The 112,256-nt window shown below is 39.0% G+C and overlaps 4 protein-coding genes across 4 annotated transcripts; 2 read left to right on the plus strand and 2 right to left on the minus strand.

Moving 5' to 3' along the window:
* Positions 1 to 9,295: 9,295 nt before the first annotated feature.
* Positions 9,296 to 45,726, minus strand: LOC139726122 (B9 domain-containing protein 1-like). The gene is made up of 6 exons (XM_071637200.1): positions 45,621 to 45,726; positions 41,162 to 41,230; positions 39,204 to 39,315; positions 36,360 to 36,456; positions 21,336 to 21,398; positions 9,296 to 9,367 (listed from the first exon to the last, which is right to left on the minus strand). The coding sequence occupies exons 1-6, from the start codon at positions 45,678 to 45,680 to the stop codon at positions 9,304 to 9,306; spliced, it is 465 nt and encodes a 154-aa protein (XP_071493301.1). The 5' UTR covers positions 45,681 to 45,726; the 3' UTR covers positions 9,296 to 9,303.
* Positions 45,727 to 45,964: 238 nt separating this feature from the next.
* LOC139726123 (uncharacterized) lies at positions 45,965 to 73,951 on the plus strand. Its single transcript, XM_071637201.1, has 15 exons — positions 45,965 to 46,050; positions 48,752 to 48,825; positions 49,485 to 49,629; positions 51,704 to 51,760; positions 53,287 to 53,375; positions 54,415 to 54,463; positions 55,450 to 55,582; positions 57,806 to 58,023; positions 59,114 to 59,268; positions 61,597 to 61,685; positions 63,594 to 63,770; positions 65,444 to 65,534; positions 67,331 to 67,523; positions 70,492 to 70,708; positions 73,383 to 73,951. Exons 1-15 carry the CDS (start codon positions 45,973 to 45,975, stop codon positions 73,532 to 73,534), a joined length of 1,917 nt encoding a protein of 638 aa, XP_071493302.1. The 5' UTR covers positions 45,965 to 45,972; the 3' UTR covers positions 73,535 to 73,951.
* A 2,693-nt stretch (positions 73,952 to 76,644) lies between these two features.
* On the minus strand, positions 76,645 to 99,607 carry LOC139726163 (eukaryotic translation initiation factor 3 subunit B-like). Its single transcript, XM_071637241.1, has 16 exons — positions 99,447 to 99,607; positions 97,014 to 97,209; positions 96,072 to 96,191; positions 95,359 to 95,416; positions 94,817 to 94,945; positions 93,938 to 94,095; positions 93,168 to 93,299; positions 91,441 to 91,554; positions 88,965 to 89,175; positions 88,144 to 88,339; positions 85,861 to 85,939; positions 85,163 to 85,307; positions 83,094 to 83,219; positions 81,038 to 81,115; positions 79,119 to 79,227; positions 76,645 to 78,373 (listed from the first exon to the last, which is right to left on the minus strand). Exons 1-16 carry the CDS (start codon positions 99,598 to 99,600, stop codon positions 78,264 to 78,266), a joined length of 2,115 nt encoding a protein of 704 aa, XP_071493342.1. The 5' UTR covers positions 99,601 to 99,607; the 3' UTR covers positions 76,645 to 78,263.
* A 517-nt stretch (positions 99,608 to 100,124) lies between these two features.
* On the plus strand, positions 100,125 to 108,262 carry LOC139726124 (mitochondrial thiamine pyrophosphate carrier-like). Its single transcript, XM_071637202.1, has 5 exons — positions 100,125 to 100,341; positions 102,257 to 102,412; positions 104,771 to 104,953; positions 105,568 to 105,757; positions 107,436 to 108,262. The coding sequence occupies exons 1-5, from the start codon at positions 100,210 to 100,212 to the stop codon at positions 107,732 to 107,734; spliced, it is 960 nt and encodes a 319-aa protein (XP_071493303.1). The 5' UTR covers positions 100,125 to 100,209; the 3' UTR covers positions 107,735 to 108,262.
* Positions 108,263 to 112,256: the final 3,994 nt, after the last annotated feature.

Here is a 112,256-nt window from a genome sequence, read left to right on the forward strand (position 1 = left end):
AAAAGAAACACTGCTTAATTCTGTTGGGCACTGCACGTGAGATACATTGAAAAATGAATATGAAAATTCAAGATAATGTCTATATGTTTTCTGAAAAGTACTTTGACTGTCTTGGACAGATGCCTAAATGTCTGCTTAAATGTTGTTGGCAACGCACAGAACAACTATTCTAAATGCAGAGAAGTTGTACGTCCCTAAACAACACATTTTAATAGTCCTTGATCACACGTACTAGCTTTTCATCCTATTATATTTTTCTAACTGGCAGTCATCATATTCTGTATGACCACACCATGTTGGTGTGATATGTGTTTTATTGTTTTTGTTTTGTTTTTTATAATCATCATCTACAAGCAATACTCCTGGAGGTTCTTCATAAATGATTTGTGAATGTGAGCTTCTTTCTACTTCACAATACTGTGTGTCATTCAATATGTATGTCTGTGTGCGTGTGTGTGTGTGTGTGTGTGTGTGAGTGTGTGTGTGTGGTTGGATATGTTTATCACAACGAAAATATATCCTAAGATCACTACAGTGGTAAAAATATAAACATATGATTCATGTCTGTGCATGTACATCATGCTTTGTACAACAGTAAAAGTAAGTGACGAAACATGAATACCGATCACAAAGGAAGAACTTATCCCCTATTCACTCCTCTTCACTCTCTATTCACTCCTTTTATGCCCATTATTCACACCTCTTTAACCCCTATTCATTCCTTTGTACTCCTTCTTCACAGATTTTTTACCTCCTATTCACTCCTTTTTACCCCCATTCACTCCTTTTCACCCCTATTCACTTTTTTCCCCCCTATTCACTCCTTTTTACCCCCTATTCACTCCCTTTTATTCTGTCTCTCTTGTGTCTCTCTTTGAAATGAATAGAACATAAACTCATGCATCTACATAAACTTCGCACCCTTTCCTTCATTCATTCATTTATTTTTCATTTCCAACAAAAACATATAGATATATTACAAAAATTGAATACAGTGCATAAATTTCATTATACAAAGTAAAGGATAAATTTACAGAAAACTTGTAGGTATAGGAAAATGTTGGAAATGGGGAGGAATGCTAAAAAGCATGACTACAACCCTGACTACAACTAGGTTGTAAAGTTGCAATTAGTTACTAATAACTCTTTTGTCACTTTATAATAAAAACAAAATATATGACTGCATTTCAATTAATCCTTCTTGGCCATTGTCCAACTTCAGAATCTAAACTCCTCCATGTAGTTCCATGTCTAAGGCCTTGGAGTTTTGAACTTCATGATGATCAATCACAGAAGCCACTTACTACGATCAAGATGAGATGTTAGTTTTGGTAACGAAGCCAAAAACAACACTTGTTATCATACGACACAAACAGAAAAATTAAACCAAAACTTTTTGGCAGCTTGCTTACCGGAGCAAAGCATAAGTTACAGTCAACCCCAAGCTCAGTATAAGTTTTAGTGGGTGGGGGAGGGGGAGGGGGAGGGGGAGGGGGGAATACAAATAGAAACTGGTTACAATTTACATTTTGCAGCGAGCATGCTCAGTCAAGCGCACAAACATGATATTCCGGGTTCCAGCGCTAGCGGTAGTGAGTCTGTCTTCCAATGGGAAAACTATATCTCCTGTCTAAATTAAGTTTGTAATTAAGCATCATCATAAAGTCATGTTTATGGTAATGGGCCTTTCGGACAATAAAATGAGTCTCATTGCTGACCGCAGACTACATGTGTCATTCTTTTCAATAACTGTGTCACAAACTTTATTACTTGTCAATCAATCACACATGTACACCTACATCTGTGCACATCTACATGAGATCAACCATATGCTACAAAGACTGGAAAAGTGTGTGGTTTATCATGATGCAGAAATGATATGTACAGCCAAGATAAACTCCACTTTCACAAAAAGTGCATTCACACAACAATTACCGTGTATAAAATACCATGGCAGTTTGTTGTCAATGTTCTCAATGGTGAAATAAAGCGGTCATAAATACCTTAGTACTAGTATTTCCATTCATACCATTCTCATTCACAAGGGTAATTCTGGCCCGAAAATACACCTTTCTAAGTTATTGACTGCGCATATACCCATTGTCTTCTACAAGAAGAATATGATGATGAATGCACCTTTTGTGAAAGTGGAGCTATCTTCATCTAGCATATCATTTCTGTGTGATAAACCACAGGCAATCATCCAGTCTATGTAGTGTATGAATCACCTGATGTAAAAGCATACACTGTACATGTATTCGAACATACAGTGCATTTTAAAGGTGCTGTTCACCATTGGGAGCAGTGATTTACGAAATGTTCAAGTTATCACATTTGATGCAAATGTGTAGGTCAATTGTGTCATAATACATCATACCATATAAAAAGATTGCAATAAAGCCTAAAGTATAGGAACTTCAAGATCACTATTTTTCTCACTAAATCATAACTGTAGATGGTTTAGTCTAGAAATAATTTTATTATAACTATTGTTCACATTTTGCATGTTTAACAATACTTAACACTGATTATACTGATAAACTTTTTTCTACACTGGTTGTTTCTATTCCTAACTCACATTTAAGAACTATTTTGAAGCACTAAAGCTGGAATTTTGTTTCATCTGTAAACAATGTCTCTAACAGCCATGTGATTGATTGGTCATAAAGTTTGTGACAAAACTGCTGAAAAGAATGAAAGAATGAAAGACTCATTTGAGCATTTGAAAGGCCCATTACCATAGACATGACTTATGATGACGCTTACAGACAAAGTTAATTTAGAAAAGCGATATATTTTTCCCATCCAAAAGCAGACCCATTCTCACTGGCACTTGAACCCAGAATATCATGCTAAATGATGTGCTCCTGACTGATATGAGTATGCCTGCTGTAAAATGTAAATTGCGACCAGTTTAAGTTTCTACTAGGTATTCCGAGAACCACTTAAATCGTGATCGCTGAAAATGAGACAACACTGATTGCAGCATGATTTTTATTTTCTCCACATTCAAAACCAGACAGCGTGACTATTCCAGGTTCCTTCCAACTTTAAGCCACCTAAAAATCTGTTCTGGTTGGTCATTTTCAACCCCAGGAATGGAAATTGTTGTATGAAAAGAAAAATTGTGGATCTTGATGAGAAGCACAAACAAAGTTGTTGAGCTGAAACTGAAAACTGTGTTGGGCACAAGCACGAGTTCTGCCATGATGGAATAAGCACTGGATAGCAGTTCCAGTCAGACAATGAATTTCTTACATACAATTTTGATCTAAAACGCCTGAATGAAAAAAAAAATAATAATCAGGAATAAAAACAATTCATTCACTGAACACTTTTTTTAATATAAATTTTCTGAAATAGACATTGATTTTATGAAAAACCGATAACTACTCATTGTATGAAAGAGTGGTTCTCACTGCAATAAAAGAATGATGCTGGTGTGATTCAAGCTTTGTATGCTTTGAAACACATTAAATTAGCCACATAATTCTATGACCTGCTGTGTATTAACTGTACACTATTGTGACACATATACGCTATTTCATGTGTTTGTAGTGCAGCCTTCATTAGCCAATATGATACATGTGGGGCAAAAATGTAACCCTAAAACTGAAACAAAAATCAAAAGAAACAAAAACAATCTGGGATACCTGGACAAATTCCCCCTTTTTACAACAACAGCTCTCGTGTTATCATGGTAACATGTTGCAAGGGACATTGACCATGCCGTGTGCTCCCGTGCACCCTCCCTGCAGAAAGTTTATCGAGTTCAGTTGCAAATGTTCATCATGCTGTGGTCAGAGTATGCTCGTAATAAATTTGCCGCCAAACAACAGCTCATTTTTCATTGCGGTCAACAGCTGTCCTGGGTAAACCCCATCACAGTTGGATTTTCAGAGCTTGGACATCTTCCAAAGTTTCATACCTTCACAAGTTTCACTCAGAGTTAATAAGTTCGTACAAGTACCGGTAGTTCAGTGGCCTTTCTCTATAGGGTGTGTTCCGCTGTGCTGACTTTAACACTTGTCATTGAACAGTTTGAGAATAAATTACAGAGACTGCTATCATTAACTTTCCCATGTTTGAAAAATGTTTCAATACCCACTATCAATCACGTTTGCAAACAACTTTTGGATCGCGTTCCTCGAGTTGTTGTGTTTATCAACTCTGTTGTGAGTCAATTGGGAGGCCTTGTCACTGCACAGCTCCATTGCGCAGTTTGACCCAAGCAGCAAAGATGTGTAGCTGGCAGTGTGGTTGGTGTGGGGAGGTCCGAAAGTGTTAAAAAGGTGTTTCAGAACGACTTTACCTTAATCAACTCCAAAGAAACACGTTCTCTGGCTCAAAAATGTTTGCCATTGCACTTTTCTTGGCATTTCAGAAACATGACCCAATAATCAAAACAGCTTTACATTTATCAACTGCCCCCAAAATACCTGAAAGTTGTTTGGAAACCATAATTATGCATCAGAAGTGAGTTGATAAATGTCCTCTTAGACCAACACTCAATGGTCTCTTACACGTAGTTAGCAGTAGCTGAAATGGTCATAAATATCAACAAAAGATTTTGAAGAAAATCCATCATGTTATCAGCACATTCTTCACAGAGAAGTTAAATGAGTTAATAAAAGATCAAAAGAAAGAAAGCAACAAGAACAATATGGAACTATATTATGAAACCAGCATCACTGCATTTGAAAAAAAAAAACAACAACAACCCAAACAGAATGTAAAACTTCAAATGCCATATCATCTCACTAGTTTTACATAAATCATGAACTCCTATACAGTGCAGTTTTTTTTTTTTCTTGTGAAATTTCCTTCAGCCATCAAAATCAACTTAAAATGTGCTGTTCACCCTGAGTGGTGATCAACTTTGATAATGTACTTCATGGTAGTTAACTTTATGCCATAAGCTTGTTTACCTGGGGCAATCTTCCCAGTCAAGGTCTGCTTTTAGATATGAAGATGATCCCATTGAGCTGAATTTCCAAGTATTTTGTAAAACCCTTTTTTCCCCTTAAAGTATTCTCTCTTCTACAGCATACCATCAATTTTGATGTAAAGAACCTGTATATAGTGCATCTTCACTTCAACTGTACCACATAATGAGTGTTGATGCATTAAAATAATTCATACAGTTAAGCTGACCCTTTGCTCATTTTGTTACATTTAATTGAAAATGGAATACAGAAATAAAACTGAACTTTAGACTAAGAGGTGTATTGCTCTTTTACAAAGGACTATTTAGTGTTAAAGGAAACCTTACAATCATATTCCTGTGTATTGAGCACAACTTTAATTGTACCCATACAGTTAAGTGCTGTCACATTGTTCAAATTTGTAATATTGTTTTGTAAAAGAAATGCAATTCTAAATAAAAGTAAAATGAACTTAAAATTCAGAGAGCTTATTGCACATTTAGTTTATATATCATGACTATGGAAACCGCATACTTATGTTTCCATGTACTGAGTGTAAACACATGAGCAATGCAAGTCTCTTCTTCCTGTCTAGAAAGCTTTTTCTCAGAAAGACGATTCTTAGAAAAGACAAAAATATGACCAGCAAATCATAAAAATCACTGTCCTGCCCTTGTACTCTTACGACAATAATAAAATCCAATGATGACAATATCTTTCTGCTTCTTATATTTTTTCCATGAAAGCAAGACATATGATATGAACATAAACAGAAAATCTACCACACACACACACACACACACACACACAAATGCCAAGGCTAAACATTTGCTGGGGCTAAACAGAAGCCACCAAACCTGATAAATAATAAGAAATAAACTAATCAAAACACCCAAAGGAAAATTATGGAGGCACAGACATGAAGATAAAAATGAAAAAAAAAAAAACCCAAAAGAAAACTGGCTAAAACTTGCCTCAGCAGCTTGCCTACATAGAGACTTTAGACAAGTTCACCTTCATATCCATGTGGGATGAGTGAATGCAGCAATATTAATAGAACACATCAGTGAGAGTTTGAGCAAAATCGGACAATCCGTTAAAAAGTTACGAATTTTTGAAGTTTCCGCTCAGTCACGGCTAGATGAAAAGACTACTATAGCTTGTGATGTCACATGAGTACAACGATATAGAGAAAGAATAAAGAAAATTCAACATATTTCCATTTTTCTCCCATAACAAAAGAACACTCGACTTCTCTCTTTCAGAAGGCAGGGGGAATAATATTACCCTTAACATACGTCAGTAGCAAGTCGGAGAACTGTGCACTTTATTCAAAAAGTAAAGTTTAGTGAAATTCTCTTTTTATTTTCCTTTATAGTTGTACGCATGTGACATCATACACTGTAGTAGTCTTCTCTTCCAGCAGTGATTGCGCGGATACTTAAAATATTCATAACTTTTGAACGGATTGTCCAATTTTCCTCAAACTTTCACTGATGTGTTCTACTAATATTGCTGCATTCTCTCAATCCTTATGTATATGAAGGTGGACTTGTCCTTTAATGGTAAGACGGAAATTTATCGTAGCTTGCTTACCCTTCTAACAACCTTATTTTGGACAAGAATGCAAGAAGGTGAGTTGTTAACTTACTCACCGAGATGCCTTAAAACTTGCCTTGGCATGTTGTTTGAAACAGCAATGACGAAAAATCCTTTTTTGAATATAAATGTTAGTGAGTTACAGCAATCTTATCATCTCATCCTTGAGAAGCCTAACACCTTCTCATCCCAAAGAAGGCAGCTAGGTGAGTTTCAAAAAGTCGCCTTTTTGCTGCATGTTTTTAAGATTCTTTGGGGAATGATGACTAGTAAAGCCTACCAAATCATGAATTCATGCAATGGGTTTAACATTACAACATTCACATAAGCACATGATTATACTGGCACACACATGGTACTCATAAAACACATTACATGGCACACATGCACAGTGTATGCACACATACTTTTACACAGTGTATGCACACATACACACGTCCGGAGTACCAGTATTGTATAATATGCCATTTTGCAGGATTTTATTTTCGTGACTTTTGCCAGTCAGGTGCTATTTGCGCGCTCATGTACATGTTATCTGATCCCGACATGAATGTGTCACGGATGTGTGCTAGTAAGCAGTATACACGGTGCATGAACAAGGTGCGTGATAATTACTGTACTCCATGATTGCGAATTTGTCCACTCGGAAAACTGTTGGGAAGTCCTGATTTGTAATAAGATAAAAAATAAAAAATAGACTCACTATCAAAATACATAAGTATGTGGTGTATACAGTAGTTTGCAGCATGCCTGTACTCTGTAGACATCATTACTCAAGCTATTTCCTCTTAAAATGACTGCAAATTAAGCCAACATATTAATTATCCCATGATCCAGCAATCCATATACTTGCACTTTTCATCCCTGCGTGATAGCTGAACGTGTACGTACAAGCTGTAGTATATCCACAGGTGGACTAACCATCCAGACAGAACGAGCACATTTCATTCACACATGCACATGCACTACACAAACACAAACACACATAAAAAGGTTTGAAAAAGAACAAGAAACAAACAAACAAACATGTGAATATGATGATTGTCTGCCATGTGCCAAAAGCAAAGGTGGGCAATTACGTTGTAACTATCACATTTGCAGCAGTGGTAATTTTTTCCCCAAAAAACATTCAGGTATAATGGAACAATAACAATAACAACAATAACATGAACAACAACAACAAAAACACATTACAAAACACTACAAACACACAAACAAACTTGTCAATATACTAGTAGGACTGTCTGCCATGTGCCAAAATCACAGGTGGGCAATCAACATCACATTTGCAGGTGCAGTAAAATTTTTCCCCCAATAATACAGGTGTGGTGGCACAACACCTGCTACCCAAATAATTGCATATCCAGAAGTATGCACTGTGCCGCCCATCAACAGTCTAATAAGGAAATACATTCTTGGCTTCATGCCAATAGCTACAATTATCTCCCAGTGATTGATGAATGAGAGAGTGAAACTACAAACATGAATGAAATGCAGTCAAACTTTGATTATCTGACCATCTCTTATCCACACTACTCTATCATTCACTTATAAATGTGTTCATGCAGTGAAAGAACAAAAGAAGTGAATTCTAAGTCACTGCACTGCACTGCACTGCACTGAAGCACATGCTATATATTGCTAGCAGAGCGTACCATGCATGCATAGTATAACATGCAGTGGCATGGGAATGACTATGTATGCGTACACACACACACACACACACACATACACAGTGCATGCATTTCCCTGCAGCTGTCCTCGAGTGGACGTGAGGTGGCGCTACACAATGTGGTACCACGGGGTAACGCGTGATGCATCATATGAACATGTATGCCATTCCTGCACTTCTCACTGACGCATTGAGAAGCAAGTGGCTTTTGTATGAAGACAGCCGAGTTTTTGATCCAGTTTGCCTGACACTGTGACAGGGTTTAACTCCCTCAACCCTGACACCTACATTTCTTATAGCATTGTTTGCAACATGGTACTGACAGAGTTAAAGGGGGGGGGGGGGGGGACGACACCAACGTACATAACGTGGATTGAGAAAAATGCAGTGATATCAGTTGAACACATTAGCAAAGTTTGAAGAAAAGCAGACTGTCCATTGACAAGTTATGAGTTATGAGTTTCAGAATGTCACAGTCATTGCTGGATGAGAAGACTACTATTTATAGACCATGAAGCCATACAAAGATAATCAAAGGGAATTCTGCAAATTTTATTCTTTATGAGAAGTGCACATTTCCTTGACTTGTTCATGACTTAAGGTTAATAGTATATCATTCTCCCTGCTTTTTGAATGAGGCAGGTCAAGTGGTCTTTCAGTATGCTAGAAAGTAAAATATGTTGAATTTTCTTTTTTCTTTTATAATTTTCCATATATATGTGATGTAAATACTGTCCAATCCTCATCCAACTATGGCTGCACCAATACTCTAAAAATTCATATCAAACTTTTGAACAGATTGTCCAATTTTCCTCAGCTTCTCTGATGTGTCCTGCTACATATCTGTTGCTGCATCCCCTAAATTTGGGGATTCCTTCTCCTTTGAGCATGGAAAATCCAAATAGACAAACCGGATTCAAGTTTGAAGGCTTAAGTTTTAGTAATAACCATACATGACAAGATTATATATGGAACTGCGGTAAAAATAAATAAATGAAAACCAGTGAATGATTTTACTATATTATTGGTTTCATAATGTGTTTTTTTTTTCCTCTAACCTCTGAATTGTATAAAAAAAAATAATCGAGCTTTGAGTCAGGTTGGTCTTCACTTCAAATCCTGCAAAACAGGCTGGAGACAAATTTGTTTGGCATCCACTGAAATCGGCATCCTAGACAGAACACAACAAACAAGTTTAATGTAATTTCACACATTTCAGTTTAGAGGCTCAGGGATGAAAAAAGCTGGGCCTTGGGAAAAATCAAACAAACAAACAAACAAACACACAGGTGGAATTCTCATAATGAGAAAAGCAGAGCAAAAATAAGAAAAAAACAAAACAAAACACAGTTTCAGGTGAATAAGATGTGAATCAAGTGGTGTACGTTATATCAGCAAGGTAAATCCTACATGGATGTACTAAAACTAACCCGGAAGCCTGTTATGTGGTGATTTGTGAAGAGTTTAAACTGACTATAGTTACGTTCACATGCAGTTGCCAAATTTGAAGTTTATGTCGAAAACTTAACTGTCGATGATTAGCTCCACTCGTGAATTCACGACGCGGGTTCACATGCACACCTAAACTTTCAGTTACAACACTCGATGATTACAACGGAAGCGCAGAGTCTTTGCTAGATGACCTTATGCCCATACAAAATAGCACAGCCAATGAGACGCAAGGTTTATGCTAACTCACAAGCTCATTGATTATTGTGTCCACACCTAGCGAAACTACGAGTGGGGACCCCCGTGGCTCGTGGAGAGAGCGTAAACCCCGAGATGTCTCGTGATTCTAATCATCGACTAAACTTTAAGATCGCTAACTTTTGAGTGCGTCCACACGGTGCTAAACTACAATCATCGAGAATTAAATTTTCGACCTTAACTTAAAGTTTAGGAACAGCGGGTGGACCTAACTCGAGCCACCTGCATTTGTACTTGAGATGAAGTAATTTATATTAAATGCCATATATACCAATTTTGATAGTCTTTTCAAATCAGGACTTCCCAACAATTTCACCAGTGGTTAAAGGTATCGTATAGTTTTGGTTGAGACCTAATTTCAGGTTTCTAACATTTTTTGGTGAGATAATGAGAAACCTCTTATGAAATATGAAAGAGCATTGAATTCCATGAGGAATTCAACGTTTATTTGATGAAAATTGGTTTTGAAATGGCTAAGATATCCAAAACAGAGCGATTCTAATAAGTGTGGGATCCACACTTTATTACGATCGCTTTGTTTCACTTTGTTTTTGGATGTTTCAGTCATTCCAAACATGATTTTCATCAAATAAAATTTGAGTTCCTCTTAAAATGGGATGCTCTGTACTATTTCATAAGTGTTTTCTTGGTATTTCGCAAAAAGTCAAAAGCCCAATTCTCATCTCCACCAATAATGTACTATCCCTTTACATTCACAATTGTAGAGTACAGCATTATCATGCACCTTGTCATCATAATGCATACCATACAATACGCAAGCATGTCACATTGATGTCTGGATCAGAGACAGAGTGAATCTTTGTGCATGTTCTTCAATATATTCATGAATAGCACCCGACTCACAAAATTCAGGACCATAAAAACCCAGCAAAATTATATGTGGTATACATGCTGTAGTACGGAGCTTGGAGCTTCTACCACACACAGCTATTGAAACCAAGATATCATATTTGGTTTTTGTGTCTTATTCTATTTGTTGTTTTCTTCTCTCTCTCTTTTCTTTTTCATTTTGTTTTTTGTTTTTTTTGGTGGGGGGGGGGGGGTCCCATCGTTGTTCAGTGCACAATTACACTTGATAACCAAAGGACAACTTGTGGTGTCTCAATGACGTTATTTGAAGGGAAGATCGATTTGGTCCATACTTTAATGTATTCAAGATCTATAACTGGAATTTGCTTGACAGTCAGTGATTCTAAATGTAAGTCAAACTCTGAAAATGAATATGATCTGAAGACTGGTAACTGATGTATTTAGAAGACATGTTGATGCCAAAAATTTCTTTCTACTTCTGATACATGTATTTCATAATCTGGAAGATATTTTTTTTGAAAAAAAAAAATTTATTATCAATTCTTTGTGTAATAACATCAAATGGCATGGCTCCCTTGCTTTTTCACAAATGAACAGATCTGTTGAATGTCATAAAATGTTACAAATGTTTTTTCTTTTTCTTTCATCAGACCTCCATGAAACTCCATGAACTGATCAAATGTCATATTCAATCAACGGGGAAAATCCAAAGATTCACAAGTGCTGCAAGTGTGGTGAAAATCTGATAAATGTTAAGGGGTTAAAGATCATCGTCAAAATTCAAAAAGTTATCTTATGTACAAATGAGGTATTTGCTCCTATTTGTCAAGTGTGACATATGAACATAGCATAGTGGGACAAATACCATTTATTGGTGTCGAAAGGAGTACTTTGACATTTTAATAGGCTACATTGTGAGAAAGTTTGACAAATTGAGTCTGTGGGAAGCCGTCGCTCGTTAAGTAATGTAATATTTCAGTAATCTTATCAGACATCGTGCACACAAATTGAAATGGCTCGTTCCCTAATCAAATTGGGGATAGAATCTGATAATACTTGAGAAAAGTTGAGATAAAAATTCCCAAATTTTGTAGTCGAGGCAATGAATACAAGAAGGCAATAAAACACAGTCCCATGATCATTGTTGGGGCACTGTCTCATTATCGTGGGAACAAGAGACTGATCATTTTGGGGGAGTTCTTCTGTCTTTTTTTTTGGGGGGGGGTGGGGGTGGGGGTGGGGGAAGGGGTGGCAGGGAAAACCCCATGATTACATCAAAACCATGAAATCAATTTACAAACATATATATATATATGCAAGTTGGATATACTGTTTACGTCATAGTTTGCTGGCATGTACATCAGTTGACATCATGACTTATTGAAATCTGTCAAGCCTCATCATTATCATACTATATTATGTACATATTATTGGCTGACAACCAATAGAATTTTATCGCAATCTTTTTTTTTGGGGGGGGGGATGGGATTGGGTTATTGGTATCATATTGTAGAGCTTCATCTCCTCTACATTACAGTGTAAATTCAAAATTACTTTCATTTTCAGTAAAATGGTAAAAATTAAAACCACAAGGGTTCTATTTTATCCTATATTTGGAACAATGCCTATAAACTTTTTATTTAATGAAAATGATTGTTTCAATTCTATTTATGCTCAAATCTTAGAACACAATAGTGCCCTTATGGTTTTCAGCTGACGATTAAAAGCACAATCACACATGAAATTCACATACATTGTAGCTGTATTCAATAAACACTGTTGTTCGATTGACAGACTTGAGCTCTGATATCATGTGAGAAATTGAGTTTGTATGTACAGTAAGAAATGGTGAGCCTCCCAATTCAGTGAGTTCTCGACTTTATCAGCATATATCTGCTTTTTCTCAAGCTGTCGCAGTTATGATGGTAAATCTATTAATAGAGCAGCTCAATGAGCACATTTATACATGCATATTATTAGAACAGCTGTGTTTCTTCACCAAAATTATCACCACCAAGATGACAGCTCTACATTGTACCGTATGACAGCTCTACATTGTACCGTATGTCTCCCCCCCCAAAAAAAAAAACAAACAAAAAAAACATATATATATATATATATATATATATATATATATATATATATATAAATACAGCAGGACCCTCTGCAATGATTACTTTAAAGATAGTGAATAAATCCAAACAAAATTTCAGGGTATGAAACTATAAGTTACTACCCACATCTTACAGAAAACCCATTCCGATTTGCTTCAGTGGTCAAAGAGAAATGAGGAGTTTTGTAGAGCATGTCAGGAATCCCTTCCCTCCAAGTTCTATCCATTGTGTTCACACATTATGCAGATCCAAGAGCATCCATGTGCTACACTTGGAAGAATCAGACCAATGACATTGTAGCGGTTTCCAATATCTCTGTATTTTTACTGTCTGGCTGCCGTCAATTATGCTGTCTGGCAACTCAGCATTCTGTCAACAGCCACGCGAACTTCCTTTGTGCGCCGGCACGAGACAGGTGCGCACTACATTCTCCGCCTTTGTCATCGTGCCGAGGTACGCGTAGTTCACATTCCAACAGTAGTCGGATTCTCATAAACACACCCCCTGTTTTGCTGTCACGGAAACAAGCTACCAATTAGTGGCGAGCTGTGCATCTTCACCAGCCAATTACCACTCTCAGAGCTCCTGTCCGTGACACGTTTTCTCCGACCACGCTGTTTCATTTTCCACGCTTCCTCACTTCACGGTTAGCTTTCACCCTGAGAGCATGTTCTAATCGTTGGAGTCACTCACGTCCGCATATCACGTCCGTATATTACTTCCCACGTCTTTTCCCGCGCACGATACCTCGCGCCGTGGACTGTCATTTCTTACGGATTTACATTTCATATGGAATATTACACTTCCTCGGATTTTATACCTCGCGACATCCGCTCCTTTTTGTATCGCGACTCGCCCTTTCTTCATGCTCTACACTCCAACCTGGGGATTTTCTACGTAGCTGCATTCAACGCGATTCGCGTCGTTACATCGCTGCATCGGTCCTGCTAGCGTGCTGTCGGTGGTGTGCAGACTCTATCAGGGACCTCGCAGTTCTTCGACCCAGCGCTCCAGCGGTGGATTCTACCCTCGCTTGTGCTAGCCGCGGCACCCGGAGGCTACTCCACGCTGTCGCTGGATCACCTGTACATATTTATATGGGACACTGTCGTCTTCGGACACCCAAAGTGCATTCGGAGTTAGTCCATATTATTTAATATCAGTTCGGGAAGTGCAATACCCATTACAAGGACACTGTTCACCTTTACGGGTGCCCTGGTGCATTACGCTACCGTCATACGGTCGTCTACCACTCCTGCTGGTGGTGCCTTCAGCTTCAAGTCCCGTTAGCCACTCGGTGAGTAATTGTTAGGTATTACATCATAGGCCCGTACCATAATACCTACATTGGTGACCCCGACGTGATCATATAGGGCCAACTTCGCGTCTCATTCTACATTCTCACCCTTCACTTCGACGAATACAATGACTACCACCAGCCCTCCGGCGGACGTCATAGCGAACCTCACGGCGCAGGTCCTGCTGCTAACAGAGCAGCTGTTCATACTGGTAGCACGCATGGACGAACGACGGTCTCAGCGAACGTCACGCCGTTCGCAACGGAAATACCGTCCTCGTCCTCGTCAGCGGTCCAGATGCGGCAACCGCGGCCATGGAGGCGGGCCGCGCAGCGCGCCGCGGAAGCGAACCCCTTCCCAAATCCGACACGCTGGCAGTGAGTGCTACTTCCACTGGAAGTTTGGCGACGACGCCCGGCAGTGCTGCTCACCCTGCTCGAGGCGAAAAACCTCAACCACTTCCAACGCACCAGAGAATAAACAGCCCAGCCAGAGACCAGCGGCGACGAGCCCCTCTGGCAGCGACACAACTGGTCGCCGATCTCCCACCCCGGATCGACAACACCGGGCTGTCGAACACGGCACACGCTTTTTAGTCGACACCGGAGCTGAAGTCAGCGTCCTTCCTCCTTCAGCAGCTGATAAGACTAATTCTTCGCCCACATTTCATCTCCAGGCGGTGAACAAGTCTTCTATCACCACTTATGGAGAGCGCTCACTCACGCTCGATTTTGGTCTCCGTCGCACCTTTCGATGGATTTTCATCATAGCAGATGTGCCTACACCCATCATCGGGGCAGATTTCTTACGACATTTTGGTTTGTTAGTGGATGTCAAACACCACAAGCTCATTGACTCCACTACACACCTTTCTGTCAATGGTGTCTGCGCCCACAACTCTCCCTCCATCGTGAGTCCGATGTTCTCTCGGCCGGACGATCATAGGTATGATACTATCGTCCAACAGTATCCTATCACTCGCCCTACCTATGATCAGAAGGCCGTGAAACATTCGGTAACTCATCACATAGTTACCCGTGGACCCCCCGTGGCAGCCCGACCACGTCGCTTGGCAGCAGACCGCCTCGCCATCGCCAAGGCAGAGTTTGAACACATGTTAGAGCTGGGTATCATCCGTCCCTCCAGCAGCAACTGGTCATCCCCACTACACATGGTGCCCAAGAAAACCCCGGGAGACTGGCGACCGTGCGGGGATTATCGCGCCCTCAACGCCAGGACGATACCAGACCAGTACCCACTTCCCCATCTGCACGACTTTGCTGCCCAACTCCAAGGCAAGTCCATCTTCACTAAGATAGACTTGGTTCGTGCATACCACCAAATCCCAGTGATGTACGCCAGTGGGTCAGGTCATGTGTGGCTTGTCAAAAAGCCAAGGTACATCGCCACGTCAAGGCTCCACTGGGCACCTACACCACTCCAGATGCTCAATTTCAACATGTCCACATCGACATCGTTGGACCCCTCCCCCCTTCGTGTGGACATCAATACCTCCTCACATGTGTAGACCGGTACAGTAGATGGGCAGATGCTATACCAATCCATGACATCACAGCAGAGACCGTCGCAAAAGCCTTCATACATCACTGGGTAGCCAGGCACGGTGTACCATCTACTGTAACCACAGACCGAGGTCGCCAGTTTGAGTCGTCACTCTTCAACGAGCTCACTAACACACTGGGAACGACTCACATTCACACCACAGCATACCACCCAGCTGCTAAAGGCCTTGTCGAGCATTTTCATCGACAGCTCAAGTCCTCGCTGAAAGCCCACGACCACAGCGACAAGTGGTATGAACTCCTCCCCATCATTCTGCTTGGTATACGGTCTACCATAAAGGAGGATATTGGATGTACCCCCGCTGAGATGTTATATGGCACGACTCTAGTCCTACCTGGTCAGATGGTCATCCCAGCCACTACCACCACACTAGATGATCCTGCCAACTATGTCCATCGTTTACGTGAGTACATGTCCACTCTACATCCAGCCCACTCACGCAAACAGAACACCACATCTCACATCCCTACACATCTCCACAACTCCACGCATGTTTTTGTCAGACGGGACGGTGTACATCGACCCTTACAGACACCATACACTGGACCATACAAAGTGCTGCGTCGATCTCCCAAGCACTTCACACTGGAGATCAACGGTAAGAGGGAGACCGTCACTATCGACCGCCTAAAGGCAGCCTTCTTAGAAGCCGCACCGGTCCAGCAACCTCCACCCGTCCCCGCCAGAACTCCGGCGACCACACCGAGCTCCCCGCTCACTACACCACAGCCCCAGCAGCGGCAGCCTACACCACTGCAGCAGCCAACAGGTGCACAACCGCAGCACGAGCTGCCAACACGAACAGCACGCACTGGCGGTAAGCACGTACACTGGCCAGCCCATTACGTTCAATACAGATACTTCGACACGTGAAATTTTCAACCCCTACTTCCTTCACATTTCTCACAATCGATCGCTCATTTCTAGTCTTCACTCCACTGACTCCTCCACTAGCGATCTGGAAGGGGGCTAAATGTAGCAGTTTCCAATATCTCTGTATTTTTACTGTCTGGCTGCCGTCAATTATGCTGTCTGACAACCCAGCATTCTGTCAACAGCCACGCGAACTTCCTTTGTGCGCCGGCACGAGACAGGTGCGCACTACATTCTCCGCCTTTGTCATCGTGCCGAGGTACGCGTAGTTCACATTCCAACAGTAGTCGGATTCTCATAAACACACCCCCTGTTTTGCTGTCACGGAAACAAGCTACCAATTAGTGGCGAGCTGTGCATCTTCACCAGCCAATTACCACTCTCAGAGCTCCTGTCCGTGACACGTTTTCTCCGACCACGCTGTTTCATTTTCCACGCTTCCTCACTTCACGGTTAGCTTTCACCCTGAGAGCACGTTCTAATCGTTGGAGTCACTCACGTCCGCATATCACGTCCGTATATTACTTCCCACGTCTTTTCCCGCGCACGATACCTCGCGCCGTGGACTGTCATTTCTTACGGATTTACATTTCATACGGAATATTACACTTCCTCGGATTTTATACCTCGCGACATCCGCTCCTTTTTGTATCGCGACTCGCCCTTTCTTCATGCTCTACACTCCAACCTGGGGATTTTCTACGTAGCTGCATTCAACGCGATTCGCGTCGTTACATCGCTGCATCGGTCCTGCTAGCGTGCTGTCGGTGGTGTGCAGACTCTATCAGGGACCTCGCAGTTCTTCGACCCAGTGCTCCAGCGGTGGATTCTACCCTCGCTTGTGCTAGCCGCGGCACCCGGAGGCTACTCCACGCTGTCGCTGGATCATCTGTAGATATTTATATGGGACACTGTCGTCTTCGGACACCCAAAGTGCATTCGGAGTTGGTCCATATTATTTAATGTCAGTTCGGGAAGTGCAATACCCATTACAAGGACACTGTTCACCTTTACGGGTGCCCTGGTGCATTACGCTACCGTCATACGGTCGTCTACCACTCCTGCTGGTGGTGCCTTCAGCTTCAAGTCCCGTTAGCCACTCGGTGAGTAATTGTTAGGTATTACATCATAGGCCCGTACCATAATACCTACAACATAATTTACAATGATCCACATTTCTCTGTGACCACTTAACCAAATTGAATGGGGTTTTCTGCAAAATACAGCGAAGATGTCATATTTGATGACCCAGAAGTAGCATTTAGACAGTTTAATCATATTGGTGATTACAATGTATCAATGCAAAAATCCGATTGTAATTTTTTGGGGGACATACTGTATATCACAGATATTGAAAAGCCCACTGTCAATGCTCCTGTATGCCCTCTCCCCTGGAATTGTACCACCTTTGTGAATTGGTTATCACCTTATCAATATTTGCTTCAGCTTTCTTAAACTTTTACTAACCTGTGGTTTTCATTTTACCAATGTTTATAAGCCACGCATTACAGTAGCCCCTCTAGGTATACTACTCCTTCAGTCTCATACATAGTCCATAAATCTGAAAGTAAAACCCTCCCTTTCTGTTCCTGTCACACACACACAATCACACACAATATCATCAAAAATTGCGTGCGAGTGTTAAGTTTTACAGACAAAGAAACTGTTTAACGACAAATAGTTTACGACAAAATTTTTAACAAACAGATTTCTGGTGTAATTTTTCATCTCTTTTGGAACTGAAAATGATCATACCAGTTTCATACAAGTGCGCTCCTTGTGCTGGTATATTTGCTGGTTTGTCAGCTTGTTTGTTTTGTTCAGAGGGCACTGACAGATAGGGGCACTTTAGGGGTACGAACTTTCGCAGATCTATACATATACATGTACACTAAAAAAACAGTGGACATTTTGATCTTGAGTGATTGGGCTATACTTCATTCCATGCAAAAACATTTAAACCCTTCCAGACAAAAAACAACAACAACAACAACAACAAGCAAACAAACAAAACAAACTTCAAGCATTGTACACGTTTCTCATAATGATTGTGTATGATACCCCATCACTTGGATAAAGAAGTGCTAAAGGCAACAACTTTTTTTTTCTCAAAGTTACATCAGCAATCATTGCTGGCTGAAAGTTACATCACACCTGTCAAAGATATTGAACTTTGACAAATGTTGTTTGTGACAGAAAAATGGACAATGGCTTGAAGGCCTAGATCAACACACCTTTCAACAAAAGAGAGTTCCCCTTCATTCAGAGAAGAAAATTAGGTCATGAAATGATTTTTTTATCTTCGGTAATTCTCAAGGAATTTCAATTTTTTCTTTGGAATGTACCAATACATAAGAGTAATAGTTGCATAAATTTCAGGTCAGATTTTTTTATACATGACATAGTTTTTCAACGGAAAAGCAATCCGAGGACTGATTGCCTTTATTATTCCAGATATCTCCGTTGCAATTATAGAATTGCAGACTCTCAGGCCACTTTAAACGACCGCAGACCACAACCACATTATGACATGTGATATAACAATATGTCATAGTTTACCACCCACACCTGTCAATCAAGTCCATTAAATAACATTCAATCCGCCTCCATGCAAAGGTATGTGAGTACTTACAGGCACTTTGTCATCAGAAGTAAACGAGAAGTCCTTCTAAGCTCCACTTAATCAAACATGTTTTTAAGTGTCAATACATTTAGAAACAAATTGTGCACTCCTGGAACCACACAAAACTTGGCTGGAAGACACCTCCACCTCACAATATGCTTTCCACATCAATGAAGAAATATTTGCAAGAATAATATCATGATTCTCCGCTGCCTCCAGGCAAACACATAAAGCCACACCCATAAATCATCTCTATAATATAGAATAGCATCCAACGTGATTCTCTTATTACTCAGACATAGTTTTTTGTTGTTGTCATTTTTTTTTTGTAGCAGGAAAGTTTAACTCTTTACGTGCCACGTTCGCACTCCCGACTCAGTCGATGGTGTGCGAAGTTGCGAAATTTTGCTCAAACACACAAACCCACCCAAACCAGTCAATAAATTGCCACATGCCGCAGTCATGAGAGCGTCACTTGCGATTCCATTCCTGTAACATGTAGCTTGCATCATGCGGTGATTGAATATCACACAGTGTTCCTTATTGGATTTGCCAGTAATTTCTATGTTTCCGTCACTGTTATTTGTGCGACGGTCATGCCTTGACAATTTTTCAGGTGCGGATCATTTGAAAGATAAATAGTCATAGATTATTCAGGGAATTTATATCATGGCAAAGCTTGGCATTTTCTCTGTAACTTCATTCATTGCATGTCAAGCATAACATAATCATTTTACTCTTCATGTGCCACGTTCACACGCCCAACTCAGTCTACAGCTTGCCAACTTCGCATATTCTGCTCAGACGCACAAACCCAGCCAAACCGATCGATAAATCGCCAAATGTCACATTACGATGAAAGCGTTTGTTGCGATTCTCTTCCTCTCACATGTAGCTCGCATTTTATGTAATGATTGACCAGAAAGAAGTGTTCCCTATTGGTTTCTGTTGAGGTTTTAACAGAAATGTATAAAAGTGATATAGATTTGAAAAGCTGAATGTTTTCTAAAAGCATAACTTCGTTGGTGTCTCGAAATAATGTGGCACACAGGAGGTTTCCACCATGGAACATAAAGAGTTAAAGAAAGGGTTACATGAATATGAAAAACAGTTTTGTTTTACGAAAGCATACCTACATTGCAGTCTCAGAATAATGTGCCTCACAGGAGGTTTATATCATGGCACATGAAGATTTAAATTTCTTCCTAGCCATCGGAGGGCCTTGCTCCGGAGTCCCCTGGTGGAGAAATATATTTTAGCCCCATCATCATATGAACACTACACAGAATTCCCACCTGTATGCAAAGTTTATCACCTTTAGCCAAAGTGCCCATGGTGAGTGATAGCCATCATGACCATGACCTCAACACTATTTTATCAATACCAATAATAATTTTACCACTACTTACAGTGTTATGATAAAACCTTACAAACCCACATCATTCTATAGGAGTGGTACATAGTCATGAAGCTCAACTGAATCTGATTTTGAGGGGTTTAATTGCAAAAGCACACAGCACAAAAATTAAACTCTGATAAAAGGCAGTTGGAGTTTAACTGGGACACTAATGCAGTTCTGATGGTATCCACCATAATACTGAAAAAAAAAATAGTACACAGACAGGTGAAAGGCTTCTGCACTTTTTTTTTTCATATTCTTCATCCTCTTTTTCTGCATAACAAATCTTTGTGGAGGTGCAAACTTTTGCATCATCTGATAGGACTGTATTAAGTGAATTATCAACTCAGACCAAAATTAGTATCAATTGAGGTTGATTTCATCAACTTATCTATTGCAGGCACTTCATCCCTGAAACTTCTGCTTTCTATAACTTCAAGACAGAGGTACACCTAGCATAGGGCACAGACTTCCAGGCTTATGTACAGAATTCCAAATCATAACCGTGGCAGAAATAGTATTTGTTTTTTTCACAATCGCAACCTGCATGTCCAATACCTAACAAAATATGACTGGCTTAGAAATGGCCACTTCATGGCTATGAAACGTCAATACACAGAAGCCAAAAGACTTCAACTGTAAATAAAAGCGTGGTACATAACCTATCATTAAGGAAGTATAAACACCTGTATATTGTGTTTCACACTTACCCGAGAAATTTCTGAAATCTTGACGAGGCTTCGGGAACAAACATGGGCACTATTCTTGCATGCCTGCAACAGACAAAATTGAGAAGTCAGACAAAAACATTGGTGTACCTTTCCATTGGTTCAAAATTGAAGGTTACAGTCTTTTCATCCCATTGGAATATCAAGACTTGACTCACACTATGAAAAACAGAAGAAAAATTCAAGGGATTGTCTCTATTACAAAGACATGCTGCAAAATTTCATGATTTATGGGTTGTTTTTGTGAGTTTTATGGGGGAGGGAGATTTAAAAAGGAAAGGTAAAAATGCAGCCTGGACAGGAGACATATAACCTGTGACTTCAACAGAAATTAAAGAAAATTAAAAAAGCAAAGACAGAAAGGGGGGGAGGGGTGAGGGACGGAGAGGGACAGGGAGGGATGTCGGCTTTGGAACCACATAATACAACAGATCAAACTTTGTTCATTTTAATTTTTTTCCACCATTTTTAATGTTTCTGACAAAGCTACATAACACAATGTAAACACAAAGCAACTTTGCCACGAACAACCTGGATACTAAATACTACAATAATGTTCATATGACACAGTCCTGATCTTTTTGATGGCGATGCACAATTGTATCTCTGTAAGAGTTGAACACATTTCTGTTGATAATAATATGAAAGCATACTGAATATTAAGACATGATTTGGTGATACATTTATATTTTTACATTACTGTGACAGCAGTGACACTACTACATACTTTGTCTGTGCCTTGTGCCTCCTGCTTATTCCAGGTGGCAGTCTAGGCCTTGCACATTAATAAATGATCAACTACATTTTTATTATAAAGAAAATTAAAAAAAACTAGAAATGTCGCTCTGGCAACTGGTATGCCTCCGCCATAATGCATGATTTTCCCAATAGGTCTAGATAGTACATGTGGACAATGTGTGATTACATTTTCACAAAATTGGCAAAATATTGAAATGACAAGTTTGTCACAAATGTGTTGAATGTTCACCTTCCTTGACCTAGGTTTAATTGGATGAATAGGAGAGCATGTATCTAGGGATTTAAGGACTTTAACTTGACTTTGACCCATTCATACATTTAGGCATTGAGTAATTTTCAAGGTACAGGTGTGGAGAAAAAGTGCAATTTCTGAATTGAATAGTAAATTGTTACCATTTTCATCTGGCCCTTGACCCTAAAATTCATAAGATAATCACTTTCAGGTAGAACATACATAATATGTACTAAGTTTCAAGATAACTTGAGCCACTTCCGAGATATGGAGGAAAAAGTTAGTTCAGCACTTTCACTTGATCTTTGACCTTTTGACCTTTGAGGCAAAAAAAGAAGAAAAAAAAAAACTTCAAGAGAATTTCTATTAGGTTACACATGCATACACCAAGTGTTAAAAAAAAAAATAACCCTGCTGGCATTGCATAAATATGAAGGAAATAGTAAAATTTTGAAGTGTTGCACTTGACCTTTGACCCCTGACCTTTGACCCCATGAACTCTACATTCTCTAGATAATCACTTCCAGTCAGTACATGTATATACTATATTCCATAAAGATACCTTGAACAATTTTCCAAGGTACGGAGAAAAAAAAGAAGTTTTAATATTCTAACTTGACCTTTTGACCTTTGGCCTTTGACCTCATGACCCAAACTTTCACCAGAGAATCTTAATTGGGTAATACATGTATACACTACGTTTCAAGAAAATATCTTCAGGCATTCAATAGATATGGTGGAAATAGTGAAATTTTATGTATTTGACCCTGACCTTTTGACCTTTGACCTTTGACCTCATGACCCAAACTTTCACCAGAGAATCTCAATTGGGTAATACATGTATACACTAAGTTTAAAGAAAATATCTTCAGGCATTCAATAGATATGGTGGAAATAGTGAAAATTGATGTATTTGACCCTGACCTTTTGACCTTTGACCTTTGACATCATGACCCAAACTTTCACCAGAGAATCTTAATCGGGTAATACATGTATACACTAAGTTTCAAGAAAACATCTTCAGGCATTCAATAGATATGGTGGAAATAGTGAAATTTTATGTATTTGACCTTGACCTTTTGACCTTTGACCTTGAGCATGTGCACCCAAAAGTTGATAGGCACAACTTCACCCCCTAATACACATACATGCCAAGTTTCATTAGGATACCTCAACAGGTTTTGATAGTTACCTTGTCCACAAAATTCATTACGGACGGACGGAAGGACGGACGGACGGACGGAAGGACGGACGGACGGACAACCCGAAAACATAATGCCTCCGGCACCACTTCGTGGCGGAGGCATAAAAATTGTCTGGACATCACATAGAAAGAGAGAGAAAAAAAAATCCTGCACACTCTGCACATGTATACATTGAAACATTTTGCTGTACATAAACCTGTCGTGCCATAGGTAAATAATCATTGTATGATTACTAATAACCCTGGCTGAGTAATTAGAATTTGATGGCCTCATATATTTTATGGTTGCCAGTTAGTTGGTCAGTTTAGTTGGTTGTTTGATCTGTGGGGTGGTTGATTCATTGTGAATGTTGTACATGTATTAACTGGGTGGATACCTAATTGTTTGGAATTGCTGGTTGGTTGACTGGTCTGCCATTTGGTAAATAATATTTGTTCAGACATAATTCTTTGGTTGGTTGCATGCTGAGGGGGAGAATTTTGTGGATGCAAGACTTATTTTCACCGGCCCCTCCCACCCTACCATTTTGTACTCAAATAAAATCAGATCTGCTCTTATTAATGCCAATGAGTAAACTTTAGCCCCACAATCCCTCCATTTGGAAAAATCTCATCCAATCTAACCTTCAATGTGTTTTGTTTTTCAACATGTTCACCGATTAATGTAGATGTAAAAGAAGATCCAATCAGATCTGATCAGGTCAGGTTCTGAAACCACCTACAGGGGCTGGTTTCAGAGCCTGCTATCATAACTTCTGCTGCAGTATAAGCGCGAGGGGGTTCGAGAAGCCACTTTTTAGCCAACCTACAGGTTATCACTGAAGGTCATTGCCTGCTAATGTAAGCCACCCAGCTGTCACGACCAATCCCGCAGATATAACCCGCACAATTTGCACACTTTTGCGCAAAAGCCCGTGCCGTGTATCAGAGGGGAAGAGCCAGTTGGGCCTGCTAGGACCTGCTTTTGGTGAGCAGTATCAACAGACAAGAGGCCGCTTTTTCAGAGCGGGCTGCTGAACCTCCTCAAGGAGGCTTTGAAACCTGCTGCTCCCACTATAACTGAGGTATAAGTGTCAATGAATGGGAATTACCTAATCTCCCTTATCCCTATTCTGTTATCACAGCCCTCCTGTCATACTAAAGCACAGTATCTCTATTAAGTGGGCTTGCTAACCTGACACCTAGATGAAGTTTGAATGGATTATTGAATGCTGGTGAAATAAAGCTTGGTGCATCATTCAAACAAATGCCACAGCACAAACGGTTAAGCTATAATGATAAAATGCACCTCCTAAGTGTTGCTGAACGTTGTACTTTTAAACTTTTCTGTGTCAGGGACTGGACAGTGTGTACACTTCTATGGGGTTTTCTGTGACAATCCCAACTCAAAACATACATAGGGTTTACTTGGTGTTAATTCCTTTGTGTTAGAGACTTTCCAATCAAATAAATGGTATGAAAATAGTGAATGGCCTTGGTCATGAATACGATGGTTCAAGATTTCACAGATGGTGAAAGATGGGTTCTAGTGTGCCTCATCTTTCATGAAAGATTAGGCACACTAGAACCTATCTTTCACCATCACCAAGCGCACAATGTTCCACTGCATGGGTAAAGACCATCCGCTCTCTGTTCTACACAACGCATTAGATGTCAATGAAATGGCAACCATTTTATGGCACACAGTCAGTCAAACATGAAAACGTATGACTGTATGTGGCTTTAAAAAGTACTTATCTGTAAAGATTTAATGAGTAACTCAAGATGGGCTTGTACTGATTTAGAATGCGCAGCAGAGATATGTTTGATGTGACGTCAGAGGTGTGCGATGACCATTGCAAAAACTATGAGTTGATCATGACTTGAACACGGAAGTCAATTTTAATTGGTGACATCAGCCGTGTGCTATCCATTTTTTGCTTGACAAAAATTACACAGCTCAACAGCGACAGTGTGCAATGATACTTTTAATTGTATGTCACGTGATGAGCAACTGACCAATAGGATCTTGCTAAAATCGTTTTAGGTGTTGTATAATAGCAACTGTAATCGTACACAAACCCGATCTACTGCCCTTCGATATCTTCTTTCATCATCCCCCCTCCCATCACCATCACCAACTACTTGACCACCAATCTAAGAGTTCAAGTTCCCTCTGTCCACCTGCGATTCCCTATTATTTCATGAGTATGCAAGACCGATGTCCAGCAAACTGAAGAGATACCTGCAACTTTACTGTATGTTCTCCTGTAGCAATTGACCTGCTAATTAAACACTTTAGATAGGCATGTAGATGGCCCTTGCTCCAAATAAACACAAATACAGGTACACCATATAAGGGCATTCAAAAGTTGGGGGCAAGTAAGCTAAAGTATGATGAGAATACATTTCTTGATGCATGGCATTCTTGTAATAAGTCACATGTCACACAGCAATATAAGGTACACATATATCTGTATATAATTGGCACTCAATACACTGGTTTCATTGCTTGTCCTTCACATGAATTAGAAAAAAAAAATCCAGTTTGATTCTCTGGATGTTGCTGGTACAACTACATTGAAATGAAACTCATAATCACGAGATAAAGCACAACTCCACCCAGCACTTTGACGTGATATTCACCTCAAACACCTTCAGGTTTTCTATGAAGGGGATATGAGGGGTTACATAATGATACTAGTGACAAAAAAAAAAAAAATCACTCAAATTACCATTTTTCAGGATTTGAAACCACAATATACTAGAATAATGAATTCAAATTACATTCAAACATTCAAATTCTACTCTGGAGGTGAATTCGAGTGGGGAAAAAAAATCAATCAAATCATAGTACGGATTCTTGTGTGTATGGCTTGATCTCTGAAACATGATTTGGGAGGCGGAGCTTTACATCTTGACCTGACCACTTCCACTGCCAAACCACAAGTGTAAAATAGTTTGTACTAGGAGTTGATGCATGTACACACATAAATTTGTAGGTGCCAATGTACTCCGCAACTCAAACTATCACATAAACATTTCCCTACTTTGATTGCAGTGCAGTTTAATAGAACAAAAAAAAAACAAGAGACCCGCGGGTCTAGCGCTCACCCGAGTATCACAAGTTCACCTTTCACGCAGTCACTAATCTATTAAATTATTCACAGCTCTACTAAAATTTGACCAGGCATTCTCAAGTAGAAGATGAAAATGTACAATAAGGGCCCAAAGTTTTTAAGATTCCTTAATTTGGGGGGATTGGGGCCCCCTGGGACCCTCTGGGTGGGGCATGGTGCCCATTTTGATAAATTGAGATCCTGACCCCCTAGGGATGCTACCTGCCAAGTTTGACGAAAATCCATCATGAGGCTTTCAGGAAGAAGATGAAAATGTACAATTCAGGCTCCCATTTGGATCTCCCCCCCCCCCCCCCCCCCGCCCCCAAGAGGGGCACCCCAGGATCTGCTATGAACAAACTTGAAATTACTGTCATTACTGCACTCACTCATAGTATCTCTTAGCTCTATAACTTCTGATTCTAGAGAAGATTTTTAAAGATTCCTTCATTTTTGGGGGAGGGGGTTGTTGGGCCCCCCTGGGGGCCCCTAGGTGGGGCATGGTGCCCATTTTAACAAATTGAGATCCTAACCCCCTAGGGATGCTACCTGCCAAGTTTGGTGAAAATTGGTCATGGGGCTCTCAAGAAGAAGATGAAAATGTACAATTTAGGCCCCATTAGGACCCCTCCCCACCCCCCTCCCCTGAGTCCCAAGGGGGGCGCCCCTGATTCTGCCATGAACAAACTTGAAACTACAGTCATCAATGTACTAACTCATAGTATTAACTTAGCTCTATCACTTCTGGTTCTAGAGAAGAAGATTTTTATAGATTCCTTAATTTTGGAGGGTTGGGGCCCCCCTGGGGCCCCCCTGGGCGGGGCATGGTACCCATTTTTAACAAATTGAGTTCCTAACCCCCTAGGGATGCTACCTGCCAAGTTTGATGAAAATCGGTCTTGGGGTTTTCAAGAAGAAGATGAAAATGTAAAAAGTTTACGCACGACGCACGACGCACGCCCGACGCCGGACGAAGGGCGATCGCACTAGCTTACTTGAGCCTTTGGCTCAGGTGAGCTAAAAAGCCAAACATGCAAGCTTGATTAACATGGCACAAAGGATTGAAAAAAAAAAAGAAGATCAATCTACTATGGATGTTCCTTTGCTAGCTAGAAATCTGCCACTCTTTACAAGGGTTTGATTTAACATTTCTGTTAATTCTCTGCTTTCATCTCCTTCCCGCCGACCACACTATCACCCTCTGAAGCAGACTAATTTAATTGAATAGAAATGTCTGGATAGGCATGAAAACAAACAAACAAACAAAATAAAAACAGAACAGAATGACACCTGGGATACTTTCAAATATCATTCCCTAACAACGGCAGGGCAGTCTTGATACTGCTTTTTTGGCAAGTTTCCTTTTGGCAAAAGAAGTTGCATTCGATACTGTTTGTTCGTCGATGCTTATGAAGTGTCTAGTTTCCACAAACATATACAATGTTATTTTCATATGCCCAAGTATTTAGCAGTGATATTTTTTTTTCATTCCTCTCTTTTCATCTAATATCAAATCTTTGTCTGGACTCTTCAGTGTTCATAACCTAAACTTGGACAGAGCACACTCAGTGCTCCTTTCACTCTCAATCTGTCTGTGTTTGTTTAAGTCTTATCTCTTGTAAAGTTATCACATATTTTATGATATAAATAGTGTAGCCCGAGTGTTATTGGACAAACTTCACCAAGTAAGACACTTATGTTACAAAGTACAGCTTGGCACTCCAATGCCCCATGTCAATAATGGATACAACACACACACACACACAAAAGAGAGAGAGAAAAAAAAAGAGGGAGAGATGACAATAACTGAACTTATCAGGGGCAGATCCAGGGATTCTGTAAAGGGGGGGGGGGCACAGCTAATATTTCTGGTGCCACTTCCGGGTTTCATTTCATTTTTTTCTTTTAATTTCTTTTGTTTTTAACGAAAAATAAGGGGGGAGCGCGACATGTGAGGGTTGAGCCCCCCCCCCCCCCCCCCCAATTAAGCATTGCTCTCCACATTTCCTACATTACACGTTATAATAATGCAATGAAACCTATATGGAAAGATAGCACTCATGGCAGACACTTAGAGAAGGTAAAACAAATGTCACTCAGTGTTATACATACAAATCACATCCTATAAATGTGACCACCCAGCTCAAAACCCTCAATAAGCAGGTCAAAATGAATTTCCACTTTTCTATTTCTAGTTTAAAATGCTTTACAATGATATATAACACCACTTTAAACACTGGCGCTGGTCCCAGACTGGTTAAAATCACGATCAGGCCAGTAACTTTTCAGGAATTGCCAAATTTACTGGTCAGACATGACTAGTATAAAAAAAAAAATTAAAAAAAAATTGTTTTGTTTGTAGCCATTTGATGCAGTTTTAAGGCACAAAAGTTTGACAGTAGGTAGAGAAAAGAATATTATACTCTTCAAGGTAAGACAACTGAGCAAAAAAAATGAGTTGTTCAATCCATATGACAGATTTTGGTCCATTACGGAGAATCCTAATCTGCAACTTTTCGTGGGTTTAGAGCTAAATGGTCATAAATGCCAGGTTCAAGTCATGGTCGGTGCCACGTTTTCAAAAGTGGGGGCCAACTTCTGTGATTCATGAGCAAACAAGCAAAAACACAAACAAACAAAAAAGGCCTTCTGCACAACTTTGTGCCTTTCTTCAGCTGCCAAGCCAAAAAAACAAAACTAACAAAAACAAACAAAACAAAACAAAAAACAAAACAAAACAAAAAACATTGTTGATCTGTCTGTTGTCATGTATAATAATGTTTAAAGTCTTTTTTTTCCAGTTGGAATCTTAGAATTGCCTTCACTTTAATATCTATGATCAACAATTTCCTTCCATTCCACACAGTGTGCACCCTGTTGAGTTTGAAAGGTAGAAGAATAGGTTTGAAAACTGCTTATCCAACAGTGACAAGCCATTGGAGTCTGAAAGTTTGAAAGGTAGGAGTTTGAAAGGTATATTCTCCCCCAAATGATAGGACACTCAAAATGACAACCACAAGTTTATCCAAGCTCCCAACTAGAAACAGCAAAAGTGAGAACTCTGACAGACATTATAGTTGTTGGACTGTGCAGGTAAATCCACAAAAAGAGCTCACTAAACTGAACTTAACGAAATGAAATATTCATACATTTTTAGCTATCAAAGAGCTTTGTCTGTCAAAGTGAAGTAAACAGAAACAGCATGTTACCTAACACTTTTCATTTTATAGTTACATCCAATATTCGCCGCAATACAAATTGCAAGCCACATGTCCTCCCCCCCCCCCCCAAAAAAAAAGCAAACAAAAAGCAAAACAAATCTCATATTCTCTGGGGTTACTGAAGAAAACATCTTCAGTGTGCATTGTATATTTTCCTGGCAGTCAATGCCTTAATTAACGGACAAGTTCACCTTCATATACAAGTACATAAGGATTGATAGAATGCAGCAATATTAGTAGAACACATCAGTGAAAGTTTGAGGAAAATTGGACAATCCGTTCAAAAAGTTACAGTGCACTCCCGTTACAACGAACACGGTTATAACGAAATTTCGTTATAACGAAGTAAATCTTCTGGTCCCAAAATTATCACCATTAAAGTCTATGGTACAAAATTCGCTTATAACGAACACGGTTATAGCGAAATTTCCGTTATAACGAAGTCTTTTCCGAGCGCCACAGACAAAGAAAAATAAAAGAAATGTGCTTCGTTATAACGAAATGCGAATTGCTTTCGAAAATACGTAGCGGAACAAGCATAGCGTCTCTACATGGGTGAACGCTTCACACCGAGTTCGCTCTTTGTGTCACGCACAGTTTCTGGGGGAACTTGCGTTTATTATTGTAATACAGTTATCCCGGGCCATCACATTTCACATAGCTTTCTAGTATATGATGACTATTCAGCAAACAGGATATGATGTATATACGTGGTTTCCTTGTTTTCGTTATATATTGTATTTGTTCGGTTATAGCGAAATTTCGTTATAACGAAAGAAAACTGCCGGTCCCGAGCATTTCGTTATAACGGGAGTGCACTGTACGAATATTTTACGTATCTGCACAGTCACTGCTGGAAAAGAAGACTACTACAGTGTATGATGTCACATGCGTACAACTATATAGGGAAAATAAAAAGAGAATTTCACAAAACTTTACTTTTTGAATGACGTGCACATTTCTTCGACTTGCTACTGACGTATGTTAAGGGTAATATCATTCCCCCCTGCCTTCTGAAAGAGAGAAGTCGAGTGTTCTTTTGTTATGCGAGAAAAATGGAAATATGTTGAATTTTCTTTATTCTTTCTTTATATCGTTGTACTCATGTGACATCACAAGCTATAGTAGTCTTTTCATCCAGCCGTGACTGAGCAGAAACTTCAAAAATTCATAACTTTTTAACGGATTGTCCGATTTTGCTCAAACTCTCACTGATGTGTTCTACTAATATTGCTGCATTCACTCAACCCACATGTCTATGAAGGTGAACTTGTTCTTTAATAATGGCAGCAAAAGCTCACACAGGAAAAGTACAATGTACTTCTGCACATTTTTCTTCATGGAATGATATCAAATATCAAGCATAAAATGCTACCTTAATTTCATGCCAAATGGCCTTGACATTTCTTAAGATAATGTTTGGGAGATTCATGTCCCATTAACTGCCGGAGGAAATGTTGAGTAGTCCAACACTTCTAAACACATACATGTAAATGTACATGTACCTTACACAGCAAAATACTAAACTACATTTTAATACTTTGATATGACCCCCAATGGGTATATTTGCTGTTCTACAACATATCTGGTAATTCATAAAGGTATTGAGAGAATAAACATTGTAGATGACATTTCCATTAAAGGCAACACACACCTTGTGAAATTCTGAAATATTACCATCAAATCTGACCTGTGAATTTTAATGGAGAAATCTCCCAAAGTCCATTCTAATGACCACTCCCCTTTAAAAAGAAAAAGAGAAAAAGATTGGTGATAATTTTTACCTCAGCTAATGAGATTATGTTTTTGCTGGCATTGGTTTGTTTGTTTGTCTATCTATTTGCAAAATAAATCAAGAAGTTGTGAAAAAAATTCGGATTAAACTTATATACATTATGAAGAAAAGTTGATAACGACACAAGGAACAGATGATTAAATTTTGGTGGTAAACCAAATAACAGTCTGGATCAAGCATACTTAAAAAAAAAAAATGTTTTTGAAGGATAATCGTTGGCAAATCAGGCAACAAACTACGTGAAGGAAGTTCAACCTGTGTGCAAATGTGCATTGAGCATGCGCTCGAGGTACAGCACGTAGTAAGCTGCTGATTAGGACAGAAAGGATTCTTTATTACTGGGAAATAAGGGCAATTTTCAGCATGTGAGTATGGGTGGAATTGAGCTGCTTGCCGGATGTCTGCCTGTCTCCGAGTGCTTTCCTAGTTGATCACTGAAATCGAGTTGCTTTGTCTTAAAGTGCATCCATGGAATTCATTGTATTTGTCAAGATTTTTTTAATAGGCGGCTAGAGCAAACTAGGTGATACTTTTTCTTCAGTGAAAATATCAAATCGATGATATGTAAACATCTCTATGTTAAAATACCCCCCCAAAAAAAAAAAAAATAAAAAAAATAAATGAATGAATAAATAAATAGCACAAAGCTAACCAAGCTATACAACAGGGCCCCATGCAGTTTTTGTGAAACGGGGCCTGGGATGTGTTTTTTTTATTTTAGAAAAGATGGCTTGTTAACAACCGTGTATGATAATTCTTTGAATTCAGGTTGACACAATGTTCTTACCATTTCCATGATTTCAACAATAGTTTCAATGATATGGTGGTTTCATTTAGTCAAATATGCCATGCGACTTAATAGAAAACGCCCACAAAACATAAATAGACTACTAAGTATGTGAGTAGCAGACCATTGTATCCTGTAGGGTAGAGGAATTAAAGAAATTAAAAAAAACACTAAGCGACATATACAGTGTATTGACTGCTATTGTGTGTTAAGATCTGTAACTTAACACCCTGTTGACTTTATATGAGTGGGTCCCTAGAACAACCTGCAGATTGCAAAAAAAGTGTGTTGTTAGGGAAATATGACCCCATCGTTTATCAATTGCAAAGAACCCTCTCAGACACTTTAATGCTAAAGCTGGCAAAAAACAAAACAAAACAAAACAAATTCTGATGTTTCGTTTGTAAGCACCACTTAAATTCTAAGCCCAACTTCCCCTTTAAGGCATCGGCCATCACCTATTTATTGATACTCTTCAGATCATAACATGACAGACCGAAAATTTTGTCCAGATCCACTTGAAAATGTGAGGATGTACAAAAAGTTCACTCAGGTTACAAAGGTCAGTGTTAGGAACTCTCACTGGGGGCCAAAAGACACTTGAAACTGAGCGCCATTATCAACGAAGATGAAGTCCTTGCCACAATTTTGAGCTCAATACAAGATAGAATTACCACACTCTGGCCACTTCCTCTTTAAAGTCTATGTAGGGCATACGAGTCCGTCTTTGCAGGGCTCGACACTTTCTTTTTTGTCAAGTAGCCCAATCAGGCCACTAAAATCTTTTAATACATCTGAAATTTTGGTGGCTTGACAATGATATGAAGTGGCCTGAAATAAAAGCAAAAGTAAATAATCCTTATCAAATCATAGTCACCTGATAGGGGCCACCAAAAGTTCAATTTGGAAGCCAAACACCAATTTCTAGTGGCCTCGGGCAACTGAGCTACCACTAATGTTGAGCCCTACTTTGTTTGTTTGTTTGTTTGTTTGTTGTTGATGACCTTTGTTGTTGTTTTTCAAGTTTGGTCAAAATCCAAACTCCAGTTCTCAAGAAAGTGAAAATGTGAAAAAAAAAAGTTCATGTACAATGCAAAACACACAATTTATGATGCACAATGCAGGAGCTCATTACTGCGTCCAATGCAGCATCACTTTACTTCTCATAGACCCGACAAATTATCTAATTGCGAAGAATGTATGAAAAGTAGCTTACATGTACAGTCTGTGGTTCTGAATTACCAGGTGCCTTTGGTATAAGGAATCAATTAATCAATACAAAGAAAGCAGCATGTATTATGATTGTAGTGGTGTATTGATTAGGAAATCTTTCTCTCTCTCTCTCTCTCTCTCTCTGTTCAGTATTGCAGGGCTCTATTCTCTTGGGACGTTTTTTTTTTTCTTTCTTTCTTTCTTTCTTTCTTGTGCTTATTACAAACTGCAAATATCAGATAAAGGTCTTTAAAGGGACTGTACAGTACTGGTTGAGGTGGGGATTCATGTTTTGAACATTCCTAAGTGAGATCATGAGGAAACATCTTCTGAAATATGAAAGAGCATTAATTCTAAGAAGGATTCAACGTTTATTTGATGAAAATTGGTTTTCAAATGGCTGAGATATCCAAAAAAGTGATAATGATAAAAGGCGACAGGCCACGCCTTTTTTTAGGATCTCTTTGTTTCACCTTGTTTTTGAATATCTCAGCCATTTCCAAACCGATTTTCATCAAATAAACTTTTGCTACCCCTTAGAATTGTACGCTCTTTGACATCTCATAGAGTGGTTTCTGAATATCTCGCAAAACATTAAAAGCTAAATCCTCACCTCAACCAGAACTATACACACACTTTAAGGAAACCAAAGCCAAAGGGGGGGGGGGGGGGGGTGGGTTGTTGGTTTCGTTTCGTTTTTTTCTTAATATGTGTGTGACTCTGTGTGTGTATGTGTGTGTAATGTTTTGGTCAATTGTTATTTCTTACTTGGCATTTAAGGCATACAATATCAGGATTCAAAACAGGATTTTGGAGGGGCAAGGCCATTTAGAAAAGGGCACTTTTTCCAAGGGGCCAGGGCACTTAGGTCAGTCAGAGGGGCACCAAGGCCACATTGGAAAGGGCATGTTTAGTGTTTATGAAAAAAGAAAGAAGAAAAACAAACAAACACACACACACACACAGGCACGCACACAAAGTGCAACACACAACAAAAACCTCTTCCTACAGCTGTAATGCATTCCCGATCTCCGCGTTTCTATCAGGTGAAACGACATTTTTTAAAACAGGAATAAAACAACAGTAGGTATTGATTGAAACTCGACACCTTTCAGGCCAGCCAGGCCAGGCTGCCATGAAACTTCAAAGCACGTTCCGACAGCTGGCTGGCAAAACCACATGGCAAAGGAATTTGCACGCGCGTGTGAATTGATTAGTCTGTGACAGACAGTTCATGACCTCAAGAATGCGCCAGTACGCGCGGTTTCTTCTGTTGATTGGTCTCTCTCTCTCCACCCCTCCCCATTCCCCAGTCTGGCACCTTGCCATCGTGGGATTTTTCTTTTTTCTTGGTGAACTTGGTGTTCACTCTTTACTACTCTATCTGAATGTGCGCTGCCTAGCTAGTAACTCTCGCAGCCGCTGTGCTGCGGAGGCAGTCGGGACGGTAAAAGCCGGTCGGCGTACATGTACGTACACGACGTCTCGTATCTCGGAAAGATACTTGAGTTTGAATCAGATATATTGGGACGCGAGTGAACTGAAGGTATGATATTTGAGATCAGGAAAGTTGTTCAAGCTTATTAAGAGACTTTGAGAAAGGCATATCATACGTCATAAATAATAACTTTCATTCTAAAAGGGCACCACGGCCCCAAGAAAAGGGCACATTTTTTTTGGCTGTAACTTCGATCAAAAAACAAAAGGCATTGCGGCCAATAAGAGGGGCACCGACGGCCATGGCTGTCGGTGGCCGTCGGTTAATTCGAGACCTGCAATATATGGAGTTACTACAGAAGGAAAACTGCTTGATATTGAAATGCAGTTTAAGTAGTTTTGACTTGTAGAAGCATCCTCAAATTTACAGCTTCATGTTAAGAACGATTTTTATTCATGGACAAAAAATTTAATTTAAAGTCTATAATACATCATAAACATCCAAAAGTAATAAATGGCTATTTTTTAGTACATAATGTGATTTTGCCAGGGGAGTTATCTTGTTTCCATTTCGGAGTAAAAAGAGGCCTGTGAGCTTTTGATCCTAGCAGAATTTTTGTAAGAGGCAAAATGATAAAGATGTAGGAAAGGCAATCAATATAAAGGACTACACACAAGAAGCACAGTCTGAGGAGGTCTAGGGCCACAGAACAAAAAGGTGGGTGAAAGTCAAAGGCAGGTATAAGGGATTGAGGGGGAATTAAAGCAGAGGGTGAACAGACAAAAGGCAGAGGTGGGCCAGTGATGATCCCAAGGATCACAGGGGGCAACCTGTGAAGGATAAAGGTGAATAGGGAGGCAACATCAAAGAAAATAAGGAACAACAGGACAGAGAATAGGAAAAGGATGAAATAGAAACAGGATGAGTGAAGGGGTCTGAACAAGCAGAGAGTATTAAACCTGGTGTAAAAGGTGTGATAACAAAATGAAAGTGAGAGCCAGCCAACAAATGCAAAGTACATAAACATATCAACATATATACAATATACCAAAAGCAATACATACCATATGGGAATGGATCAATATAAAAGCAACAATCCCATTTTAAAGGGAGAAATATATGCATATACATTATAAGTATATATAATGGTTTGGGAGATTGAAATGGTGTTCAACTGGAGGGGGGGAGTGTACAAGCAGATAACATTGCACTGGTTGCAAAACAGAGGAATGTGACATACTGTACAATCATGAATCTCACCTCCCGGGAGTAATGGGTATGTGTACTGCTCCATAACCCCTGACGACGGCAGTTCCAAAGGCATCAAGACCATAAACACTCAGTACCAGCTGAGGCCCTGGAATAACAAAGATTGTGTTTTTAAAAACCCTTTCTTCTTTTTTTTATCTGAAGAGAGATATGCAATATAGATTAAAGGGTGTGTACAGTTCCGGTCGAGGCGAGGATTTAGCTTTTAACGATTTGCGAGATATTCAGAAACCACTCTATGAGATGTCAAATAACATTCAATTCTAAGGGGTATCAAAAGTTTATTTGATGAAAATCTGTTTTAAAATGGCTGAGATATCCAAAAACAAGGTGAAACAAAGATAACCTAATAAAGTTGTGGCCTGTCGCCTTTTATAATTATCACTTTTTTGGATATCTCAGCCATTTGAAAACCAATTTTCATCAAATAAACGTTGAATCCTTCTTAAAATTACATGCTCTTTCATATTCCATAAGAGGTTTCTCAATATCTCACCTAGAAATGTTCAAAACATGAATCCCTCACCTCAACCAGTACTGTACAGTCCCTTTAACAATAATAGTATTCAAAAAGGTATAACATAAAGAACTAGAAAAGCACTCTGCCAAACCAGCAACTTATTTCCACCTTTACATGCATGCAATTTCCCAAAATAGAAGGCTTTTGTTTACGTCATTGCACGGTGCCTTGCCCGAGCAGAGCACGCACTTTAGTGCGTGTATGTGTAACCTCCAGTACAGGTAGCTTGAACCCCAAGTTCGTTGACCTTATATGCTATAAAGATGAAAAATCCTTCAAAAATCCATAAAAATTCCTGGATCACTACCAAAATTGAATGAGGTGTTCCTTTTGTCAATATCGACCTTTTACACAAGTTTCATTTTAATCCGTACACAACTTTTTCAGTTATTTTGCAAACAGACAAACCAACGCCGATGATCACTTAACTTCCTCCTTACTTGGCGGAGGTAATAATGATGATCTAAAAACATCATAATGGGTTTGTTTGTTTGTTTGGATCCTTGTTTGAGGCATGTCCATTATGGTGATATATACAACCTTTCCAATCCTACATGTAAATCAATCTCTGATCTATCATTAATAAAAGCAACACCAACAAGCCCAGTGTATGCTCATACGTATGTCCTGTACGAGTAAAAATGTTCAAGCAAAATTACTGCCATCTTCCACAGGCGATTCATATGAACTCATTAAATTGTCACACATACACACACACAAAAGGGCTTGTGATTTACATAAAAACACCAGAAGCTCATAAAAGTACAAATGCACAATTTGCCCTAATGCAGATGAGTTTTCAATTTTAAACATAATGTTGCGAACATGTCTGTTGTATGGCACATAGCCAATCCTGTTTCTTTTACTATCATCACACAGGGCTTAATACCACAGAAAACTGCAGGAACCAAGCCAACACTGTAAAAGACAGCAAACAAACTATAAAGTTGTGGCAAAACAATACAAGTGGTAAAGTGATGAGTGTTATGCTAAACACAAGAGGGCAGCATTGCTGTCAGGGAGACCTGGAAATCATTCATATTAAAGGTGTAAACTTCTTTCTTCTTTTTTTTAATTGCCATAACCTGCTGTTTTTTAGTGTTTGTGCTTGATGGCTATTTGCTTTATTATTTTTTTTTAAGAAGGGGTGTTTGGAATCTTTTAAAGTGATATTTCCTTTACTTGTTATCAGAAGTTCCATAAAAATGCAAAGTTACGTTTTATCTTTCATTCTCTAAAATAACGTAGTGTGTGAAATTCTACCCTAGACATGAAAGTCAAGCAAAAGCATCCCTCGGCAAGGGCTACATGATAGTCAAACAAAACAACCCATCAAGAATGCTGGTCAGCCTAATGTCAATAGCTGTTGTTGTTGTTGCATTTTTTCTGTTCTATTTTGCTTTATTTCATTTGGTTTTGTATTTTGTTTTGTTTTGTTTTTGTTTCTTGTTTGTTTTGTTTGTTTGCTTTTTTTTTTTTTTGCTTTGGGCAAAATATCACATTGTGTACACTATACTTGCCAAATGAGGCCAAATTACACTAAACATAACAAAATCAAAAATTTGGTTAAAGATTAGGTCGACTTTGGGAGAAAGATGTATCTACTGTATGCCTGACAATTTGATGTCCAATTCAGTTTATCAGTTACTGACCTATTAAACTGCATTATATCTGTAACAATTTCTTTCCCTTCTAATCTTTGTAAAGTTCTGAATATAATAAACATGCTTTATGACTCCTGATCTATAAAATTTGAGACGACAAATTCAAACTCTGAATTGAACTGGCACATGCTAAGGTTCAGTGGAAAAGACTACAAAAACAACAACATTTCATCTCGACGTTCGAGGTTTGAGTTTGCTGGCAGAAGTCATTGTGCTCTTAACCCGTTGAAGACGAGTCCCTAATATACTCCGGCAGGTGTCTAAGGCAAATGCATGTTGTAGCAATATCAGCCCATCCTCAACAGGTTAAAAAAAAAAATTAAATTCACTTTATGTTTGACTTAACTAAGAGTACAATTTGACAAAACATACATTGTAATGGCAGAAGTTTAAGTATAAGACTCAAAACAGTGTAAAACCAGAAATATTCGCAGGATGATAAAACTCCATATAGACCGTAACTATTAAACATGTTCAAATTTAATGACTGATAACAAAGGTTGCCCCTGACAACCAGAGAGTTTGACCAAGGTTTACCTGGCATAGCAACAAGCTGGATCCGAGCATTGAAGTGCAATGAGAAAATATATGCACATATGACCTTTTATAACCTTAGCGCAGTATTCATTTGGCTCTTTGAGGGGAACTTACATCCATAGGGATTTGTACTCTTGAAAGTGACATCCAGTGGAAAGTTCCAGATGAAATGTTGATTTCCATAGACATTCTTTTTACACACTTGAGAGATGCCCTCTTCCAGACCCTATGCAGTGATAAAAATTGAATTATACAATGTGAGCAGTACCTATCTTTACCACTCATACAGCTAGTAATTGCATTAAAAAATATTCATAAAATAAACAATGAGCCTATTGAATTGAAAAGACGTTAAAAAAGTGCCACCAAACAACTTAACATCTCACGTCCATGGTCACAAAAAAAAAAATACATGCTGTAAGCACTTACAAACATTTGTTTCCTTTATTCATGGAAAACAAGTTACAGTGTTTATATCTATTAACAAAACAAACCAATACATATATGAATCTGAAATCCTTAAAGAATCTGATTTTCCAAGGTCTCCGGAAAAAAAGCTTCTATTTTTTTCCAAACACATACTGATACTTAAACACTTCCTTCCTGCAATAAGGGGAGTCCTTGTGGGCACCTTGTTTTTGTTTTGTTTTTTTGTTGTTGTTTTTTGCTAAAAAAAAAAGATTAACAAACTGGAGAAGCACTCTGAGAGCGCAGACCTCCGCCAAGCATGTAGCTCATTTCCATCACTGATCTTGTTCCTCCATAGAGATATCAGTGATTTCCACCCATACGTACTTATACTTCATGCTGAAAGTGTTTATAATAGTGTGCTAAAAGTCTCCCAATTTCCCAATATAGAAGCCTTTGTTACGTCATAAACCTTCAGCTGCACAGCGCGCCTCGCCCTAGCAGAAACTAAGTGCGCGCATGCAAACCTCAAATATGCGCAGCCTGAACTCCCAAGTTCATTGACCCTACCTGCCAAAATACCAAGAATCCTTCATAAATTCCCAAAAAATTCTCGGATCACTACCAAAAGTTAATCGTTTGTTACTTGTATCATTCTAAACCTTTCCTGCAAGTTTCATCCAAATCCGTTCACTGCTTTTTGAGTTACTTAGCACACGGACAAACGAACGAACGAATGAACAAACGAACGAACAAACCAACGGTAATGAAAACATAACCTCCTCCCTTGGCGGAGGTAACAAACAAATTCTCAACAATCGATGTTCAGCTCCCACGTACACTAAATTTACATCAGTTTGTAATGGCTAACAGGAAAAGTACTCATATTACAATGTACTTACCAGTTATGAAATCTAATCATCTCAAAATCAATCAGCTTGCAATAAATTCAACCATGTAAATCTTGTGTTTGAATTTTTATCATGCCCCTGACCCAAAACCTTTAATATCAAGTATTCAAATCAGAAATTGGGCCTGCAAATTGAAATAGTACTTTGAAGATAAAATGCTTGTAATTCTTGAGTTGTCGCCCTAATGGATGAATGTGTGACTTTGACCTCAACCTCTGACCCATGACACTTGTTGAGATTTCTCTCAGGCCGCCTGATCAGCCAACTGATTTTACCGCGTACCTTCAAAAATTGATATCTGTTACAGGGCTTACTTGGACACCAGGCTTCTGGGCCCTGAACATGACTACCAAGTTAACTATAAAAAAAAACAATGAATATGAAAATAAATAATAAAACAGTTTTGTCTCGTCATACATGGACTCTAGCCATTGCTTTAAAGTAACTTTCCCCAAGATCTACTTGGTAAACTGTACATGTTGTACTCAATCCATACACCAAGTTCAATGAAATCGGGCCATACTTCCAATGTGATAATTGTTTGAAAACACAATGTCCTGACAATTGGAGATAAGAACTTTTTATAAACAGGCATCCCTTAAAAAAGAAACTAATATCATAAAAGTCCTAAGACTTGAAAATCAGAAGGAGCAGATTGAATGGGGGAGGGGGGTGTGAGATGATTGAATGGGGGAGGGGGGTGTGAGATGATTGAATGGGGGAAACTGGTAGAGATGAAAGTAGTATACTTACACTTGTGATCACCCAGTCCGGTCCATAGACAAAGTTGTACTTCACATACAAGTCATCAAACTCTGGGAACTGAAATATTGATGTTGAAAGAAATTGTTATTACCACACTTGATGAAAGAATGATAATGTTCAGCTCTACGTAAATTCATTTTGGCAGTTTATAGATGAACTGGAGATTCAATATGGAAAAGAAGGGATCCTGGTTGAAGATAATTGTAACATATTCCACTATAATGGCAGTGACAATGGTAAAAGGACACTGGTACACAGTTTCAAAACTCCACACACAGTTTGGACAAGGGTGACATCTGTCCGTACAGCCAATAGGCTGCGAGATTTTATGGTATTTTTCTGCACCAGCCTGTGGTATGAAATGTTGTTCAGCACTTGAAAGTGCAGCGTTATCTCCTTCACAACCTTGCCTAGCTTGCTCATCAGAAGCAAAAATAATGAAAGGGGTACTGTTACACAATACTTTCAAGACATAAACTGACACCGACATGAAGAATACCCAAGATTCCTGGTTCCATAGAACTTAGCTACTAGTTGCAAACTGTACAGTCACAGCAAAAAATGGCAAAAACGAAGAAACAATGAACACAGATGGATATAAATTCACTTTCAATCAATCCATGTATAACTGCCAAAGATTACAATCAAATGTTCCATATATGCATTGCATTACATTGCAGAAAGATTAGGTGTGCCAATGGAAGTTACCAAAGTCAAGTAAAAATAGTTTCTGTTTGAGACAGCATTGTCCAAGTTCGACAAATCAACGGTAACAAGCATATATAACATACAGCAATTCAGAAGGCTCAGCATTATCAAAGAATGAGCTGATATACAAAAAGTTGAATTTGAACATGTTGCAGCGGTACAGTATGTCATCCTGGACTAAAACCAGAAATGTTCACATGCATTTTGATTTTGCGAATTCTGCAAGAGCCACAATTTGCAAAATTAAAATGCACGCAAAAGTTCTTGTCTACATTATAGGCCTAATGCATTGGATGCCAGTGGCAATTCAGGAAAATTTCCAGCCGCAAAAAAAGCTGTCCGGGTTGGCTCCAATTCATGAAAATTTCATGCCACAAATACTTCTTGCCTTATAGAGTACACTGTCAGATTGTGTACCCAGCATTTCTTATGAACATCAATTGTGAGCACCTTGTATGTGCACCCATGATACTATCATAACGTATACCGTAAGCTTTATTTTCGCAAATTTTTCGAATCACACTTGGATAGCGAATTAAACAACACACAAAAATGACTTGGTGTGCTTGGGTGATAATGCATTTGAAGTTAGCGTCGGCATCAATTTGCGAAAACAACATTTCACGAAAATATCTATGACCTCCTCATTCACGAAAATATCTGTAACAGAGTACACAGTATGTAATAGTCTTTTTCGTTATCATTTTTTACATAACCGTGACTGGAATCGATAAAGGCATCACATGCATCTATCGGCCATGTGAGCAGCTAGCAAGTCCTGTTGGCACACATCCGTGCACATTGCACAATTATCAATAGGCCTACATCAGTATCACTTGTTATCGTCTTATATCAAATGTTAGTCTCGTTCATTCGACTGCTGCAGACCGTGGTTGTGTAGTAGGGTACAACCACTTGTGTTGTACAAAACATTCAGCACGATTATAAAAAAAAAAAAAAAATCTGCGCGGTAGATGGAATACATCTTTAGCAAATCTCAAGTTTGTAAATCAATAAAGGATATAAAGCAAATAACCATCTCCTAGTTCTTGGGCAATGGATACAATCTAACATCACCTTGGTGATCCTTGTTGAGGTGTCTATCAGCCTTTGCTTTTGGCTCAGCCTGATTAACACACTGTAGACACCTCGTTGGTCACTTTGGCCTTTTGGCGATGTTTTTAATAGCTATATTGTACCGGTACTATCGCCCTCGCAGCCGCTGTCGATGATTATTTGCTTATGAATTACAAGATAAGAGCCTATTAATATTGTGTATTGCACCATTGCACAAGTGTGCCCATTCACCCAGCCCAGGGGTTCAGCCCATTTCTCTCACACCAAGTGCATAAGTGTATAGCCATAACCATATAAGGCCATGCACGTATTTATGTAGACAAAAAGATCCGTCTGTCTGGAGGAGTCTTTTATTTTTTTGACATTATCGCTCTCCTCCATATAGGACTCACAGGAGGGGATCCGTGAAGCCAGACATGGTCTCCGCAGAACATATCCCCGACAACCAGATACAGACCGATCTTTCGGTCAAGTATTTATGATGCACTGCATTGTAATTTATTACCTATTATAATACTATTTGTGACCGTGCACCACAAAACAAACAAAAAGTCGCACCCCTTGATTTTACGTGAGGACTAAAAACATGTGAAATGGGTCAACTAAGTCAATCTTAAGTTTTTCATATTTTCTGAAATAGTTATCTTTCTTCTACATTATTCTTAAGTTTGGGATCATAATACGAATGGGAAAGTGTGTTTTCACCAGTTTTTCTACCACTCCTTTTTGGGGGAGAGTATAGAAATAATGAGCTGGTATGTATTAGAGTCCCCTTTTCATTTCTTGAAATCCTTTGTACACTCTTCACTTACAAGCCTAATAACTTTTGAAAGGATAAGGCTACTGCCTTGTAAGTTGGCATTTGATCATGGATAGAATGTGTCGATAGAACATGCTCAATTTCAGATTAATCTGATAATCCCTTCATTGTTGTTGCTCTGGTGGTTGACATCCTGTGTTTTGTTCCTTTCATCGCACAGTTAGAGCGGCTTGGTGAAAGATTAAGCACTTGAATAGACCGGGCTGGCCAGAAAATACACAAAAACGGCCAATGATGGTTGGGTGACAGTCTGTTTATAGAATCTCTACAATTGCAGCAATATTCTGTGCAGCGGAAAATTTTTTATATTTGTGTTGAATAATGATAATCAAAAAGATATTTGTACAAATTTTAATAGGTATTAGGCGTAAATATTAATGAATGCATGATACTGCCAAAAAAAATTAAAGTAACAACAACAACAACAAACCCTGTACTGTACTACGTACTTAGAGCCTAGGCTCTTTTCTCAGTTCACACTTTTCCAGAGTGCATGCTTTCTTTCCAGTATTTAGGTAGCTTAGGGGTCTCCATTTGAATTGAATTATACATCATTTAAAGCTTAGAGTCTGCTCTTTCAGAATCTGCCCTTTAACTAAAAATCCATGTCTGGCTACTTTTTGTTGGTTTTGTGATGCAAGGTCACATTTGTAGATTGTACTCAGTTCGGGAAACCCACTCACAAGGGGGGCCCCTCCTTATAAGTAACCCGTCCCCCTTATAAGTAACCCCGTCCCCCTTATAAGTAACCCCCGGGGCACCCCTTATAAGGAGTCTCCACGCTTTTTTGCAATGCAACGCGAAAATGAAAGGACTGCGGCAATTCGCTTGATTACGTCCATAAAGCTTCACAAGTTTCCTAGTTACTCACGAAATTTGAGCAAAATCGGTTTGAGGCATCATATCTAAAATCATGGATTTAAATGCGATGTCAAACGACCCATGCGAATGCTGTAATGCGAGCGATTACTGGCGCGAGTGTCGCCAGGCGCGGCGGCGCGGCAATGCTTGAGTGCAGACGTGGCGACTGAGTCAGTCGCCACGTCTGCACTCAAGCATTGCCGCGCCGCCGCGCCGCCGCGCCTGGCGACACTTGCGCCAGTAATCGCTCGCATTACAGCATTCGCATGGGTCGTTTGACATCGCATTTAAATCCATGATTTTAGATATGATGCCTCAAACCGATTTTGCTCAAATTTCGTGAGTAACTAGGAAACTTGTAAAGCTTTATGGACATAATCAAGCGAATTGCCGCAGTCCTTTCATTTTCGCGTTGCATTGCAAAAAAGCGTGGAGACTCCTTATAAGGGGTGCCCCGGGGGTTACTTATAAGGGGGACGGGTTACTTATAAGGAGGGGCCCCCCTTGTGAGTGGGTTTCCCGAACTGTACTGCACAGCATTGACCGATACTAGTAAATTGGTCTTTAAATTTATCTAGTCGTTGTGCTTGTGGATATGTTCCACAAAGACTGCATCTAGCTTCACAGAATTCCCTCAGAGGAGAGCCGATAAAGTAAAAAAATGACGGATTTTTCTGTCTGTGCACTGCACTGCTGAAATGATTCCACGGGTGAGCGATCCACACACACACACGTAGGTAATTTACAAATACGCGCACGGCACACGTACCTGACGTACCCGTGCACCCGTGGGTATTATTATTAATATTAGTCGAACTACTGTATTACAGAAACCACAGCACGGTGTACTATGCATGGGTCTATTGGCCTCAGTCCCGCCTGATGCTGCGCCAGCCGCCAGTCTGCCGATAAAGTCACACACACGCCACACATAGCCACAGTATTTTGACATTCTACCTGCAAAGAAATTTATATACTCACATCACCACCCTCGATTTGACCACTCATCATGAGCAGAAAGACAGTTGGAGTTGTCGTCATGATGAAAATGTCATGGAAGCCGGGACCTAAACAAGTAAAATCGCGAGAGTTTGCATTCCCGCAAAATATTTTCCATTACAGACAGGTACAAGATTCTTTGCGTACATGAGGCCGTGAAGCCATTGTTGGACTCAGTTGGAAGAGAGTTAGAAACGAGCACAGTCTTGGCATATGTTTACGGAAGTGCAACCGGCACAGACTCTAATTCAATACCGTGGAAACTCCGGGTCTGCGATGTGACACTTTTTACGCGTGCTACATGTACGTGAAAGTAGTTGAGCAAGCCAGAAACATGTCTCCTATTTCACCAGCAAGGTTCTTGCTCATCTTCTGTCTCAGCAGTGCAAAGCACTTATCAGTTTCAAAACAGGTATGAAGATAAACTAAGGCATCTCACTCAAGCAATAGGATGTTATCGTATGTCCAATCCATAATTGTGGTTAAACGTTACTGAGAGTATATGCAGCAAGCAGCTGCGAGAGCTGCATAGACGTAAAAATCTAAAAATAAAAAATAACTTTAGATGATCTATTTTGTGGATCCAAAGTTTTGAATTGCTGTTTATGTGCAGGGTAACTTACAGATCGTGGTTGCACGGTTGTTGCATGGTTGTCGCATAGAAGGAATTCATTGTCATTGAGAGAGTATAGAAAGACTATTTATAAGCATGACTGTGCATTGGATTTGATAATGTATCTCGCGTAAACCCCGTTTGGTGGGGCCGTATTCACGAGTATTATACTGTGGAAGAAAGCCCCACCGCCGTGCTTATCTACCGATGAACGCCACACGGTGGGGCTGAATTCACGAGTATAAACAGGCGAGCCGCCGTAGTATTTGTACGGATACGCAGTGGTGGGGCCTATTTCACGAGTATGCCAATAAATTTGCATTCTGAAGTTTATTATACATTTGACCGAAAGATCGGTCTAGTATCTGGTCGTCGGGGGTATGTTCCACGGAGACTACATCTGGCTTCACAGATTCCCTCCTATACGTAGGACAACTGTAAATGCCAAAAAATAAAAAACTCCTCCGGACAGACAGATTTTTTTGTCTAGTTGTAAATGTACTTGTACTTTCAAAATCCAAAAAGGGCACCCAAACAATTATGAAGCATCATCAATATTTGCATCCGTATTAAAATGTATTGTTTTATTTTAATCACACCTTCTGGTATCCTCACATAAGCTAGCATCATATTTGGATTTCTCGGTCTCATGGTCTATCCTAAATTGAATTGTATGCTTTGATTTGCTTGGTTTTCAGGGATGTTTCATGACCAATTTATAAATTTATGACAAGTTTGGTGTTTGCACTATTTCTCTTTCTCTTGTTGTGTTAAATTATTTGTTATTGTCTGTATCGGTGTGTGTTACATGATATATTTATATATTTTGTATTACTTTCTCATAGATGCCAAGCTCCCCCAAATTGTATGAGTGAGATATTCATGACTCCGCGTCTCGGCGTGCGCGCATGTGCATGAGCGAGGGGAGGGTGTGGGAGGGTGGTGTTCCCCCTCCCACGGTAGGGAGCTTTTTCCAGTTTAAGCTCTTGATGGTGCAAGCTGGTGCATACTTAGGTGACTATTTTTTACTTGTTTTGAAAGACAAAAGGGAAATGTGCCTTCCATTGCAACTCTCACTTTAATCCTTTAAACTATGCTCCCGATGCGTGAGAAAAGTGGGTGTCATGCATGAGATCACGAGACGGACCCTAAATGCTTGAGTCTCACGCAGAATGCATGAGACTTGGTAGCTCTGCTTTCTATGTTTGATGTTTATTTATCACTCATAGGCCTCTTTAGGCTGGCCGTCCATGTGATGGGTGTGATTTGTAATAAAGAAATAAACTAACTACCAGTAACTCCAGTGTCTTCAAGAATAATTGATCCTCACAATGAATTTAAAAGGTGCAAGCAATAATCATGACCTCCCTGCACAGCAATATGCTATAATCAGCAACTTCAAATTGATTACTTTTCCTGAAACACAATTTCATTAGTTAATGTATTTCCAGCAATTCTCATTTCTAAAGTGAGACATTTGCAGTTGCTATGGCACCATACATCAACCAATCAGATATGGGTATTTGTGACACTACCATATCCATGGTAACTGCAAATCACTGCAAACTCTGGTATGAAATAGGCACTCTCATAAGCTAAGAAGAAGCAGAAGAAGAAGAAAAAAGTTCATAAGAAAAGGAGGAAATAGAAGAGCAGAAGGCACAGGGGAGCTGACAAAAGAAGAAAAAGGGGAACAACAAAAGAAGAAAAGAAGCGTGTAATCTCAGCAAGTTAGGAGGTACTTGCCTAGTACTGCCTTGTTTAAAGTGAACCCACTCATTTGTGTACATGTTTAACTGTTGTCTGCATATACACAAGTGTGCAGACAGTAGTGATGCTTGGCAAAATGCTATCATTTCAAAATCTTACAAAGAGGCATCACAATAGGTAGGTCTGATCTCACCAGGTATTGTTCTTCAATATACCATCCACCTAACATTGTTATTGCATTTTTGAAAGGAAATATGAGAGGCAAATTCAAATACTTGAGTTTCGCTTAAATCTATGTATAATCACTTCGGGTATAATCATGTTTAACAATTTTATTGATAAGTTAGCTGATGACGAATAACATCAGAAGGAAATAACACAGATGCATGGGACTATAACCATTAGAATAAGATTACTATTTCAGTTTGTCAAGAGTTGCCTTTATAGTTCTGCTTTGTTTGTCTTGAGTAATATGCAAATTTTCTCCCACATTTATTATTTGATATAAGAAAGTTGAAACATTAACATACATACATTTTAGAGTCATTCTCAGCATCTAAATATCTTTAATGTGAAATATGGCAAAGTCCTATCCCTCTATCTTAATAAGGACGAGGGAAGAAAAAAAAAATAAATGTGTTATGCTGCTATGTCCAGAAGTACAAATGGCCCCATTTTTCAAAAACAGACTACTTGTAGACAATGGCTCTTTTCATTTCTTCCTGTAGCCTCCTGACCTTAGCCCTGCTTAAATACATTTGTATGTGTTCTCTGTCTCTCCTCTTTCCAGTTATTTGCAGATGTCACCAGCAATAAACTGACGAGGGAGCATGATGGTAGCCAGGGATTATGGTCCTATCATGGGTATGATAGAGTTTATCATCTACTGTAAAACGAAGAATTTTCGCGTGCATTTTATTTTCGCGAATTTCGCGAGCGCCAAGATTTGCAAAATTAAAATGCATGCGAAAGTTTTTGTCACACAAAATGCTGTACAAATCAACATAGGCTTATGACTGTCATGCCCCACATATTCTATTTACACCAAAAACATCACCTCTTCGATACATAAGACTTGAATAAGGAAAATTTCTCTATTGTATTTCAATCATGGATTTTTTTGTTGTTGACATAACACTCCGATGCCTCTGTCAATATTAGTATGAAACCTTTGCTTGTAATTTGATATCATTGAAAAGTGGATGCGACATTTTGTCCAAACCTCTCAATTCTTAGCAGGTCATAGGGTAGGGATTGTAAAAGCAATCAGATAGAATGCACAAACACACACACACACACACTCTCTCTCTCTCTCTCTCTCTCTCTCTCTCTCTCTCACTCACACACACACACACACACACACACACACACACACACACACACACACACACACACACATAAACATACACACACACACACATAATGTTCTCCTGACATCAGAGACTTAAAGATTAGTCCCAGGTCAGCATGATGAATCCAAACTCTCCTTTTGTCTTCCAATTTGTATTGTTTGTCTCCGACAGCGTTGCCGTGGAGAGCCATGCTCGACAGACAGATTTCATCTACAATAGTGACCTCTTGACCTCCGCTGGATCACGACACAGGGACATTGCATCAACTGTTTACCCTACCATGGGTCTCACTTCAGATCAGGATCCTGTGTTCCAGGTATGGGAGAGACTCTGGAGATCATTCATCTGGGCCTAGATAGATAGATAGATAGATAGATAGATAGATAGATAGATAGATAGATAGATAGATAGATAGATAGATAGATAGATAGATAGATAGATAGATAAATAGATAGAGATAGATACTGATATATAGAGGTAGAAATAGGAGGATGAATAGATCACAGTTGGAATGACAGATGAATAGAAAAATAGGTAAATATATAGATTGTAGAGAGAGAAAGAGCACTATCAACCCTAACTGCTCTGTTCACTGATATAGGAAGGCATTCTATTAAAAGTGTTTTCTTTCCCAATTGGCACAAATGTCTGGAAACTAATATCGGATCAGTGAAAAGAGATTACCTAATCCCTCTTATCCTGTTGGACTGGAATGAGGCAGGGCCTATATGCAGCTACACCTGAATGGGCTTGCTAACTTACAAGCAGGTTAAGTGTTGAAGGGATTACTGAATGCTCATGAAAAAGTTTGCCGAGTTAAGCCAAGGGCTTGGGCACGTAAAGGTTTAAACATGAAATAACAAGAGATGAGCTATCAGCAGAAATCCATGCAGCTACTACTTCAATATCTATCTACATTTCACAACTCTTTGCCATTTTACCTTAGGCCACTTCGAATATCGAATGGTGAATTAAATGTCATCTCACCGCTGTTGTGTTTTCCACAGAAATAGACTCCTGATGCATTCTTTATGATTTTTTCGCTTGTTTCATTGAAAGAAGTACAAAATGTCCCCGATATTCATGTAGTCCAATTGAGTGTAGCTGGCTCATTTTTTCCGGATGGTATTATATATATATCTCTATTTATTGCGCGCTTATGTTGTCTTCCTGTTTGACCAACCCCTGATGTACACAAAATTTTGTATATCATACCAGAAAAAAGTGCTACTGGATAAGGGATATATCTCTATGATAACAAGGAAGTGAAAATAAGCAGGAACAATCACAAGGAAACATTTCTCATGGGTTTGTGGTCAAAGTTTAATACCAGGCTTTAATTAAAGTTTATGGAGCTGGAACTCCTTTTCCACCTGTCTTCTGCTGTTGGCATCCAGCATCTAGGCATTCTGTTTTCAAAAGGTAATTCATCATCCACTCATAAACGTACCTTGATCTCTCTGAACCACAGCTGGGAAACCAGTTATCCTCATACATTTGGAGGGCACTCGGTCATTATTCGCCCAGTCAGTTTTCAAACAACTTGTGACCGAATATGAATGTGTTTTGATATGTGGGATATTCTGTCCAGGGTTGGTTACTCCAAGCATGGTGTGAAAGATGGACATTCAAAGCTTCTGACTCTGTCGTAGTTTGTGTTTGTTTTTTTCTGTGTTGGAAGGGTAAATAATATCATTTTAAGTAAATACAATGAGGTTGTTTTTTTTTTTCAAATGAAACCTAGCTTCATATTCAAGTTGACTGCTTAACTGAAATATAGCTAGAATAAATCAAACAAACAAATTGTTGTAATCATGTCCAAATTGTAAACAATGTAAGACTTTGAGGGAATTCTAGACCCTCGATGTTGATATAGAACAGTTATATTGCTCACAATCAGGTAATATGCAATTTAGATGAGACTGTGATGACATCATCTCAAAAGTCTTTCATTGATCTGCAAATACGCATTAGCAATTTCTTCCCCCTCTAAGGAAATCCGATAGAATGAATATTGTATCCAGTGCAATTACAGTGTAGGTCTTGTGAAGTTGTGATAACATTTTTGCAGTGATGACTCATTTGATAAGGAGAGATCTAATTGCTGAATTTTTTATTATTGCTTTACAAGCAATTGCTTGTGATAATCTCGACCTCTGCATTAATCAAAATTGTATTCATCTTTATCTAACTATGTTTTGTATTAGATATATTATGTATGTACACTGTACTCATTGTTTGTTTATCATTTGATTACTTTGTCATTCATATTTTGCAGGTAATGTTGTTGCAATTTATTATGAAATAATTGCAGAAAAGTGTCGACAAACAGCCGACAGACAAAGCAGAATCTATGCCACATGTGTATAACTTTTTATTTTTCATGGCAGAGGTACCTCATTCTTCAGGCCAGAGTTGTTGGAATAGATGGCTTTCTCGTGGAATGGGTGAGTACGTGATGGAAACTGGGGCACAGGGGTTCAGGTATCATTCATTTCCATGGGAAGACACATGTAAATCCTTCAGTGTCAGCCACTTGTGTTTTGATCGCCATATATGTACTGGGCTAAATCCCAGGCCAGTCGCAAGGATCACTAAGTGCTAAGAAAATTTATGATAAGTGTCACAGGTTGTTTTGACCATTTTGATTAAGTGAGGGATATCAATTTCTTTCAGGAGCAAGGAAAATTAGGTCAATTTAGTTTTGCTTTCATTTTATAGTTTATGGGTATGATGTTTTCCACTCCATGGCCCTTCAGAAGTAAGTGCCAAGATGCAACACACTATATGATATCAAATAGCACTTCAAGGACACATGTGGAAGGAATTATCAGTAGCAAGGCATTGCCGCAAAATTACCAAGGAAAGAGTTTAAATGGATATACAAGATTTTGTAGTTTTTATCAAAAGAAAAAAAAAAGAAAAACATGTCATCAATAATTAAAAGCTACATGGTCTGGTGCAGAAGACCACATCAAATTCTTTGGTAGTGAGACATAGGTGTAAAGATAAGTGTTGAATAATGTGGGGAAATAGGCCTACTTTCTTAACAGAGACAATGATAGAGGTCTCAGAAGAACTGTTTATATTACCAGCTGTTACTTTATTCACAATAAATAGTATTTTGAGAAGAGAAATCACTAACTGCTTATATTAAGTCTTCTGCCAACAAGCATCTTTCTTAATTGTGTTAGAAATGAAACATAGTATGTATTCTTCATTCCTTTCTATCTAACAAATTTCTGTATTTCATGTTCCACTCCATCTCTCCGTCTCTCAATCTCTACCTTTTTTGTCCCTGCTTTCACTTCCTTTGCTTGTCTAAGATTTACACTGTACCTGCTTAACGCTAGATTCAACTGTCAATCAACTCATCATAATTCCTCAGCATTTTTCAATCTAGTATGAATCCATGTGAAAGGATCTCTCATACAGTGTACTTGCTCATATACTTTCCACATGGCAACTTCAATATCAAAGATATCTTTACACCAATCCATTTAGTTTTATCATGTCTTCTCCCCTTGTCTCGCTCTCTCACTAACACACACACACACACACTTCCTAGCTCTCTTGCTCTTACTTACTTTATTGACCGATTCGGGTTCATTGAGGGCAGCAGACAATTTGTGGCACTGGGCGCAGCCATTAGCTCATTTTGCGGTGTCCCAGCCGACCCCCCCTCGTCTCCCCCACCCCCGGGGCAACATGTTTACCGCGCACTTGTAACAAAGGTTCGCGCACTAAGCAAGCATTCGCGCACTCAGTACGAGACGCCTACTGGCTAAAGCAACCATGCATCAGTTTTTCATTCCGTGCGCGTGCTAATGTAGGGAGGGGGTTGGGGAGAGGGGGGGGGGGGGGGTCGGCTGAGACTCCGCATAATGGCACTGCCCATGCCAAAAATACACATAGCGCGTCACAGAATCGGTCAATACTTACATACCTCGTTGTCTTCACTATTTTTTGAAAGGGTTTCATGAACCATTCCAGCGATGATGCCCTGCGTAGCTTCTTGGACCTTACTCAAGACATTCCTTCATTCAGGATAGCTGTCAACTGGTGAGTCCAGAATACATGGCCTGTTCACCAGCCAGCCATGGTCATGCTGGCAAAACTTTGTGAAGTTTTTTTTTTCTCAAGTTTTGCCAGTGCGACTGCAAACTTCCCGAAACTTCTTGCAAAACTTCCCGAAACTTCTTGCAAAACTTCTCGTGAAACTTCCCACTCTAGCTAAAGGGAAATTTCCCAAACCCCTGCAAATCTTCATGAAGTCTGTGCACTCTGAAGGCTCACAACTGAAACTTTTTGAAGTTTGCTGCTTGAGCCCAATAAAAGTGAGTCAGGCATAAATAAACTTATTCAGGTGAAATTCTTCAAGTACAGTTGTAGATTTGTGCATAGATTTGTGCATAGCCGTGCATCATAAGTACATGCATAGATGCATCAATAAATGCACCATATTTGATCTGATTCAGCAACACATTGAAAGTACTTTTCCATAGTGAAGGTTCCGTGTTCTCAAGAATACTCACGAGAAAGAAAAAAAAATAATATGATTACCAGGTAGATGTTTCAGTTTATCTTAGTATGCTCTGGAATAATTTATCAAATTTGTTTAAAACTGTGAGACATAGAATATACCTCTCTGTAATGAATGTTTTGTGTTCAATAAAACTGCTTAGACAGTCACCTGAAAAGAGCCATAATTTGATGATGTGGTAGAAGTTACATTTTAGTTTAGTAGGCCTTGCTATGCATTGGAATGGTTTATGGGGTGTATTATCTGTAAGGTTTGTATTTCTACTCCATGCATTTCTCTCTGACTGTGATTTGTCGTTTCCTGCGAGGAAAATATAATTTCCCATCAGAGCAATACTAGCAGAATTACTGCTGCTATATATGATGGCCATGACTTTTCTGCTGTGATAAGTTAAACACTTGTTAGAAGCAATGAGATCACATTTCCGTACAATCCCCCCCCCCCAAAAAAGGAGAAAATATTGCATATGTGGCATACCCTCATCAGAAAGTGAAGAGATAAACATTTTTCTATGATGGAAACCACTTCTTACCTCATGTAAAAATTTGTTTGAAACAGGTGTGATCATTGGCTGACTACAGAACTTAAAAATCAGTCATATGAACAGGTGAGTGACACTTACATATTTATGCAATATACGTCTCTTTTCTGGTTGAAGATAATGGCTATGAGATAGTGATATCTTAATCATGCATGGCTGCTTGGTGGAGATCTGCTCTCTTGCAGTGCTTCTCTAGTTTGCTATATGTTTACATAGTTTGTAAGTTTCTAATGTACCATAAGTGAGGGGACTGCATTATACAAGTTTGCTTTTTAGCAACCCCTCAATTTTAATTTCCAGTCTTTACTGAAACAAGATGCATTTCTTTATGATACTACATTTATGTTATGTGGATATACTACTATTTTGATGTTTGCTGACATATGCTTATATCATGTATTTGAGAAATGACTACAATAGAATTCAGGAAATGAATGTATGAATGAATGTTCAAACTGGTTGTCATTTTCTTTATAAAAAGAGATATCACCATTGATCTGATTTAAAACAGAATCTTTGAAGTTGTAATTCAATACTGTACTAAACTGAATAGAATATAGCAGAAATAGTCAAATTTTTGTTTCTTTGCAGCAAAAGAAAAAGAAAATGAAATGAATTCATATGTTCTTTAATGTAATTGCAAATAATAACACAGGAGCAAAAGAGACATATAAGTGCAGTGAATAAATTCCCATGTAGCACATATTACTGTGTGAGGCACACAGGTGCTGCAAGTTGGCACTGAAATCTGATGACATATTTGTCCCCTGCTGAATACGTGAAGATTCATAAAGGCAATTCAGGGATTTTAAATCAGTGTGCCAGCAGATTGTGTATCATTTCATCTTTTTCAAAGAAAACTTCTTACCAATCCATAACTTCTTTCTGAGTGAAACCCCACAAAATATGCAAACTTTATCTTTTATTTCAATATTCTAGCGGAGATATCATTTGCCGAAAATGCCTAAGGTATCAGTTTACTCATGAGATCAAAAATGTTGTCTCTCCATTTGCAATATATTCACTCTTCAGTGTGCTATTTATTCCTATAGGTAATCACAGCCTTTCATGCCAATCTGCAATATCTCATGGACACCCTCTATAGCTCACAGCAAGGTATACGTCACGAAAACAGCCCAGTGATATTTCTTTTTGGTGGGGGACTAACATCACAGCAACTGAGAGGTGATTATTTCAGACTTTGATCATTTTGTAGTGCCGCACGCACCCACACATGCACACTCATGTAAATGTACAGGGGACTCCTGTGGCAGTTTTCTTTCGTTGTATCGGAATTTCGTTATAACTGAAGAGTTAATTATACGAAGATGTGTAAATATATAAATGATAATTTGGGGATGTAAATTTATTGTAAGGAGAATGTTGTTATAATGGGAGTACACTGTATAAATGTATGTCTGTATGAAAAGTCTAGACATTAACAGTGGCCCAGTGGCCCGCAGCCACTAAAAATTGGTGTCAGGCCACCAAATATATCCTATCTTGTGGTGGCCCGATCAGCCAACTAAGATGTGAAATGGATTGTTGTCCCCGCCGAACGAGTTCGAGCAGGGGACTATGAAATGGGCTCCGTACGTGTGTGTGTCCGTGTGTCCGTCTGTCCGTCCGTCCGTCTGTCTGTGCGTCCGTGTGTGATCAAAATGTTCAATTTGCTACTTCTCTGTCATTTATGAGCCAATTTTGATTCTGTTTGCTTTATATGATAGCACTACATGGGAGCTTTGAAACTTCTACACAGAATTTCAGTTGTGACCTTTGACCTTGACCTTTGACCTATATTGTACATTTTGCTTCAAAATGCTACTCCTTCGCCATTTCTAACCCGATTTCGATTCCGTTTGCTTTATGTGATGGCACTAGGAGAGGGCTTCAAAACTTCTACACAGAATTTTGACCTTTGACTTCTTTGACCTTTGACCTTGATTTTTTACCTTTATTGTACATTGGCTACAAAATGCTACTCCTTCGCCATTTCTAACCCGATTTCGATTCCGTTTGCTTTATGTGATGGCACTAGGTGAGGGCTTCAAAATTTCTACACAGAATTTTGACCTTTGACTTCTTTGACCTTTGACCTTGATTTTTGACCTATGTTGTACATTGGCTACAAAATGCTCCTCCTTTGCCATTTCTAACCCAATTTCATTTCCGTTTGCTTTATGTGATGGCACTACAGTCTGTAGGTGAGGGCTTCAAAACTTCTACACAGAATTTTGACCCTTGACTTCTTTGACCTTTGACCTTGATTTTTGACCTATGTTGTACATTGGCTACAAAATGCTCCTCCTTTGCCATTTCTAACCCGATTTCGATTCCGTTTTCTTTATGTGATGGCACTAGGTGAGGGCTTCAAAACTTCTACACAGAATTTTGACCTTTGACTTCTTTGACCTTTGACCTTGATTTTTGCCCTATATTGTACATTGGCTACAAAATGCTACTCCTTTGCCATTTCTAACCCGATTTCGATTCCGTTTGCTTTTTGTGATGGCACTAGGTGAGGGCTTCAAAACGTCTACACAGAATTTTGACCGTTGACATCTTTGACCTTTGACCTTGATTTTTGACCTATATTGTACATTGGCTACAAAATGCTACTCCTTTGCCATTTCTAACCCGATTTCGATTCCGTTTGCTTTTTGTGATGGCACTAGGTGAGGGCTTCAAAACTTCTACACAGAATTTTGACCTTTGACTTCTTTGACCTTTGACCTTGATTTTTTACCGATATTGTACATTTTGCTACTACATGCTACTTCCGGCGGGGACATATTTTACGCACCGCGTAGTTTCTACTTTTCCTTGTTACTTTAGCTTTTATTTTGGGCCACTACTTATGTTTAACGGGCCATCAAAGCTTCAGATATAAAGATTGTAATGGTCCAAACGAGCCACCTGATGAAAAAAGTTAGTGTGAGTCCTTATCTGTACTGTATGAATGTAAATTACAGACCAAATCCCCAGCATGTTGGCAACCCATATAGATGTATGTTTGATATGTATTTATGTAATATGTATAACGGTGTGTATTAATAAATATGTGATGTCTGTCTGTCTGATAGTTATTTGAGCATGTAATCATTGATTGATTGATTGACTGACTGACTGACTGATTGATTGATTGATTGAATGATTGATGGATTGATTGATTGATGGATTGATTGATTGATTGATTGATTGATTGATTTTTGATTGATTGATTGATTTTTGATATTGATTTTTGATTGAATGATTGATTGATTGATCGATTGATTGATTGATTGATTGATTGATTGATTGATTTGCGTGACCTCTAGTTGTTATTTCTCTCTCCCTTGTCACAAGAAAAAAGAACTTGCTAAGCCTCTAATCTTAAGCACTCCCTTCCTTGTGATCTCTCACCCCAAGACATCCAGGCACTTCCACTTCACCTGCCTCCGGGGGCCAAGTCGCCCTTCTGGATAGGGAGCTTCCTCAATTTTGCTGCCACCCCGGAGCTGTGGGCGGAGTGGGGGAGCCTGCTGAATGGCACGTTCGGCTGGGCACCCCTCGTCGAGAAGCCGACATCGGCAAACATGACGGAATGGGATTACTATGGCGACACAGATGATGCTGTTCAGTATCAGGTAGCAGAAATAAGATTATATGCATCTCTCAAGATATCACAACCAAAAGCATTTAGAGCATTGAAATAGTTGTCTTCCAAAGGTTTCTGATTTAGCCCTGATGCAGGTTGAAGACTTTGATATTTTCATTAGATTGTCTTCTGAATCTGTAAGCTGATGTGGATGAGCAGATAAGACAGCAAACTTCTAAGAATGCACGAGGTCTGTGGTTTGAGTCCCAGCCCAGCAGTATAAGTGCCCTTTAGCAGGACACTTTATCCTCATTCTCAAGTCTTTAGGAAGAGATTATAAGCCTTCAGTTCCATGTGTAGGAGAGTCATACCCTATCCACATAAAACAAGTTACATCACTTCTTGTGAAGTGTAGGAAGAAATCTTTTTGAAGTGATCAACATACAAAAAGTGGCTTACTTATTCAAAGGGTGAGGTAAATTGGTGACAGTCCCTCAAGTTTACTTTGCACTACCCTAACAGACAAGGTGATATCAGTGTTATTAACTTATCACCCCATCATTGCTGCTGTTTAACATAGAATTCCTGTCATCAGTTTCATGGTTATCATTGCCACTACCACCACCATCTCCACTGCTATCATCGTTTTCATTATCTTAATCATCGTTTTCATCATCAACATCAACATCATCATTAACATCATCATCACCATCACCATCACCATCACCATCACCATCACCATCACCATCACCATCACCATCACCATCACCACCATCATCACCATCATCATCATCATCATCAACATCTTTATCAACATTACCATTACCATCAGCTTCATCATCATCACCATCACCATCATCGTAATCATCACCATCATCATCAGCATCAGCAGCATCAACATCATCATCACCATCTCCATCATCACATTCATTGGTTACTATCCTTTAAGTTGACTTTGCTCTATGTTGATGATGATGGTGTTCATCAACATCATCATCATCAACTGCAGCAACACCATTACCATCAGCTTCATCATCATTATCATCATCATCATCACCATTGTGCCCATCATCCTTGCAAGGTACTATCTCAAAATTAGCCCTCTGGACACTTGTACTTTCTTATTGCAACTTCATCAGGCAAATGTCTCCAGGTTCGGGAGGGGCTGCGTTTCTGCTGGCGAGTGTGTCCTGTGGTGTGGCTCTGTCTCACCAGGCTTTGACAACAGGGGATGTGCCGCATGGGGGAAAAAGCTGCGCTTCATTCCCCGGCAAGACCTCCACAACCCGGAGAGGTAGGAACAGGACTTTAAATACTTTTTTGAGATTGCAGAAAGATGGTGCTTTTACGCAGGCCCCATCGTATTTTTTCGCATCATGACCACAGTTTAATTCGTATGCATACAGACCTTGTGTTTATACCAAATCAGACTTCTGTACATTCCGATGAAGTCTCATCTAAATTATGTTTTGTATAATTTTCGTATTTATATGCTTTATTGTGATATATGTGAGAAATATAGATAAATTGAAATGAAATGAAATGAAACAGGCAAATACAAAGATACAAATGTAGATATCAAATAGATGACTAAATATATAGATAGACATATAGATTGATATATAGATAAATAGATAGATGGTTGAACAGATAAATATACATTGTATAGAATCATGAAGATGGGTAGAGACAGAGATAGATAGATGCCTAGATGAATAGATAGATAGGCATATAGATAGATAAATAAATGGATATATAAATGGTTGAATAGATATGGATAAACAAACAGGGAGAGACAGAAAGATAATCAGAAAGATAGGTAGAGACATGCAAGAGATAGATAAATGATTAGATTAGAAGATAGATAGACATAAGATAGATGAATAGATAGACAGTTGAATGATGAAAAGATTAATAGATGACAAACAAACAAAAACAAAGAGAATCAGAAAGAGGTAGATACAGAGATAGGTGAATAGTTGACTAATAGAAGCAGATAGATAGACATGTAGATATATACATAGATTAATAGATTACTTGAAAGATATATAAATATATATATATATGTATATATATATATATATATATATATATATATATATATATATATATATATAGATAGATAAATAGATAGATAAATAGGTAGATAGATAGATACTAGAGAGATATACAGGTAGATAGATAGATGGATAGATAGATAGATAGATAGATAGATAGATAGATACTTACAAGTATAGAGAGAGAAAGAAAACGTGTGGAAGTCAAAATTTCACTCAACCACTTCCACTTCCATCCTCTTCTGCTCCCCTGTGGAAAAATACAGACAAGTAGGTGACTGCAGAGCTGCCAAATGTCTGAATCTGCAGGAGGCTGCTTGAAAGTCAATGCCTTTTCATGTCTCTCTGATTTGGCAATTTTCTAAAATTAGATCAAGGAATGTGATCGAAAAAAAAAATGGGAACCAATGTGAGATATCAAAACAAAAACAGAAAAAAAGGTGTTGCGATAGAGAACTTGGACAAGGACTTTATTCTGCCGCTGTGATATGTGCTGGAATTATTGCTAAACTAGAAATTTGCGCGTGCATGAAATATTTGCGAATTTCACTAGGATCCAATTTTCACCGAATCAATAGGCATGCAGAAGTTCTCATCTACACTATGCATAAGTGATAGTGGCAATTTGCAAAAAATGTCATGTCTTGAATATTTCTGGTTTTACAGTTAAACTTAGTTGGGTCAGAATTGAAATGTTAATAGCAGGGATGGTGGTCTCCAGGGGTTGTGGAATGTGTGTAGTTTTTCATTCTTTGCAGATTTTTTTTTTTTTTTTTTTTTTGGGGGGGGGGGAGGGCTGGGGGAGGGCTGGGAGGGGGCAGTGCTTGCAGTTGGATCAAGGGGCAATGTTCTCGTTCCATGGGGATAAGCCAGAAAGGAAACCCTCAGAAGTCACAGGTTTTCTTGAGTTATCAAATTAATTATCTTTTTTTTTCTTAAAAAAAAACAAACAAAAAAGCTATGCTGGCTGCACCTTGCCAGTATGCCTCCTCCCCCCCCCCCCCCCCCCACCCAACCCCAGTTTCAGAGTGTGCTTGTGTGTCCTATTTGTATGACCTCTCAGAAATTTGAGCTGTTTGTTTTTGACAATAATTACCTGTCTTTACCATCGAGGGGCGTGCAGGTAGGTTTTAATAGATCATTTAGTTTAATAGTTCAGGTCACCAACGCTGGTATCGAGATATTATCAACAGGTGCAGTGTCAACAAATACTGCAAATATTCAAGCATCACAGAGAAAAATGATACCATTTCTGCACCCAGCAGAAAAAAGAAAATGTAGATTGCTGGCATTGAAAAAAAGAAGAAGAAAGAAGTGGATCTATTGTGCGTGTCATGTGTAGTTCACATGACATGCATTGATTTTCTGTGTTTTGTGTAAGAGTGGACAGTCGATATACTAATAAAAATATATACCCACTAAAAGTAGAAGCCTACCATGGGAGGTTCATGTAGTATTCGTGGGTCGTATCATGTGAAACGTATTGAAGTTTTAAAAGTGTTTGTTTTCAACTCATAAACCGATATGAGAGCATGCACTCAATCTAACCCCCGTTATTTAAACAGGTCAACGTATGATGCACAGTGGGAGTTCCACATCAACACTGCCTCCTCGGCCGAGTACATCATCGTACCAACTATGAACGACTTCCCAGGTAAGGCGAAAACAATCAGCTTTTACCAGGTCAGTATCAGCGCTGTGATGGCTGCGATTCGTTAGATATGTGCAAGTGAAGCAATCTCTGTACCTTCCTGGCCTGAAGTGAATGTTCCAAATATCTGTCCATTTTTGTGTGCTTGTTTTTCCTGTGAGTCACCTCCTCCCTCCTCCCCCCCCCCCCCCCCCCCCGAGCCATTTTATGATGTGGAATATATAAAATAGTCGATACAAATAATGAAAGTTTCATTTCCTGTTAGCATACATGTTGATATCTGACACTATTACCTCTTAATTACAGACATACATCTCATAATTGTTTATGTTTTTGTTAAGGTTGAATTCTTTTTTCATGGTAAAGGGAAGACCATTCTATCAGCGTTTGTTTTTAGCTCACCTGAGCCGAAGGCTCAAGTGAGCTATTGCGATCACTCTTCGTCCGGTGTGCGTCGTGCGTCGTGAACTTTTTACATTTTCATCTTCTTCTTGAGAACCCCTTGACCGATTTTCACCAAACTTGGCAGGTAGCATCCCTAGGGGGATAGGATCTCAATTTGTTCAAGTGGGCACCATACCCCACTTGGGAGGCCCCTAGAGGGGCCCAAACCCCCTAAAATTAAGGAATCTTAAAAAATCTTCTTCTCTAGAACCAGAAGTGATAGAGCTAAGTTAATACTATGAATTAGTACATTGATGACTGTAGTTTCAAGTTTGTTCATGGCGGAATCAGGGGTGTCCCCTTTGGGACCCAGGGGAGGGGGGGGGGGTTGGAGGGGTCTTAATGGGGCCCAAATTGTACATTTTCATCTTTTTCTTGAAAATGCCATTATAAATTTTCACCAAAGTTGGCAGGTAGCATCCCTAGGGGGAAAGAATCTCATTCCCATCAAATGGGCACCATGTCCCACCTGGGGGCCCAAGGGGGCCTAAATTTGGACCAAAATTGTAAATTTTAATCTTTTTCTTGAAAACCCTATCACTAATTTTCACCAAACTTGGCAGGTAGCATCCCTAGGGGGATAGAATCTCAAATCCATCAAATGGGCACCATGCCCCACCTGGGGGGCCCCAGGGGTCCCCCCCCCCCCCTCCTGTAAGGAATCTTTACAGATTTTCTCTAGAACCAGAAGTGATTGAGCTAAGTTAATACAATGAGTCAGTATATTGATGACTGTTGTTTCAAGTTTGTTCATGGGAGAATCAGGGGTGCCCTCCCCCCCCCCCCCCCCACCACCCCCCTTGGGACCCAAGGAAGCGGGATGGGATGGGGGGGGGGGTCCAAATGCGGGCCCAAATTTTCATCTTCTTGCTGAAAACAACACAATGGATAATTTTCACCAAACTTTTCAAGTAGCATTCCCATAGGGATAAGATGTCAAAGTGTTTGAATGGGTACCATACTTTCCTTGGGGCCCCAGGGGGTCCAAACCTCCTATTGTAATGAATATTCAATAATATTTTTCTCTAGTTCTAAGCAAAAGTGATAGGGCTTTAAGTTTTTTTTCCCAAGCTGCATAATCCAACATTCTATAAAGTACAGTGTACTTGGCAGGTATTTTTACCAGTGTGATGGAATATGTAAATGGACACCATGCCCCCATTCTCAAAGCTACCCCCACCGTAAGTTTCCAATGTTCTCAGGTAAGAGTCTGCAAGAATGCATGGAAGGTGAACTTGCGATACTCAGGTGAGCGCGTGACCTCCGGGTCTCTTGTTGTGTCCTGGAATACATTCTTGTCAGAATCCAATTGCTGCATATAAATCACATTTTTTTTAAAATCAAAGTCTTGCCATCTGTTTACGTGACAAACACTAGGTACATTGTAATACCTCGCAAGAGAAAGGAAGGGGAAAAATCTTTGAATTTGCTTTTACATTTCATTTAATATTTGTGTTTCTCCAACAGAAGCCACCCCTATACTCCCCATCATGGAATCTTCCTTGCAAAGCCTTTACAGTACTAGCAAATATGCCAGCATATGGAAGGGTCAGTCCATTGACACCAGGTGGGTGGGACTGCCCGGCGAGTGGTACCACCTCTACAAGGCGATGCAGTTCTACAATAGAACAGCTGGAATAAATGGTGAGAATAGTGCATTGTTTTGTTGCTGTTGTTGTGGTGCTATCGTGCTTCTATCCCTCCCCAAAATAGCCTTATGTGTGTATGTGTGTCTATGTATGTATATGCATTTGTATGTGTATGCTTGTAGGGTTTTGTTGTTGTTGTTGTTGTTGTTGTTGTTGTTGTTGTTGTTGTTGTTGTTGTTGTTGTTGTTGTTGTTGTTATTGTTTTGTCTTGTCTCCTCAGGTTCCAGCTTTTGAGTCATTCTAGACATCAATCATTAAAAGAAACTGAAACACAGATATAGAGATGGATTGAGTGAAAGCAGCAACATTTTAGTAGAACACATCAGTGAAAGCTTGAGGAAATTAATCAGACAATAAATTCAAAAGTTCTGAATTTTTGAAGTTCCATGGGTGTTATTCCTGGATAAGGAGACTAGTATACTACAGTTCATGATGTCATTCTGGCCAACATTTTCTAGAAAATATAAAGAAAATTCAATGTATTTTCACTTTCAAGTGTAATGAAAGAGCACTTGACTTACCTCTTTCAGAAAGCAGGGGTGATAATGTTACCATTAGCATATGTCAGTAACAAGTTGATGAAATTTGTATTTTTCATGATAAAATGAAATTTTGTGGAATTCTCCTGATATTTTCTGTATGTTGTTGTCCATAATGATGTCATGAATTGTAGTAGTGTCCTTATCCAGCAATAATGCCACAGAAATTGTACAACTGAACAACTTTTGAATAGATTTCCCCATTTTTTTCTCAAATTTTCAATGATGTTTTCCATCAATATTGTGGCATTCACTCAAATATTTAATGCGTATATACAGCATATTTGGATAAACTTGTCCTTTAAAGCTCAGATATATTATGACAGTTTGCAGTAGTTGCAATTAAAGTGATATCAAAGACCAATCATCTTCCTGGTGTTTTATTACATCAACATAGGGAGACTCATCATGTTTCTTCCTTTCTCAAACATACCACATGATTATATATTCTTGCTTTTGAGCAGTGCAAATATTGATAATATCTCATTGACATTGTTGAGAGAAGGAATGAGAGAACTTCATATTGTAGAGCACTGAAAACAATGATGTGCTTGTGGTGATACTGCCCCGTACATTCTGCGTATGTGGTGTGTGTCATCACAATGTTTACCAAGTGCATGTCTTGTCTATATAATGCTGACAAAATATTTGTTTTGCAGGGGCCGTGTTATCTGTAGTGTCACGTTTGATTAGGTGTACAGTAACATTTTAACAACAAACATTTTAAGGAGGTAAATTTGAAGCCAATATAACTCATCCTAGATAACTTTTGAAAGTTAGAAATGTATTTGTATTTGATGTTTTCTTTTTTTTTTTCTTTCTTTTTTTTTGGCAGAGGGATTGTGAGTAAATATGTCACTAAATGTGTTATCTTTGGTCAACATTTATTATGGCTTCCACATGCATGTAAAATTCCTCATAATAAATGTTATTTTCTGACATAACTTAAAACTAGCGTCATATCTCTACTATGTAGGAAATGGTGTTGTTCTCTGTCGTGTATATGACTATGCAGGTGTGTGTGTATGTGTGTGTGTGTGGATGTTTTTTTTATGTCAATCATTCAACATGGATCACACGCAGCCCTTGCTAATTGTACTTATGTTCTCTTTGCTTCATCATTTTGCAGTTAGTGCGTTGGAAGAGATTTTAGAGCATGCTGGCAAAGCAATTGGCCAAGGATCAACACAAACAGCAAGTTACCTCCTCATGAGTGCAAAGTGAGAGTTGAATGAGTTCAATTGTTATGAATATTCCTTATTATCATTCATGTAGGATGTCTTTATATAGCGACACATTTAAAATGTATATTCTTGTCTGCTCGATTTCCGCTGTGCAATATGAGAACGTATTGAATGAAATGCATAGGCAAACATATTCATTCCCCATAGGCTACCGTTAGTGGCCTTGCAATAATTAATACGCCCATTTTTGTCTCGTCTGTTTCATTAGCGCTTGCTGAGTGCTCAAACACTCGCTACTGTATGAAGTGTGCAAACTCTTGTTAAAATTCAGAAGTATGCAAACATCTCGCTAGTTCCTACATACACAGTTGCGTACAATGCATGTAGCAATTAGCTATAGTGCACATGCAGTCGCTACTATTTCAGTGCAAAGTCAACTTCCAAAGACTTGTACAAGTATGGTGCTTTTGCACATTACAGTTTATGCCTTCTCTAGAGATAATGGTTATAGATGATAAGAATTATGTTGGATGGCTTTAATTCATGTATTACAGAGCAATATTACTCTCGTCAGGGCCAATGTTCCCTGGTATCCCATTCATTGCCAGTTAATTTATTATAAGTGTAGTACAGTGTACAATGAATGTGAAGAATTTACACTCGTCACTTTTTTTGTGTGTCACGTGCAGGAATAGGTTGTATGATATAAGAAAATATATATATAAACTAGAAAAGCACTCTGAGAGCGCAGATCTCTGCCAAGCATGCAGCTCATTTCCACCACTGATCTTGTTCTGCCATAGAGTTATCAGTGATTTCCACCCATACGTACTTGTAGCATTGTGTGCTGAAAGTCGCCCGATTTCCCAATATAGAAGCCTTTGTTACGTCATAAACCCGCAGCTGAATGGCGCGCCTCACCCTACCAGAAACTAGAGCGCGCACGCACTTTAGAGCGCGCACGCACTTTATTGCACGCATGCAAACCTCAAATACGCGCAGCCTGAACTCCCAAGTTCATTGACCCTACCTGCCAAAATATCAAAAATCCTTCATAAATTCCCCCAAAATTATTGGATCACTACCAAAAGTTAATCGTTTGTTACTTGTGGCATTGTCAACCTATCCTGCAAGTTTCATCTCAATCCGTTAATTACTTTGTGAGTTATTTTGCACACAGACAAACCACGTAACTAACTAACTAACGAACAAACACACAAACCAACGGTAACGAAAACATATAACCTCCTCCCTTGGCGGAGGTAATGAATAAAATTTGGGATACAGGATGAGAGTGTGTGTGCTCTTTGTGTTCTAAAGATGACAGGATAGTCTGACAAATCCAAGACTTTCCACAGAGGCGTGTTAAAGGACAAGTCCACCTTCATATACATAAGGATTGAGAGAATGCAGCAATATTAGTAGAACACATCAGTGAAAGTTTAAGGAAAATTGGACAATCCGTTCAAAAGTTACAAATATTTTAAGTATCTGCGCAGTTACTGCTGGAAGAGAAGACTATTACAGTATTATTAGTATTACTACAGTATATTATTCCCCTTGCCTTCTGAAAGAGAGAAGTCAAGTGTTCTTTTGTTATGCGAGAAAAATGGAAATATATAACTTTTTAACAGATTGTCCGATTTTGCTCAAACTCTCACTGTTGTGTTCTACTAATATTGCTGCATTCACTCAACCCACATGTCTATGAAGGTGAACTTGTCCTATAATTGTCATTACTTTTCCTAGTCTTTTACAGCAGTACAAGTGTTGTACTTTGTACATGTACATTTATTATTATTCTATTTTTGTCTTCCGTTGATACTATCCAGAAAACTGTTGGATGATAATGTCAGACCATCTGTAAGACAAGAAAATCTGACGTTGACAGTGCCCGGACCTGCCATGACATTTTCGGTACCGCCTTCACTCCTAAATGGGTCATATGTGATCAACAAGACTGCCAAACTCTACCTACAGATGTCTGAAAACACTGCTGCACCTGTACGAAAATGCAATTTCAAGGTAGGTAGTCATGCAGATACGTGAATGCATGCACTACATACACACACACCAATACTGGACCCATGATAATAATACATCATGCCAGCAGCTATTCCAAACACAAATCTTGTAAATCTTGCATCACATACTTTTTCTAAAGATTTTCAGTATCATTAGTGGTGACTAAAAATCACTTAATTTGCATGCACCTATGAAGTGGTAGTTTGTATTTCAAGATATTTCATTGCAGTGTGGATTTTCATGTATCAAAGATGCCTAATAAAACCCATGAAATAATTCTCATCTGTGATCATGTTCAGAAGCTTGAAACTTAACCTGTTTAGGACGAGTCCCAAGTATACTTTAGGCAAGTGTCTATGGAAATGCATGTTACAGCAAAATCAGCCCATCCTCAACGGATTAAGAGTGAAAACATTGTTTGCTGGTAGAGAACTATTTGTTCCATGGATCAGCAACAGTGACTATCGTGTCTCGTGCATTTTAGGGTTACCATTGTGTTGGAAGCACCTCTCTCCCAACAATGGAATTGATTGAAGGATGAATGTTTACATGTGATACGTCAGTGCACATTTTGCCACGTGCGATGACAGTTGCTTGCACGGTGCTTGTTTTTTGTGCAGGTATTAACTCCATGTGTGCCAAATAAAGCATTTTTTCTCTATGTCGCAGTAATACTTGCACATGCATTAGAGAAGATTTTTTTTTCTTTGTCTTGAACATGTTGCTGTTCTGCGTACGCATTTGTAACAGACATCAAAATTAGCATAAATGGGGATTTAATCACCCAAAATGTTGGGCTTTAAATGTGACTCGTTCCACCATTTGTCATTGATTGTAGCATGCGCACTTGAACTAGAATGAAGTCTACGCAAACGTAGCGTCCAATCTATGAAGAAGTCAGTGGCGTCTAAAGAGTTAACGCTCACGCTCAGTAGTGTCTCATGTCATCGTTGGCAGCAGCGCCCACGCACATGTGAACATGCCATGTGACAGATTATCGCAATGAGGAGTTAAACAGGCGCATGAAGATTTATTACACATGCACACCACCACATGACAAGCAGTGATATACAATAAATCAATCAATTAAGTACTACCATGCAGGGGAAGGAGGGGAGATGTTGATGGTACAGTATTGCATTACAAATCGAACAAAGTGATTTTGCATGGGGATGGAATGATGGAAGATTTGTGTCAATTTCGTGTAATGTAGTTTTACACCATATACCAATATACCAAAATATTGGTGCACCCACTGAGGTAAAATGATCTTTTAGTATGATCGTGATGTGTCCAACCCTCTCTCTCATAGAGGAGCTGCAGTAGCTCACTGGATATAGACCACAGACTGTCAATCACTATGCCCCTGGTTTAAAGGGATAGTATAGTATTGGTCAAGATGAGGATTGGGCTTTTGACTTTTTGTGAGATACCGTAACAACAAACTGTGGACTTTTGAAATAGTACATAGCATACCATTCTAAATGGAATAAGTTTATTTGATGAAATTTGGTTTTGGAATGGCTGAGACATCTAAAAACAAATTAAAAGAAAGCTATTGTAATCAAATGTGGGTCCCAACTTTTATTAGGTTTGCTCTTTTTTGGATATCTCAGCCATTCAAAGCCAATTTTCATCAGATAAACTTTGAATTCCTCTTAGAATTACATGCTCTTTCATATTTCATGGGACATTTCTCATTATCTCAACCAAAACTATGCTATTAACTATACCTTTAAGCCCTCAGTACTGTGTTATCCAGTACTAGTTTTGATTTTATTTGATTTATTCTCTGTATGGCATTTTCTTTGTAAGTCAATCAATTCTCTGCAATTTAATTAAGATTGTACAAATATGCCATTACACATAAGTATCACTATTTTCAACAAATTTTTGTCATATATATACATATATATATGTATATACATGTACATCATATCTATTCATTTATATATATCATACATTTTTGTACATCTGCAATATAATCACATACATTACATCTTAATTTGCATACAGAACGACTGCCAAAAACAAGCACAAAGCTTGATTGACTATTTGACAAGCATTAATGAATAACAGTAAAACAATAAAAGAAAACAAAGGGCTGTTACATGATGCTCGTGGCTTGCCTGCAAGCACTCCTGGCTTTGAATAGAAACCATGTTGGAAAAATCAATTCAATTCACTTGTCTTACCAGGTATATTAGGCAGTTTAACATGAAGAGACTTGTGTGAAGAAAAGACTTCTTCACACAGCAAGGTCTGTAAGATGTTGTATGCACTCATTTAGCATTTCAAAGGAATGAAACCAAAATATACTGGTGCATTGACTGCTAACAGCAATATTAGTGGAACACATCAGTGAAGTATTACAGCAGTCCCGCGATCCACTGAAAAATTCTGAATCATCAAAGTGTAGGTGCAGTCATCACTGGATGGGAAGATTGTAACAGTATGTGATGTCATGTGTGGACAACAATATGAAAAAAAGAATAAAGAGAATTCCACAAAATTTGGTATTTTATGAAAAGTACACATTCCCTTGACATGTCATTTTAAGGGTAATATTATATCACCATGCTTTTCTTTATATTGCGCTGTACATGCGTGACATCATGAACTGTAGTATAGTCTTCTCATCCAGCCACAGCTGCATCAAATCTTGAAAAATCAAGAACTTTTCAAAGGATTGTCCAATTTTCCTCAAACTTCGTCGATGTGTTGTACCGATATTGCTGCATTCCCTTAATCCACATACCGGTATATATTTGGGTGTCATTCCACCTTTAACTCTTCCCTGATGCTTGTTTGCATCAGCTACAGCAACAAGTGGTACCAGCACAATCAAAGAGAAGGATCGCTGGTACATGAGAACATGCATGCAGCACGTTTTATGTCACGTCATATCTGTTGCATGCAAACACATTAAAGATCACATTTCATCACAATCTCTTGCCATTTATTGCAGGGTCTGCTTAGATTCCAGTTCCAGACTCTCGACCGCGACCTCTCCTACCTGCGAGTGACTTCCAGTACTAGATACACCAGTGAAGGACGCCGACTGCTCAAATTCTTCGTATCAAAGGGGCTGGTGGAGGAGGCTAGCCATCAAGCGACCTCGGAGTATAGCGTAGAGGCAGACAGATCAGAAGTGTGCAAGATATATACAGGCAAAGACGAGAACAGTAAGTTCTCATTAGAGCAAATCATCAGTCCTCATAATGGACTTGGGAAAATCGATTTGAAAAGGAGTTCAGGTCAAATTCTGTGGTACATGTAATGCTACTGATGCAATTTTTTTTTCCTTCTCATTTTTGTTCTACTTTTCTTCAAGAATGTCACTGTGGTTGTGTACTTGAGTAACCTGGGCTCTGTTGCATTAAAAGATGCAATCCAACATAAGTCGGCAAATAAAAAATAAGTCAGGTATAAGCCAATCACAATTGAGCATTCACAGACTTACGTTTGATTTTCTGATTTCCGTTTGATTACAACTTTTATGCAACAAGACCCAGGTGGATTACAAAAATCTATTGAATGGTTTTGCAGGGCAAGAGTAGTATGATTATTGATAAGTATTCAGAAACCAGGATCATGGAAATGATGTAATCCAGCTGTCTCTATGCTTTCAGTACAATGCCATTACTGAAACAAGCATCACTTTATAGACTCAACTGTTCGATTACCACTACCATGATCTATTCTTTTTGTAGTCATTTGGTATGTAGTGGCACAAGTGTTTTCTTCACTTCACCATTTGCATTTACTGTCTTGACACTGTCAGCCGTGACAGAGAAAACAAATGCTCTTTTAGTGTGCTGAATACTCTTGCTCTACCAGCAATAGTTCCTCCTGTGGAGATCGAGACCCTCTGCATGGCCTAGAGCGGTTCATCTAGATGATTGCATAATATGGTGTGCAGTATTATCAAACACATAACAGTTATTTTTCAAGTGTGAATGGGGATCCCAGACAAAAGAAAAATGAAGTGGCAGTTCAACTCGGTCACTGCTGTTGGTGACTGATTTGTGTGAAAGTCAATGATATTTTGAGATGGTTGATGGATTTGAATTAGTGAAAGAGACACAAGGGAGGTTGAACTGCAGGTTGTTCAGATATTAGCCGGGTTCACACGTACACCAATTAGCGGGATACAAATCTCGAGATTTGCATCGCGATCGTCATCCTGAGTTTTTTGCACGTGTGGACAGAAAAAACCCGAAAATTAGCGGGATAAGCATCGCGATGCTAATCCCAAGAAATCTTGCGCTGGTTCGTCAATTAGCGGGATAATTGGCCGCGCGCTGGTACGTGTGAACGGTCGGGATTACAATCTCGAGTTTTTACATCCCATCATGCAATGCGCACATCACAACAGCGAGGCCTCTGCGAAGAGGTCCTTCACCTCTTTGGAGCACAACAACAACAGCGCGCGAACCACACCACTGACGCGTAAAAGACAATAGACAAAGGTAAGTGCGCGCAAGCAGTGATAGAGAAGGGCGCTATGTGACCCAGTTTGCAGGCTTTGTTGTTGTCTCTATCGGCAATTAGCGGGATAATTCGGTACGTGTGGACGCTCGCCAAATTAGCGGGATACCGATCGCGATCGCCATCCCGCTAATTTGGTACGTGTGGACGCTCGCCAAAAAACTCGGGATGAGCATCGCGATCGTCATCCCGCTAATTTGTACGTGTGAACCCGGCTAATGTGGGTCTCTATTGATTATTTTATAGAGGCAGTCTGGTACCACACAAAAGCAAAGTATTATACAGGGAAACCTCTTTAACCCTAACTGCACTGGGGGGGGGGGGGGGGCCTCGGAGGCTCCCCTCCTCGACATTTTGCACGATTACTCTGCAACACGCAATGCTCTCGCCGCGATGCTCCATGACTTTTTTCTTTTGAGTTTCCCGCACATTTTGACACCAAATTTGTGACGCCTGGGGGTACGGTTCTGAAGTTACATGACTTTTTGTACATGCATGTGAGGCCAAAAATGGCTAAAAAATGTGATTTTGTGTACAAAGTCAATGCAAATTGAGTTTTTTCACATGGTTCATATAAATATGCTTTTTTTTACTCTAAATGGCTAAAATTAGTTTGTTTTAGGAGTATTATGCTTCAAAAAGTGTCTGTGACAAATTTTGTTACAAAAAACAACAAAAACAAAAGGTCGAAAAAACAAAGAAATACATAAGAAATTCATGAAACAATAAAATAAATAAGAGATTAATTTTGATACCGAATTTTTTCTCAAGTACATTTGCTAAGAATGCCACAAAGATTAATTATACCAAAAATGAGCACTTTTGGAGCTTTATTTACTGATTTAGATGAAAGATTCTGATTTCTTGCATAAATTATCATAAGTACAGTACTGTAATCAAAATAAAATAAAGGAAGTCTATTTTGGAAAATTTAAAAACACGATCTTGTAGATTACATCGCACACTACCATTGTGCAAAGTTCCGCGGCGAACACACGATCCACGGCCGAGATCTTGGGGGGGGGGGGCCTTGAGGCCCCCCCCCCCCCCCCCCCCCCCCCCCAGTCTTTCGAGCTACCAAAATAGCCCAGTCTTTTTAGGGTTAAAGGACCTGAAAAAAACCATAACAACTGTACCTTTTTATATCTGGTTTCTCATATCAGGGTACAAAAAAAGAAGAGAAATATAAGGAGTTGGGACCTGCACAGAATCACCTCGGTTTGTTGCATCAGACTTCTTTAGAGTGAGGTTCCTTTGCATTACAAAAGAAAATGCCTAGATTTTAAAGCGAGAATCTCATGACATTTTCTTCATAAAATTCCCAATCTTGTGTTGGTTTTTTTTTGTTTTGTTTTGTTTTGTTTTCAGGTGTGTGGCAAAATGCAACAGTACCTCTTTACAAACAGAACCAGGCTTGGGACCACTCTGCAGCCCATGGATCCGATCTGGTCTTCGGCACCAATGGACATTTCCTGGTCAGAAATATTTCTCTCGAGTTCACAATGTATTCACTAAGGTAGAACCTTAGGGCGCAAAATCTTGTCAGGCATGTCAACATTCCCTTCCCAGTCTCCTCTGGGAAAAATGGTCACATACACCATTCTGTGTCAGAGAGCAAACTTGTCTAATGTTTTTAAACTTTTTTGTTCTGTTCTGTTTTGTTTTAAAATAAAAATTTTGAGAAGTGTCCTGGAACTTTGATTTTTTTTTTCACAAGTATAAACTGTAGTAGGCTATCCATGTATATGAGCAAAAGCTCGCAATAATTATTATAGGCCAATAAATCATGATGTAGTTTTGTTTTTGTTTTGTCGTTATCCACAGTGTAATGAGTTGGGCAAAACAGTACAGCTCGCACAATTTGAAATGCACTGGACTAGAGAAAATATCTGTTGACTTGTATGCAGAAGCCAACAGAATACCTAAAGAAAAGAAAATTCCAGGACATTCTTGTTGTGACGAAAGTGAATTGTCGATTTATGTGATGTCCGCTTACACACAGGTTACTGTAGTTCAATTTGGTCATAAGCGGAGGAATGTTACCCGGCCCTCCACCAAACAGAAATGACCTAGGCCAAGCGGTAGAATCCATTCTCTTTGTTGTTTCCATGCAAGTCCAGTTGATTGGATTGATAAATGGTGTTACTTCTGACATGTTGACCTAAAATGACTGTGTTCATTATCTATATTTCTCTAATTTTCTACAGGCCTCTGTTCTTGCCACTACTCTTAACATGTACTACCGTATACATGGACTATTTCGCGAGTTTTTTATTTGTGCAACTTTTCCCTGTCAGGTGCTATTCGCCAATTTAAAAACAGAGGAAAATATTAACTGGTCCCGACGTGAATGTGACGTGCACGCAATATTTTCTGTTCAGTACTGTACTCCACCATCACAAATTTAACCACTCGTGAAATCGTCGGATATCCCCACATGAAAAATTAAGACTCGCTGAATTTATGGCGTATACAGTACCTTGCTACATTTGAAACAGTACTATACAGATGTTGCAATATGCTGTATTTTCTATGCAAGTTTATAGCCTCATTCATGTAATCACTTGTTCATGTGTAGATGCATAGGGAAAGATTATGAAATTCCTAATACCATTAACATGATACTTTATCTTTTGATTCCAGCGCCACTTCAACCCCTTAACTTGAAAATCTCCCTGTTTGTGTTTTCTAGTGTCCAGCAGTAGTTTGTAATTTGACACATGAAAAAAAAAAAATGATGGAAGTCTCGCTTGGTAGCTTTACATACTTTTGATTCATAGTCATTGAATTCCTGGAAATGCTAGGGAAGTTTTCATAATGATTTGAATGTTTCCAGATAATGCAATCAATCCTTTACTTTCAGTTCAGTTTAGCTACTGAAATCTCTGTCGTAAGTCATCAAAAGTAATCTTGATTTCTGACATGTCAGTTGTGTACCTGATGCAATTTTACACATTTTGACTTTAAAGATCATGATTATAAAGGAGAGCTCTAAACCTTCTCCCCCTTTGTAATTAAAGGATTATATATGTCCATGCTTCCTTTGTTCCTTTTGTGCCTTCTATGTAGCAGCTAAATAAAGTGTTTTTTTTTTCTTTTAACCAAAATTTTTGAATTCGTTATTCTTTAGTACTGTCTTCAGTCTAACAACAATTTACTGTACTCTTAATAATAATAATAATAATAGTAATAAATCACTTATTAAGCGCAGAAACTATGTCTATATATTCTACTGCGCTTCAAGAGCTCTTCAATTCCTATGTTGCACAATACTGCATGGGAAGTACAAGAAGAAATAAGCCCATGCTAAAACAAAAAAGTTTTCACTTTTGATTTAAAACTATTTAAAGTCTGACATTTCCAAATGTCTAATGGTAATCTATTCCACAACCTAGGGGCTGCACAAGAAAATGATCGGTCACCTAAGGTAACTTTTGTTTTGATTTGGGGTATCTGCAATATCAATCTATCATTTGTACTGCGGAGATTATGGCTATGAGTCTGAGATTTAAAGTTCAATACTTCACTGATATAACCAGGGGCCTGACCATTCAGAGCTTTATAAACCAGCATCAATATCTTGAAATCAATTCTTTGGCGAATGGGCAGCCAGTGCAATTCCTTTAAAAGTGGTGTAACATGAGCAAATCTTGGGAGATTACAAATCAATCTTGCACACGTGTTTTGAACCCGCTGCAACTTAACTTAACTCTTAATGGGACATTCCTATACATCGTACCCTTGTTAGACATGATATGATGTGAAATTACTGTGCCAACAAATTGCTACAAGAAAATGATGCAAGTCCAGAGCAAAGCTCTTTGTAATGGTATATCTAATGATCTTTTGAACAATGCCATCTTTGAATTAGATGATAAGGCCTACTGCTGAAATCTGGAATAAAAAGGAGACACTGATCAGAAGAAGATCAACTACACACACACACACACAGATAAACAAAAGCAGCCGTCATACAAGCTTTTCACAAAGATAGAGGTACAATGTATGAGCATTTTCTCTTTTAGAGGTTTTTTGAGCCATACTCGGTTGTTTATGTAGGTCTAGTATTGGCACACAGACACCCATTATATGGAGCTCACTTATGAGGATGAACTACAGTGGACTCCCGTTACAACAAAGTCCTCTGGACCGGCAGTTTTCTTTCGTTATATGGACATTTCGTCGTAACCGAACAAACATACAATAAAAATTCAAAAAGTGGATAAACATTACGGCCTGAATTTTTACTTCGTTATAACCGGAATTTCGTTATAACCATGTTCGTTATAAACAGGAGTGCACTGTACTTTTAATGAGGTGAATATGGCAGGCTCCATTTTCCATTTCTGGATTTGGCTGGTCTCTTTTTAGTACGTTTATGAGATGCCGGTCATAACAAGCTAAAATCGGCAGTCCCAGTGGCTCGTTGTCACAAGGTTTCCCTATATATTCTTGTGTCAACTGTGACAGATATGTTTACTGTGCCATGATCATTCAAAAAGATTCAGAAATAATTCTTAATCATCCAGGAAAGTTAAAGAAACGTGAGACAAAAAGAAGGCAGCAGAGACGCTTCTATTTGTTTGATATGTCTGAAAAGCAGGTCTATTTTATTAATCGTCATAACCTAAATGGGTCGGGGTACATGCCGTAGGGGGTGGCACACATCCAGTGTAGGGGTAGCAAGGAACAGTGAGCAAGGGAGTCACGCCCAATGCGCAGACCTCCTAACGAGGTCATTCGGAAGGCTCCGACAAACAAAAGCACAATAGCCAGAACGGCACACGTCAGGGTCACAGAATGGTGTCGCCATCTCCCCTCTCTCGGACCCTGCCGGTGTGCGGTGGGCACGTCACAGTCACGGCTAGCATTAACATGCATGCATTCATCTTTGGGCATGCGGTCGTATCTGTGCGAACAGCTACTACGTGAGGTAATCGGTGGATGACAATGGACGATAAAGTTTTTGTCAGGTGGTGAGGACACAACTTCAAGTTTTGGAAATAATGGGAGGTGCATCCCCTGCGAGAGATGGGCGAAACGATTCTGCGACCCATACGTATTGATGGCAGACTGCCTGCAGTGTTCAAGGTCCTCTTGCAGGGAAGGACAAGATCTGCCATGATGCACAGAATCGTCACGGCGTGTCCCTTCACATAGGTGTACATTCATTCTAACGGTAAGCGAGTTCCTAGCACTCTTGGGATTGATAACATCATGCTTCGATGGCAGGGTGTTGTCACAAATTTTACGATCTGACAACACTCTCTTACACGGCGGCTCACTCCATGTATGCCCCCATGAAAAACCAACACAAACATCCACTACAGTTGAGGACGTCTGGCATGCTACGTTTCTGTATGATGCGCTAACCATTGTACCGCAATCAGGCAACTTTTGGCACTCTTCCCACAACTGCATGATAACACGGGAGCACTATTAACACAAGTTGTATATTCTATCAACCTTTCGTACTTCTGCTCTTATGGGGTTGGAATGATTCAGTTAAAACGCAGGCGATCAGACACGAATAAATAGTCGGCAATGCAGAGATTGGTCTAACACCACACTTTGAAAAATAAGCAATTTGAAGACTTGTATGATTATGAACTGCAGGCACAGTCGGAGAATTAATACTCAAATAAGGTATAGATATCAGGTGCTAGACGTGCACCAATTTCAAATTCAAGATACTACAGAGAATAGACAATTTTGAGGTGACAGAAGTACAATAGATCCTGACAGTAAAGCGTACCTACACTTATTAATACAGTCAATAATTAGTTAACTATAAGACCCACTAGGATAAGTACAATTAAATATAATTTGCTGACTGTCTCTCAAATTCTGTTCTGGAGACAAGGCGTCAAATCTATACCTTGCCCTACGATGCACTAACAAAGAAAGTGGTAAAATTCCAAGATTTTACCTTCCTTTATAATTATGTAATATGTAATAGGAGTAAACTTGCACAAAAAAAAATGAAAATAAGTAATAATTCACAAATTCACTACACTAGCTAGATATAGGAGAGTAAGAAAACAGACCCAAATGTTGTTTGAGGCTCCTCAACTTCTCACTCTCTCTCTCTCTCTATCACCAAAGATTCACTTCTTTACTCCCAAACACTTCCAGAGAGCTTTGAATATCAGCTTTCACACAAAACCTAGGACGCGACAGCAGCACCCAGGGGGCAGACGTACGTCTATCTCCCCAGGGGAAAACGATCGGCGGTGTGGCAGCGGAAAATCACTCGTGCTCGAATTCGTCGACTTCAACAGTTTCCTCGCCAATAAAGAACTCGACCGTTTCCTCCTCAAAGTTGTCTGTGTCATTCTCCAGCTCATCAGTGTCCACACCTTTAATATCAAATTTGATAAAAAACAAACAAACAGAGAGACAAATTATCAGATTATGAAGTCAACATTTTGATTGTCATGAATTCCTATTGAACATCTCTTTTCTTCACAACTTGCTTTTAATACCAGAATGCATTTTTCTGCATTCTTAACTTTATGCAATGCAGTATAACAGCTTTTACAGTCGATTTTTGTCACTTTCTTGCATTATTTCCATAACCCAAAAATTCTTGCATTGCAAAGTTTTTTGTGCCAAGGCACTTCAATCTGATCCTCCTAAAATGAACATGGTAATAACAAAATTCTTGTTGCAACAAAGTAAGAATTCAGGTCCCAAAATTACCATCTATATATCTTTGAATATTTTACTGTTTGGCTATGACAAAATTTCGATATAACGAAAGAAAACCACCCAGTACAGAGAACTTTGTTACAATGGGAGTGCACAGTACTATCATTATGATACTGATCACATTGTATATGCACACACACACACACACACACACACACACACACACACACACACACCTGTGCATAAAAACATATATTCACACGCATATTGGTTCTTTTCTATTCCACTTAACCCGTTGAGGACGAGTCCCAATATACACTGGCAGGTGTCTATGGGAAATGAGTGCTATACAAAATCAGTTTGTCCTCTTAACAGGTTAATGGCAAAGAAACATGTTTTGAATCTCTGCTGGCCTGCCCACTACAATGTGACTGCACACTGCAGGACACCCACCTCCACGCAGGTCCCTCCTCGTTTCCCGCTCCGTCTCGTACATCCTCTCCATCCGCTCCAGGATATCCCGGAACTCCTTCATTTGCTGCTGCCGCCTCTCAATCATTTCCTGGAAAGAGAAAAAGGATGAAATAATTATAATGATATGGTGTTATTTAAATCCAGGGTAGCTGCTTTCATGTTTACAATATTCTACCAGAGGGCCCTGTCATTACATTTAATACCCAAGCATTGCCTGGTACTGCAAACCAGAAGTTTTCACTTGCACTTTACTTTCACAAATTTCGCAAGGAGCTAAGATTCGTAAAAGTAAAATGCACGCGAAAGTGTTTGTCTACACAATGGATTGAAAGCTGGTGGCGATTTGCAAAAAAAGGCTGTATCAATTCATCATAAGTTTTGTGCTGCAAATGTTTCTGGTTTTACAGCACCCATTCTTACGCCTAGGTCAAGAGGAACATTGTGGGCTAAACATCTCGTCTAAGGACGAATGCACCAGGCAGGATTCTGATCCCAGACCTTCTGTTTACAAATCCCTTGTCTTATATATCCAAGGTTTTCCCTTAGGAGGGACTTATTGCATCATCAGTTAGGAACAGAAAGGCCATTAACTCTTGTCAGTGTATGCAATTAACGCATTCTGCTTGATTCAAATGACAAGACAATGAAGGCAACAGCAGCTGGAGAGATATACGAGAGTGATGCTGCCTTATTAGCCATAAAGGAAACTTGTTTATACAAATGATACAACAAGCAGCTGGAGACAGAAACTGAAGTTTAAAGTACCTGTCACTTCTGTTATGTACTTTGCCTGTCGGCACAAGACTACACAGCTTGTTGTTGTTGTTATTGTTATTTGAATTTATTTGGCATTTATCATTCCCCTAAGAATATTTACGCTTCTTATCAGCAGAAGTGGCCTTACTTCAAGGACAGGCATGTTTAAAGGGTGTGTACAGTTCTGGTCGAGGCGAGGATGTAGCTTTTGACATTTTGCGAGATATTCAGAAACCACTCTATGAGATGTCAAAGAGCATGCAATTCTAAGGGGTATCAAAAGTTTATTTGATGAAAATCGGTTTTGAAGTGGCTGAGATATCCAAAAACAAGGTGAAACAAAGAGATCGTAACAAAGTTGTGGCATGTCGTCTTTCATTATTATCACTTTTTTTGACATCTCAGCCATTTGAAAACCAATTTTCATCAAATAAACGTTGATTCCTTCTTAAAATTACATGCTCTCTCATATTTCATAAGATGATTCTCATTATCTCACTTAGAAATGTAAAAAACATGAATCCCACCGTACCCATTACTGTACATCCCCTTTAACCCTTTGAGGACGAGTCCCAAGTATACTCAGGCAAGTGTCTATGGGAAATGTGTGTTGTAGCAAAATCAAACCGTCCTCAACGGGTTAATATCAGCCACCAATTGTTTGGACGCCACATAACCACTGTGAACAATTTGTGTGGTGTGGCAAAAACAAGGCTATATGGCAAGTTACAATGGAATGCGGATCATGTGGTGAAAGAGAAAGAAAGAACCCATTCATCAACACTAACAATGCATGGCAGTTACATCGTGATCAACACCAAACTGTTTCTAATCACTCTGAAATATGATGAACAAACCACAAGATCATGCTGTAAATTGTGGAGCTCCAAATTCAAACTGTGCTGTCAGCATGAGAGCTACGACTGCAAAATTTGAAAAACTGATAATTAAGGAATCAGCATATCTAATCATGAAAACAGCAACAACGCTTGATGAAGAAACAAGAATACAATCTTGGTATTGACCACAATAAATAAGAGAAAGCGTTCACAACTATCGAACTGAATTTGAGCAGGTCTTTGCGATGCAATATGCAAAGGATCCACGTCCCATGCTCAAAGCTTTAGCTCTTTCTCTCTCACCTTAGAAGCCTTGGATTTCTTCTTGGCATCCTGGATCTCAAAGGTCTTGCTGAACATCTTCATGTTCTTCTTGATTTCCTGCAGAAGAAAAAATAAGGCATTTCGGATCAGATATATATACAGACCCACATTTTTATCTTCATTCTCTTTAGAAGAAAAGCAACAGAAAATAGGCATGACTGATCAGATATATCTAGACAGACAGACAGCCACACACACACACCAAAAAAAAAAAAATCAACAAAACAAACAAACACATCTACATTAATGAAAGAAACAAATGCATCAGGAAATCCAAGCTTTCATTCCCAGACTACAGAGCATCGGAGTGTGGCTGGTCTGTCGGCACAATGACTACACAGCTGTCAGACAGCCTGAGTAGCCTTGCTTCAAGGACCGGCTCTTGTTTCTATCAGCCATACATCTGGACTCCATACAACCACTGGATAGGATTGCATGATGTGGCAGTGATGAGGCTTTAACCCTAAAAAGGCCGGGGGGGGTTGAATCAACCCCCCCTCAACTTTTTTCGCGACTTCTCCGCCGCGCGAAATTTTTTGACCGCGCCGTTCGCTGACTTTTTACTTTCAAGTCTCGCGCATCTTTTGACACCATTTTCGCGAAAATCGTGCATACCGTTACGACGCTGCATAATGTTTTATACATGCCTGTTAGACCGAAAATAGCTCAAAAACGTGATTTTGTGTACAGTCTATGCAAATGGAGTTTTCTCTTCTTATTCATAAAAATATGATTATTTTTACTTTTATAGGCTGAAACTAATTAATTTTAGCATAATTATGCTTGAAATAGGTTCTGTCATAAATTTTGTGGAAAAAAAAAGATAAAACACAAGGTCGAAAAAACAAGGAAATACATAAGAAATTCATAAAACAATAAAATACATAAGAAATTGATTTTGATACCAATTTTTTTTTCAAGTACATTGTTAGGAATGCTACAAAGAATGTTTTCACCACAAATTAGGATTCTAGGAGCTTTAATTTCTGATTAAGAGCAAAATGTATGATTTTATGCATATATTAGCATAATTAATTATCATGAGGAAAATTTCCATTTCTTTTTGTATAGCTTTGTAGATTACGCCACAGGCAATGCACGTTCCAAATTTCATGGCGATTGCGCGATTGACGGCCAAGATCTCAGGGGGGGTTGAATCAACCCCTCCCCGGCCACAGAACACCCAAAAAAGCCCGGCTTGGTTAGGGTTAAAGGGGCTGTAAAGTTCTGGTTGAGGTGAGGATTTAGCTTTTAACGTTTTGCGAGATAGTCAGAAACCCCTCTTTGAGATGTCAAAGAGCATGCAATTTTAAGGGGTATCAAAAGTTTATTTGATGAAAATTGGTTTTGAAATGGCTGAGATATCCAAAAACAAGGTGAAACAAAGAGATCCTAATAAAAGGCGTGGCCTGTCGCCTTTTATTATTATCACTTTTTTGGATATCTCAGTCATTTGAAAACCAATTTTCATCAAATAAACGTTGAATCCTTCTTAAAATTACATACCCTTTCATATTTCATAAGAGGTTTCTCATTACCTCACTTAGGAATGTTATCAACATGAATCCTCACCTCACCCAGTACTGTACAGTCCCTTTAACCCTTTTCAGGGTCAAACTCTGCGAACTCTGACAGTCAACAGGTTCTTCATTTGTATATCATTCGATAAAAAGGCAAAGGCAAGGAATTGGTTATAGTGAAAGTTACTTTTGAGGAAATTTGTACTCTCAAAATTACAGCAAAATTTGCTTATTTTGTTTTATTTGTTTTGTTCTATGCATTAGACAGTTTGAATCTTTGCAAATCCAATAATGGGTAGAAAATAACAGATGCTGAAATTGACATCTTGCATCAGAAACTTGAACAAGGTGCCTTCAAACCACACATTAGATGAAATAAAAACATCTAACACATTTTGCTGGATATAAGGAAACAACATCTCAAATGTCTTGTTGTAGAAACAGAGAACATTTCATAACTTTTCAATCACAGTTAAAGGAAATTTCAAATGGAATTAAAAATTGCAGGCACTCACTTTGAGCTTCTCTTCAGAGAGGAGGGTCGGTGGACGAGGGCGCCAGAGAGCCTGACAGAAGCGCTCCCTGTCGCACTTTTGCAGCAGCTTGCCCTGGAAGTTCCACACCCAGTAGGCGTTGTCAACCTACAGTGTGAACACAGACAGATAAGCAGCATTACATCACGGTTCTTTGTTCAACCATCAGCACACTTTAGGGCACTGTGTAAAATACTGTATGAGCTGAAATTTTTGCCTACAGATAGTAACATGAATTGCTACATGCCAGACATTAATTCTCATATGTTGTTAATGCTGCGGTTGCAAGGGTTCAGTAATCGTCACTTCACCTTTCACAAAATAAATGAGAATGAGTCACAAGCTAAATTTGTGAGTACTGAATGTTTTTACTCAGCATTTCCTGGTACATAATCCAAGTAGTGTGTTCTGGGAACTCAGAGGTTGCAATGCCCAGTATCGCTAGGTCATGGCCCACACAGTGTACTAGACCTGCATTAGCTACTAGTTAAGCATGATCCAGCGTTGACATGGCTTGACTTGTTTTTCTCAGAAATGATATTTTCGTCAGTTATTTCTGCAGTTCAAAGACGAGTCACCACATTCAGAAGAAGAAAACCACCAAGAAAAGTTCATCTCATAAAGTATTTCACCCACATGCTGAAATGGGCATTTGCAGTAAGGGTGCCGTACAAAATACACACAAACACATATTTATATAACTTGCCCAACAGTGAAGCTTAATTAGCCCAAGTCAGCAGGTAAGGGGGCTTGTGGCAGCCTGCATCCAGCAGCACGCTTCCTTTGCCACTCAGCAAAGCTGTCCTTAAATCCACTATCTGGTAGAAACATTTGTCTTTTCCCATTCCTCCCTTCTGTTTTCGTATTAACATATGTTGGGTATTGTAAAATTGTTACAGGATGATGGGTTTACCAACCCATATTTTGGCCCTTTTTATAAATTTTATTATCACCCTATCAAATCCATTATTTGAAGTATTTAATCTCATTTCACTGCAGGTGGGTGGGAACAGGGTAAGGATACTGGATAGATGGGACCAAATTGCAGGAGAATTAGCATGGCAAGATAAAACATGGAGGTCTTAGTAAATTGAAGTAAGCTGCTCAACTTTGTGTTACAAAATCAATTCAGAGAATTTATCAAAACCCTACTTCACAGTTACAACGGCTTGATTAGTGTAAATCCTTCAAATTATTACCCTTAATTTATGATTGAATGCAAAATTTCTTAAACTTATACCATGGAAAATACATAGTCATCAGCAAACCAATCAGCAAATTGTAATTGGCTTGTCGGCACAAGACTACACAGCTGTCAGACAACCATAGTAGCCTTGCTTCAATGACCAGCTTGGTTTTATATCAGCCATTTGTTTGGACTCCATACAATCACAGAACAGATTGTACGATGTGGCAGAAACAAGGCTGTGAAAGAGGCATGATGCTATTACTTACTGATAGTCTAGCCTCAGGAATTAAAGTTGGAAGAATGAGACAGACCCATTTCGTATACAAAGGGCTCTCAGACAAGAAAATCAAGTATGAGGATTGAGAAAGGGATTTGGATAGGGGATAACAAATTGCCAGAAAATTGGTTTACCAAGTTAATCCCCGCAACAAGGTTGAAACAGATTGGAGCAAGTAACTCATATTCAAATTTTGCACGAAATATTCAGAGAAATTATTAAAATTCCCCTACATTCCTGTTGTAGCAGTTTGACAAGAATACAGCCTTAGAATGATTGCCCATTTTTCACCTTGCAATGTGAAATATCTGCCACTTATTTGACCTAAAGAACAAAATAACTTGCAAACCAATCAGTGAAAAAATGTTGCAAGAGAAATCAAACTATTAACTCCCCTTTGCAGCAAGGATTAATGTGTGTATGGTGACATTCTGAAGAAAGCAAGTCAACATGTACTGGTTTCAGAAACAGACAGACAGACAGACAGACAGACAGACAGACAGACAGACAGACAAGACATACAAAAAGATAGATCACAATGGTGAGTCATCCAGAGTCTGGAGGTAACCTTTGACCCCCACTGACCTTGTGACTCCACCAGCTGACCCCAGTGATGACGTAACGGCCGGTGGGATCCCACTCCACGTCAGTCGCCATGAAGTGCTCCGTTGAGTTCATCACGGTGATGGTGTCACCACCCGTGTCGATGAACTCGAAGATGCCATTCATGCTGCGGAGAGGGAACAGCAAGCTCAAGTTTGTGCGAGGATTCTCAAAGTCTGCATGAAAACACCCTTTTCTCTTCTTGCTTCTCACTGCAGATTATCCTCATAAAAAGACAAAGGCATTAATGATCACATTCTACAAAGATGTGACATGAGCCATTCAAATGAAATAGTAATATACAGTTCATCAAACCACCTATTTCTATATAATTTGCTGAATGCATTTATAAGCAGCAGCAGCAGCAGTAGCTTCCATTGACAACACAATGGTGCCATCTTAGCAGGTTGATCTATGTGCTGGAACAATAAACTCTGGAAGGTGGTCTCTCTCAAAGCTCTATTTGTACTCTAGAAACATTCCACCAGGGACTAATGGGTCCTATTCCACCGACGACTCACATTGTTATAATCCACCCAATGAACAGTCAAACATATCAGCATTTGGCATTTGTTTTGGTTGTCAAGGTTGTTACTCCTAACGTGAGTTGCCATCGTAGTAAGTCTGTTATGGAAAGCTGGAAGTCCTCTGATGAACCATGTGAGGATGTATATACTCACTTCCTCAGACCAGCGAGAACGACAAACTGTCCAGTAGGAGCCCAGAAGAGGTGGTTTGCTGTTCGCTTGTCCAAGGTTTCTGGCGGTAAAAATGATGCAAGCATGCAAGTGATGTAACTTCATCCTTTATCATACATGCTTGTGGCAAGAGCAGCACATCTGCGTACTCATGTACATGAATAAGTAAACTGTCATACCCCAAAATCATTCAGATTTGATCACAAGCTCACTGTAAGAAATGGTAATAAGTGATTTCAAATCTCTCCTTAGAGATACAAATGCACATTTTTTTAAAAAGCTGGATATCAATGGTAACTCTGGCTTTGAAGTCATAAATTGTAACTGGCCTGTCGGCACAAGACTACACAGCTGTCAGACAACTATAGTAGCCTTGCTTCAATGACCAGCTTGGTTTTCTATCAGCCATTTGTTTGGACTCCATACAATCACAGAACAGATTGCACGAGGTGGCAGAAACAAGGCTGTTAGAGTACATGATCACCGTAAAGTCAGACCGCAGCGCGCGGAAAAGTGCTCTATTTTACAATCTTTTATGCATGAACGTAAGACGACTTGCATACAAGTATAACGAGCTAAAACATGGCTCAAGGAAATCTTAATTTGCTCTCTAGTAATCGCCGTGCGTATCACGCTCCCGCATAACATCTAGGAGCCTTACCCCCATTTGTCATGCTGGACCGGCCGCGACGGCCATGACCAGGGCACCAATCCATGCGCCAGTGGGCCTGACACAGCGTGAACCAAGGCATCTCCTTTCCCCTGCGCGCTTGTGCATGCGTTATAAGCTCCACACGTTTCTATGGAAGAGGAGTTCATGCGTGCACCTCACATGTATACGTGCTCTGTTGCTTTCTGGCTGTTCAAAACGAAAATCTTGTGATTTCGACACTAAATATCATTGCATATTTACAAAAGACATATCCTTTCATATTAACAAGATCACTTTTCTGCGATCCATTAACTTATCATCTGTCAAAAAATCAACTTACAAATATCCGTAGCACTTTCACTACAAAGTAAGTATTTATTGTCTATCTTTGACGAAATGTAGATTTATATAATGACATTCAAACTTGAAAGAGTTCAAATAGCAATAAAGATTGACATCACATGTAACTATTTATCCACAAACTAAGTTACAGTAAGTTCGTCACCTGATCAATTGCTCACTTTTTTGTCGACCCTCCAGAAAATCTCGCCAAATCTCATGTTGCGCTTGCACACTCTCAGCGCACGTTAGCTGAACGAGACTTATAAGTAAAATGTGCGCGTATGCCTCATTAACTAGGGCGCTGCGGTCTGACTGCTTAGCTACTGGTAATATTGCTTCAAGAATTAAAATTGGAACAATGAGACAGACCCATTTCACTAATGGAGGGACAGCGCTTAAAGTATTTTGCAAGAACCACATTTTGAAAGGACTCCCTTACATTGCAGATTCTCTATTTCTTTGAAAAATGCTTTGTAAGTATGAAATCGGCTTTTTGATTAGATCACCAATGAAAACCTGTGACTTCTGATAACATTTGCATGAAGAATTTGCATCAGAAGGTATGCCATATTGTGCCTCAAAAAAAGGCATTTCAGTTTGATACTCCAAGACCCAACCCACCACTATCCCTTCTTTCCCATCTTTTTAAGATTTTGCACCAGGGGGAGGGCTGCCAATATTCACACATTAACATCAGGGAGATACACGTACTTGTGTATTAAGTGCAACTCAATGATCCAGAATCATACCCAAATCAGGTAGATTTTAAAGGGTAGAGAGTAGACAGGCCAACACTCTGAAAACCCAAAACATAACACGCTGAACAAGGATGATGACATAGAAGGTTCACACATTCCAGTAATGCAGCAATGTGGTTTCATTACATTACCACTTGCTTGACAAGTTCACCTGTGTAGAATGTATGCATAATGTAATATTTTGTTCTGCTTCCTACAGCATCCAATTATGCATTCTTAGGTGAAGCTACTCTGTCACAATCCTTGTTCATTGTGATTTGTTACCAATTTTGAAAACATTTTTCTTCCTGATCCCTATCACAACAGATTCTGAAACTCTGTACACAGTATAACCAATTTATAGATGTTCAAAGGCATTAAGTCTAAAAAAAATCTGAAGAGTATCTTCTTTAACCCATTGAGGACGAGTCCCAAGTGTACTCGGGCAGGTGTCCATGGGAAATAGAGTGTTGTAGCAAAATCAGTCCATCCTCAACGGGTTAAGACGTGAAAATAATATTTCATTCCACTCACTGATGAGGTCCACCTTGCCCTTGGGGCGGATGTTGTAGAAGCTGGCCGATATCCTGGGGCTCTCCCCGTGCAGGATGACAAACTTGTTCCCCGTCGGCTCCCAGGCGAAGGCGATGATGGTCTCCTTCACCTCGATGGAGTCCACCGGGATCTGCTTCTCTTGGATGCGGAAGATCTCAAAGTTGGTAAACTGGTTCTGCGATCAGTGAGAAAGAGAAATGGCAGCAGCAGTCTGTGTGAATTTTACCTCGCATATCACTGGGGTTGAAATTCTAACCAGCTACTAGCAGTCTCCATGACATTCTGCCTTTTATTCAAAAGGAATTGTAAGTCTAACAGGTTGAAGTGCAATGCCACTCCATGACTTCAACAACCAGAATTAAATCAGACAGAATGAAGTTTTATCAGACCAGGCATACAGTGATAAAGTTATCAACTTGCCTATGACCTGCCTACCTACTGTGACCTGTTCAGCTAATCAGAGACTTTCTCCACAGGAACCCAAAGCCCCTTTGATCCTTCCTATGGGTATACAAATTGGATTTTCCTCTAATTTACTCATTCTCTTAAAAACGCAATGACCATGCTTGCCGAAACGTTGGAAGTGGGTAGGCCCTTTTTAGGGTCACAAACATACCCAAGAAAGAATACATGGTGCACCGTTACACCTTCTACCACCCAAAGTTATCAACTTTCTTTTTCGAGTAGCAAGAACGACAAGACGACCAACATACTGCTAAAACAATGCCTTGAGCTTCCATTCGCGCAAGGCAAGCTCTAAAGAAATACCAGTTTGGGCAAATGACCACCACACTGCCCACCTTTTTGCTCTTCGAAAGTCTGTCCACCTTCACGCAGAGGTAGTGGCCCTGTTTCTGCCAGTGCAGCTTGCAGTCGGCCACATTGAAGAGGTTCTTGACCCGCAGCTCTCGCCTGGATGGGACGGCAATGAGGGTCACCCTGGCCGGATTCTCCTTCTCCTCGGGCGTCCAGTAGCTCAGGACATTGCTGGCCGGTGACCAACAGAACTCCCTGGGGGACAGACAAACAGAAATCACACTCCCACTGAACCAAATTGAACAGAGATTATAAGATGTCCCATTTAACCTGTTAATGAGGTCTGTAAAAATGACTATTTCAAGAGGGTCACCTTTCCAGTTTCCTTATAAGTATGACAAGACATACCTGGTAAGTCATAATTTGGGGTTGACAACTACAGAGACAGAACTACTGTGCTAGCCCCACAGAGTCAATGCAAACCCTGTTCTCAGCCAACATAAGTCACTTGTAAACTCCCTGAGGGGACAACATGGTGTCAAAATCATCAACCCTCTAAAACCATAAATTTCAATTCCATTCAGCACAGTTTCCTTTTTCTTTCCTTTATGTACAGAAAGGTAGGACTGTAACAATTTCTTGAATAGGGGCATCCCCACTACCTAAGCATCTACAATTTTCAAAGTCACTAAAAAATGTTATAAGTAAAGCATACTGCAAAAACAACATTTTTTCAGTGAAATTCCTTGCTTCCACTTTGACTTTTGACACTGACCTTTGACCTTTCTCAAGATACAAGGAGTGAAGTGCCTTCTCAAACTTCATTGATTTGTCATTCAGCATCATTTCCTTTTGACTATGAGGCATAGTAGACTTTAAGACCATCATCCAAAATGGTACAATTCTTATTCTGCATACATAAATTTGATAAATCATATCAATCATATATTAATGCAGAGAAAAGACATAGCAATTTTTCTTTTTAAAAACTAGAAATGTCGCTATGGCGACTGGTATGCCTCCGCTATAATGCATGATTCTAGTAATAGGTCTACAGTATATCTTGACAATGTGTGATGACAGTTTCACATAATTGGCAAAATATTAAAATGACATGTTTGTCATAAATGTGTTGAATGCTCACTTTCCTTGAATTAGGTTTAATTGGATGAATGGCTATATTTTCGAAGAGAGTGTAATTTGGGGCTTTGAGGACTTTTACTTGACTTTTGACCCTTTTATGATTTTATGCATTGAGTAATTGTCAAGGTTTGGAGAAAACGTGTAATTTCTGTATTAAACAGTAAATTGTTTGCATTTAAACCTGGCCTTTAAACCTTGACCTTTTACCCTATGACCCTAAAATTCCCTGGAGAATCACTATTAGGCAGAACATGCATAAAGTGAATATGTACCAAGTTTCATGATGATACCGTAAGCCACTTGCGAGATATGGAGGAAGAAGTGAAATTCAGCACTTTCACATGATCTTTTACCTTTTGACCTTTGACCTTTATGGCAAAAAACTTCCCAGAGAATCTCTTTTGGGTAGTACAGGTATATACCAAGTAAAAAAAAAAAGAAAAAAAAAGATCTTGCCGGCATTGCATAAATATGAAGGAAAAAGTACAATTTCGAAGAGATGACTTTAACCTTTGACCCTCAACCCTAAAAGTCCCTATATAATCACTGCCAGTTATTACATGCATATATGTATTATGTTCCATGAAGATATCTTGAACGATTTCTAAGATATGGAGAAAAAGTGAATTTTTAGTATTTTCACTTGACCTTTGACCCTTGACCTTTCACCTCATGACCCAAACTCTCACCAGAGAATCTTTGTTAGATAGTATATGTATACACTAAGTTTCAAGTCAATATCTTTAGTCATTGCATAGATGTGGGGAAAATAGTGAAATTTTGAGCATTTGACCTTGACCTTTGACCTAGAACATCTGCCCCTAAAGGTTGACAACTTCACCCCTTCATGCATATACATGCTAAGTTTCAATAAGATTCCTCAAAAAGGTTTTTAGTTCCGCTGTCCACAAAATTGATTACGGACGGACGGAAGGACGGACAACCTTAAAACATAATGCCTCCGGCACCACTTTGTGGTGGAGGTATAAAAAGTCTAAGAAAAACAACATCATGTAACTGATCTGTCGGCACAACAACTACACAGCTGTCAGACAGCAGGAGTAGCCTTGCTTCAAGGACCAGCACATTTTCTCTCAGCCAATGTTTGGACTCCACACAGCCACTGAGCAGGCTGTACGATGTGGCAGTAACATGGCTGCAGTAAAGCACTACAACACAGTGGTAAGAAACATTTGCAAATTGGTTAGGCAGAATATAGAGAATAATGGAGTTGCAAACAAGCAGCATATAAGCATAAGTGCTGACATGAACAACTGATGAACATAATTTCATCATTGCTATTTGCCCTGGTGATAAAACCATATCAGTCATGGGAAGAGCTAGGAAGCAAAATAATCTCATGATGACCAAATTTACCTGATGCCTGGAATTTTCAGACTCTTCTTGTCAAGCAGGCCAAATGAGGGTGTCTCATAGATGCTGAGTGTGTCTTCTGACATCCTGGCAAAGAACTTTCCATCCATACTCCATCTAGGCAATACAACGAGAAAAGATTCAATGGCATCTGAGAACTGAATGTGACAATGCTCAATGACAAAATTTGCCATATTAGCACATGAAGTCCTCAATTCCACATAAAGAATAATAAAGTTGATAAATATCAATCAAATATCACTGCAGAGAAAAGAAAGAGCAAGAAATAAAAAAAGTCTAAGAAAAACGAAATTATGTAACTGATCTGTCGGCACAACAACTACACAGCTGTCAGACAGCAGGAGTAGTCTTGCTTCAAGGACCAGCACATTTTCTCTCAGCCATTGTTTGGACTCCACACAGCCACTGAACAGGCTGCACGATGTGGCAGTAACATGGCTGCAGTAAAGAACTACAACACAGTGGTAAGAAACATTTGCAAATTGGAAATCTATTACAGAAGATTATTAAAAGAAGAAAATATGACTCAGTGTTGAGCAACTGCTTTCCATTATATTTAAGCCACGCCTTTCTTCTGCATCATTTACATGTGTAAATGCTTAAGTGAGGATTGTGTGGGTTGACCATCATTCTTAACTGTTTCACCTACACGACTGAAATACTTGTAAATGTTATGGCACATAAAATCAATATTCCCTCCTAAAAGCTCTTCACTGAAAAAATGAAATGGAATTATCCACCATGGATGACTGAAGATGAGCAAAAATATCCACCTACTGATATTGCTTCAGTGAATTCACATCTAAAATTATTTCAGTGATCATCTATTTACACTCCCTCTCTATATCTTTGTGTGTCCTCCTGTAATCATGGTGATTATCAGTACACAATTTCTACGATCCCCAGGAAGGCACTTCCTGTATCATTTCCTTCATCAAGTCATTTTCCCACGTGTATCACACCTTCAGGGCTACAGGAAGACCTTCCAGACTGAATGTGAGTTTAGATTTCAGCAGGCATATCATTTCTGACCCCCACTTCCTTTCTACTTTAAAAAAATAAAAATAAACAAAATCAATTGACCATAGTATGCCTTAAGTTACAATGTATTCAATAATCCTCACTGTCTGTGTGATATTACTCGAGTTTGGAAGTAATGAAATGTATCCAGTCAATTTACAGAATGAGTCATATCACACTAATACACCTCGTGTCTCTCACTGAACACAAAATGATATCTTAGTCCTTATCATTCCTGTATGAACACTTATGCACTTCATTAAATGGTGATGTGGATCCCTATCAAATGATTGGTCGAGAGCAATCATGTGACCAGTCAATAGATTTCAACGGGCATTAATATACTTATGACCAGTACTAACCACTGATATTCTGTGCTTAGCTGCATTGCTCAAGTATTACAAATGCATTGCAATTGTTGGTCAGAGCTGGTGCTAGCCTGGAAATCTTGTGAAAATGGCTGCTGCAAAATTTAAATCATGTTACCACCATATACCTGTAAAACAAATAATGCCCATTACTTGGTCAGGCAAAATAAAATATCCATCCCTCTAACTTTTAAACAGTCAAAAACACACTTGGCTTTGGTGAGTGTTTCTGATTGCTACCAAATTACTATCTGGTGGATAATTCTTACTAATGCCCTCTGTAATGTGCCTTATTTGTATACTATCCCCATTTGCACTTACTTGAAAACGGGCCAGTTGTCGGCATTCTCGCAGAGGAAGCCTCTCTTCTTCGTCCCTGTCTTGATGTCCCAGATTATGATGGCCTGGTTGTCCTCCCGAGGGTCTATCAACGGACTAAACGTTACTATGTACCTGCAAATAATTGTTTAAAATGTGATAATCAGCTATTTGTATCGATACTACATGTAGGGATTATTGCAACAATTTGCTTTAAAATTTGTTTTCATTATTGACCAATTCATCAATTTACAGGATGATTTGGATGATTTCTTCTTCTTTTTTTTTTTTTGGGGGGGGGGGGGGGGGGAAGGGGGGAGGGGAACTACTAGAACCTTGAAATACTACATGTAACTTAGACCTCCAGAACGTGACAGATTAATCAGCAAGTTGATTATGGTCATTATCATTGAAAAAGAACATTAAGTAGCATACCTATCAAATGTAAGAGCTTATGAATGAATGGAGGGAGGCAGGTGCAAAGGATAGAGGGATTATTGATACAGCTTCCCTTTAAACTCTCACTACAAGAAAGGTAAAATTAAAGAGACATTGTGGACAAACTTGACGAAATCATATTCCAAAATTAAATCTTAGACAATCCCCCATGCATACACACAAAGTAAAAGAAAAGGGTCATGAAGTCGCAATATCTTCACTAACAGAGTAAAATAAACTGGAAAAGTGTTTGGTAAAGAAACTTTGACACTGCAAGCCATGAAGTTCTGTGTGAAACTTTTTTGCATGCATCACTTCTGAAGGCCTGTTCATACCTTTCACAAGGTGAGACATCGATGAGCTGAACCCCAGGGTGGGCAAAACGTCGTATCTGCTGAAACTTTTCTCCTCCCCACAGTGCAATGCCCTTTTGATGGAAGGTCACTAGGTAAGTGCCGAGCGGAGACCACCTCACATACGTCTCAGTCCATCTCTGAAATATTATAAATTTCAAAAACACCATATTTCTTGCAATTTTGCATACTCGTTCAACTTAATTAGATACCAATTCTATGACTATTTTTTTTTTTTTTTCAAAAGGGCATTGTAACACTTTTCATGTTTATACAAATTTCAAGGTTTATATTTTTCCAACAGGACTGGGCATTCAGATACTAGGATGCCGTTGCTCTTGATCTTTTACAACAAACATTAATTAATGAATGGAAGAATGAAAAGGGGGAAAACAGCACATACATACGATGTACATAAAGCGGGACAAAATGCATTCCAATTTCTGAGAACTGCTCATTTTCACATGGGAATAGTGCACAGGTGAAGAAGCCTGGGAAACGGGGGGAACATGTAGGGGTCAACAATGAGGGGAGTGCAAGTATTAACGTGGTCTAGATATTGGTAGACATCCAAGAGAACCATTTACACATAAACACAATCACGCTTTAGTCCTATTCAATCAGATGCTTTGTTACTGATCTGTCGGCACAAAAACTACACAGCTGTCAGACAGCAGGAGTAGTCTTGCTTCAAGGACCAGCAGATTTTCTCTCAGCCATTGTTTGGACTCCATACAACCACTGAACAGGTTGTACGATGTGGCAGTAACATGGCTCTCAGACAATATTAGTACACTGGAGATAGGTGTATATTTCAGGTTCAGTTCATTTTCTCATTACGTAGCTGAACGGTGCACTCACTTTCCTTTCCTCAACGACAATTGCTTCAGTCTTGCTGTTGAGCAGAATAGCGGTGGTTTCCCCTGCATCTGAGATGACGCTGTACTGATCATTGCAATCTTTATCCAGCAGCCAGTTCCTCATGTTGCCCTGGGGGGGAAAAAGATACAAATATGGAAATAAACATAAAGTACTTGATTAGTACTTGAGGTCACATAATCAATGTCCACCCACATTCCAGGGAAATAGCAGAGAAATTCTGTTTTTACCAAAATACAGTGCTCTCTCATTATAACAAACATGGTACAACAAAATTCCCGTTACAAGGAAGTAAAAATTCAGGCCACAACATTATCCACTTTATCCATTTTATTGTTGTTTTTTTCGGTTATAACGAAATTTTGATATGGCACAAGAAAACTGCAGGTCTCAAGGACTTCCTTGAGATGAGAGTCCACTGTATGGAAAAAGTTCAATTAAACAAGCACATCAATTGCAGGAGTTACTCACCATGTGACTGAATCTAAAACACAGCAAAAATGTCAAAATATATGTTCACTTACATGATCCTTGTAAGGTTGTTTTTCAGGAGGCGTCCATTTCTCCGGCATGTTTATGTACCTGCAGAGCACACGAGAAACACAGACAATGTTTTCAAGTATACTGACCAACAATAACTACAGAAATACATTTTTTTTTTCCCTAAGGCAACATTAAATTTTCCATATTTTGATTTTGCAAACAGTATTTCCTTGTCCAACATCATTTCTAAGTGCCCACAACAAAATAAACAGCTAATAAGCTAGCCACAAGTTTCTACGGAAATCATCTTTGAGGTTCACATCTAAGGCATGCTGTAAAACTAGTAATTTTTGTGTGAATAATTTTTTTGCCCTTGGCCTGGTAAAATGAAGTTTGTTTGTTTTTTCTATTTCATGGGATCAAAACTGTAAAGAAAAATTACATATATACATGTAGCAAACAAAAAGTCTTGCATGTTTCCAATTTCCGGCTAGATTTGTGTCGCATGAAATGTACTAAAATTTCCACTTTTACAGTACAGCTACACAAACCAACAGAATGCTTTGTTTCTTTATTTGTTTCCTTTTCCATCTGAGAAGATGGCTGGATAGCCAGTATTTAGAGCTGCATGAGCTGTCTCCCAAAGGGCCCAGTTGGATGCGAGGCAGGACCACTTCAGCAGGGTATGCACCCATATCATTGGCATATTAAAGTGACTACATGTCAAGTACCGGTAGGTTTTCCTGCCACTTACTTGTCAAAATCTCCAAAGAGGTTGACAGCAAACATGTGCTGCTTGTCCAGCTTGTATCCGTTCAGTTGTTTGGCAGCTTCAATGGCATTCTCAGGTGACGAGTATTCTATAAATATGTACCTGAAGGATCATAAACGTATATACAAGACATTCCCAAGTGATCTGGGCCCCATTCATTAATGATGTTAGGATAGCAACTCCTGCTGGAATGGCAACTTCCATTAGCAACAGCCAATCAGGAAGTTGAATTCATGTTGTTACTTTGACAATTGCCATGCCAGCAAGAGTTGCTATATCAACTTTTTATGAAATGGGGCCCAGATCTTTCATCATGCAGCATAGTATTTTTCAAACAAATGACACAAAATAAAACATGCTCTCATATACAGATTGTAAAGCCATGCTTCTCAACCTGTTAGCCGTGAAGGTCTCACAGGCAAGTCATGACGTCTGCCAAAATAAACTAAAGAAGATTCTTCTTTGATCCAACTGGACATCGAAAAAAATTGTAGGAGCCAAAGTGGGCCTAAAGTTAAAAATGTTAAGCATAGATGTAAAGGTCTCATAAATCAAAACATGTTTATATGTGCACAAATAAAAATTTAGTGGCTGCTAAAGAGATTTGATCTGTTGAGGGTGTAATGTTGATAGTAGTTATGGCCATCTTGATGCAGTTTCAGCAGACACCTTTAAAAGACTGCAAATGTCATTCTTACTGCAAATTTTTCAGACATAAAGTTTTAATTTTCATTGAGGTTATCTTGTAATTGTGCATATCTTGATATCTTAATTCAAAGTCATAAAAACAGAAAACATAATACAATGTACTGATGAAAAATTGACATAACTGCATATCAGATTGTCAAATCTCTGAGAACATCAAAGATGACGATTGAACTAACTTAATGAACATATAACAACGCTGACTAAACTTTGGCCTACCCCTTTGTTTTGTTGTCCTCTCCTTCTGGATAGTGCTCCGTGATGATGTCGCCGTATTTGCTGCAGACTTTCCGGATGACGTTCTTCAGCTTTGGGAGCCTCTCCGGTCCAACCTGGGGTACGTTGTCGATGACGATGACGGAGTCGATGCCAAGGGCCTCCTTGGGTTTCGTTCTCAGGAGGTCACCCAGAAGTTCTGTACAAAACACCATGAAGTTCACTATGAGGAAGACTGAATAATTGGCATATATCTCATCTCAACTACTCATCGAGTAGGTAAACATCAAAGGATACACCTATGAAAGTGAAACATTGTTTTTCTTGCCAAAATCAATGTCACTCTCAGTCCACCACTGAAAAATATCTAAGCTTTTGCAGGAGCTACTCCTACATCCCCCTCCCACCTCACCTCTATGCACCAGCCTTGTCACTCTCACAGTTCCACACACATTGCAAAGTGGTGGGGTATATAATGAGTTGAGAGAGGGGATTGGTCATAACCAAGAGGAAGTCTAGCACTAACTAGTGTACTTTCGCACCTCCTTGTCAAAGGATTTCCAAACATGCACAAACTCACCCCAGTTAGTCAGTACCTTCAGTTATTGCATATGAGTCTGAGTCGAATAGAAGTTTTAACACTTTTACAAGTGTCAGAAAATCTTGATCACTTGAAATGCTTCGCTGTACACAAGCAACCAGCACAGCATTAATACATTTAGCGCATACAGTACGGTCGATTGTTTGATCTGAATCAATGTAGTGTTCACAGCGGCTTTTTTGATGGTGTCTTTGAAAAGCCAAAATTTGTTTTTCCCTTTTCCTTGGCCAAGTCTTGCGGTAGCGGATGTAACTTCCACACAAAGCAGTCGAGCCCATGCGTGTGTGTGATGTCCTTTATATCTTTCTTCTTCTTTTCTAACTTTTCTTGTTTCATTTTCACGTATTCCGAACTTTTCCTTGTCTATCTATTAATCATTTCTCTATGGGTTTTCTCTTTTCTTTCTCAATTTCCTATTCAATCTTACTTTCTGCCTTAATTGTTCTTTATTTCCTTTGTGGGTTATTTTTCCTTCCATCTACCTTTCCCTTCTTTCCTCTCGAATATGTTTTGTTCTGATGTATCCTTTTCTTTATTTCTTTTCTAACCTGTATAATGTCATTTCCTTTATATCTATCTTTGCTTTCATCCAGTTTTGATTCATCTCTCATTCGATTATTCTACCTAGTGCTCTTTTGCATTCAATCTTTTTTTTCCTTTGCTTTCCTCTTTTTAAAGGGACTGTACAGTAGTGGTTGAGGTGGGGATTCATGTTTTGAATATTCCTAAGTGAGATAATGAGAAACCTCTTTTGAAATATGAAAGAGCATGTAATGTTAAGAAGGATTCAATATTTGATGAAAATTGGTTTTCAAATGCCTGAGATATCCAAAAAAGTGATAATAATAAAAGGCGACAGGCCACGCCTTTTATTAGGATCTCTTTGTTTCACCTTGTTTTTGGATATCTCAGCCATTTCAAAATCGATTTTCATCAAATAAACTTTTGATACCCATTAGAATTGCATGCTCTTTGACATCTCATTTAACATCTCATAGAGTGGTTTCTGAGTATCTCACAACACGTTAAAAGCTAAATCCTCACCTTGACCAAAACTGTACACACCCTTTAAAAGCATAATACATCTCTTCCTTGCTTTCTTTCATAATGCAAGTTTCTCTTCTTTCTTTCCTTTCATTATCTCAATATCTGTTGTTTTCATGTTAAGTGTACCTTCTATTTTGTAAACTTTTTGTTTAATTTTTTCCAGGTTTAACATTTTAGTATCTTTCATTCATTTCCATTTCCCTTTTTCCTATCCTTTGTCTCATAAACTATCTAATCTTTGTCGATCTTATACCGACATTTTTCACAATCGTCTTTACATTCACACACACACACACACGCCCACACACACAAAAATTTCATGCCGCAAAAAAAGCCTGTCGGCTCGGCTCCACCACGCACCAGCTCCAATTCGCACAAATTTCATGCCGCGAATATACCGTGTTTTACAGTAGATTTAGACTCCAACTCAACTTCGACACTTACTTAAGTTCTTTACAATATACTGTATTATATGGCTGCTGTCAGGCCATATGTGAGCTGGCATATTAGTAAAGCTTTGAAAGACGGCAATATCCATATGTTCGGGTTCACCACACCACTGAACTGTGCATTTGTGTGTGCCACTCCAATACGGATCGGATAATGTGCATCCCGTTCAGTATCGTAGTAGGGTGCACCACCGCGATGGATCTCCACCCACGCACACACGTACGTACACACATCGCATCGGACATGCGCTCATGCTGCGAATGAATGAGGGTTAACCAGCACACCCGGCAATCTCTGTTCATATGTTAGCAGTTAAACGACACATTTCACGGACATACCCTCATCAGTAATGGTGTCCACGTAACCTTCAGGATCATTGAAATCTGGCTCTTCTTCATAGCCATTTTCTTCTCCTTCATTTGGCTCATTATCATGAGAACGATCCATTTTGTTTCTGCCTCCTGCTCTCTCCCTCTCGCTGCCTTCCGCCATGTTTTGTGTGAGTGGAGCACGTGTGTGTTAAAAAACGGGCGGTGGCGCGCGCTATCGCGCGGCAAGCGGCAATGTACATGTGCACTGCGCCAGCATGCACAGCGCTCCGTACCTTGTATTGTACCTTCAGCCACTGCTGCATGGCGCTCTCATACCACTCTCTCCAGTGCCGTATATTAAGATCTTAATATACGGCACTGACTCTCTCATACAGGATCAGTGTATGGCGCTCGCTTGCGCGCTGCACTATGGTAGCTTTCACTACCAATTGTGAAATGAATGTAGGAGCTAGGATGGCGAATGAATGAGCGGCCAGCCGCAGGCGGCCAGGCAGCTCAGATATCAGATGGTGAGCGGAGGCGGGAGCGGCTCGGCGGCAGGCGCTAGGCAGCATGCAGGGACAGTACACTATAGAGCGAGCGGCGGATCCATAAATTCTGTACGGTACTCCCTGCGTTGCGGTCTGTAAGGATTTTTATTTATGGCTGGAACACGTGGACATGTACGAACACTAGATCCCTAGATCTACACTGGACGAACACCAGTCAAGATACTGCCCAGAGGAAAGAATGATTGTTCCTTTTGCCCTCCAGTATTTTGACGAAAAGAATGGTGGGTTATTCACCTGCCGAGAGGCGCAGACAGCTAACAAAATTGGAGTACGGACTAGCTGGGGCCGCGAGCGGGGCTTTTACTCGCGCAGTTCTACAGCCGCTTGATGTGCTCAAAATCCGGTTCCAGGTGAATACAGACACCATTAAAACTAGAAAATCTTCTTTATCTAAATAATGTTAGACCATACCAGTTCATAGTAACTGAACAGTAAATCTGAATATGTAAATCATCTTGTGCATTTCATTGTCATGATTAAAATTTATATGATTAGATTCTATACGTATAACCTATTTGCGCAATAATTTTAATTGCACAGAGCAAAGAGGATGTTGCCCAAACACACCTGAACCAAAACAGTTTGGGCAACGCAACCCGCAGTGGCGAATCCAGAGAGGGCCAGGGGGCGCGCTGAGCGCATGCCCCCTCTTTATTTTTCGTTAAAGAAAAAGAAATAACACTGAAAAAAATGGGGGAGGGCCTGCGCCCTCTCCCTTTAATTTTGTGTATTGAATTAGAATGTAAAGGCACGTCACCTCCCCTTTGCGGAATTCCTGGATCCGCCCCTGACCCATAAGGCCCAGGGCCCAGACCCTCGTGCGATCGTGCCAAATGCAAAAGATTACTAGAATTCTAGACCCTATTTAAATTCAACTAGCCACAGAGTACAAAATATTGTCAATACTTTCATAACCAGGCCATTTCTAATGTTAGAGAGGTACACTTGTATAGTGTCTACTCATTTAAAAAAAAAAAAAATGTGTATTTGTATCTAGTTAGAAGTAAATTTTCAGATATTTATTTTACCATAAATTTGTTTTGACATTGGAATTGGGTCTGCCATTCTGATGTGGGAATGTGTAGACAGGGACAAAGATTATTCAACTTTCATGAATTTATTCCGTCAAGATGTTATCATGCAACATCTCGACGGAAGAATTTCATGAATTTGAATAATTATGCAGTAGGCCTATCTGCTGCATGCTACAAGGATTATAACCAACACTTGACCGAAAGATCGGTCTTTATCTGTCCGTCGGGGAATGTTCCGCGGAGACTGCGTCTGGCTTCACGGATCCCCTCCGTATACAGACCGAAGTCAATGATTGCGGCTCTTGTGTGGAGCAGTAGCGCACAGATCAAACGTTACGATAAACCAAATTTCAGACAGCTTTTTTACATTCAAATAAGTTTGACATGACATGACACATTATGCAGCAATATTTGGGATAAATTTCTCACATTGTGCAATCGAAATACTCACATAAACTCGGTTATAACGCAGAAATTTTATCGATATCGCAATATCGCCGTTCGCGAGCAGTAAGTCGCCATTTTGAATATGTAAGCCAATCACATGCGAGGTACGTGTTTTAGTAAAACAAAGACGTAGAAACTACCTCGCATGTGATTGGCTAATAAATTCATAGTGTATGTTTCTGTAGTTTGAATGTGACGACGCGACAGGCTGTGTTTTACGTTGGAAATTCTACTAAAATGTTGGATTATTCATTAATCTGGTGAGTTTTATGTATTCTTAAAAAGCTAATTTCACCATACAAGCTTAAATTTGCCGACCTAGGGCCGTGAATTAGACGCAATCGAGAAGGGTGAGGTACCTCACCCAATTTTCCATAGAGACAGTGGTTAAGAACATCCACACAGCAATGGGTACTGCAACCTTCCGTCTGTCTACGGAGGACAGCGTTAATGGCAAAATGTAAAAGAGTCCTCCGGACAGACGGATCTTTCTGTCTAAACCAACACTTGCTGTCGGGCGGGAGCTCGGTGGTCTAGTGGAGATGACGCCTGTCCTGAGATCAGGAGGTCGTAGGTTTGAATCCTGCTCGAGTACATACGCCCATGATTGCTTGTCTTTTTTATCATGGCTACTACTAAAACACTGATCAGTTCAGTACTTATTTAGTGTCAATGTCTGGGTAGGGCAATTTGTCAATCAGTTGCAGGGACAAACTTTTTCTTTCACTGTTTTTTCTTATATCAATTTAATTTGTGTGTGTCATCATATTTTTCCCATCCCAAGCTACAAGAGGAACCACTGAAGAGAGGCTTGCCATCTTCCAAGTACACCTCCATCATCCAGGCAGCAGGTTCCATTTTGAGGGAGGAAGGGCCAAGTGCTCTATGGAAGGGACATGTTCCTGCCCAAGCACTCTCTGTCATCTATGGGATTGCACAGGTGTTGTCATTGTCTGTTTGTTTGGGTTGTTGTTTTCTCTTTCATGGCTGTTATCTTCTTGTTATTGTTTTTTGTGTGAGTGTTTGTTGAGATCATTTTCTTTCTTTTTTTTTTAAATCTCATCTCACAGCATTTGGTGAAGGTAGTTCAAGCAGTGTCTTTTGTAATCCTGCACTAGCTTTCTCACAGATCGTCCATACACCATATTTATTGATTTAATTATGTACATGATATCTTCTTCTTTTTTTTTGAAATAGAAGAAAAAGAAAGTGGCAAGGAGAATTTCATCAGACGTGCAACAAGTAGAAGTATGCTTAAAGTATTATGGGAGCAGTGGATTTGTTTCACCTACTAAGGTATTGGACCAATTCAGTTCTGCACAACCCATTTTGAAACACCTTTTTCTTCGTACTCTTTATTCAACATTTGATGATTTATAATTTTGGCATTTACATGCAAGATTCTTTTTGAAATAAAGTGGGATATACGGTGTGTATTGCTGAATGAACAAATAAATAAGTAAAGACAGCATCGCACAAAACACACACATACGATGATACGCACACATATACACACACATACACACACACACACACACATATATATATATATATATACACACACACACACATGCGCATGGATTACCTGTAGAATATTTCTTTAGAACATCAGTTTTCGTTGTACTTGGTCTCATACGTGCTCTGATTTTACAGTCTTTTAGAAATTCCCTATCAAACTATTTATGTTCCAGTATACAGTATTTGCAATCTTTAAAGATAAACTTGTTGTATACAATTCTGTGTTTGTAATGGAACATACAAGTTTTCTAGTTTGAATTTAAATGTATCATCCAAAAGCATCAAACAATGATTGCAGACAAAAATAAATAAATAAATATATATATATATATATATATATATATATATATATATATAGAGCCTTTGATTGCTGCACCGAGTTGCTCTCATAAAGTGCACACAGCAGTATAGAAGTCCAGAAAAGAAGTGACTGTGAAAAGTGCAGCACAGGAGAGTGACCTTTCAGACCATCATTTATATTGACACTGAAAATACACTGCACTGTGTGTCACTTTTAGCCTTGATACCACCGTACGTACGTGCTGAAATGTGGAAATAAAATTCCAACTGACAGAAAAGTATGTTTAATAGTAAATGTCCTAAAATATCTTGCAATCACCATGACCCAGGTTTTTTCTTCTTTTTTTAATCTCTTGTATGCATAGCAGTGTCGTAAAAAGGGCAGCAGTAGGACAATGGATGTTTGTGTTTCTTTTTCTCTCTTTCTCCAATAGTACAGTTGACCTTTGCTGACATATATACCATATTTGATATCTTGGTACGTTCATTTGGTACTTGTATTTAATTGTTACAGGCAGACAGGAAGCTGAAGCAACTGTTGCTATGTATGTTATGAACATTTAATAGGATTGTGGTGATTAGCATTCACTGTAATTTCATCTTAAAGGGTCAATTGGACATTGATACATCAATGTGATGTAATTTTTACCAAAAAAAAAAATCATTGCAATTTAGTTGTTTTTTCTCTTACTCAACTTAATTATTCTTTCTGATTTTGGAAAATTAGAGCCTTGTCTAACATGTGAAGTCAGTCAAACAAAGTACAGTTTGACCTCTCTTATCCGGCCTCCCTTTATCCGGATCTCTCTATTATACGGACGCAATCTCGCCGTGATTTTTTTTAAAAATAATTACGGGAGGAAAGAGGGGTTCCCAACTCCTTGAGAACTCCTACACAAACACACATGAATTACATATACTTGATACATTTCTGAATAATTATTTAGGTAAATCATCCCAAGAATTTATAAAAGAAAATGATTTCATTCTTGCAAACACGAACCTCTATTTTGGGGTCTGTTACTGAGTGTAACAATGAAAAGGTTGCAGTATACACATTACTACATGTGGTACTACAATGGGCTACATCAGTACATGTGTATGTATATATACATGTATAAAGCATTGAGTCTCCCGTATCCGGCCAAATCTCTTATCCTGATGAGCCCCGGTCCCGACTTGTCCGGATACGAGAGGTTAAACTGTAAATCAAATAAATACTAGTATCAGAGCATAGAAATATGCAAGTAGGGAGATTTGAGAGCATAGAAAATATATGTTTAATCTTGTGCCTGATGCTAGAACCATCTTAATACACTTAGCAGATTACATTATTTTCAGAGGTCTACAAGAAGATTTACAAGTTCAGAAGAAAAATAAAACAAGTGATATAAAACTTTTTGTTTGCATGATAAGGATGGAGGAACTTTATTAATTTTATCGTCTAATAAAATAATGTCCTGCTTTGATATCCCAACAGTTCGTGACATTCGAGGCACTGACCTACACAGCCTACCCATTGCTGCCTAGCAACATAACCTCAGGGATCTTCAAGCCAGTGTACTACTTTGTGTGTGGGGGTGTGGCAGGATGTGTTGCTACAGTTGCTTCTCTCCCAGTTGATGTTCTCCGTACAAGGCTGGTGTCACAGGGTGAACCAAAGGTGATCTTTTGTCAGTGTACTGCCCCCCCCCCCCGCAAAAAAAAAAACAAAACAAAACAAAACAAAACAAAAGAAGAAGAAGAAGAAAAAGAAGGAAAAAAAAGAAGAAGAAAGAGAAGAATAAAAAGAAGGAAAAGAAGAAGATATATTAAAGAATAGATGAAATGAAAAAAAAAGTCAAACATCAACAATCTCCCAACGGTGGCATATTTGTTTTTCTTTATGACACAATGCAAGAAAAGATAGCGAACAGTCCCTATCAAGACTTGCAAATAGAGAGCTGACAACATGGTATTCACCATCATATCTCAAGATGCATGAACTAGCCTTCAAACAGCACACAATGTAAAGTTTCTCTAATTGGTTGTTTTGTACGGTTTGGATTTCTCTGCCTCAATATTTTTCTCGTCACTGGTATATATCCAGAGTTTTTATACAGTTCTCTGCTTGTTACATAACAAAGGGTTGCTCATATGCAGGTACAACTTTGTATCTTATATTCCATAGGATCATGTTGTTGAGGGCTACCCCATTCTAAAGCAGAACCCAAAGTATAAAGGAAAAATATTGCTGTAAGTCAAACGTGTCCTGTTGTGTACTCTATTTGCTTCTAGGTGTATGTGTCCATACCTCATGCTGTGCGGTCCATGTACAAGGAGGCTGGGGTGAGGACTTTCTACAGGGGGCTGACCCCGACTTTGATGCAGCTTTTCCCCCAGACTGGTCTCCAGTTTGGCTTCTATGCACTGTTTACAAAAATGTGGAATTCTACCACGGAGAGGGCCGAATACACCCCTGCCAGTAGTAAGTTTCTCTCTTTCTGAAACATGGGAGCAAGTTGCTCTCAAAGAGATTTAAAAGGGGTACGAGAGTGAGCACTCACCATATATATGCATACAAATGAGACATCCAATTTTAAAGGACAAGTTCACCTTCATAAACATAAGGATTGAGAGAATGTAGCAATATTAGTAGAACACATCATTGAAAGTTTGCGGAAAATCAGACAATTCGTTCAAAAGTTATGAATTTTTGAAGTTTTTGTACAGTACCCGCTGGATGAGAAGACTACTGCAGTGTATGAATAACTTAGATGTCACATGCGTACAACAATATAAGGAAAATATAAAGAGAATTTCACAAAATTCCATCTTTTGAAAAAAGTACACATTCCCCTGACTCGTTACCGACAAATGTTATGGGTAATATTATTCCCCTGCCTTTAGAAAGAGGCAAGTCAAGTGCTCTTTTATTATGCGAAAAAAGTGAAAATATGTTAAATTTTCTTTTACATTTTCTTTATACTGTTGTACGCATATGACTCACAAGCTGTATTAGTCTCCTCATCCAGCGGTTCCAACACAAAAATTTAAAAAATTCATAACTTTTGCATCGATTGTCCAATTTTTCTCAAACTTTCACTGATGTGTTCTACTAATATTGTTGCATTTTCTCAATCCATATGTTTATGAAGGTGAACTTGTCCTTTAAAGAGGGAGCGCGCACACTGATCTGGGAATTGATCGCAGTCTACATTCAAGTCATATCTTGTCATATCATATCAGGAGTGCATTTGTTTTTTTAACAAATTTAATTTCTCAGAAATTCAATGCGTTAGATTGTTTAGATATAAGTTTCTATGATAGTATCATATCATTTAGAGAATCCAGAACTTTTTGTTATTCACAAAACAAACAATGGGAGCTTGGATGTAGACGAAAAGATAGTTTGAGCATTATGACGTTGGTTTTGCATACATACCCACTTTGAATGAGAACGCAATAAAATCAGACTTCAGCAGCATTATGATTACATGAACATTGTGACATAACTGTAAAATGGCACAAGGTTGACTGAGTCAAGTGCATTCAAATATTGTGCTGCCATCTACTGTTCAATAAATGCACAGGATCTGGGCAATGGCAGTGCCCACAACCCAAAATGGCAGCTCCCTTGTGCGGCCACCTCCACACTGGACTACACCCTCTAGTGATGTAATGTCTTTGGCTGCTCTACAAACTCTTGTAATACCAAAGGGAAGTGCTCATACATGTATATAGAGTGTCTCACGCCTCATATTTGCCTCCGCCAAAGAGGTTATGCTATGATGTTTTTGTTGACAGTTGTTTATCCACTTGTGTGTCTGTTAGTATTAGTTGTATACTCAAAAAGTTATCAAAAGATATTGATGGAATTTTCAGTAAAGGTTCTTTCATCAAAACAGAAACAGAGTACAGTGAGAATTAACTCTGTGGAATTTGTGAGAGAGAAATCAAAGACCATTTCTGATTTGTAATTGTGTTGTTTGGTGTTAGTTGTGATGTGATCAAGTGTATGATATGATATAGTTCTTGATGGAGCACAGATTTATTGGCAACACCCATACATGAATATTTCTTTTATGCTCTTAGATATATGGTACAGAATTATTTTTGTGTCCCATTTCTGTGAGTGATCTCCTTTACCCGATCTTTCATCCCAGGCATACAGTCATTGGTGTGTGGAGGCATGGCAGGAGTGTGCTCCAAGTCTGTTGTCTACCCGCTGGATGTCTTCAAGAAGCGCCTCCAGATCCAGGGGTTCGAGGAGGCACGCCGGAAGTTTGGCCACGTCAGCCGCTACGACGGCCTCCTGCACTGCGCCAGGACCATAGCCAGGCAGGAGGGGCTGCAGGGTCTCTTCAAGGGCCTCTCACCAAGTCTGCTGAAGGCATTCTGTAGTGCTGGCCTGACGTTCGCCTCCTACGAGAAGTGCTGCCAGTGGCTTGCCTCAGTAAGATGATGACTCCAGGAGTACCCTGCTATCTTACTGCAAAAGGGAGTTGCTCAAGGAGGATGAACTTTTACAGTAAACTCAAAACTGAACCAGGATCTTGGGGAGATGGTTTAGGAAGGGTTAGCATGGATTCTTTTTCCCCTCTGGGGCAAGGTGACATTGCACACTTTTCTTGAGCAATCTGGTACAGCAAACACCCGATATATGACAATCTTTTATTTTGTCCAAATGAAGCCAACATCTTTGGTTTTACTTGTGTTTGCCTTTTGGCTCAGCCAAATGCCTGAACATTTTTTTTTCTGGTCCCAAGGATCCCATGATACATCTCATTCAGGTTTATAGATTTAGTTACATTTTCGTTTCTTCCCTTGAGTTTCTGCTCAAACATTAAGTGATGTATCACTTTCACTTCACAGCTGTTATCCAATGTAACTTGCTCATTAGATAGACGGTGCTTTGGGGTAGTAATCAATTCTGCATTGTGGTAAAGGTGCTGTGTTTTGTTTCTCCGGTGTTTTTTTAATGAATAGTCAGTTGAAGGTAACATACTGGGTACTTTGATCTATTGACAGCAGCTGCCTTTTGTAAAGCTTTCAGGATACTGTGTACCATACATCTATCTTCTATCCAATTTGTGAGTTGAAATGTATCTATTGGGTCTTGTGCAAATATAGCAATGCAATTTCTATTTGCTTTTTCACAATGGGCTTGTGTGTGTGTGTGTGTTAGCATAGAGAGTTGCTTTGATGTTAATGTGCAGATGTTGAAAAAATAAAAGAAACTATATGAATACTACACAAATGCCAATAATCAATATTGAAAATCTTCTGAAATAATGATTACATACATGTCTTTGCTGACTACACCTGTAGAGGCCTGAAGATGTTATATTAGTGAATATATGAAGGTAGATATTGGTGTTATTTTGTGTTTGTGTGTGGTTTATATACTTCCTATTTATTCACCCTTTGTGCTAATTCCTTCTACTGTCTCTAGGATTATTTCTATAGCATCTTTCCTACTAAATATCGCAGCATTCATGCCAAGATCATATATTCATGTGTCAATATACAGCTTTGGAAGGATGACTCTCATATTCTCTGCATCTATCTTTTCATTTCAAGAATCTGAACTTGAGCGGATGATGAATTTGCAGTTTCTATGTGAAATTACATATTTGTACAATCTGTTAATAGTGTTTGGTTTTCTTCTTCTTCTTTATAAAAGTTTTTATCATTTTGTTTCTTTCATATGTGGCTATGAGAGATTGCAGACCCTAGAGATTGGCTTGGTTTGGTTTGGTTTGGTTTGGGTTGGTTTGGTGTGTGTGTTTGGTTTTTTTTTTTTTGGTGTTTTTTTTTTTTTTTTTTTTGGGGGGGGGGGGGGTTGTTTTGTTTTTTGGTGGGTTTTTTTTTTTTTTTTGGTGGTTTTTTTTTTGGGTCTCCTGTGGCCAGTGTCTGGATTTGACCCTGGCACTCTGAGAAATACTGACTGAAGTTAGTCTAAATGGCTGATCGTGGAATTTCACAATTTTAAATGTAGATTGTCCAAATTGAAAAACATAAATGTTACATGTACACTAGCAAAGCTGCCAAGACTTTGTAATGCTGTATGGGCTCTGTGAAAAAAAAAACAAAACAAAACAAAAAAGATCTTGTCATCTTGTACTATACATGTATTGTCAGGGCACAAAGAGATACCAACATATATATATATATATATATATATATATATATATATATATATATATATATATATATATATATGTATACCCTTGTGTGTATGTCTGCTTCAGAAACAGATTTTAATCTAACATCACATCGCATCCTGGTCGCTGATGAAGAATGCGATGACTAACCTGTTTGTTTTGTTTTTTTTTAGTTCCGCATAATCAAAGCATTAGATAGTGCTACATTTAACAAGCAAAAAATTCAGTGTACTTTTATTTTTGTTCTAGTTTCTGGTCTTGAAAATGCATCGAAAATGTCCTATATTACAAAGCCTCGTTTTATCAGGTATCTCACTATATCAGACTTTGTCATAAGGAGGTTCCTCCTTATAGAAAAAAACCTCCCTAATGTGGTAATTTTTTTTTAATGTTTAGATGCCCATGACAAACCACTGACTGCTTTTGTTGAGCTGCCTTAATTTGATGTATGAATGTTGGCAGTCCTGCACTGGATACTCATTTGGTGCTAAAAAGAGAACCAAGCAACTCTGTGTGTACATGGATTCAGTACTTGTACAATGTATTTCTTGAATGGCAAGGATGCGAGTACAGTATACAGTTATAATAGATATGGATACAACAAGATTTTGTTAAACAAGAGAATTTTTGTCCACTAAACCTGTCATTTCCCTTATTCACTTTGTCCATTTTTAGCAAGCTAGCACTCCATGCTATCTTGTTATAATGGAGTGCATGCAAGGGAACAGCATTGATTTAAAAATTTTGAATTGCAGGCCACTGTTCACCATGAAATTTTTTGTCGAATTCTTTTATTAATTCGATTAAATATCATATTGATATCTTGTATCGTTGATGAAAAAAAAAAATCATTTTTTTTCTGATAGATATCTGAGCCAGTATGTTACACATATATGCATTGATTTCATGTTTTTGTGGATGATACCAAATCTATGCAAAAGACAAGTCATTTTTTTTATGTGATAATGCAAAATAAATTATATTTCAGTGGTGTTTTTCAAGTTTGTAAAGTGGATAATGTGTTGCCACAGCTCTATTGTTTCTTGTGTTATTGTATTCTTTCAAGACATATTTATATCCTGGCTGGCAAGTTTATGTACCGGTATGCTTGAAGAGGAAGATTACTGTTTTGTTTTGTTTGTTTGTTTTTGTGAGACTGGTCTGAATGGTGGTGTGTAACCTACAAACCATATTTCAAACTTGCTACCTCCTTTCTGATGCCTGGCAGACGTAAACCTCTGCATGCTTTACTCTGTACCTATAGTAGGTTCCATGACATTTGCTCGCATGACATATATGCACACTAGACCAATCATAGATTCTACCAACAAACATAATTCTAACCCTAATCTTGATCCTCACTTCAAACTAAATCTAAAACCCTATCACATCCCTAACCCTAAGTCCTTGGAGAAAATAAGATCAGAGCAATTGTCGCAAGAGCAAATGTCGTGTCACCCCTACAGTAGCAAGGCCGGTTACTTCCATGCATCTCAATGTTCATTTTACCTCTGTATGTTGGTGCCAAGGTACAATCAGTTCTGAGCAGTGTATCAGCCATCTACAGGAAACTTCTTTCCAAATACAGTGCACTCCTGTTATAGCAAACATGGGTATAACAAAATTTCGGTTACAACAAAGTCAAAATTCAGGCCGCAACATAATCCACTCTATGTATTTTTATTGTTTATTTGTTCGGTTGTAACAAAATTTCGATATAACGAAAGAAAACTGCCGGTCCCGAGAACTGTTTTTATAACAGGAGTCCACTGTATTGCATTGTTGGTCTTAGATTAGGCATTGTTTTATAATATATGTATTGTAATGATCATCATACATGCATTTTATATTAAGCCGGATTTGCTGAATGAATAACTGGTGAAGAATACTTTGCTGTGTTTTACTTGCCTTCATTGGCTTAGAAAGTCATTTGCATTATGTGAGAGAGTATGCAAGAGAACTGTCATTGGGTCAACCTCCACCTGTGTGTATACAATTGTAGTTTAATACACATATTTATATATCTGTATGTGTGTGCTGTTTATATGTACACCAGAATTTGTCATATACCTTTATGTGATAACAATGATAATAATGATTGTTATTGCTATCATTATCATTGTTATTGCCACCATTTTTACTGCAGACCTTTCTGAGACAATGTATTAAACAGCATTTGATTTGTGTTTCTGTCGGCACTTTGTTTCATCTTCCAAGATTTTTATGTAGTATTTTGAAATTTTGAGTGCATTTTTGTTTTAATTGGCAGCCCATAATCTTAGTAATTTACAACCTCATGCACATTTTAAAAGATGCAAAACTTGGGATAGTGGTAGTCATTGTCTTATTCTTAAGTATAAAACACATTGTACTTGATAGAAAACAAATGAAAACAAATAATTTGGACATGGGCTCGCAACCAATGTTTGAAAAGAGTTTACTTATATACCTGAATGCGTAACAGGATGAAAATGTTAAAAGTGACTGTGGGAGAGTTCAGTTAGATGTTTAACACCCAAATGCTTATTATTATCATTATTATTATTATCATTATTATTATTATTATTATTATTATTAGTAGTAGTAGTAGTAGTAGTAGTATTTATTCGACCAGGTAAAGAATATAGGACACATATCATAAACATTACAAACATGAAACAAAAACCAGAATGAACATATACAAAGGATACACTGTACTGTACACGTTACACAAAATGAAAATGAAATGAATGGAGACTACATGAGGGTCAGGGCACACAAAAGTAAATACATTTACTATTGCCCATAAAATCTTATTTACATAGCAAACAAATATGTTGC

Source organism: Diadema antillarum, unplaced genomic scaffold (genome assembly GCF_040938485.1).
Source record: "Diadema antillarum isolate AM-2024a unplaced genomic scaffold, OU_Dant_1.0 seq00000079_RagTag, whole genome shotgun sequence".
NCBI classification, from domain to species: domain Eukaryota; kingdom Metazoa; phylum Echinodermata; class Echinoidea; order Diadematoida; family Diadematidae; genus Diadema; species Diadema antillarum.

What these genes read in the sequence shown, in the direction of transcription:
- LOC139726123 (XM_071637201.1), top strand. Translation starts at nt 45,973, where the DNA reads ATGTCTCCTATTTCACCAGCAAGGTTCTTGCTCATCTTCTGTCTCAGC. An exon ending in TACGAAAATGCAATTTCAAG is followed by an intron (nt 67,524 to 70,491) that starts GTAGGTAGTCAT and finishes CATTTATTGCAG; the next exon opens with GGTCTGCTTAGATTCCAGTT. An exon ending in TACAGGCAAAGACGAGAACA is followed by an intron (nt 70,709 to 73,382) that starts GTAAGTTCTCAT and finishes TTTTGTTTTCAG; the next exon opens with GTGTGTGGCAAAATGCAACA.
- LOC139726122 (XM_071637200.1), bottom strand. Translation starts at nt 45,680, where the DNA reads ATGACGACAACTCCAACTGTCTTTCTGCTCATGATGAGTGGTCAAATC. An exon ending in CGGACTGGGTGATCACAAGT is followed by an intron (nt 39,316 to 41,161) that starts GTAAGTATACTA and finishes ATCACTGCATAG; the next exon opens with GGTCTGGAAGAGGGCATCTC. An exon ending in ATACCCATTACTCCCGGGAG is followed by an intron (nt 21,399 to 36,359) that starts GTGAGATTCATG and finishes TGTCTGTTGCAG; the next exon opens with GCATGCAAGAATAGTGCCCA.
- LOC139726163 (XM_071637241.1), bottom strand. Translation starts at nt 99,600, where the DNA reads ATGGCGGAAGGCAGCGAGAGGGAGAGAGCAGGAGGCAGAAACAAAATG. An exon ending in GGACACCATTACTGATGAGG is followed by an intron (nt 97,210 to 99,446) that starts GTATGTCCGTGA and finishes TGTTTTGTACAG; the next exon opens with AACTTCTGGGTGACCTCCTG. An exon ending in AGAAATCCAAGGCTTCTAAG is followed by an intron (nt 79,228 to 81,037) that starts GTGAGAGAGAAA and finishes TTCTCTTTCCAG; the next exon opens with GAAATGATTGAGAGGCGGCA.
- LOC139726124 (XM_071637202.1), top strand. Translation starts at nt 100,210, where the DNA reads ATGGTGGGTTATTCACCTGCCGAGAGGCGCAGACAGCTAACAAAATTG. An exon ending in TGCTCAAAATCCGGTTCCAG is followed by an intron (nt 100,342 to 102,256) that starts GTGAATACAGAC and finishes TCCCATCCCAAG; the next exon opens with CTACAAGAGGAACCACTGAA. An exon ending in TCATCTATGGGATTGCACAG is followed by an intron (nt 102,413 to 104,770) that starts GTGTTGTCATTG and finishes ATATCCCAACAG; the next exon opens with TTCGTGACATTCGAGGCACT.